The 121,896-nt window shown below is 48.7% G+C and overlaps 4 protein-coding genes across 8 annotated transcripts; 2 read left to right on the forward strand and 2 right to left on the reverse strand.

Annotated features, from left to right (window-relative positions):
- The first annotated feature begins 23,702 nt into the window (after positions 1-23,702).
- On the forward strand, positions 23,703-96,456 carry DOCK5 (dedicator of cytokinesis 5). Of its 3 annotated transcripts, XM_039564247.1 has the most exons (52): positions 23,705-24,008; positions 39,824-39,907; positions 45,409-45,449; positions 46,330-46,385; positions 47,161-47,257; positions 50,089-50,237; positions 50,923-51,058; positions 51,217-51,374; positions 52,025-52,106; positions 52,526-52,655; positions 53,458-53,530; positions 54,941-55,083; positions 55,681-55,806; positions 56,339-56,463; positions 56,555-56,653; positions 56,800-56,872; positions 57,685-57,788; positions 58,064-58,256; positions 59,007-59,104; positions 60,094-60,183; positions 60,548-60,648; positions 61,464-61,598; positions 62,302-62,413; positions 62,692-62,762; positions 64,022-64,128; positions 64,752-64,888; positions 65,586-65,681; positions 66,741-66,839; positions 69,010-69,104; positions 69,639-69,717; positions 69,927-70,027; positions 70,826-70,884; positions 71,343-71,497; positions 72,821-72,906; positions 73,408-73,564; positions 74,050-74,090; positions 74,194-74,284; positions 74,797-74,916; positions 75,935-76,024; positions 76,790-76,894; positions 78,214-78,355; positions 80,684-80,765; positions 80,940-81,024; positions 81,418-81,504; positions 81,930-82,106; positions 84,379-84,462; positions 85,336-85,473; positions 86,347-86,513; positions 87,213-87,390; positions 89,482-89,617; positions 90,172-90,268; positions 92,194-96,456. In XM_039564247.1, the coding sequence occupies exons 1-52, from the start codon at positions 23,966-23,968 to the stop codon at positions 92,363-92,365; spliced, it is 5,682 nt and encodes a 1,893-aa protein (XP_039420181.1). In that variant the 5' UTR covers positions 23,705-23,965; the 3' UTR covers positions 92,366-96,456. The 3 variants fall into 3 exon arrangements, with proteins under 3 accessions (XP_039420182.1, XP_039420183.1, XP_039420181.1); XM_039564248.1 differs by lacking the exons at positions 81,418-81,504; positions 81,930-82,106; positions 84,379-84,462; ... (4 more) ...; positions 90,172-90,268; positions 92,194-96,456 and having other exon boundaries at positions 23,703-24,008; positions 78,214-78,353; XM_039564249.1 differs by lacking the exons at positions 76,790-76,894; positions 78,214-78,355; positions 80,684-80,765; ... (8 more) ...; positions 90,172-90,268; positions 92,194-96,456 and adding an exon at positions 76,523-76,777 and having other exon boundaries at positions 23,704-24,008.
- Positions 96,457-96,522: 66 nt separating this feature from the next.
- GNRH1 (gonadotropin releasing hormone 1) lies at positions 96,523-101,418 on the reverse strand. Of its 2 annotated transcripts, none has more exons than XM_010408280.4 (4): positions 100,942-101,418; positions 99,036-99,177; positions 98,355-98,450; positions 96,523-96,927 (listed from the first exon to the last, which is right to left on the reverse strand). In XM_010408280.4, exons 1-4 carry the CDS (start codon positions 100,980-100,982, stop codon positions 96,886-96,888), a joined length of 321 nt encoding a protein of 106 aa, XP_010406582.1. In that variant the 5' UTR covers positions 100,983-101,418; the 3' UTR covers positions 96,523-96,885. The 2 variants fall into 2 exon arrangements, with proteins under 2 accessions (XP_010406582.1, XP_019146758.1); XM_019291213.3 differs by lacking the exon at positions 100,942-101,418 and adding an exon at positions 99,706-99,967 and having other exon boundaries at positions 96,526-96,927.
- Positions 101,419-101,731: 313 nt separating this feature from the next.
- KCTD9 (potassium channel tetramerization domain containing 9) lies at positions 101,732-109,341 on the reverse strand. 2 transcript variants are annotated; one of them, XM_039564250.1, is made up of 12 exons: positions 109,258-109,341; positions 108,133-108,254; positions 107,477-107,520; positions 107,210-107,306; positions 106,964-107,022; positions 106,207-106,335; positions 105,698-105,765; positions 105,513-105,608; positions 104,729-104,878; positions 104,374-104,479; positions 103,986-104,119; positions 101,732-103,802 (listed from the first exon to the last, which is right to left on the reverse strand). In XM_039564250.1, the coding sequence occupies exons 1-12, from the start codon at positions 109,303-109,305 to the stop codon at positions 103,686-103,688; spliced, it is 1,170 nt and encodes a 389-aa protein (XP_039420184.1). In that variant the 5' UTR covers positions 109,306-109,341; the 3' UTR covers positions 101,732-103,685. The 2 variants fall into 2 exon arrangements, with proteins under 2 accessions (XP_039420184.1, XP_039420185.1); XM_039564251.1 differs by lacking the exon at positions 106,207-106,335.
- Positions 109,342-109,704: 363 nt separating this feature from the next.
- Positions 109,705-121,156, forward strand: CDCA2 (cell division cycle associated 2). The gene is given in 17 exon segments (XM_039564437.1): positions 109,705-109,720; positions 110,148-110,237; positions 110,699-111,268; positions 111,844-111,974; positions 112,567-112,684; positions 113,252-113,448; positions 113,663-113,741; positions 114,117-114,352; positions 114,949-115,036; positions 115,555-115,766; positions 116,174-116,252; positions 116,857-116,909; positions 117,541-117,684; positions 118,174-118,348; positions 118,857-119,068; positions 119,516-120,196; positions 120,198-121,156. Coding segments are annotated over 15 exon segments (3,081 nt in total). The 5' UTR covers positions 109,705-109,720; positions 110,148-110,237; positions 110,699-110,757; the 3' UTR covers positions 120,363-121,156.
- The last annotated feature ends 740 nt before the right edge of the window (positions 121,157-121,896 follow it).

Below are 121,896 nucleotides of genomic sequence, written 5' to 3' on the forward strand. Positions count from 1 at the left end.
AAGGGCAGGAGCTGTGCCGGCAGCAGGGCAGGGCTGTGCCACGGCCCCGTTTTGCCGCAGGAGGAGGATGGATGGATGGATGGATGGATGGATGGATGCTGAGTCACTCCCGCAGCTCCTCCGCCCGAACTCCCCAGCCTTTCCCGCAGTGAAAAGGATGGAGGCAGCTCATTCTTCTCCCCCAGCCTGACTTTTGTTTCTCTTTCCTCTCTCCCTCTCTCGTTTTTTCCCCCTTCCCGAGTCCCAGTCAAAAGGAATCATTGCTTTAAAATAAAGATCTACGGCTGCGGCTGCCATGAGGGGCGGCTGAATCCTTTCTCCTTTGCTAATGGATCTTCCCGTTCCTCGGGAGAGCAGCAATAATCTTTGATGCACGCAGAGAATGCTGCAGCAATTTTCGTCTTTAAAGGAGCCCTCCCGGGCACTCAATGAGTCAGCACCGATTCTCCATCACTTCTTGGAAGAAGGGCTGGGCTGGGGAAAACTTGATTTTTTTTTCATTTCTTGCAGAAATTGGCAGCAATAAAAAGCTCTCTGCTGCTGCTTTGCACTGCCTGCTGTACAAGCTACTCCTTTAACCTCTTTTTCCTCTGGGATTGCTGCAGAAGAGCTCAGTAAAACTCAGAAATTGCCCAGTGTGCAGCTTTGGGGAAAATGGGAAGGGGAAAGATGCACCGAGGCCAGGCAGGGTGGAGCAGCCTGGTCAGGGGAAGGATCCTGCCCGTGGCGGGGCTGGAATGAGGTGGGATTTCAGGTCCCTTCCAACCCAAGCCAGCCTGGGATTCTGTGGATCATTCATTGCCTCCAGCTCTATTTTTAAAATCCTACTTGCATTTGTTCAGAACTTTTATGCAGAATTTTAAAAAGAAGAAGAAAAAAAACCACCAAGCCCAACTTTTGCTTTAGAATCTCTTTTGCCTTCCCATATTTTATTTCGAAGTGCAATAATGGAGGTGCATTTTAATATAAATATAAATATTTTAATAGTAATATTAATTTTATAATAACTGTGCATTTTTAATTCGAAGAGCATTGTTGCACTGTTGTGTCTTGCTTCCTTATGACAAAGTTTTTTAATTAAGTGATAATGTGCAATTTTTTCCAGAGCACTTGTAGATTAATACAGTCAACTGAAGTTTAAATATTAGCATTTTATCCTCTTTCTGTAGTGTTTAACCCCATGTAGTGTTGAGAAAATTCTGCATGTAACACCTTTTGTTTTTAGGGTTTTTTTCTGTGATGATCACACTGTAAATAATTGTAAAATGCATAAAATGGTGAAAGAGATGCAAAAAAGAAACATTTTACTATTTGGGAAACCATTAAAATCCAGTTTCTCCTCCATTTCAGGACCAGCCAAAGCCAGGTGTGGCTAGTCCCAGAATAAATCTGCCTCATTAACAATTCCTGGCCTGAAATCTCCCAACAGAAATGAAAATATCCATGGGAGCAGCAGGGCACCACGGCTGCACATGAAAAACCCTGATCCCTGCTCTGCCATTTATAACTCTGGCTTTTATTTCAGTTTGGAGGCCACAAATCCAAATGTCACCCATTATCCTTGGCCCTAAATCTCACCCAGCCCAACTCCTGACTCCTTTGGGAACATGACTTCCAGAATTTTCTACAAGGACAGAACTTGAAAATTTGTTCCTGAGCTCTGAAATTCTGGCTTTTCACGAGCTGCTCGTGAGGTGCAGCAAAAACCTTCTCCCTGTTCCTTGGAATCTGCTCACCTAGTTCTTGCTCCCTCTTTAAAATCTGTTTTTGGCTCAGCTGCTCGGCTGGGGGGGATGCAGTGGTGGAGGGTGAATGTTGGAGTTCAGAGCTGCAGTGGGGGCTTGGAATTAGGAAATCCTTTTTCTCCAGCCCTGTAATTTCCATCTGGCTGTTTCTCCAGCCAGAATTGTCTGTGTGACATCAGGTACGGCAGGATTTGATCCGAGCAGCCTGCAGGGGATGGATCAAATCACCAAGGAGTGTGTGTGGGAAGGTGCAGGTCCTCCCCTCTCTCTGTGTCTCTGCCTTCCTCCCACACTCCTCAGCAAAGTCTGCAGGGCTCATAAACTCCTTGGGAACATTTGGAACTGAGCCCTCAGAGCTTTCTCTGGGAGCAGCTCATTCCTGCCACACTTTGTGCAGCTCCAAAAGGAGCATTAAAGCCCAGGCTCCTGAAATGTAAGGGTTCATCAAAGAAATCGAATTAAAGGATGGAGGAAAATGAAGAGCAGAGGAAGCCCCAAGGTTTTCCCAGTGATTGGACTTCAGTGGATGTTTCTGTGTATGACAGTAACAGAGGGAAACCTTGTCTTGTTCTGGAGCTTTTCATCTGCACATCTCAAGATGCATCCCAGATAGGAATCAGCTTCAAAGCAGGTTTGGATTGTCCTGGCAAAATGTTCAAGTGAAGATCCTTTCGGTGGCCCTGGCAATGGTTTCCAAGGATGTTCCTGTTGCATTTGCTCATTAAAAACACCACAGGCACCCAGTGGCTCCTCATGAGCTGCTCCAAAATTAGCCCCCTGCCAAATGAACCCCAAATGGGGCCATTTCTCCCAGTGCCTTACGTTCACGGATTTGGTTATTGATCCCGCTGCAGAATCCGAGCTGTGCCCTGCCAAAGGGCAACGCTGTGTGTCCTGCCCTGTGCCAACCTCTGCAGTGACCCCTGTGTGTGTCCTGCCCTGTGCCAGCCTCTGCAGTGACCTGTGTGTGTGTCCTGCCCTGTGCCAGCCTCTGCAGTGACCCCTGTGCGTGTGTCCTGCCCTGTGCCAGCCCCTGCAGTGACCCGGGCACAACCCAGCTCTGGCTGACAGCACACACACAGCCCCGGCCGCTGACAGGAGTGATTCACACAACAGGGCACAGAATCGCTTTCCATGCTGGGATCACTGGGATTGGGTCACTGGGATGCAGATCTGCCACCTGGGCCCCCCCTGCTGCAGCCACTGCTGCACACCCTGGGAGCCTGGGCTGGGCTGGGGGGAAAATTCTCCCATGGACAGAACAAAGTGGGCACTGGGGAGCTGCAGATGGGTCCCAGTTAAAGCCCTGAGCATTCCCAGTGCCCTTCATGGGGAGCAGGAGGTGGAGCAGGCCCTGTTTATTCCAGCCTCTGTCAGCCCAATTTAGAAAAAGCTTTATATTCTCTTTTCCCTTTATAGTTCTCTTTTATATTCTCAGGGTGTTTTGTGTACAGGTTATCAATGGTGAGTTTATTAGTGGAATGATTATTAATGGAATAATTGATTAATTACTGCACTGGGAAGGAGGGAGCATGGACTGAAATACAGAGTCGGGGCCTGGCTATCAGAATGTTAAAGAACATTCATTTATTAACATTGAAGGGCACCTCTGTATTATGGATATGACACTGTCTGTCATTACCTGGGCCTTGCTCAGGGCTATTTTATTTTAAAATAAAATCCCTGGCAGTTTCAAGGTGTCAGAGCAAGGGAATGAACTTGGCCCCAAGGCTGGTGTCGCTGGGGATTTATTTCTCTGGATCAGGCCCTCCCTGATCAGTGTTACAGCTCTGACACAGGAGCAAATCTTCCCCCATTCCAGAAAATCCAGGCACGAGCAGTTTTAGGAGCAGCACCAGAGATGTCCGTAGGTGATTTCCTGAGCGCACCAGGAACAGGGCAGGGACCTGAATTCAGCCCCACTGTCACCCCAGAAATGCCCTGTTCTTGTGGCACAGAAATAACGACTCCAGTAAAAAATGAGAGAGGCCCAAAGCTGCCCAGCTGCAGCCCCAGAGAGCCCAGGTTTGGGATTCCTCTGGGTTTATACCTGGCCGTGGTGCACAGCAGGGCTTGTCTCATCCGCTGCCCTAAACGTGCAGCCCTTTGTGAGGCACCTGCCTAGAACAACCAGGAATAAAGGAATAAATTAGGCTGCTGAGGAGCCTGGAGAGTCTATTCCACGTGCAGCTGCTGCAACGTTTTTAATTCAATTTATTAAAGGATATAGACATCAGCTCTATTAAATTACCTGCCCATGAGGAAGGGGGGATGGAGGGACCATTAGCAAATGCCATTTGCTGACCTCAGCCTTGGCCACGGGGGGAGATGAATTATGAACAAAGACACATCCCCCCTTTGTGGTTATCCCAGAAGGAAGAGGCTGAAAGGGCCAGCACATCCATTATTCCTGGGGACCAGGGGATGGGGCCTGGGCGAGGGACAGACGTGAGATGTGATGGATATTCCTGATTACGGCACCAACAATGGCTGAGCAGGGGGATCCTGCTGGGCTTGGGCTCACCCTGAATTTAACGAGGCTCATCTGCCACCTCTGCACCCTGGCAGGGATGGGAAGGAGCGGGGTAAGGCCCGGTGTTGGATACTGGGGTGCTGTCAGGGCACAGTTGTGCTGCTGTCCCTGAGAGGGGCAGAGCCACCAGCCCTGCCCGGGCTCCTGAACTGCCCCAGGGAGGGAGGCGCCTCTGGTGCTCTGCAGTGAGGGCTCCACACCTGGAAAAAACCCATCAGGTGTCCTTGGCTTCCAGCTCTCTTCCCCCACACAGCCCCTTCCTGCCCAGAGAGCAAAACATAAACTGTTCTGAGGCTGCTCTAATTAATCCTCACCTCCCAAAAGATGGGAATGAAATCAGATTTTATTCAGAATTTTTAGATGATTCAGGGTTTTTTTTACCAGCAGATGCACATTCCAGCCCAGAGAGCAAAACATAAACTGCTTTGGGGCTCCTCTAATTAATCCTTACCTCCCCAAAACTGCTAGTAAAATCCAGATTTATTGAGATTTTTTAGATAATTTAGGCTTTTTTACCAGTACACCCACTTTCCAGCTATTTGATGAGACATTTTCCTCCAAATGCTTTTTATTGGAGTGTTTCAGGCCTGTTCAGAGCCCTGACCTTGCTTTGCTTTTCAGAGCTGTTCTGTTGCTCCCATTATGTTTTCCTGGTTTAGGGCTAAACCCCAGCGTGCCTCCAGAGGATAAATAATGTATGGAAGCAAGCAGGAAGCTGTCTAGAAGATAATTGCCTGTGGTCCAGTAATTTGGAGTCCCATTTCAGGTCACATTTCACTCCTGAAGGCCAATCCCACCAGCAGTGCTCGTGCCCAGGAGCTCTTTGGGATCAGGTCATTGCTGCTGCTCCCCTGTCCACCTTTTGGTCCATTGATCGCGTGTGCAGCTGCAGGCCCCAATCAATCAATCAATCAATCAATCAACCAATCAATCAATCGGATCAGGCCCTGCAGCTGATCAATGGCTGCTTTTAAAAGCCTGCAGATTATGTTACAAGGGCACCTGCTCCTGTGGGCTCAGCAGATGTGGCTGCAGGCTGGGATTTGGCAGGCTGGAAATGGGATTAAAGATGAGCCAGGCTCTCCTGCACCCTGCTCTGCTCACTTCGCTGGCAGGGGTCTGTTCAAACCCCTTTTTGTGCCCTTCTGGCACAACCTGAAATCTGATTGGGTTTTTTTCCTTCTGTTCTGCTCTTTGCACAAAGCAAAAGGAATTTCCCATCGGAGAAGCTGCCCCAGCCCTGCCCTCGCTGATCAATATCACACACACAGTGACTAAACATCCACTGGGAAAGCAATTAACTCCCATTATTTTCCCTGAATCCCATCCTGGAGGCACCAAGCAGTGCTGAGGAAGTGCAGCTTCGATGGAGCTGAGCAGTTCAGGGGATCTCTTTCCAGCCATGACCAGGATTTATTTCCTTCCATTGGATGCGCAAAAATGTGCATTTTATTTTTGTCAATCAGCCGCTCTTTTGTCACTTTTGCACATTCTCATACGTGACATTTTGACATATTAATCATCTTCTGGAGGCTCATCCCAGTGGGAAGATGATATTAAAAAGCTGAGAATGAAATGTGCACGTTTGTGGGAGTTTTGGAGGAGAACTCTACAAGCAGAGATTCCCCCTGAGATATTGGGAATTTATAAGGCAAGTAAACAATGGAAGATTTGCCCAAACTGACACAAAGCAGTGAGGAAGAGCAATAGGAACGTGGATGTTATTCCCAGTTATCCGCTAATCACTGTCCCTTCTGAAATCCCACATAAAAACAGAGGAAATTCCACGTAATTCCATACAGGAGAACAACTCCAGCTGTGATCTCACCCATCAAGTGCTTCCCTCCCTCTTTACCCACAGCGTGCCCCAGTAAATCCCTACATCCTAAAGCACCTGAAGAAATTGGGACTCCTGAATTCTCTGGACTTTTAATTAGGGGCCTAACTTTAATTAGGGCCACAAACCTGCCTGAATCTCTTACAGTTCCACCCAGTTCAGGAGAATATTTTTGCTCCTGATTTCTCAAGCCAGCAGGAGTTTTCTGTGGAACAGGGACAGCTCTGTGCACCCCCATCTCCTCTGGGAGGGGCAGAAATGAAGAGAAACTTTTGGGGTTTTATGCCAAGTGCTTTTAATTCAGTAACAGCCATGACTGAGCCCCACAGACGTTAAAATACCCTAAAAATCTGTTTGTTTCACACCATGTTTCAGCTCAGGGATCCTTTTCCCTCCAAACCCCAGTGCCTCACCCTGTTCCACAGCTGATGCTCCCTCCAGATCCCTCTTTCCCATTTATAACAAATTTGTTCTTTCGAAATGCAGAACAGTGGCAGGAACTGTGGTGGGGGGAGAATCCTGAGTCTGCCGCTGTGAGGAATCCTTATTTTCATAACGGGGGCTTCACGAACATGAAGGGAAAAGGAGGAGGGGGTTGGCTTTTCCTTACCAGGCTGCTGATAATTCCTGTTCTCATCCATAACTGCCTGGAGCCCTCCCACTCCAGTGTCCATTGAATTCCAGCCTGGTTTTTATAGATCCTGGGATTAAAGGAAGGGAATATCAGACCCAGGACCACAGGAACACTGCGAGTAAATCTATAAAATGTTACAGGAAAAATCAAGGATTATGGAATCCTGGAATGGTTGGGGTGGGAAGGGACCTTAAAGCCCACCCAGTGCCACCCCTGCCATGGCCAGGGACACCTCCCACTGTCCCAGGGGGCTCCAGCCTGGCCTTGGGCACTTCCAGGGATCCAGGGGCAGCCACAGCTGCTCTGGGAATTCCATCCCAGCCCCTCCCCACCCTCCCAGGGAAGAATTTCTTCTAATATAAGAACCCTCATACGATCTAAATTTTTGTTACCAGGTGCCAAATCCTGCTTATTTTGCTTCTATTTTAGCCAAAAGGGTGTTGTGTGAGGAGACATTCAGGATGGATTTTGCCTTTTATCCTTCCCAAGACCATTTTTGCCCAGGCTGGCTGGCACAGCTGCACGGTGACAGCGCCTGAGCTGCCTGGAGATCGCCAGTGACAGCAGAACATGACACAGATAACAGCAAACAAACTGACCTCGTGTATCCCGCGTGCCACTGCACCAAACCACTCTGTTCTGCTGGAAACAGCTGCTTTCTTTCCCTGCTTTTCCCCCCCACTATTCTTTAAATCCTTTATTCCTCTCTGAAAGACTCCCAGCAAAGATGATTTATTCTGTGCAGTGCAAATTCACTCTTTCCCTACCACGCTCTGTTCCGTCCTTGTCCTGTGTGCCCCACACTCCCTGTTCCAGCCACCTCAGGATCCTGACCTCATCCAGTCCCCACTTTAAATTAAATTACATCATGCCATGAAGTTTCTTTGGCAATTTTTTCTTGTTTGCTCCTTCGGGCACCGCAAGGCCCCAGTGAGGCCACCCCAAAGCTTCTCCTCTCCAGGCTGGACAAGCCCAGCTCTCGCAGCCTTTCCTCCCAGCAGAGCTGCTCCATCCCTCTGCTCATCCTGGAGCCTCCTCTGGGCTCTCTACAGCAGCTCCTGTGCTGGGCTCAGGGCTGGGGCAGCTCTGCAGGTGCTGCCCTCACCTGAGGGGCAGAGGGGCAGAATTTGGGGAATATTTCTGTGATTACTCTGCCCTGACTGGGACACTCCTGCAGGAGCCCCAGTCCCACCACCCCCTGAGCTCCACTGTCCCCCCAGCCTGACTCAGCAGGGACAGCCACGCTCACCCGTGGAGCCAAAAGCCCGACCAAATCCCCCTGACAGGTTTTTATTTGTGCTGCTGGAGCTCCAGGAGTTGCTGTGAACACAACAGAGCCCGGTTTCCTGCACCAGGCTCCTGAGCCTGCCGTGTGCTGGAGGGCTCAGCGCCGCTCCTGCCTCTTCCCAGGGCATTCGCTTCGCTCCTTCCCTCTCCAGCCGGGGATGTTTCACCTCTCCCCTCACCCTGCTCTGCATTTCCCCCTGGTTCCCCCCTCCCGCAGCCCCAGGCTGTGAGCAGCAGGGCTGGCAGGGCTCTGGGTGTGCATCCTGCTCCTGTCCCTGCTGCAGGGGCGTTCACAAGCCCAGAGCTTCCTCAGCTGGGACTGCCCTTCACAGGGCAGTGAGGATAATGCTGCTCTGGCTCTTCCCAGATCCAAATCCGTTCTGACCTCGAGGGCTGCTCTAATTTATTGCCTGTGGCAGCTCTTGCACACCAGTGACAGATCAGGAGTAGGGAGCTGCAGAATCTCCTGTCCAGGTGTCCTCAGATGCTTGCACTGGGCTTTATCCAAGGAAGAGCAGCAATCCAGTGTGGAATAGATGGGTTTATTTGGTGATCTGACACAGATTCTTATCCTGAAAGAAATTCAGGTCAGTTGTGAAATTAGAAGTCAAAGACATTCCTTTAGGAGATGTTTCTCTGACTAACTTCAGCAAAGTCCCACTTTTCCTTCATCCTTGTGGTGAAAAGTATTTTCTGAAGCAGAACTGAATTTACAAATAGCTGATTTTTCACCAAAAGCAAGGCCTGTGAGAGAGCTGGTGTGGAGCCTGTGCCTCGGTTTACCAGGTAAAGCAGCTGGGCTTGGGAAAACTGCAGAGTCATTCCTGCCTTGCAGTGGAGCTTTGCAGTGAGGATGCAGGAACTCGGCTTCCCAGGCAGGCATTTCAAAGCCTGCAGCAAGGAGGCAAAAACAACAAACAAAAATATCCTTTCCATGCCCACATGCACATAAATATCTCTTGAAACTTTGTTTGGAGGAGAGGGGCAGTTACAGAGAACACAGGCCACTGCTATCTGGAGTTTCTGCCTCAAACTCTGCAGCTTTTCTACTTTTTTTTTTTTTTTTTTTTTTTTTTAGGCAGTTTGCCCTGAAAAGAGTTAAGCTCTGGGTTTGACGCCAGCATTGCAGCAAGGGGATGAGCAAAGCTGAAGGGCAGCAGGGATGGATGTGCTGCATCTTTAACTGGGTGTGCCCAGCCACTTGCTGCAGTCTCTGCTGCAGTGAGGGCTCTGCTGCCTCGTTAACCCTCTTTGGTTAATGAGAATTGCAGGTGATGTCACACTCAGACAGAGAATCTGTCTGGAGGTTGATGAGAAACAACAATTAGCCCGTGAAGGGTGGGAAACCTCCCCCAGCACATCCCCCAGCTCTGCCAACACCCAGCCCAGGGAAACTGTCCCTGATCCTGTGCTTTAGGGAGTTAAAAGGCACTGCTGGGCACAAAAAGGAGCCAGGCAGAGATTTCAGCACCCGCAGCATCTTGCCCTGCTAGAACTTCACACAGTCATCAAACATTTTCTGCAGAGTCTGCTGGATTTGGCACTTCCAAGGAGATTACTGGGCTGCTGAGTTTTCTTTGGGTTTTTAACACTCCCTTGAACTCATCTGTTGTGTGGACATGAAAGGTGCTGCTTCTAAAAGTCCTGAGAAGCAGCTTTTAGAGGATTAAGAGAGAAATTATTTTGAAATTCTGTGTTATGCCTTCACAACTGCAGTGGCTGCTGGGCTGGGCTGGGCTGGACTGGACTGGACTGGGCTGGGCTGGGCAGCCACTGGTGCTGTGAGGGTTGGTGATCCAAAGCTTTCCATGGGGTGGTTTGGTGACAAAAAGGTTTCCATGGGGTGGTTTGGTGACCCAAAGTTTTCCTCAGTCTCCTGAGGGCTCATTCTCTTTCTATAAAAGCAGCCATCTGTGACAGAAATATCATATTAAAATCCCGGGGAATTTGTTTATTCTAAACCCAGGAGACAGCGTTTGCAGGTATTTTTAGACATCTCCTCAGCACACCTGGTAATTCCTTGCTGCTCAGACACCAGCGCTGCTCTCAGAACAATCCCAATGTCACCAGCTGCACTCGCTGCTCCAAATCTCATCCTTTTTTAATTGAGGTTTTGATCACAATACGCATCTGAGACTTGATCTTCCCTCTGAGAAGCTGGAGATGGTTTTTTTTTAACCTAAATCCAAAAGTGGTACTTAACCACAATAAAACTATAATTTAGTTGCTGCTTTAATAGCAGCCTGCACGTTCTCACACACTCACGCCTGGGGCTCATGGGTATGCATGAGCTCCTGCAGGATGTGTGGGATCCAGACAAACCCCCCCTGCTCCCGGGAAGGGCTGACTGCAGCATCAATCCCTGCAATTAGGGCAGGGCAGACACCATCCCCGCCGCCTGTGAGGTGCTCGCTGTACTTTTGGCACTGGGAATGGGAGAAGTTGTTCCTCTCCCTCTGATGCTGTGAAAATTCACAATTCTGAAGCCGCGTGGAGACTTCAGAGGGGGCTGCAGGAAGCAGAGACGTTTCACTCAGCATTAGACAGCACTGACATTTCCAAAGGGATCGCAGAGCCAGGATTGGCAGCTCGGGGCGGGGTGGAACAGAGCGAACCGTTCCGGACCCCAGCGAGCACCACGGTGAAATAAATGCTGCTGATTCATCCGTGCCTTCCCTTCCCTCGAACGAGCTCTGGTGCCACCAAGTGCCAGTTCCCCAGCCAGGAACCAGCCCTGCCTGCCTGACACACGCTCCCAGCTGATCCTTCCCGGTCTGTGTGGGATCGGAGCTAAAATAACCCTGAAACAGCACTAGGAAGGCTTGAAGTGGGGATTTACACCATGGATTCTTCCAGAGCCTTAAACCTGATTGCAAATCAGCTGTTAATAAGTTTTTATTAACGTTTATTAATATTTAGACACGTTCTGAGCTTAAATGTGACTGAAATGGCAGAAACAACAACTCAGGAGTTGACACAGCAGATCCTGCAGCACAGTTTAGACCCAAAAAAGTGCCAAATGCTTCATTGCTGACCGTGTCCTTCTCCTCCCAGCCAGAGCCTGGGCAGGTTACTCAGCAGAAATGTGCAGGGGTGGCCTGAGAGCCAACACGGGGGGGGGGTGCTGGGCTGGGTTTTGCATCCAGGCAAAGAGCTGGAAAGGATCATTCTCTTGGCCCCCAAAATCCAAATCGAAACAGAAAAGGAGGGAAGGTACAGCCTTAGATCGTGGCAGCTTTGAAGCACCGGTGGGTGAGACAATGCCACATCCCGGGGATGCACTGATCTTATGTAATGTCAGATGCAAGAGTGCCAGGACTGACGTCAACAGGGAGCTGGGACATTTTTAGGTGTTCACTCCTGAGTCTCAAGTGGACTGGCTCTGCCAGCACTCTCTGTGCCGCTTGGCTTTGTTTCTCCACCCCTCAAGGTGATCCAGGCTTGTCCTGCATTCCTTCTGCTGTGCTCTGGGAAGGGAACAATGCCTGCGGTTCAGAGCTCAGGTAATACATAAATATGAACTCCTGCTGCTCCCTTCCCGTCAGCAGAGCTTTGCTGGATCGCACCATCTCCAGCAGTTGTGCCTTTCTTTAGCCCTTGATTCCTTTTGAACAAAATGTGGAATACTTGATACCGGCTCATGGTGGTGTGATATTACTACAGCAGTGCTGCTAATAAGACTGGATTGCTTTTGTATGAAATTAAACCAGTGTTAGCAGACAGCTCTGAGTGTTTGCAGCACATCCCTGCTGGAATGGGCACTTCAGTGGAGAATTTTTCCCCACAGTGGATTTTCTAATCACTGTTTTCACTGGCAGCTCCCACGTCAGTGAAGACTGGAAGCACCCACAGGACAGATAAGGCTCTCTGAATTTTCCTTTTCTGCTGTAGAAGAAAGGACAGAGTCCCTCAGACTTGGCAGAGTGGATCACGAACCTCCCCAGGAGCTCAGCCTGCTCCTGCAGTGCTGAACAAAACCTTTGCATGTTCACAGGGCTGGGGATCATAAAGTGACAGCTCCGCTCTGCTCTGCTCTGCCTCTGCCTTCCCTGCCCTGAACCCATCCATTGTTGTGCCTGAGCCATCCCCCCAGCTGGGGCTCGCTGGGAGCTGAATCACAGCCCTGAACTGAGTCAGAGCGGGGCTGCAAGGGATGGATTTGTGTCTTGTGAGGAACATTCAGAGGTGGGAGAGGTGTCAGTGCAGGCGGAGGGTGGGGCTGATTTACAGCAGCTCAGCTCCTCCACTCTCCTTCGCTTTCCAGTGCGTAATTAGGGGCTGATGGAAGAAATGTGCATATTTAATGGAAGAAATCTGCTTGTTTTCTCTTAGCACAAAAGGCTCCATCCTTTTTGTGCAGTTTTGGGGGTTTTCCCCCGTTTCTTAAGCAGTGTGTCTCTAATTCATGTCTGAAGCCTGAGTTAATATCCCAGGCTGGAGGCTCTCATGTCTCTGCTTCTCTCACCACACAGGATTATTGAAGAAGGTGCCTGGATCTGGAATCTCACAGAGATTCTCTGAAAACTGCTCCTGGGTCGGGCACTTTGCCTGACACTGACCAGAGACCTTGATTAATAAAGCAATGATATAATCAAGCCTTCCTGCCTTTCTCTGCAGCGTTGGTGAAATTAGGCTGCTGTGTCAGAGATAACTCTTATTTGGGCTGAGTTACTGGGGCAGGCTATTGACAAGCTGTTCATCTTCCATATCTCCACTAAACTCAATAATTAAAATCCCAACAAACAGGAAGACACGGAGAAGCTTTTCCTCACCCACTACAGCGAGTTCCAAGTTACCAGCAAGAAATTCTATTTTCTTTTCCTTGTTCCAGGCGGTGGGAACAGCTCTGAACGCCTGGCAACAGCGAGCTGACGTCAGCCCAGCACTCCTGAGCCTCAGAAGCTTTGTTAGGAATTCTCCTTGGAGAGAGCCACATCCAGCTCCTGCAGGGACTGCGCGGGTCTCATTCCCTGGGAGCAGAGGGGTGGGAACAGCTGCTGGGTCTGGCTGGATGGGGGTGATTAATTGGTGCTGGTGCTGGGCTGGAACAGCAAGAGCTGCTTCCCTGCAGGAGAAAGTCCCTTCTGGTCACACAATGACCCCTCCTGTGTGTGGCAGAGACGCTGCTCTCACCAGCCCGTGCCAGGCAGTGCTTCCCAGTCGCTCCCAGTTCTGTAGGACCTGTGGAGTGAGCGACGCCTCGCCCAGCTGGCAGTGCCCCCTCCCAGTGCCTCCTGCCCTGCTGGGCTCCCACAGTGACTCAGAACGGGCGATTTTACTAAAAAAACCCGATTAATATTCGTGTCTGACATCCTCGAACCGAGGCGGGCTGGGTCTGGAGGGGAGCGCGCCGGGGGGATTTGTCACAGGGCTGGGAAAGTTTGGGGGTTAAAACCCAGTGCTTTGTCACTGCTAAAGCTTCAGACGGCAGCTAAAGGCTTGGAAAAGCGAAGGTGTGGGGGTTGTACTCGATGTCCTCAGCGCTAAGGGATCGTGACTCTGCAGATGCACGGGAGGATGGGATCATTTTCCATCCCACCTCGGGTCCCTGTGCTGCAAGAGCTGGATTTTCATGCAGGAGAACATTAAACCTCTGCTCGCTCTTGCTGTTTGCCGCAGAAACCTCTGAGGCGAGCAGAGCCTTCAGAAATCCCTGCCGGCACCGAAGCACCGCTCGCTGCCCGCAAACCGCTCATTTCCCAGGGATTTATGGAGCTGCTCCCGTCCCTCTCGCGGTGCTGCCTGGCAGGGAACCGGCCCATGGCTCCCCAGCATCCCAGACCGGGCTGGGGCTGTGCCAGCCCCGCTCGGGGCTGCCCCCGCTGTGCGCAGCATCCTCTGCCCCAGGCTGGGCTCCGCCCCGCCGGCTCCGGGCTGCTCCTGCCCACGCCGATCTCGTGGTGGCATCTGGCGTTCGACACCGGCAATAGCGGCTCCTCCCGGCCCTGGGGCAGCAGGAATTCCTAAAATAAAGCGCTTTCGTTCTCTTCGTGTGGAGAATATCCAGCCGCAGCCGCGGGCTGGAGGCTCAGACCTCTTAAAAGCAGCTGTAGGATAAGGGGGAATGGCCCAAAGCTGAAGGAGGGGAGGACTAGATGGGATGTAACGGAGAAATTCTTCCCTGTGAGGGTGAGGAGGGGCTGGGATGGAATTCCCAGAGGGGCTGTGGCTGCCCCTGGATCCCTGGAAGTGCCCAAGGCCAGGCTGGACGGGACTTGGAGCAGCCTGGGACAGTGGGAGGTGTCCCTGCCCATGGCAGGGGTGGCACTGGAGGGGATTTAAGGTCCCTCCCAATCCAAACCATTCCCTGATTCTGTGATTTCCAATTCTCTGCTCCTCCCTACATCCTTTGATTTTGGTATTTAGTGAGTCCTTTCTTAAATTTTGATCACTGATTCTCACCCTTGAGGCTTTGGGATCTCCACTGCCCTCAGCTCTGCTCTCCCTGGCCCCACAGCAGAGATTTTTCCTACCTGGTGCAGCTGTAAAATTTTGCAAGCAGGGAGCACCAACATCACCCAGTATGACCCAGTATCACCCAGTATCACCCAAACCTGGATTTTGGGAATGGAGGAGTTCCCAGGAGAATCCATCCTCTGGAGAAACAAACCTGACTGCGCTTTTACAATCAATTTCCTTTAAAAATTAAAGCCTTTTCCAAGCCAGAGGGAACTGATTCATAGAGGACATTGAAAGCTCTCAAGTCTCTTATCAGCAGCACTGCAAGCAGCAGTATCCTGGAAAAGAGATTATTGTGCTGCTTTTGTTTCTCAGTTTTGATTCTCTGCATTGGGAATGTGTCTCTTTCCTCTTCCTCAATGGGACAAAAGGGAAATAAAGTTAAATTTAAAAAAAATAGAAAGATGAAACTCATAAAAGGAGCCAGCATTGGATGAATGGAGAAATTCTTGGGGCTGTGAATGTATCATTGGTGTGCTCATTCATTCCTACGCAAATGCAGCTGAGTCATAAAAAGCAGACAGACTTGATTTTTTTAAATTCTAAAATGTGCTTCTGCTTTTTCAGAGCATTTCTTACAAAGATCTCTAAGCTGCTTATGCAAATAAACCAAACCCTGCAAGCAAACACAGACAACTTGTGTTTACAGAGGATGCAAAGAAGATGCTGTCCTTGAGCTGTAAATTATTACTTCTGAAGAATTGCACAGAACCACTCATTATCTGCAGCAAAATCAGGCCCATCTGAGCTCTGTAGCTCCATCCTAAGTGGAGATCAGTCTGAGCCACAAAATCTGGGTTTTGTGTGGTTTTTTGGGTCCTTTATTGTCTGTGATTAGGTTTAAAAACCACCTGAGCTCATCAGCTCTAAGATGTGGATTTTATTTTTCTTTTTAGCAGCATTGATTTGTTACTGAAGCAATAATTAAATGTGACAGCAGAGATCAGGAAGCAGCAAATCCTGGGAGAACGCTCAGGTCCTTCCGTGCTGCTGCTCTCATCACAATCCACAATTCCCATCCCAAACCAAAACCTGTGACTTTCTTTTAAAAAACAACCCCTAAACCAAGGCTGAACAATCATTTTTTGGTATAAAATGCATCGGAATTCCTTAAGAAAAACACTTTACTCCCACAAGGGGCTGGAAAGGGACTTTGGGTGCATGGCAAGGGTGGCACTGGATGGTCTTTGAGGTCCCTTCAGACCATTCCATGATCCCAAGCACAATTCCGGTATAAATATGTGATTTTGGCTCTCTGCCCTCCTGCCTGCCAAAATCAGAGGCTTCATTTTAAATGGCAACACTTTTCACACAAACCTCCCAGAAGGACAGGGAAAAATAAAATAAAATAAAAGATTACTGCTTTTAAAAAAGAGAATTATTGATTGCTATCCGATGAAGACAAGTCCCAAGAATTATTGGGAGCTCATTTCCAGCCTGGGAAATGTTGATTAAATCTGACCACACCACCCCCCTGCTGAGGACACTTTCGGGAACAAGGCATTAAAGATGTAAGAGCTGCATTAAATATAAAATAATCGATACCCAGGTCCCAGCTGTGATGGATGGACACCACAGGCACTGCAGGAGGCTCCTCCTCCCAGGCACTTTGGAATTAGCCAGGGCTTCTTAATGAAATCCTGCCAGCACTTCCTCCTTTTAATCTTCCCCATGGTCCGGGAAAAGGAGGGAGGGAGGAGCAGAATTACTGGCACAGGAGGTAAAATGTGAATTCAGAGTTTGGAATTCTCGTGGCACCCCAGGGTTTGGGGCAGTTGTGTCCCCGTGGCTCTGGTTGAGGGTACAGGGGTGCAGGAATAAGGAGAGGACTGGAAGAACTCCACCTGGATTCACACTGGTGTAAAAAAGCAGAGTTTCTCCCTAAGATGCCAAAAACTTCACTGAAATTTCATCTTAGCGGCCCAACCATCACTCCCAAGGACCATCTCAGCTCCTCAAGTGTTGGCCAAACACCTTTTTGTTCTCAGTGCTAAACCCAAACCCACCCCAGCTCTCCTTGCTGTGCAGGAATTAGGAATTCCCTCATCTTTTCCTCCATCCTTCAGCCTTTTTTCCAGGGAAACTCCTCCCCCAGGTCGGTGAGAAACACCACGAGAGCAGAGTTTATTCTCCCATCAGGCAGTGAACTGAGCTCTGTCCTGTGGCTCTGATTACAAACCCAGTTTAGGTTCCAAGGTAAATGGGAACAATAGACCAGAAGAAGCCCCAGAGAACCTCAGCACAGAAATTCAGGATTTTATCAGGAATACATTCCCACCGAACATTTCTGTCCCCAGTAATTACTGAGGCAGAGGGCACAGGGGGGCCCAGGCACATTCTCAGTGTCATAAACCTCATCTTGCCCTAGGGACACTTCAGCTGTTCCAAATCCAGCAGAATTCCCTGCTTCCTTTGCACAGTTCCAAACCATCCATGGAGCTGCTCTGTGGGATTCCCTGCACAGAAGACAATATTAGATAACACATGAATGTGGGGGTTTTTATATGGTTGGAAACAAGGAGCCAAACCCAACCCTGTGACCTTTTAGTTGTGTAGAAATCAAGAGCTGGAGAAGAAAAGGAAAAGGAAAAGGGAAAGGGAAAGGAAAGGGAAAGGGAAAGGGAAAGGGAAAGGGAAAGGGAAAGGGAAAGGAAAAGGAAAAGGAAAAGGAAAAGGAAAAGGAAAAGGAAAAGGAAAAGGAATAGGAAAGCATCTTTATCTCCAAACATTGCGTAATAAAAGCTGGGAGTAATAAAAGTCCATTTCTGCCAGGCTTGTTCACTCTTTTATTTCCTAGAAATAGTCACAACTTCCAGCCCAAGAGTTTTGATGATGAGATTTTACCCAAGGCCACTCACTTGCAAAACCTCTCATCACACTCTCAGCAGCTTTCCAGACAGAGGGAACTGCAGCACAACCTTCTGCCAGCCTGGCTATGGGCTGCTCACGAGCTGCTGTAGGGAACGATCCTGGCATCACGACTTCAAATGCACCAGTCAGGCGGAATTCATGTCACAGCCCTCCCTGGCACTGCTGAGACCAAGGTTTGGTGTGTGCAGTGTGAAGGGAAGGCAAAATAATTCCTGTCAGTGGAGCTGTGCTGATTCCACCCCGAGTGAGCCCCTGATCTGAGGAGCAAAGTCTGGCTTCCAGCAGGAGCTCAGCCAGGAGCCCTTTGCTGCTGCCCAGGAGGCTCTTCCCCAGCGCAGGGGGCAGAAATAAACGGAGAAAATTCCCAGGTGAGATCTCTGCATGCTCCACCACCTGGGGTATCGTTTCCCAGCATGTTTCCTTTCAGGAATATTGGATTTGGGTCTTCACACCTTCCTCCTGTAGCTGCTGGTGGCCTTCTCTCCCGGAGCTGGTGCAGATAAGGGAATTCCGGCGTTTATCTGGCATTGGCAGCACGGGACGGGCTCTGAAGCGCTGCACGTGTGCCGGGGCACCCTGCAAACATTGCCCTGAGCTTTGCTCCTAAAGCAAACGCTGATCTGTGTGATTGAGGCTTTGATTTGCATGGACAAAGGGAAATCACCATCTGGAGAAAGTGCTGACTGGCTGGGAAGGTTCTTCTGCCTTTCCTTAGAAAGAAGGGAAGGGAGGAGGGGCAGGGAAGCCACGCTTTGAAATTTTAATAAACTCAGCCATAAAAATACAAAGCGATTAAAATGGAAAGGCCGAGTGAAGGTTCCTCAGGAGCTGCTGCTCTGGCTGCCGGATACATCAAGGCAGAGCCTTCCCCAGCTGCCCGAGGCTGGCTCAGCCCCCACTCCCGTGAAAGCGAGCGGGAGTCGGGTTCCAGGAGTCAGGTGGCTTTGAAATGTTTGCACGGAATCACGGACCGGCAAAGATGACATTTCAGGGAATATTCCTCTGGAGAAAAAGCCATGAACCTGCCTGACAATTCATTGCCCTGCTCAGCTCCGTGCAACCCCAATTTAACAGGGGCAAAAATGTCCTGAATCAACAGCTCTGCCCCACTGGGGCTGAGGGAATGCAGGGCTGGCTGCGAACCCAGGGAACTCCGTGGCACTGGGGCAGAATTCCAGGCCAGGTCCTGCTGATAAAGGGAACTAAAACCCTCCGGACCTCACAAAAAGTCTGTGCCTATTGTTGGAATGCACATCCTGAAGTCACCAAAACTGGCAGGGTCCGGACTGTGCCGAGCCGAGCCCCGAGGAGCCGCTGCTGGAGGCTCCAGCCCCGAAGTGTCCAAAGGAGGGGTGGGATTTGGGGATGTGCTGGGCACAGTGGGACGGGCTGAAGGTTGGGCTGGATGATCTTGGAGGTCTCTCCCAACCTCAGAGGTGTTTCCCAGCCTCAGTGATTCCGTGCCAGTGTCTCTGCAGCTCCCGGGTTGGAGCTGTGAGTGCTGGGGACATGCAAAGCTAGGTCATCCTTAACTCAGACGCGCGCTAACAAATCCAGACCCGAAATTTACTGTTCCCGGATTCATTTCAGCAGGAATCTGAGGTACTTTTGAATTCCTACACGGCACCTTTCAGCATCATTAAGCACCTAAGCACCTTTACAGCTCTGTCTCCAGGAAATCTCCTGTCCACATCCTGCAATTTTTGGTAGTTTCACACAAAGGCGACAACTTTTTCAGAAGCACAAATCCCATTTCCAGCCGAGGAACAGGCAGAGGATGGTGTAACCCACAGGAGCTCATTTGCTGCAAGGTTTCTGTCTCCTGCAAACCCATGTCAGTGTGTTCCACCTTCCGGCAGGGATGGGAAGAAATCATTTCTTCACTGGAAGAAACAACAATTTTTCTCTCCCCTGTCCAGCTGCAGATGGGAACAAGTTTGTCACACCGTGGCTCCATCAGAGCTGGGTTGTGGTGCCTGTAAATTCAGTTTAATTAATGAATCTCTGCCCTGTCTCACAGCTCTGCTGGCCCCGGGGGAGCTGGTGGCAGGTAAAGAGTGGCTTTGCTGAAAAAACGTTTTGAAATATCCCTGTCACCTCAACAGAACACAAAAGGAACTGCCGGGAGGGCACTGCAAACCAAGGGACAGAACAAACACTCAGACACTCGGGGTAACAAAATGTGCAGTGGAATATTCAGACAGAACAAATCTGGGCAATGAGATCGTCAGATAATATCTTAAACATCGTTCCATGATAAAACATGTCCAGGCAGATGGATGAACCCTCTGCTTTCTCCTATTTGTGGGGTATTTGCATATTTAATTGCTTATCTGCCCTACTCTGCTGCTTTCTCTGCATGGTTTCTGCTGGGGATTGAAAATTAACAGTTTGGTTCTTATCAGACCTGATCATCCATCTTCGAGAGGGGCTGACTTATTAAATTAATGAACAGATGACTTTTGTTGAATTTTTTCATTGGCTTTATTTTATTTTTTCTCCAGTTTCCACATCCTTTCTCTGGCTCTAATACAAACTGGTTTATCCGAGGGCGCTCTTTGCTGTTTGTACATGCACAGAACCTGGCCCGAGAGGATCCAGGCTGATCCAGGAGAGTTCTCAAACGTTATCCCAGCAAAAAAACTTATTTTCCTTTCTTTCCCCATCGTTTTAGTGACACTTTACCCACTGTAGTTTTGATCTGGACACAGGAGGGCACCAGAATTCCATTCCTTAAACTTCAGCTGCGCCACAAAAAGCAGGGAGCATTTCAGCGAAGTCTGTAGGAACGGGGCTCCTTTGTAATGACTTTAACTTCACATTTAGAAACTTAGGCACATTTAGAAATTTAGAGAAATGTTTTTATTTTGCAGCCTGATCGTTTGCAAATGTACTGCTCTTTCAGCTGTAAAGGACCCAGGAGTAAAATTACTTTTTCAGAGCACTGAAAATGAGGATGAACCTCAGTCACCCAAATTCTCCCCTGCTCTGATCTGTCCCGTGACCTCAGAATCGGGGCTTTGATATGGTTGGGAGTTAATTTCTGCTGTAGCCTCAATTAGGATTTAATTATTTATCCTGTTCCTGCTCGGGGCAGAGCAGAACAGGCTCCCCATCAACAGCCCTGTGAAAGAACAGAGAAATAGAGAAGGAAAACATGGATTTGGTGATAAAAAATGAAATAAAAGGCTTTCTGAAAGAACCCCTCCTTTCAGTGAGGGCTGAGCTCGCTTCCTGACATTTGCAAATCCTCATATTTAATGGAACATTCCCCAGCTTCCCCCACTGGGGTAAAACCAGCCACTCCAGTTGCTACTTGCCTGCCTTTCATGCTTTGCTCTGGTTTTCATTTGCTGCCAAGAATTTGTTTCACCTGGACTGGAAAAACACTGGCACAGCTCAGGCAGCTTATCTAAAAATCAGAGATCTTACAGTAAAATCAGGGTCTGGGCTGTCAGCTCCACTCCTGAGCAGAGAATTGGAGGCCAGAATTCAGGAGGGCTCGGAAAAGACTCAATGTCTCCATGAAAACTTTTCTTCTTTAATGACCTGGCCCCAGATCTCAGCACATTCCCCAGTCCCCTCCAGGACACCTCTCATGGAGCTGCTTCTCCTCTTTTTTGGGGTGCTGCTGCAGAAATCCATGCCCAGGCCAAGCAAAATGAAAGAAAGACAGAAAGACAGAAAAGACAGAAAGAAACAGAAGGAGACAGAAAGAGACAGAAAAAACCAGAAAAAACAGAAAAAACAGAAAAAACAGAAAAAGAAAGCAAGCTGCCTTTCCCAGGAAAGAAACAGCCGGTTTTGCCCTGCTGAGGAAAAGTATTTTAACTGGGTTTAGGTGTTAGCACACACAGGGCACCTTGAATTCCAGCAAGGAATATTTAATTGAAAGCACTGAAACTTTTACACGATTTAACCCTTCGTGTGCTGCTCCAGCAGCCCTGGAGGGGTGGGTGGGTGTTGGACGGAGCGTTCCCAGGATGGAAGGGGATGCAGAGTGATCCAAAAACCCATTCTCCTCTGCATCTCTTGTTGCCACACACTGCAAAAAGGCCACAGAAAAGCCACATCCCAATCGCAGCAGGGAGTATTTTGGAATGTAGGTGGCCCAAGATCAGACCTAGAATATCCAATTTAATTGTCTTGATACCCCAGTGACATTGCTCTTCATGTCTCAGGCCTCAAAGCCCTTTGCAATATTAAGTTTCCACTTATAAATCTTGGGTGAATCTTTCAGAGCAACAGGATTTGCAAAACACGGAAATATTTTCTCTTCACACAGCTGGGATGCCCCATCCCACTGGGAGGGGACCTGGCAGGGCCTGAGCTCTCTGTGAGCCCCCAGCTCCAGGGAAACACAAGGATTGTGTTTAGTGGCACCCCTCAATCTTTAACCAGCAGAACTGGAGCTTTCTCTGCGTGAGAACAATGATTTTATGTGCCAGAACAACATCTGAGCGTGGCTGGCTGTGCTGAGTTCGTGTTTTATAAATAACAAATCAGTTAAGCAGCTCCAGCTTGCCAATCTTGTCTCCTTTTCCTGCTGTCCCTCCCTGCCACGCTCTGTCCTGAGGCCGCAGGTGCTGCTGGAGTTCCGCAGGAGCACCCTGAGCCCCTGGGCTGCCGTGCCCAGGAGCACCCAGGCAGCAGATCCAGGAGCATCTCCCACGAGCAGCCCTCGGGATCCAGATTCAAACATCATTTCAGGGAAGGGTTTGGCTGCCTGCTGCTGCCTGGGTGTGACACAACTGCACATGGTGGGTGAGTAACGCTCTGCGTGTGTGACAAACCCAGCTCCATTCTCAGGAGGTGACAGATCAGCTCCATTGGTACAAAAACCAGTGCGTGGTGCAGTGAGACTGTGGCTAAGAGGGACATTGAGTGTCCTGTGTGCAGCTTTCTGCTGCCAAAGGACAGCTTTATTTGTTAGAGCAAATTGCTCATAATGAATTCTTATTTATGCTGCTCTGCCCCTTACAGGCGCCAGTGAAGAGGAAGGAAAACTGAACTTACTGGAAACACAGGTGGGAGAGGAGGGAGTATGGAAAACTCCTCCTGAACACGCCAGGCTGGAATCAGAGAGACCCAGAGTGATCTGCCCAGGGCACCCTGAGAGCTGGGCAATTACTCTGCCCTGGGGCCTCTCACTTGCAGTGAAAAATAATCAAAAATGTGATATCTCCAGCTCTTCACACTTTAGTGCAATTAAAAAAGTGGTCAGGTGTTAAAACATTCTGAATTATCACTGTTCTCTTTGATGAGAGACAGAGGTGTCCTGTCCATGGCAGGGGGGTGGAAGGAGGTAAGATTTAAAGTCCCTTTCAGCCCCACTATTCCCTGATTCCATGGGCTCCACAGGCACTAATACAGACCAGATCCAGCTGCTACAGCCCTGGAGAGATGGGGAGAACCTGGATCTGCTCTGTTTGGCCCTAAGGCTGGGGGAACAGTGTGATTTAACACCTCTTCAGGTGTTACCGAGCACCCCCGTCCCGGGCACTTTCCCAGCACAGCCCACACACCTGCAGGATCCAGCTAGCCCGGTTCTGGCCCCGCAGGACCCAGTTCGTGCTCAGCTGGTCCCCGTGTCCCCAGCTCGAGGTCCTTTAACTCGAGCCCTCTCCGGAGTGGCGCTTTAGGTCACCGAGTGCCGAGCCAATCTCTAGAACATCGCGTCTCCCGTGAAGTGCAGCCCTGTGACCATTTCCCAGATGCCCGGAGTGCTTCAGAGAAATCTCTTTGTTTTCTTACCTATTAATGAGTTACTTTTAACAGCGCAGCAGCCTTGGAGCAGCCTGGGCTGGTGGAAGGGGTTGGGACGAGATGGGCACCAAGGTCCCTTCCAACCCAAACCATCCCGTGATTCTGCAGGATCACAGAATGTCCTGAGTGGGAAGGGACCCACAGGGTTCCTGGCCCTGCACAGACACCCCAACAACCCCACCCTGGGCATCCCTGGCAGCGCTGTCCAGACACTCCTGGAGCTCTGGCAGCCTCGGGGCCGTGCCCATTCCCTGGGCAGCCTGGGCAGTGCCCAGCACCCTCTGGGGGGAAGAACCTTTCCCTGCTCTCCAGCCTTGCCCTGGTCTCCGCGCTGTGACTGACTCAGTGAAACCCTACACTCACAGTGACAGCGGGGCCATTTCCGCACGCTCACCCCCCAAACCTTTTAAGGAGCAACATCAAAACCACGAACCGCGTCTGCCCTGCGCGCCTCACCCGCGGCTCCGGCCGTGTCCGCTCCCAGGGCGGAGCCGTGCGGGGCAGGTGATGCCGGCGGGGCGGGGAGAGCCGCAACCTCCTCCTCCTCCTCTTCTTCCTTCTCTTTCTCCTCTTTCTCCTCCTTCTCCTCCTCCTCCTCCGCTCCTGCGCTCGGCGCGCCGGGGCGGCTGCAAAGTTGGGCGTGTGCTGGGGAGTTTTTGGAGCGAGTTTTGGGGCAAGTTTGGGATCGCGTTTGGGAGCCAGGACCGGAGCATGGCTGAGCTGCCCGGGGCGCCCGGCCCGCGGCTCCAGCGCGGGGCTGCGGCGGGCGAGGGGCCGCGCTGAGCGAACCCCCCGAGCCCCCTGAGACCCCCGGGAGCCCCGAACCCGCCGGCATGGCCCGCTGGATCCCCACCAAGCGCGAGAAGTACGGGGTCGGTGAGTGAGTGCCAGCCGGGATGCTCCGGACCCGTGCGCCCTTTCCCTTCCCTTGCCTTCCCTTCTCTCCCACCCCATCCCATCCCCTCCCATCTTCTCCCTTCCTTTCCCTCCAGTTCCATCCCTTCCCGGAGCCTTCCCCGCGCTCCCCGCACCGCTCGGGCGGTTTCGTTCCCGGTCTGGGCATCGCTTTTCGGCTTCTTTCCCATTTCCAGTTCGCGCTGTGCCGCTCGCAGGTCCGGCAGTGTCCGCTCCCTGCACCCCTCGGGGTGGATGGAGGCGGTGGTGTGTGTCCAGCGCTGGCTTCCAGGAATCCCTCAAAGTTCAGGGCTGACTTTTGTAATTTTGCGTCTCCAGCATGTTTTACACTGAAAAAAAGCTCTAACACAGCAGAAAAGGTTTGTCTACTGCTGTGGATGGAAGGAGATGTGGTTGGGAAAGGATAAGGAGGGTGTCATGGGCAAACTGAGGGCTCTGGGTGTCTTTGTCAGGGGCTGGAAATCGTGATTTAGGGTGAGGGATGGGGAAAGCTTGACTGGACGTGGCCCAGGCCAGGCTGGACGGAGCTTGGAGCAGCCTGGGATAGTGGAAGGTGTCCCTGCCCGTGTCAGAAGTGAAACTGGATGAGCTGTAAGGTCCTTCCAGCCCAAATCATTCCCTGATTCCTTGACTGACACCTTGTACCCCCTGCCCTGCCCTCTGATTGAAAGGGTTTTGCTGAGCCTGGCTCACTTGTCTCTAACAGGAACAGAACAGTGGTGTTGCTGATAAAATTCTGCTTTGCTTGAGGGTGTAAAACCCACAGGTTTGAGGTTGCTTGTGAGAATCGGGCAGGGAACAATTGTCAGGAAGCCACTAATGACACACGGAGCTCATGATAATTTATTTTACTGGAGAGTGATCTTCTGTGCCGCTGGTGCTCAGCAGTGGACTTCTCAACGTGAGAAAAGATTACTGATTTCATGCTTGCAAAGTGTTCATTGCCCCAGCTCCCATGGGGGTGTTCAGCCTGCGAGGTTGAAGGTGAAAAAACCTCACCGTGCTCGATTTTCACAGCGAATTTGTGCTGGGTGACCCCTCCACCCCAGGGAGGCCTTGCAGGGAGGCAGCTCAGCTGCTCTCAGGACTGCGGCTGGAGCTGCAGAGACATTTCCCTCAGCACAGCCTTATCTGGTTTCTCCAGGTAACTGGCAGGGTGTGGAGTGTTGAGCACCCTGAACTTTGTTTCTTGTCTCGTGGGGAGCAGCCCGCGCTGTTTATCCGTGGAAGTGCGTGCTCGGCCCGCTGAGAGCGCTGCGGGCAGCCGTAATTCCCAAACTTCGGTGGATAATCAGATAACCCATATCCTGCCGGGGCCATTGGCTGTGCTGGTGTTTTCTGAGCACACCTTGGAGCGAGGCTGTTCCACAGCCCAGAATGGCCTTGGGCAGCAGATGAATCAGAGGCACTCCTCTGGCTTCCTTTTATTTATTACCTTCCGGGGTGAGTTTCCGTGCTGGCCTCAGCCAGCTGCTCCCTGTGACAGCTCCTCTCCCAGGAAGGGCACTGGCTTGTGTGCAAGAGGGGTGGAGGGGAAAAAAATGCCTCTTCCTGCGTGTTTCCACTCAAAAAGTGTGTGGTGGGATGTGCCCTGTGACTCCCAGGTGGTCAGCTGGGTGAAAAAGGTGCTTTTTGGGTGCACACAGACACCCAAGTGATACAGGGGCTGTCGTGCTGCAGCTCTGGGGTTTCATTTGCAGCCAGGGCTGATAAGGTTGACCTACAGGCAGTGACAGAACTATTCAGGCACTGCCTGGCTTTGTTTGACACACTTGCAATGGTAATTTTGTCAATTTGGTGTTTGCAGATTTGATGAGTTTCTTATCTGCAAGTGTGTCCCGTGCCGTGCTTGAGGGCCCCGTTCTCGCTGGTTTGGAGGATTGAGAGGGAGGCTTGAGCTGCTTGGGCTGGGACTGTGCCAGTGCTGAAGTGGCTGCAAGGAGGGGAATGCCCCGGTCTGTGCACGGTGGTGTCAGGTGGGACCTGTAAAGACACAACTTTTGTTCAGCGAGAAAAGACTGAGAGGAGATCTCCTCGATCCACATAAACCTCTCCAGAGGATGTCAGGATGGTGCCAGACCCTATCTAGTGATGGTCATAAAAAAAACCACAAGTTCCACCTCACCACGAGGAAGAACTTTTTCCATGGAGGTGGCAGAGCCCTGGAACAGCTCCAGGGAGGGCCTGGAGTCTCCCTCTCTGGTGACATCCCAAACCCACCTGGATGATTCCTGCTCCAGGTGACCCTGCCTGGGCAGCGGCTTGGACTGGATGAACTCCAGAGGTCCCTTCCACCCCTAAATATTCTGGGGTTCTATGAAAGGACGCCCAAATCATGGCTTTGGTGATCTCTGCTTTGGAAACTGCTGCAGAACTTCTTGGATTTATTTTAAACACGATCCTGGATGCCACGGCAATGGAGTGGGAAATTCCAGGAAGTCAGCAGTGTGATTCAGTGTCACTTGTCTGATTTCTGCCCTTCAGGAGGGTTTCTGTCCTGGGTTATATTTGACAGATCCATGGATTGTGAGTTCAAATGGGGTTTGCTGGGTTTCAGTTTTGTCCTGAACTGGTTAAAGCTGGGGAGGGCTCCCTTCCCACAGATGGCAAAGGGCTGAGTTTGGAATGGCAGCAGGGAGTGCAAAACTGGGAATTGCACTGTTTTTAGGGAAGCAAACGTGAGAGACAGGCAGCTTGCAGCTCTTGCAGCTTCTCACTCGCAGTGAATTCTCAACCAAGCACCAGATGGGATTTGGGAAGGGACAGAAATGCTGTGGATCAGCTCCTGGGCAGCGTCTCCTCCCTGAGCAACAGGAGCTTCTGGGTCTTACAGAGCCCCCTTGCGACAGGCTTCACCTCGGATTTAGGACTGAAGGAGCATCTTCTTGGGAAGCTGATCAGTTTTTGGGCCAGACTGAACAAAAGAACCTATTCTGCTCATGTGCTTCTCTCAAAAAGGAGTTGTCATTTGCACAAATCCTTTCACAGAGACTCTTTTCAGTCAAAAAACCCTGTGCTCTGAGGGACAGAACACCTGAATGACTTCGCAAGATTTTTAACTTTTATTATCTATTTGTTTTAAAATTAACTTCGAGCATAAGGAACCAATGATGTGATCACTTTCTTTTTCTGCTGGCAGTAACGTGGATTTGCACTGACTTTAGCTCCAGAGCTACACCTGGGTTGTAAAAGCAATTCTGTCATTACTCAGCTGTTCCTCACTCTGCGGACTGAAGCCTGTTCATGGAATGAGAGAACCTGGAGTCCTAAATTAGTCTATAATAAATCCATTCTAAACAAGCAACCAGATCCCTTTTCCTGGCTCCTTCCTGCTGGAGTGGCCGAGTGCTGGGCCAGGGCAGGGAGCTGACCCAGCTCCAGAGCAGTTCAGGGGTGGCAGAGCTGGGTTTGTGTCCAGGGGGTTTCCAGGTGCCTGCAGTGATGATGGGTCAGGCACACGAGGTTCTTGTGGAACCTCTGACTATGAACCAACACGATGTGAAGTGTTTCTTCATCCTGTGCAGCCTGAATGGAAAATGCACCAATTGTTTGGTGAATACACAAATCCGAACTTCCAGGATCAGGAATTAGTAACTCAGGTTTGGTTGGAAGAGCTCTGAGATGTGAAAACCAGAATAGTTTGAATGTTGGTGAAGGTGGTGGCTTGCACCTGGATGCACTGGGAGGGCTAGGGGGGATTCCATTGCCCTGAGGGAAGGGCTGGAGCTCTGTGCCAGGGGGGTTTCGGTTGGATTGTAGGAAGAGGCTCTTGCCCCGGGAAATGGGCACGGGCCGAGGCTGCCAGAGCTCCTCAAGGCTGCCAGAGCTCCAGGAGCGATTGGACACCACTGCCAGGGATGCACCGGGTGGGATTTTGGGGTGTCTGGGCAGGGACAGGGAGGGGGCTCTGATCCCTGTGGGTCCCTTCCAGCCCAGGACATTCCATGATTCCATGACCCTCATTTTTGGGGCAGTGGGGCTGTTCCACAGATTTGTTGTAGTGGGACTGGGGGGGGGGGGACCTGGCAGATATCCTGCAATTACGAGGAATTCCCTGTGCCAGGTTTTGGTGGCCTCTCACACCCATGACACTCGTCCTGGCTGGCAGGAACAGAGCTCTGGGCTGCTTTTTTGGGAATAACCATTGAAGTCTTTCCTTTGTCAGATCCCACGAGGTGTTTGGGTTCCAGTCGGCTCCGTCACGGCTCAGGAATGGCAGCAATTCCTCAAACATGAGCCGGGGCCTGCCAGCCCCTGGGTGCTGGATGGGAGCAGGGATGCAGGGGGTCAGGAGGGAGGGAGGTGCGGCAGGACCAGGTTTTCTCACTGATGGTTTGGTTTGTGGTGACTCCCGGGGTGCTGGGCCAGCAGCCCTGGCTCCCTGTCCCCATTCCAGGCACCTGCAGAGCTCTCTGCCCAGTCTGGGATCAAAGCACTCCCACAGTACCTGGAGTCAAATCGTGTCAAATTAGGGCAAAATTTGTATTTGTCTCAACTTGCTCCTTGCTTTTTCCCTGCTGTTCCTGTTCTGAGCTGGAATCATGTCCACTGTTGTGCCTCTGGCTCCCGGCAGGGGCTCCAGAAGGATGGAAAAGCCCCTTCCCCCCATTCCTGCTGCAGAACTGACCACCTCCCTTCCTATCGATGCAAACACTGCTCATTTCCCCTGCCTTTTGCTTTATAATGATTTAGGGCTAAAAATTGTCTGATGGCGATGCCAACAAAATTCCCAACAGGGAAAAGCAAAACCTTGGCATTGTTAACAGCAAAAAAGGGAATCTTCGCAGCAGATGACACTTCATTTCTGATCTCTCTTCCCAGTTTTCATTGCTGCCTGCAGTTGATTTGATGTGAAATTTGGCTTGCTGCTTCTTGCTTCCACTGTCCTTTCTATTTTCTTTTTAATCCATATTAGCCAGGGCCTCTCTTCTCTTATTTTTGGAGATTTCTGCTCTGTTCTTTAAGTCATTCTGCGTGAAATTAGTCCTGTGGACTTCAAAGGCATCAGTGCCATGAACGAGACTTGTAAATGTTCCGTATCTTGCTCTTACTTTGAAAAGAAATATTTCCCCAAGTGTTTGTGACTTCTGGGTGCTTCAGTTCATGACCAGCATCCCCCTGGTGTTCAGGAGCTGTCCCACAGTTCATCTTTTTAACAATTAAATCCCTTCATGGGGCTCTGAAGGGGCATCTAGAACTGCTGGGTGCTTCTGGAGCTTGGGCTGAGCTCTCTCCTGCTGATTAAAATGTGGTTTAATTGTTCTGAGGTGTCAGGAGATCGTAAGAACCAACTTCCCCCAGAGCTGGGTGTGGGACCAGGGCTGAATTTCACACCAATTCCTGATTATTCTGATGGTTCTTCCTCTGGCATGGGGGTTGTATTTGCCAACACAACTGAAAATGGGAGTTATGGGGAGGAAAAACAAAATAAACACTGAGGAACGGAGAAAAACTTAAATATATTAGTCAAGAAACAGTGACTGTGTAATAATGTGTAACATTCTTTATCATAATGTGTAATACTCTTTATCATTCGGATGTTGAAAAATGCACACCCCTCCTACCTGCAAACTGATTGAAAATCTACATTTTTTGCTTTTCAGCTTGCACTTTACTTGACTGGTAGGACATTTCTCTCCACTACTGCTTTTAGGGAAAAAAAGCCCGATTTCTGCCATTAAAGACACAACCACGGCCAAGCTTAAAACCACCTCAGGCCAAAGCCATAAACACCGTTTAAAAAGCCATTTACCCCCTTGCTGCCAGAGCTGAGGGGATGTTTCAGGTCCAGTGCATTTAACTGCTGATGGAATGCCTGAAATCCTGGAATGCCTGAAATCCTGCAGTGAATTTGGGTGCCTTTGCCAGCAAACCTGTGCTAATAAAACCAGCCCATAAATACAAGTTACTGAACAGTTTCTGGGCTGGCAGTCCGTGGTTGCCTTCATAAAGTGATGACGCTGCAGAGTTTCAGTTGGAGCGGTTGCTAAAATGATAAAAAATGTCTTTTTGGTGCAGTACAGGCTGTTCTTCCCAGGGAGATCTCCCTGGGACTGAGGGGGAAGCACCAGGAAAGGATTCATTCCTCTGGCAGATGATGTCTGGCACATCATCACAGAGTGTAGCTAAACCCAGCAGTGGCTGTGCTGTGGGGAGGATCCTTTGCTCACTGACACTGAATTTTGGGAGGTGTCAGCGAGCAAAGTGCAATCCAAGTGCCCCTCATCCTGGGAAGTGCTGAACCTGAGCCAGAAGTTCATTAGGGTGCAGTGGAGATAACGATTCCTGCTCTTGGGAAGTTTGGAACTTTGATCCTCCATGGCAATAAAACCATTTGTGGCTTCAGCTCTAAAGTTCTGAGTGGCTCAGAATGTCACAAGCAAGTCGTGGCCAGGTTTTTTTTTATTAAAAGTGATTTTTTTCCTGCTTTTTTAGCTTATTCCAGACCTGATTCTTGCAGCACTTCCATTCTCCTGCTCTGCAATGCCATGGGGGCTTCAAGCTGCAGAGAGATGGAGCTTGGTGTGAAGGAATAAAGTCGGGAAGGCTTCAGTGGTTAATTCTTCATCTCCTGGCATCTCAAGCAGTTTAATTAAAGCTTATTGCAAATTTAGGAGTTGTTTGTTCTTCATTCTTCATGACAACAAAGGGATCAATATTCTTGTTTGGCTTTTTCCTTCCAGTGTAAGGCCCCCCCCCATGGCCAGCCGAGATTTCTGCTCCTCATTTTAATAGTATTCCATTCCTTGTTACCTGGGATAGATGGCAAGGGAGAAATGCCTTGGAATTCTTGTTTCTCTGGGAATGAGAAGCTGTGAACCAGTTTGTGCCGTGCCAGTTCAGTGACGGGGCTGTTCTGCAGACAGGGATCAGTGACCCACAGGCCATTCAGGGAGGGTGAATCTGACCCTGAGTGAGCAGGGCTGGAGGTGCAGAATTTACATCCCGATGCTCTGCGTGTTAGAAATTCTCTTTGTGTGACCCCTGCCAGCTCCAGAGAGCTCCAGGGTTTCCATAAAGGCGTTTCCCAGCGGAGCTAAAAACTTCCTTGGCGCTGAACCTCAAATTTCTCCAAACTGCAAACTTTGCCCTTTCACCTCAGCTCTGGCAGCAGGGCTGGAAATGTGTTCATGGCTTTGGGCTGAGGTGGTTTTAAGCTTGGCTGGGGTTGTGCCCGGAATGGCAGAAATTGGACTTTTTTCCCCTAAAAGCACGGATTGAGAGAAATGTCCTGAGTCAAGTAAAGTGCAAGTTGAAGATCAAAAAATACTGATTTTCAATCAAAGTTTACAGGAATTTGCAGTTTGGGCTGAGCCATGCTATGAATTCTTTCCTCAAACTGGAGCTGCTGTGTCGCCTCCTGAGCCCCTGGCTGGGAAGGGGAAGGTGTTGGAGCCCGTGGTACAAACTCCCAGCTGTGATTCAGGTGGGCTTTGTTGGCAGAGGGGGTTCCTCAGCTTCTGCCTGGGGTTGGTGTTGGTTGGTTGATGGTTGTGATGCCAGCAAGGGACAGCGCTGGGATTTTAACTCGGGGACCCTTCTGGGGAAGTTTAGCCCAGAGGCACAGTTGGACCCTGTGCCCAAATGTTTCACTCCTTAAACACCCCCAGCTCTGCCCCTCCCTGGCCCTGGAATGATGTGAACCGCAGAGCTCGGGATGGGAGCGCTCCCAGCTCTGTGCAGTGGCACCTCCAAGTGTTCCTCCTCCTTCTTTGATGTTCTGCCCAGTGAGAACTGGGACAGTAATTTCAAGCCAGTGGCAATTCAGTTAATTCTTTTGAAAGTGCCACACTCTTTCAAGTTGGAAACAAGCTGAGTATCCAATTTATGGAGTGGTGGGGTCTTGCTTTTTTGAATTTGCCTGAAAATTTCATTGAAACAGTTATTTTTGTACTTAAAGTATCCACGCACAAATTGAACGTTTGGCTTGGAGGAAAAAAGGTAATTACAGAGTGACTTGGTGAAATCCAGTTGCAGTTGTGTGGGTGGTGCAAACAAACATCTGCATCTTCACTGGCCGTAAAAATGGAGATGAAATCAGAGGTTGCTTTTGTGGAAATGGATTTCGGAGCCCTGCTAGGGGTGTGCGGTTATTAAATCAGAGTTAGTGCCACAGTCCTGTGGGGTATAAACCCCTTCTTGTGGAGGGGACAGCCCCAAGAACGGCTTTGTGTTCCAAGTCTCTTTCTCCAAAGGAACAAAGGAAAGCTGTAGTATTTGAAGTGTGCTGAGCTGCAGTGATGCCAGTGGGCTGCGCTGAACACAAACCAGGTTCTGCCCCCTTGTTTATTCTGTGGTCACGTTGGGACAATTTCATGGGGTCGGGGCGATTACTTTACGGAACAGGACAATGTTTTAAAGTGTTTTTGGGAGAATACTGATCCTTCAGGCTGGATGTTGGTGCTGGGATCTCAAAGAGGCAGAACAAAGCTGCAGGGCTTGGAGGAGCAATAACATCAGCACCTTTAACCCTGACAGGATCCCTGGCAGGGATCACCAGACCTGGACCTCTGCAGACAGAGTTCACCAGACTCTGCAGCCGTAAAAACTGTTAATGCTTAGGTTAAACTTCATTATTTATGAATAATGACATTTCCTTTTCGTGTTTGGACACCGTTAGGGAGTTTCTGATCTCACTGGGAACAAAAGCTGGGACATTATCCCAAACCACAGCCTGGGGAATCATTCGCAGGATCAGGGAACATCAAGTTGGAGGAGACCTCCAGGATCATCGGACCCAGCCTTTCCTGGCCAAACCTCGAAGAGCACCTTAAACAGATCCATCAAACCTGATAAATGTACAGAAGTGTGAAGGGAGGCCAGGCTGTTTTTCCAGCTGTGTCTCTGCAAAGGGGAGCATTTCCTAGTGTTCCAAGGGGACTGGAATTGCAGGTCTGGGTTTTTGGTTGGGTTTTTTTTCTGAAATCAAGCCCTAGATCTGGTTGAGTGCTGTAAATTCAGGAGCAGGTTGGCTCCTCCACTGGCAGCACTGATTTATTTCTCCTCTGGCTCACAGCACTCCCTCTTACTCCAGACAGAAGATGAGACAGCTCATGTAGATTAATTCCTTATCTGAGCTTAAAACCCCCAGGGGCCCTTTGGACTGAAAATAATAAAGGAAATGGAGAGCCCAGTGGAGAAAATGACACAGCAGAAGGTTTGTGTGCGTGTTCCTTGGTGTAAAATAAACCTGAGTGTCTGGGAGGGTCAGAGCCCAGGAGCAGCTGAAGTTTGGCTCCTTCCACCCCAAGCACACTCAGAGAGATGAAACAGTTTGTGCTGGGCTGAAATTCGTGCTGGTCCCCAAATCTGGGTGTTTAGGGTGTATCTGTGTCCTGGGTGCAGTTTAGGTGCACTCTGAGAACTGAATAGTCTTTCTTTTTACACAGATACCGGGGTATGAACGCTTTGCAACAAATACTTGAGGGGAAGGTGACTGATGGGAATTCTGCAGACATGAAAACACGAATATGATCTTTTTTTCCCTTATAATCAGGATGTCTCGTGCTTCAGTGGTTCTGAGTCATCTCAGTTTGACTGATTTGGAACTGAGAAGCTCTAATTAAAATCCAGGGACTCGTTTGTCCGGAGTACTGTTGTGGGGCTGCCTGTGGGTTTGGGGGAGTTTAAAGCTGTAAGAGACCATGGGATCATCCCATGGGAGCCCTTGTGTAACCTTGGGAAAGCCTCCCCATTCCCATGGGCTGGGCTTGGGAAGTTGTTTTTCCTAAAGCAATCCTGGCTTTAGGAGATTAAACCATGGAGCCCAGGATCTGATCCAGCCTCTGATGGGGACAGAGACAGGATTAGCCCAAAGATGATGAGGGCATGGCTGAAACCCTTCCCTGCTCCCAGTTTGGGAATCCGTTCGGTTTGGGCAGGACAGAGTCTGCAAAACCTTCGATTATTTGCCTGTCCCACTCCAAGGTCATCCATTTTCAGAGGAAATCAGGGAAAACTTTCAGACTTTGATCAAGTGTGCATCAATTCCTCGTCCTTCGTGAGCAGGAGACACCCTCATTGGGGTTTGGTTCCTGGAATGGTCTGAGGTTGGAAGGGTTGGAAGCCTCTGGAGGGCAGAGGCTCTTCCTGCTTTTCTCCTGGTTCTCCAGAAAAAGGGATGAATAGAAAACCCAACAGTTAGAGCATCCAGATTAGCAAATTCATGTCACACCCTCCTGCAGAGGCAGGTGATGTCATTTCTGAGCCGATCTAATGCTCATTTTTGAGATAACCCAGTTTAAAATTGTTGAGTGTATTCCTTGTGTGGGGTCAGCCTGGACCAGCGAGTGCACAAGGTGTTAGAAGCCATAAACCCACAGAATTCCAGGGAGTTTAGGGTTGGAAAGAACCCTAAAGATCCTCTCATTCCATGGGCAGGGACAGTCCACCTGCAGCTCCTCAGAGGCTGGACTCTGCTGCCTAATGATGGCTGTTAATTGAAGCGTTTCCAGCTGCATAATCCTGTTAATTCTGGATTACTGATGTCCTGAATGCTCAGCACTCACTCGGAACTTCTGGAGCTGATCTGAATGGCAGCGTCCACCATCCAGGAGGGGGAACTTTTTCATACCAGTGACTCAGTGTCCATATTTCCCAGTGCTGAACCATGAATTACTTTTTTTTTGTGAAGCAGAAGAAGTAGCCTGCCATCTAAATCTTAATTATGCTGCTCTCAGTTTGTCAGACACAAATTCCTGGGAAGTTACCAGAATGTTTTTGCTCCAAACATCAGAAAGGCTTTGTTCCTCTGAAGAATTAATTCCTTGGGCAGTTCCTTGTTTTTTCAATAAAGCCTCTGTTTTTTGGCTGGATCTTGGCACCGGGGACCATCCCAGGCTCCTCCAAGCAGGGCTGTCCTGCAGAAAGGCCATTCCTGGGTGCTGCAGCAGCAATCAAATCTCTCTGGTTCTGTGCAGTGGGGTTTGGTGTGGGGCTGAGGGGTGGGATGAGCTGCAGCCCGGTTCCTGCAGCAGCCCTGAATGGGATCCTTTGTTCCCGGAGCAGCCCCGGCCCTCTGCTCCCAGAGGGTGGCAGGGGGAGCAGGACGTGGCATTTGGACGGGGTTGTGTCTTTGTGGTGGGTGGGGCAGGGGGGTTCTGAGCCAAGTCAGAGATAATGGATCTTGCAGGGGCTCTGTTTTCCGGGCCAATAATCCACATTTCAAGTGCACTCATTGAGGAAAAGATTCCATTTCCTTCTGATTTGAGTTGCACAGAGATTGTGAGTGACAGTTCCTGCTTTGTTCTCTTTTCATTTTGGGGCCTTTTAGCTCAGCTTGGCTTTTAGGGCAGTCTTGAAAATGAGTTAACCTGTGGGAAAAATGGGTCTTGGAGTTAACAGAAACATGGAATCATGGAATGGTTGCGTTGGAAGAGACTTTACAGCTCATCCCATCCCACCCCTGCCATGGGCAGGGACGCTTCATCTATGCCAGGCTGCTCCCACCTGGCCTTGGACACTTCCAGGGATGGGGCAGCTGCAGCTTCTCTGGGAATTCCATCCCTGACCACCCTCAGAGGGAGGAATTCCTTCCCAAGATCCCAATCTCACCCTGCCCTGTGGCAGTTTGAAGCCATTCCCCCTGAAAATGCCACACCTGCCCCTGGTTCCACTGAACCCCAGCTCAGGCTCCATGAGCTGCTCACAAACCTCTTTTAAATTGAGGCTTCTCCTGGGCTCTTGCACAAAGTGAAGCTTTGTGGGTTTTTAAAGTGTGTTTGGGGTTTTTTATTTGCACTTTTTGTACTTCTTGTTTTGGCGTCGAGGCTCTGTTGTAAGTGCCACTGTCAGTGTTCCATGGCTCTGGAATATGTGCAGGACTGGCCTGGTGTCCTGGGGGCTGTGAGGTGTTCCATGGCTTTGGAATGTGTGCGGGACTGGCCTGGTGTCCTGGGGGCTGTCAGTGTTCCGTGGCTCTGGAATGTGTGCGGGACTGGCCTGGTGTCCTGGGGGCTGTCAGTGTTCCGTGGCTCTGGAATGTGTGCGGGACTGGCCTGGTGTCCTGGGGGCTGCCAGTGTTCCATGACTCGGGAATGTGTGCAGGACTGGCCTGGTGTCCTGGGGGCTGCCAGTGTTCCATGACTCGGGAATGTGTGCGGGACTGGCCTGGTGTCCTGGGGGCTGTCAGTATTCCATGGCTCTGGAATGTGTGCGGGACTGGCCTGGTGTCCTGGGGGCTGTCAGTATTCCATGGCTCTGGAATGTGTGTGGGACTGGCCTGGTGTCCTGGGGGCTGTCAGTGTTCCATGACTCGGGAATGTGTGCGGGACTGGCCTGGTGTCCTGGGGGCTGTCAGTGTTCCGTGGCTCTGGAATGTGTGCAGGGCTGGCCTGGTGTCCTGGGGGCTGTCAGTGTTCCGTGGCTCTGGAATGTGTGCAGGGCTGGCCTGGTGTTCTGGGGGCAGTGACAGAACTGAACCTGCTCCATAGGTCACCATTCCAAGCCCTGGGGAGCCCAGGCTCTGCCAGGGTTCCTTTGCCACCCGTGCAGTCCCTGTTTGTGGGGTGACTCTGGAGCAGAGCATCCCCCATGGTTGTGCAATGCCCTCACAGTTCCTCCGCCGTCCCTTCCGAGGAATCACGCTCTGCCCTGGAGCACGAGAGCTGCTTGCTGCTTATCTTCACCTTCTGGCCCTGGCTGTGCCATAAAACCATCTGCTCATGGGATTAGCTGCTGCCCTTTCCAATCCTGATGGATTCCATAGGCTGGGTGCACGTGGAAAACACATTTCCTCACCCTTTGAACCAAACTGGAGCACTAAACCAAGCACGACGACGCATTGCCTCCAGTTGTGTTCGAAGAAATGATCATTTAACAAACCAAGGCTCGTGTTTTCCACCTCTACCTCTTTATTTGGATTAAATTTCCTCAATTTTAGCGCTGCTTTTCATCCAGGATGATAAAAGGAGCAGGATCAACACTCTGAAGTGAATTTCAAAGGACAAAATCACAGCTGACGTTTAGCTCGAAGCAAAAAGACTTAACTTCAGATATTGCTGCAAATTTGAATACAAAAGTCTCTGTATTATTTTTCCTTCTTCCTCTCTCGCTGCTCTGTCAGGATTTAAGCGAAGGGGTTCTATTTTTCCATGCCCATGTTTGTGATGTGAAGCTTCCTTTTCCTTTCAAGTCGGAGAGAGGTCATGGAGGGGGCTCAGCAGCACAAATCCCTGCAGATGGGATGGGTTTGGGACAGCGCTGACTTCCAGCAGCAGGAAGCATCACTTGCAGCCAGAGAAAATATGCCAGCAATTTGTCTTTTCTAATCTTGTACAGAACCGTCAGGGAGGAGGTTCTTCCACAGACAGTGACCTTCTGCTCTGGCTTAGTTCAGTCTGGCAAGGCAAGGAACGACAAAATTGACCTTTTTTTGTTTGGTTGGTTGGGTTTTTTTTTGTTTGGTTTTGGTTTTTTTGATGTGGGAGTTCCTCCAGGCTGCACATGCTGCAGGTTGGGATGTGAAACCTGCCTGGTGGAGCAGGGAAGGGGAAGGGAAGGGGAGGGCACGGTTTCGTTCGGTCTTGCGGCTGCTGTGATCTGTAGGAAGGGGAAGGGAACGGCTGGGTCCTCCCTGGTGCTCTTTGGGCTGAATTCACTCTGTGTTCCAGCAGAAAGGCCGGGCCTGTGTCCACCCACCTTTCCCTGGGCAGCAATTTATGGGAAAAATGCAGCGTGGTGTTTGTATAATGAGTGGTTGTCCCAGAAAAAGCCGGGGCGTGCAGGAATCGCGTGTGGGAATCCCTGCGGCACCACACGGACCCGGGGCACCAGTCCAGAGGGGAACTCGGGGATGCTCCAGGGCTGGAGCCTCTCTGGAGCTGGGCTGGGAGAGCTGGGAATGTTCACCTGGAGAAGGGAAGGCTCCAGGGAGAGCTCAGAGCCCCTTGCAGGGCCTAAAGGGGCTCCAGGAGAGCTGGAGAGGGACTGGGGACAAGGGATGGAGGGCCAGGACACAGGGAATGGCTTCCCACTGCCAGAGGGCAGGAATGGATGGGATATTGGGAAGGAATTCCTGGCTGGGAGGGTGGGGAGGGGCTGGGCTGGAATTCCCAGAGCAGCTGTGGCTGCCCCTGGATCCCTGGCAGTGCCCAAGGCCAGGTTGGAGCAGCCTGGGACGGTGGGAGGTGTTCCCTGGGCATGGCAGGGGTGGCACTGGGTGGGCCCAGACCATTCCAGGCTTCACATCCACGTTCAGCTTTGGCCAGGAACGTTATCCAGATTTTTCTGTTGGAATGGGAATGGAATTTTTACTTCTGCACCAGTTCTGGGGTCTTTAAGGTGTCTGAGCTGCACACCCAGCTCAGCAATCAGCCTTTAAAATCCTGGTTTACAGCCCCTTTGTGGGGAGGGAGAGGAAAGCGGGTGTGGAAGCAGCTCTTAGGAGCAGAAATGCAGTAAAATTCCTGTAATCCTGTGGAAATCATGGATTCAGTGCACTGTCCATGTGTCTGCGGCATAAATCGGGGCCACTGGGAGTGAACCCTGCCCTGCAGCACAGGAAGATGTCTCTGCCTGGGATCAGGGATCCTGCAGGGATTCTCACCCCTGGCCTGCTTGTTGGGATATTTTTAGCAACAATGTTTTGAAGAAAGCTCCGATCTGGGAGTGAATTTCCGGCGTGGTGCAACCCCCAGGCTGTGCTGGAGCCTGGCCAGGAGCAAAGCACCTCATCCCCACGGAAATGGGAGGCATTTCATGGGAATTTCCTGGCAGAAGAGCTCTGGTTTTTATTTATTTATTTATTGATTTGATTTCCAGTCCAGAGCTCCTCAAACACAAACCTTGGGAAGTCTGAAGAATTCCCCCCTGAAAATGTTTGGGTGATTTTTTTGCTTTCTTAAAAACAAACGTGGTGCTTATTCACCAATAAATTTGCTCAGGCAACAGCTTTGGATACATAAATATGGGGATTTTGTGTGTGAGATTTCACTGCTGCATTTAGGATGCGATCTGTTCTTAAATCAGTGTTTTAAATAAATCAGCTGGTCTGGGTTTGATCTGCTCTGGCTTTGCTGATCAATTCCTGGAACCACAGCCAAGCATTTCACTGATTTTACGTCTTTTTACTCAGTTTGAAAGCAAATTCAATTTCAGCTTTTTCCTCTGGTCCCCGGGGAGGGCTCTGCTCTGCCCAGAGAAACTCCAGCAAGTCCCAGGGAAAAGGCACTTCAGGAGTGTGAGCTCCTGCACTTAATCCTATTCCCCCTGGAAATCCCGTAAGCATCCAGCTTAACTTTGTCTTTGGGAGGGATTAAATTTGCCGAGAATCCCAGGTTTTGGTGTTAAAATTGCTTCTTGGCTGGGCAGAGCCTTTAGCAGCAACAAGTGTGATTTGGGGTTGAAATGAGCATGTTTTAGTCTGGAATTGGGTGGGTTTTGACGCCCCATTTCTGATGCTTTCTGATGCTGGAGTTACTCCTGTGAAACACAAAAAAATGGTGATTGTGGAACTGATCTGCCTGAGGTGGGGGTGACCTCTGTGGGCAGGATTTTGGCAAAGTGGGAATGTGCAGCTGCTCCAGAAGGTGTCACAGGCCTGTCTGGAAGGTAAAAACCCACCTTTGTTGTCTGTTAATAATATTTCTTCATGATAAAATCTGGAAATAGGGAATAATAATAGATGTAAATGATGTCCTTTTCCAGTGTATTCCAAACCCAGGGCGACTTAGTCACTTTATTCCTTTTCCCGAACCCTCCCCTGCCTCTGGAAAGCCTGTTCCCAAACCTGATTCCCTCATGGCTCTGTTTTTCCCCTTTTTCTCCTCATTTTTCAGCCATCTACAACTACGAGGCTGCGCAGGACGTGGAGCTGTCCCTGCAGGTGGGGGACACCGTTCACATCCTGGAGATGTATGAAGGTAGGTGCAGCTCTCAGGGGGGTTTGAGAGGAAAATAGGAACAAATCAAGTTTATTCTTCACATTTTAGATCTGTGTTTTCAACTTCTGATACGCCCCAAAGCACAAATTTGGTGTGTAGTGGTTGCTGCAGCCCCTTAATTTTTAAAATAGTGTTAAAAATGCAGAAATGCAGAGGATTTCTCATCTCTGTGCTGTTCCAGGCAGGGTTTATCGAGGTGAGGTTTCACCAATATCTCAAGGCAGCACTAAAAGAGAAAGAAACATTTGATTCTGGCTGTTCACTGCTGTTTTCAGCCCACACCTCTTTGCTTTGGCTCCTCTTTGGGCCACACCAGGCACTTGTGCTCATGGGGTGAACTGATCCCACTGGAAAATAAGAATAATAATTAAAAAAAAAAATTCTTTTAACCTGAGTTAGTTTTTGATCTAAGTGGGTGACAGAAAAGGAGAGGGAAGGGCTGATTGTTTCAAAAGTTGTGTTGTTTTGAGCTGTAATATCACATACTGGCATTCAATGTTCTTAAAATGCTCCAGTTATGGGGCTTCCATGCCCTTTTTAGACTTTTTTCCCAATCCTTTACTGGGACATTTTTCATAATACCTTAATGTAAACCACAAAGAAAACAGAATTCTTATTTTAAAGATTAAAATGGCACTTGAGTGTTTCAAATCTCCGTATCAAATTTGACTCTTTGACAAAGATTTCAATCTTAGGGCTGGAACAGAGCCATTTAATCACTTTAAGGAATGTTCTGGTCACTGCTTCCCTCTCCAAAACTTAAAGTAGAAATCCAATTATTTTCACAAGCAGCATCGATTTGAAGGAAGATTCTGTGCCCAGGATCAGCGCTGGGAGCAGGGAGCTGCTGCTTCAGCAATTTGTTCTTGGCCGGTTGTTCCCTTTCCATCCTCTGGACCTGGCAGCAGCTCCCAGTCCAGGGAGATTCTGTCGTGGCTTTACCCTGTGGTGGGGGGAGAGGGGGAAAAGGGAAATATCACTGTGGAAAGTGCTGATTTATGACCTGGTTCTGCAAAAAGACCCAGGGGAGAGGATAGAAAACTCCCTTGGGAAGAGGAGGCACATTGTACTTCCCAAAATTTGTGGGGGATTTGCTTCTTTCTCGCTGTATTTTATTTTTTTATCACTGTTTAACCCTATTTCTTGTAATCAGCTCAGCAGAGGCGGGAATAGGGAATGAGTACATAAATGGCATTCCTTAGGTTTTTTTTTTTGGCCTGAAATATCCCAGTTTGGAGCTTTGTCAGGAGAAAATTGCCTGTGAACAGTTTGGGAAAGACGTGAATGTTTTCATACGTGAGGGGGAAAGTGGTTGTTCTCATGTGCTGAGCCATCAGTGGGGAACAGAAATCTGTGACCGAGGCACCTCGGAATTCCTGCAGGGCACCAAAAATCTCTTTTCCCAGAAAGAGCAGCCAGAAATCCAGACCAGACAGTTGTGAGTGTACAGGAGAAGATGCACAGATGGTGACTCTGCTGTGGGTCTGCCCTAATTCCCCATAAATTCACCTCCAACCCTCCCAACTCTGATATTCTGTCTGCCTGGGAGGAACTTCTCGCGTCTTCCCCAGTCTCTTTTTCCGGAGATCGGCTCTCAGCTATGTTCCCAGCTCTCTGTGGGTCTGGTTTTGAGGATAAATGTTCTCACAGGAAGCTTTTTCTGCTCCTTTTCATGCTAATGCTGCCTGCTCACCAATAGAGCTGATAAAAACGGGTTTTGTTCTCTAATCACTGCTCTTATCTGGATACACAAACCTCGACTTAGGAAGAGTTTCCATGTCACCAGGGCGGTGGCTCTGTGGGAGGAATGGCTGGAGATGCCCTGTGGAGTAATTTTCTGGGGCTGGGAGAAGCCTCATGAAGTCATTTTGGGGGCTGGGAAATTCCCTATAAAGTGATTTTTTTGGGGGGCTGGGAGATGCCCTGTGGAGTCATTTTTTAGGGCTGGAAGACGCCCTGTGAAATAATTTTTTGGGTTTGGGAGGTGCCCTGTGGAGTCATTTTTGGGGGGCTGGGAGATGCCCCGTGGAGCCATTTTTTGGGTCACTGTCAGTTACCCCTGGCTGAGGGCATTCCGTAGGCTGTCAGTGACATTCCTTAGGGAATTCAGGGGAGTTCTAGGATTGTCCGGGGGCTCTCATGTAGAGGTAGCAGCCCCTGGGAGCACCTTGGTGTCATTCCCCAGCTCGGGGTGCTCAGGAGCATCTCCCACGAGTCCCCACAGTGTCCCCAGGGCTGTTCCTTCCCGGCCCTCCGGAGCATCCCTGCCTTTCCCCGTTTGCAGCAGCAGCAGTGGGTTTCTCAGCCAGGTGTCACACGTGGAGCTCTTTGTGCTCGGGGATTTGGCTCTGCCGGCTCTGCAGGGATCCAAGTGCACAGTTCCCTGTGGGGAGGTGGCAATCCCGGGGCTCTGCTGGGATTTGGTGTTAGCAGTAAATGTTATCGAGCTCCCGGGGCTGGGAGACGCGGCACTGATAGAGCCGAGCTGCTGCAGGAGCTGGGTGAGAGGCAGAGGCAATAAAGGGAATTTTGGGTGCGCTTTGGGGCAGCTGTGGGCTGCACAAACCTCTCCTGAGGTGGCTCCCAAACCCTCCGGGCAGTCCCTGCAGTCGGGAGCTGCTCCTGGGCTGCCTCTCAGTGCCAGGAAACCCCTCTGAGTTGCACAATCCTCGCTCGGGTGTGCTGCCACACAGCAGCCTCTTGCAAAGGCTGGGATCACAAAATATCCTGAGGGGAAGTGACCCCCAGGGATCCTCCAGGCCAAGCCCTGGCCCTGCACTCACACCCCAAAATCCCACCCAGATTTGGGCGAGGCTCTGGCACTGCCCTTCTGTCAGTTAAGTTCTGTTTTCCCCTGTTCTGAGCACACTTTGCCTCATGTTTTCCAAGCCCCAGTTGGGCTGATGCAGTTGGGGTGGATGCTGAGTGCACCAGAGGAGATAAGGGGGTGATAACCCAGGGGGTGATAACACAGAGGGTGATGAATTTTTCTTCCCTGCAGCTCCCCTGTGCCAGGGATCCATCAGGGGGTGACACCCCTGGAAATGCAGCTCCAGCTTGGACAAAGGACATAGGGAAGGACAGAGGGAAACCACAGGCTGAGGAGTTTGAACTGAAGGTTCCAAATATTCCCAGCACAAGCTGATGTCCGTGGAATCATGGAATGGTTTGGGTTGGAAGGGACTTTAAAATCATCCAGTGCCACCCCCTCCCATGGGCAGGGACACCTTCCCCTGTCCCAGGTTGCTCCAGTGTGGCCTTGGACACGTCCAGGGATGGAAAACCTTTCAGGGATGCTTCTCTGTGCCAGACACAATCTGTGTAGGGACACCTGACAGCTCTCAGATCTTTTCTTGGATCGCTTTCCCTTTAAAGCAAATACAGCCAAACCCTCTGCAGAGCCCAGGGCTGTTTGTTCAGGTCTCACACTGCAGAGCACATTTTACTCTCTGTGTCCGAAGAAGGGCACGAGGTGTTTGTACAAAATTTCTCCTTCCCCTGATAACAAGACAGGCAGTGCCTGCTCCTCTGCTTGCCAAGGATTCAGCGCTCTGCACGTGCTGCAGAATCCAAGAAAAGAAGGGAAACTTGCTGTCTCCAGGATTTTGGAGGCTGCTCCAGCGCAGGGAGTCTGTCCTTGAGCAGGGAGCTGGGAGGACACTTGGCTGTTGAGGGGAATCTCTCCTAATCCACAGGATTTATCATTATTATCATTAACTGTAGTATTTCAGGGAAGCTGTGGGAAAAGCCGTGCTGTGGGTGGAAGGAATGTGTGCTCACTGACCCCTGGCAGTGTCTGCTTCTGCTGGAAAGGAGTTTACCTTGAATTGGTTCCTGCTTGCAGCCATCGCTGTGCAGGGTGAAGCAATGCCCTGAGTGTGCTGTGGGACAGGACAGGGCCCCGAGGAGGAGGAACAAGGACCCTGTGGTCCAGCACGTGCCTTGGGCTTGCGTCACCGGGGAGAACTTATCATCGTTTGAGTATTTTCCTTAGATTTTCCTTTTCCATACTGCATAAAATCCATGTAATGAAAGGTAAAATTGAGGACCTGGTCCGTTAAAAAAACCCCAACAAAACAACAACTCCAGATTTTTTGATACCACCTTGCAAGTCTGCTTTTTTGTGTGTTTTCACTCAGATTTCAGTCTGAATGTTGTAGCAGCTGAAATTTTCCCTGTCATCATCAACTGGAAAACCTTTTCTCCATTTTTAGCCCATCTCTGCTTGGGGAAACCACTCAAATACTTAAACATTCTCTTGTTCCTCTGAAAATTTAAGCAGACTTGGGGTTTTTTTAAGAAGAAATCATGTAATTAATCGACCACTGCCCAAAGATTGATGTTCCTGTTAAAGTGATGGATCAAGTTATTGAAAATGGGAGCAGAATTCTGATAAAAGTCGCACGAGGTGCTTGCAGGAACAGCTTTGCATAATCAGGCCCAACATGCTTTTATGCAATGATTGCAAAATATTTTACAGGAATGGGGGCAATGCCAAGGGGCCCTCTGAAACAGGAGGAAGTTGTGCTGTCGAAGGGCTGAATGTGTCAAATGGGATTGGAATCACGCCTGATAAATTCCATGAGCTCTGTATCCCACCCTGAGTAATTTGTGCTTTCCTGTTCAATTAATGACAACTTGGATAAAAATAGAACCTAAATCTGCTCATCCCTAATCCAGGACCTCATCCATTGCTCCATGAGCAATGGGTAATCTTGTTTTCCTCCTGTGGAAAGAAATGGAATTTCTTCTTTCCTCCGAACTTATTACTGGATTATTGGAGGTTGTGTGGCTGAGGTTCCTCTAGAGAAAGAGGGACAGAACTGCACTCCAGAAAATAAATAAATGGCAAAACACGACCACATGCATGTAAGAATCCTCAATAAAATACAAATTAAACCATTCTAAGCTCTGATTTATGGTCGAGGAGTGTCAGACCATGGTTCCCTATGGAAACTTCTTTGATAAATACAGCAATATGGGGGGAACGACCACAAAACCACAAAAAAAAAATTGAAAACAAACCCAAAGAAACCAGCCTCCCCTCCTCTCTTCTGTGCCTGATTATTCCCTTAAAGCTCTTTGCCTTCTTGATGCTGCCACTCAGCTGGACATAATCTCCTTGGAGGGGCTTTAATGTCCCTCCCAACCCAACCCATTCCATGGAAATCCTCGTTAAACCCCAGGTGCCAAAGAGAGGAGAAATGTTGTCTCAGTGACATTTGCCCCTGAGGCCTGGGCATCACAATTATTACTTTTATCTTACAGTTTTTAGCTCTTGCCAAGGTAATATTGATAAACAGGATTTGTGCCAGGGCAGGGAGCTCAGCTCCTGCAAACTGAGGTGTCTTCACAGGAGTGGGTCCCAAATGAGAAGATCAATGAATTGATGCTGTAGAAAGGTGGTGAGAATTACAATTTGTATTTAATTGCTGTCAGCAGGGAATAGTTAAATAAAATATCTGTGTTTGCTTTGCCAGGCTGGTACCGAGGATACACACTGCGAAATAAATCCAAGAAGGTACGACCTCACTTTTGGGTGACTCTAAATTTTAATCTCACGCCTTTCCAGACCCCATCTGGTGCTGACAACTGCTGTATTTCTTGTCTTGACATCACACAGGACTCCTGGGCACTGTGTTCTTTCCTCTGACAGAAATAAATGGCCTTGAGCTGAAGGTTCAGAGCCATGAGTTGGGTATTCCTCCACTGGAAGCACAAGGAATGCAGTTGGAACTTTCAAAATTAACTGTTCCCATTTCCATACATGAGTTTATTGCTTTATTATGATGCTCTTGGACCTGTGCACATCCAGCATCAGTTATATTTAATGGGAATATCAGAGTTTTGACTGGAAAGTATTCCAGAATTACACATCCCTGGGCCTGAGCCAAGCTGCTCAAAAAGCTGCTTGGGCTGGAAGCTGCCTGGAAATCCAGGTTTCCCTAGGAATGCTGGCACCTCTCTTGTGGTAGCATCCTCACAGCCTCTGTTTTCAGGGATAGAGAGGAGTGAAAAGCGAACAGAAAAGGATTCCAGCATTCCTGGAAGGTTTCTCTGTAACAACAAAAATTTGAGCATTTCTGCAGGTTCCGGTGGTGGGAGCTTTGCTAGGGAGCACAGGGCAGCCTGACAGAGGACTCCAGCAACACGCCGTGGCAATGACTGTGAATTTTCAGGGATTTTCAGCATTTCCTGCAGGAAGATGAGGGGTGTTAGGGCAAAACAAGGAATCAGCTTCTCTGAGTTGGCAGTATGGAACCTGCTGCTCCTCCCTGTCCTTTTTTCCTGGCATACTGGGACATTTCTCGCTCCTTTCCCCTGCTTTGTATTAAATATATTCTTGTCACATCCTATCCCACAGCAGGATTGATTTATTTCATTTCTCTCTGTATTTTTAGGGCATTTTCCCAGAAACTTATATCCATTTAAAAGAGGCCATCGTGAAGGACCGGGGGTAGGTTGGCACTTCTTTGGCAGCAAAACCGAGGGAATTTCATTCCATTTAAACCCCAAAATAACCAATTTAAGTAGCTGTCGTTGTCACAAACATGAGGTGTACCTCCTGTGCTGGACTAGAGCTGCACAAATTCATTTTCAGAGCACTGACAGACCGGAGCAGTTGGGAGTAGGGGAGCAGGAGATGATTTGCAGAATGAAATGTCTCTGCTGGACAAGTCAGTAGTGGGGAGGGTCAGTCCAGCTCCTCTGGGGTCTCCTGCAAGTCATAACAGACTCCTGCTCGCAGCCAAGGCCCAGCAGGAGCGTGGATTCCTTCCTGTCTTGGAAAACACTGGAGGAAATGACTCCTCCTTGGATTCCTCGAGCTGGGTCTGTGCTCGTTAAGTGAGAGCAAAACAGCGGCTGCAAAGGAAGGAACTTTATAAAACACTTCTTTTTTTAACTTCTATTTTCAAGTGACTGTTACTGTTGCTAGTGGGGGTTCTTCCAAACTTAATTTCTGTCTCTTTATCCTGATTTTGGGATGGATCCACTGGGAATAACAGGAGTGAAAGGAGCTTGAAGCATTTTGCATTAAAAATGAATGATGAATGTGGATGTGTGTGTTGAGAACAACTTAAGGGTCTTGACATCATGTGTGAGTGAATTGTGTGAAAAATCAACCCCTCTGGTATTTCCATTTATATATTTATAAGAAAAGGGTGTTTTCTGTTAAGTTTTAACTCTGAGTGTGAAACCTTTCTCTGATTTTCTCCTTTTTCTCTCTCCAGGCAACACGAAACAGTGATTCCCAGTGAGCTGCCCCTTGGCCAGGAGCTCACCTCCACGCTGAGGGAGTGGGCAGTGATCTGGCACAAGCTGTACGTGGTGAGTTCTCCTCAGGGGTTGATGTTTTTCCCAGGTGAGCTGAGCTGAGCTGGGCTCTGTGCAGGGCACTCTGTGCCTCTGGATGGTGCAGAACCAAATGGTAAAATGGGGCTTGAGAGGGGCTCAGAGTGTTCTGCTGGCAGGTGTGGGATCACAGGACTGAGGTGGGGTTCCCTGGGCTCAGAGAGCTGTGGGTGGCAGCCAGGGACTGGCACAGGTCACACTGGCACCGTGTCAGGGCGGGGTGGGAGTCACAGCTCACCTGGAAAATCCAGGCTCTGGCTTTGCCTGTCCTGTGTCAGCCCTGTGTGAGGGCAGGAAAACCCAGCTGGGCACAGAACTGTGGAGTTTGGGCCCAGCTTTAGGCAGGGCTGAGCTCTGCTGTGCCAGGAATGCTGTAGGTATCTCATGGACTGGCTGATCCCTACCCGGAGTGTCCTGGGCCCAGACAGGGAGCAGGCAAAGGGAGAGAATCAGGGATGTGTTGTGGGGGGAGATGCAACTTGTCAAAAGCCACATCATAGAATGTCCTGGGACCATCAATCCAGCCCCTGGCCCTGCACAGACACCCCAAAATCCCACCCTGGGCATCCCTGGCAGCGCTGTCCCCGTGCTCCTGGAGCTCTGGCAGCCTCGGGGCCGTGCCCATTCCCTGGGGAGCCTGGGCAGTGCCCAGCAGCCTCGGGGGGAAGAACCTTTCCCTAAAATCCAAGCTGACCCTCCCTGGCCCAGCTCCAGCCCTTCACTAGGTCCTGTCCCTGTCCCAGAGCAGGAGCTGCCTCACAGAAGGAATTTCTTGGCTGCTCCAAGGCCTCCCATGTCTGGAGCTCTCAGTGTCCTAAAGGAGCTCTCGTGTCCTAAATCCCTGACCACAGGAGTCACCTCAGCAGTGTCACAAGCCGAGGCCCTGCAGAGATGTGGGGATTTTCCTCCAGTAGGTGCTCCTTGCTCAAAGAAATGAGCCCACAGTGAGTTGCCTTATTTTAAAGGTGATTAAGGCAAATTAAAAAGTCAAACTTGATTTTTCTTCAAGCGGTAATGAGTTCAGCCTGTGTAGAATGGGCTCCAGTACTTTAATTAAGAAGAGAGAGTTTAAATGAGCTCTAATCACTCAGTGCACCCAGAGCAAATTTTCCTATTGGAAATTTCACCAGGCCACAAATACGTTGTGTTTGTGTGCCATGAAACCACAAGAATTTGTTCCACCCTCTCAATTTAATGAGAAGCTCTACGTGATGGTATTACTATGTAAAAATAGAGTTTTGTTCCCGACATTTTTTGTTTCTGAGTAACTTTCAGATCCCAGCCTCAGAATCTGTTTTTTTAATGAGCAGAAGTCTTTCATGTTCCTGTGCTTAACCAATGTAAGTCTTAAAATAGGTTTGGAAAATGTTGTGGTTTAAAATGGATTTGAGTTTATTTTATTTTCCCTGCAGTACGTAGTAAAAGAACTTTAAAAGAAGCTAAAGGAGGAAGGAGGCATTTGAGGAGAAAAAGGAAACATGAGGGGATTTTTTATTTTGGCAGCATTTCATTTCACTTCTTTAATTTCTGTGGGTTTCATTGCAGCATTGGCTTTATCTCCACTGCAAAATAAATATAAAAATGGGGAGAGTTTTTAATTGCTTTAGTTAATAGGAATTAGCTGTGGAGATAACTCAGGTCAAATTGAGGTCTGCTCTGAAAATTCACACAAATTGCCTTCTCTTGTAGGTATTTTTATGAAAGAACATGTTTTTTCTTTGTTTATTAAATATATCTCTGATATCCTTTCTATGCAGCTAAAAACTCAAGTAGCCCCTGTCAGCACCTTGGTGTTCACCCAGATCAAAGGGAAGATTGTTGTTGATCCCTTTAAGTGTGGGGGAAATAGGAGTGATTTCTATAATTCATGTTGGGATGAGAATGGGGAAATAACTGAAACTGGCTTCTCTTTGTGCTGTGGGGGAGCAGGGGGGGTTTGCAGTTCACCATTAACAGCTCCAGAGCCCAGTGAGCACCAGCAAAGGGCCACTGGCTGGGGGGAGATGGGCCCCAAACCCTCCCCACGGCATTTTAGAGCTGAACGACCTCATCCTGTCCCAGTAATGCCAAATTTGTGGCACTTCCCTGTGAAAAGAGTCAGAATCCTCCCAGGAGCTGCCTCACAGTGGTGGCAGAGAGGGGGTGAGGCCTGGGCTCCCTTTTAATGGTTTAAATTACTTACCTGAAACATCTGAAAGCTTATTTACTTCCCTGAGCACATATTGCCACAAGCAGGGTGGGTTTCCTCACATCCACGTTGGATTACAGCCCTCGAGCTTGGAGGTGCAGGAACAAGGTGTGTGGATGGGACTGATTTTATGAGGGTGCAGCCAGGAAAGGGCCTGGGAAGTATTTTCATTGATTAGAGATGATAACAGAAGGGATGGCAGGAGGGAACTCTTCACCAAGAAGGTTTTGATGTCTTGTTCAGAGTCCTAGAACACAGTTGTGATCGTTTAACATCATATCTCTGTCCCTTTTATAAAAAAACCTCCATTGGAGCAGTCTGGAAGTGCTGGAAAGCACCAGAGGCCTATTTTTAGTGGGTGAGGTTTTTCTGAAATAATGTCCCAGCGAAAGGTGAAGCCCTTAAAGACACTTAAAGATCTTAAAGGCACTTAAACCTTGGCAGTGCCAAGTGCTGCAGAATTTACTGCATGGGCCTGATCTTGTGGTGTCATAAAGGGCCAGGTATTTTTAGTTAAATAAAACTCATGTGGTTCTGGAGCTGCACACATTTCGGAAGGGTTGCTGAGCTGAGGTTTCCAGGTTTGCCTTGCTTAAAATTGCCTCTTTTTTGCCTGCAGAACAACAAGACCACTCAGTTCAGGCATGTGCAGCAGCTCACCTACAGCCTGATAGAGTGGAGATCCCAAATCCTCTCCGGGACCCTGCCCAAGGATGAACTGGCTGAGCTCAAGAAGAAAGTCACTGCCAAGATTGACTATGGCAACAGGTGAGCTCCAAACTGTGCCTGGAAGGCAGGGGAGAGTCCCAAACCCCACGAGAGGCTCTTAATGCAAAACTAGGCACTGAATTAGGCTTAAATTTTTCCTTGGAAAGGGTGAAATGGCTGCTTTGAGTCCCCATGACAACGTGGCCACCTGGCAGTTGGTCCTTGATATGCCACGGATCTCTGCGCCTTGGCAGGAATTCTCCTCTCTTAATTCTGCAAAAATCCTGGCACGTGGTGGCCTTTTCCTTGGAGCCCAGTTTGTGCCTGGATTTGGATGGTGGTGAGGAAATACTCTGCTTTATCAGCAGCTGAGGGGCAGGATTCCATAGGAATCCTCGGTGGTTTGCAGTCTCCAGGACTCATTTATCTGCTGTCAGCCTTGGTGCAGGTCCAAGAATAACAATCAGATGCAGGCCATGAGCTTTGTAAATACTCATTCACCTTTGAAACAAAGCCATTTAAGCAGGAATAAGGGAGATGTCACTTTAGGATGGAGTTACCCAACTAATTCCTTCTCCCTTTATTGGGAAAATGGGAGAGAGATGTATTTTGAGCCAGGAAAACCAGCAGTGAGTGAGGTTATTACAAGGAGTGGGGTTGCTGAGCACTGGCAGCCCTGGGCAGTGATTTGATCTTTGCTTCTTACACATTCTGGCATTTTTTTTTGTCTTCTGGGGCTGTCCAGGATCCTGGGCCTGGACCTGGTTGTCCGAGACGACAACGGGAACATCCTGGACCCAGATGAAACCAGCACCATCTCCCTCTTCAAGGCCCACGAAACTGCATCCAAGAGGATTGATGAGAGGATCCAGGAGGAGAAGGTACCTCTGGTGTCCCTGATTTGCCCTCTTCAGTCACTGCGCCCACTGTATTTTATATTCCTCTTGATGTTGTGCTCCTTTGGCAGCAGAACCAAATTCTCCTGTGTTTGTTCATCGTGGAAATACAAAATTTAATGGAAATATGAAAATCTTTGCAGTCCCTGCAGCAGAGTTTGGACCTCCGTGGGCAGCCAGTATTCAACTCCACACACACGTACAGCCTCTATGTGAACTTCAAGAACTTTGTCTGCAACATTGGGGAAGATGCAGAGCTGCTGATGAGCCTCTACGACCCTGATCTCTCCAAATTCATCAGGTAGGGGCTTTATTTTGTAGATTCTTAAGGAATTTAGTCAAGGTGATCATTCTGAAGAAGTCAACAGGGGTTAGAAAGGGAGATCCAGCAGATGTTTCCGAGTTCTGTTAGTTGCTGCTGCCTCAGTTGGGGGAAAAGTAGTTCCAATTAGTCTGGAATTAGTTTCAGAGAGATAGGAAGTCCAGGCGCTACTTCTTAAAGCTGAGCATTTCTGTGATACACCAGCCAAAATCCCAGATAGGCTTTATATTCTTAATTATCCCTGCTGGGGTCACAAGCCTTGATGAAGCATCTGATTAACTGTTTCCCAGTAAATCATGGATTTACATGGTGTGTGCTGTCCAGTCAGTGCCAGTTCACATCTAAAGAGCTGGGGAAGATATGAGGAGCTTTATCAGGGAGGCAGTTCCGTGTCAGGAACACTTGTGTGTCCATCGCTGCAGTTATCAGGAGCTGGAATTGTCCAGGCAAGCAGCTGCCAGGGCTCACCCCATCCTGCCTCCAGTAAATGAGTCACTTCCAAGGCATTTTGGGATAAAGGATTTGTCAAGTATTCCTAAAAGATCAAAATACTTTGGGGCTTTTGCCAGGAAATGGGGAGTGTCAGGTGTTGATCAATTTAAATTTCTTTTTTCTCCCTTTCTTTGCAGTGAAAATTACCTGGTTCGTTGGGGCAGCAATGGGATGCCTAAAGAAATTGAGAAACTGAATAACCTCCAAGCAGTGTTTACTGTAAGTCCAGAGAATCCCAGGATGGGTTGGATTGGGAGGGACCTAAATCCCATCCAGTGGCACCCCTCCCCTGGGCAGGGACACCTCCCACTGTCCCAGGCTGCTCCAGCCTGGCCTTGGACACTTCCAGGGATCCAGGAACAGCCACAGCTCCTCTGGGAATTCCATCCCAGCCCCTCCCCACCCTCACAGAGAAGGATTCCTTCCCAATATCTGTGTATCCCTGCCCTGTGGCAGTGGGAAACCATTCCCTGTGTCCTGGCACTATGAAGGTCTCTCCATCCCCCTCACGGTCTCCCTCCAGATCCAGAAGGCCACAATTGTTACCTGTGTATAACCCAACAAAACCTCTCTCTCCCTGTGTCTTCCTTTCCACTCAGAAAGAACACTGATGGAACTTGATTTGAAATCTTTTTTAGGACTTGAGCAGTTCTGACCTGATCAGGCCCAGGATCAGCCTGGTGTGCCAGATCGTGCGGGTGGGGCACATGGAGCTGAAGGACGGCAAGAAGCACACCTGCGGGCTCCGCAGGCCCTTCGGCGTGGCAGGTGGGGCCTCAGGCCTGGGGGACACCAGCACGGCCCAGTAAACCCAGGGAGGGACTGGGACAGTGGGCTGGGAGCTGGGAACTGTGTGCTGTAAATGCCAGCACAGCTGGGAGCTACCAGGGGCAGCATCTCTGCTCCAGAGTGGAGAAATTGTCCCCTGCAGGACCTTGAATGAAGGTTGTAGCCGGAGATCAAACACTGTCACTGCTCACTTTTGTCTCCTCCTACAGAGACAACAGGCTGCCACGGCTGCAGCAGACTTATCAGGGCCTTATCAGAGAGGGATTTGCTCCTCATGGGACAAAGCTGCGGGTTCTAAAGGACCCAGACTCCCAATTCTTATTTTATTCCTGGGATTTCTTGTGAAGGGACTTGCTCGAAATCGAGGGTGGAAATCAATTTGCAAAGAAGCAGCATTTGAATATAAGTGGAATTTCTTTGCCTTGAAATGCCCCAGTCCCACCTGGTTTTTCTCAGAGGGTGTGTTTTACCAGAGTGTATTCAGGTTATTCACACTCACTGCTGAGGGCTGACCTGCACATCAACAAAAAGTTAAAATGAGAGTGATGCCCTCTATTGCTGTCACAGAACCCCAGATTTTTTGGGGGGTTGGAAAGAACCTTAAATCCCATCCCGTTCCACCCCTGCCATGGCAGGAACTCCTTCCACTATCCCATGTCGCTCAGAGCCCTTGTTTTGAGTGACACTGGCCCAAGATAAACCCTTGTTGTTTCCATTCTGAGAGGGGAAAGCTTTCTGTGGGTTCCTGGCAGCTCTGAGCGATGTTCTGGTGTCGTTGCAGTGATGGACATCACTGACATCATCCATGGCAAGGTGGACGACGAGGAAAAGCAGCATTTTATCCCCTTCCAGCAGTGAGTACTGGGCTCCAGAGCTCTCCCCACCTCTGGCTAAAGCAGTTGTCCCTTGGGGAAGGGCAGATTTGTGTGGGAGCCTGGCAGAGCCCCAGGGGCTCTACAAACAGATCAGCTGATAGCAGGAGTCAGCCCTTTGCAGGGGGAGGTTTCTGGCACCCCTCAGGAGCTTTTGTTCCCCTCGGTCTCTGTGACAGACTCAATTGCTTGGGGACTTTGGCAGGGCAGCTGGAATCTCTGTGGGGTGAGGAAGAGGAGCACAGAGCAAAATAATGCTGTGGGGCCTGGGGGATAAGACTTTCAAAATTATTGGCGTGTTGAAGGGCAGGATTTTCAGAGAGACTGAGAGGGGCCCAGCTCTTTGTCACTGCTGTGTGGGACCCCTGCGCTGCCCCTCCCCTTCCCACAGTTCCTTCTCAGGGTCAGTCAGTAGGGAAGGGATTTCTCCCTCTTCTTGGGGAAGAAATTCCAGCCCCAATGAGTTCTGCATTTCTGCGCTGAGAGTTAGACTCGTGTGTTTGTTCTGCCTGCTCTGACTGCTCACGTTCTTTGGCACGTTGGAGTAATGAAAATGGAGCTTGTTTGGGTAGACTCAGCCTTGTTGTTACAGCCCTAAATATAGCAAAGCATTGGCTGCAGCCATTTGTTATTACAAGGTATTTTCAGGGGAGATTTGGGGTTCTTCCTCTGCCCTTTCAGGGCCTGGAAGAATGGCTTTTCCCTTGAAGAATTATATTAGTCTGCTACTTTTTTTCTGTGTGTTTGTTTGGTTATTTTTTATTTGTTTAGGGTTTTTTGGTTGGTTTGTTTTTAATTGTTTTGGGTTGGGTTTTTTGGTTTTTTTTTTTTTTTTTCTTGTTTGTTGGATTCGGTTTTTGTTTTGTTGGTTTGGGGCTTTTTCCCGTTTTTCTTCTGCTCTAATGAGGCTGAGTTCAGACCCCCAGCTGGACACCAGGATGGGCAGCCTGTGGAGACCTCGTTTGTCCCCCATTATTGATGCTGTGGATGCAGTCAGGGTCAAGATCCAAACCTCAATAGTCTTGTTTGTGACTAGGGATGGGTTCATCACTTAGGTGATCTCACAGCAGGCATTAATTTATATTTATTTATATTAATTTACCAATGGTTAATCTGCATAGGAACAGCTCTGAGGCAAACCTGAAGTCAGGGCTTAAACCCTCAGGTCAGTGTTACTGACCTTAGGCTTGAGGGATAAACTGTGATGGATTTCCTAGTTTGAAGGTTAAGTGGATTTTGCGCAGGTGAAGGAATGAAAATCCCCACGGAATCCTTTAAAAACCCTCACATTTGTTTGGAAAACAGCCGGCTGTTGGCCAACCCTCTCCTCGTATGTGCTTGGTGTCAGTCTGTCCTGCTTCCTGATCCCGTTTTTGTGGCCCTCCTGCCCAGGATTGCCATGGAGACCTACATCAGGCAGCGCCAGCTCATCATGTCCCCCCTGATCACCTCCCACGTCATCGGCGAGAACGAGCCCCTCACCTCTGTCTTCAACAAAGTCATCGCTGCCAAGGAGGTCAACCACAAAGGCCAAGGTGTGACCCGGGCTGGGGAGGGTTCCCTGCTCTCCAGGGGAATAAATGTGTGGTGAAAGTCCAGGGATCAAGGTTTAGTGGAGTTCAGTCCCTTCCCCGAGCCCAGTGTGTGCTCTGTGCCATGGCTGTCCCTTTGTCACCCCACCACGTGGAGCTCAAATCCAGATAAAACCAGATAAAACTTGCATGGGAACAGCTCCTCCAGCTCCTCTCTTGCTTGCTAGTAATATGTGTAAGGTCAATATATTTTAACACGTTTAAAATAAAACCGTTTTATGGGCTTGAAATATTGGTAAAATTGGATATTTGTGTATCCCAAATGGTTTTGGGGTTAAATCACATTATTCCAGATTTTTCTGGTCTTCCTTGGGTCAAAGACACACAATATTAATCTCTGAAAGTTTGGGGTTTACTTCAGAGAATCTTCTTGCCCAGTAAAGTCTTACTCAGCATTAGGGAGGTGGAGAACTGGGCAAGAGAGAACCAGCTGGGGACATGGAGTTCTCATGAAAGCACAGTTTTCTGGAAGCCCGGGCTTAAATTTCATGGGCTTGTAACATTTTTTGCAGTAAACAAGTGTTATCTCCCTTTTCTTAGGTCTCTGGGTCTCTCTGAAGCTGCTCCCTGGGGATCTGGCTCAGGTTCAGAAGGATTTTTCCCACCTCATAGACAGATCCACTGCAGTGGCTCGAAAAATGGGGTTCCCTGAGATCATCCTTCCTGGTAGGTGCCGTGTGCCTCCACATTCCAGGGAGTGAAAGAGCCACCTGAAATTCTAGAATTTCTGTCACAAAAAGATTTATTAAAAAAAGAAGATTAATTTTTATCTGAAAACTTCTTCTTTTTCTTCAAATTTCCAGATTTTTTTTTATTTTTTTGTAACAAGAAGTGAAAACATGAGTTTCCTTTCTTATGGTAAAGTGATGGTTTATGGAGTTTTTGGGAGAAAATTCTCTTTAGTCAAAGGGATTTTTGTTGCATATGGCTTTGACCCACCCGTTCAGAGTGGATTTAACCCTACAGGGCTCATTAAGTTAAAAAAATACATAAGGACAGAGGTTTATAAAAAGGAAAATGGTTCTTTTTAAAAGATTTTGTGTAATTTGAGATGGGGATGAAATAATTTTATGTCGGGTGTCGTTAATGAGCAAAAAGTTAAGAAGAAAATGAGGATAAACGTGGCAGCCAAGGATGTTAATGTTAACCTGTTGAACTGGGAATGAGAAACCAGCTCGTTGAACACTGGGAATTGCAGGTGATGTTCGGAATGACATCTACGTCACCCTGATCCAGGGGGAGTTTGACAAAGGCAAGAAGAAAACCCCCAAGAACGTCGAGGTCACCATGTCTGTGCACGACGAGGACGGGAACCTGCAGGAGGTAGGACAACCTCTGACGCCCTCTGAAGATTTACCATCAAAATGCTCCATATTTACCTTTCTCCCCCATCCCCTTGTGGTTTTGCCCAAAGAAAGCCATCCACCCTGGTGCTGGCTACGAGGGAGTCTCTGAGTACAAGTCTGTGGTGTATTACCAAGTCAAGCAGCCCTGCTGGTACGAGACCGTCAAGGTACGGCTCTGTCATTCACTGTGCTCCTGCCTTCGTGTAGAAACCAGGACTCCTTTAGAACCAGCAGCTGCCTCAGCACCAGAACGTGCTGGGCAGTGGCTGGGGACAGGGAAAATGCTGTGTTTTCATCGTGCTCTCCCCTGCAGGTGGCCATTGCCATAGAGGAAGTCAGTCGCTGCCACCTGAGGTTCACGTTCCGTCACCGCTCGTCCCAGGAGTGTGAGTACCAGGGAGGGACACCTGCAGGGTGGCTGTGCTCTTCCCACTCCCACTGAGTGTAGAACTTGCATTGCTGTTCCCAGTGTTGTGGATTTTTTTTTTTTTTTTTTGCTGAGTTTACTTATTCCTGGTTTTGCGGGAAGTTAAAAAAAAAAAGGCATTCAAATTGTTTGTAGCTGAGGTTTGGTGCTGGTCTTCTTCTGAAACTGAAATTTGATAAGGAGCAATATTTTAGCCCCCCAAAAGACAGTTACCAATGTTTGTTACTGCTTTGGCTTCTCAGTGTAGGGTGTTGCTTTCAATTTATTTCACAAAATTCACTGCGAGGCCTGGTGGGCTCCTAATGATCTTCCTATAGGAGGATTTGTAATTAGGTTAATGAAAGGCTGATGAGAGAGTTAGACCCAGAAATTCCATCAGATCACTTCAGAGCCCTGAAACTGGATCAATAATGTGAGACTCAGCCATTGAAAGGCTCTCAAAGGCACCTGGTTATGGAGGCAGTGATGTCCTTCCACATCCACAGCTCACAAACCTAAATCCCAACCAAAATATCCATAGAATTCTATATCAGAGCATCATTGAATTGTTAAGGTTAGAAAAGACCTGGAAGATGAAGGCGTCCAACCATTAATCTGTTCATCTATCAGCACAAAAACCTCTGAAACTGTGTGTGACATGCTCCAGGGAGGATGTGCTTGTGTAGCTGCAGTTAGCTGTTCAATAAAGCTGCTGATGTGGTTGGAGGGCTGCATTTTGGATTGTAGGATGTGAATAAGGCCATTCCTAATGAAGATTTCTCCTGTTGGCAGCCAGGGACAGGTCTGAGAGGGCTTTTGGCGTGGGCTTTGTGAAGCTGATGAACGCAGATGGAACGACACTGCAGGATGGCAAACACAATTTGATTGTGTACAAGGTAACCTGGGCATTTCCAGCCTTGTCTCGTGTTTAACTCATCACAGCTCTCTCCTGGCTGATTTTCCAAGCAGTAGAAAACTACAAAAGGTGTGTGGGGGGTGGGAAATCCTCCTAAACTCCGCAGCTTTGGAAAGAGCTCAGTTCATCTGCGATATGGGCACTTTATTCCCTGATATCAGAAATCCAAACACTGATAGAGATTAAAAAGTGCTTAAACCCCATTCTGCTTTTCACTGGGACGTGACCCTTCTCTCTGCTGTGTCCAACCAACAGGGTGACAACAAGAAAATGGAAGATGCCAAGAGTTATTTGACCCTTCCTTGCACCAAAACGGAGATGGAGGAGAAGGAGGCTCCTTCAGGGAAAAACCTGCACCCTCTGGCCAACTTCACCCCCACCAAGGACAGCACAAAGGACAGCTTCCAGATTGCCACGGTCATCTGCTCCACCAAACTCACCCAGAACGGTAGGCCTTGTACTGGGAGTTGAAATGCACAGGGCATTTTCTTCGGGCAGGTTTTTGTGTGTGGGCAGAGAGCTTCAGCTTCAATTTTGCTGCTCGTGTGTCAGTGGCAGCCCTGTCCCATCAGGCTGCCAGAGCAAGCTCCCAGGATGTTTGTGCAGCCTCTGGAAACCATTTCACACAATTATTGGATCCAGACTGCGCCGGTGTTGAACCCAACAAGTTTGCTGGCACGTGTGGAAATGTCGCCTGTCAGTGATAGTGTTTTGTCAGAATTTTAAGTATTGAAGGTTAATTCCCTTCTTTCCTCTGCCTGTTCAGAGAGCAGCAGTTGGGACTGAGCTCCCCAGGTGGTGGTGTGAATTAACTCTGCCTTGCTGCCAAAGGGGTCAAAATAAAGAGTGATCTGTGAATGAGCCCAGCATGTGCTGGTAAATGATGGGAGATTTCCAGTAGCTCTGGAAGGCTCTTGGGATAAGCCATACACTCTAATAAAATTCCTGGCTGGAGATACCTGCTCTTGAGTCCATAAAAAATGTGTTATCAGATGGCAGCCAGGTTTCCATTTATAGCAGAGCTTCTCTCTCTTGCCAAGACAAAAGAAGCACCTCAAGGTAACATTCTGTACCTCAGGGTGACTTTTCCTTGTGCACTGACTCTAAAAATAACCCCCAGCCTTGCTCTGGGCTGCTGTGCAGCCGTTCAGTCAGCTGGCAGCTGTGATTGCTGACTGCTGCTTTGTGTCCTTGCCAGTTGACCTGCTGGGATTGCTGAACTGGCGCTCCAACTCCCACAACATCGCCCACAACCTCAGGAAGCTCATGGAGGTGGAAGGAGGAGAAATTGTGAAGGTATTCATAGGGATTTGAGCCTCCTTGGTGCACAGACTCCCATGTGTCAGCCTTTGTTGGACCCAAAGGGTGTCTGGGTAGGCTGGGAGGGCAGTTCTGGGTGCTGCAATGGGAGAATCATCAAAACATGGAATGGTTTGGCTTGGAAGGGACCTTAAAATCAGCTTTTTCCACCCCCTGCCGTGGGCAGGGACACCTTCCACTATTCCAGGGTGCTCCAACCTGGCCTTGGACACTTCCAGGGATGGGGCAGCCACAGCTCCTCTGGGAACCTGTGCTCCACCTCACGTTAGTGGAATTCACCAGAATTACAGAAGTTAAATATTCCGGGGATCAGGGAGAGGGCGGTGACTTTATTTTCCCCTTTATCCTTATGGAATGACAGATACATCCAAAGCCTAACTTAATTTTCAACTCCTTTGTGATTGAGGAGGGACTTGCTGTGAATCTGGGAACAGAGACAGCCCAAAGATCTCATAGAACACTGCGGGGAATGGACCTGAAATGGGGGGAATTCCCACAGAAAATGGTCTGGCGGAGGATTCAGGAGGAGGTCTTTACCTGCAGAGAGGGGTTCCAAGAGTGAATGTGCTGGGATTATGCAAGGTCCTGGTTTTATGGAGCAGCTGAACCACTGCAGTTAATGCAGTGTCCCTGCAGACAGGCTGTGTGCAGGGTCCTGCCTCGGGACAGGGTTGGGGCTGGCTGGGAGAGTTCAGGATTTTTATCCTGGGGGATGAAAAGGCGATAGAGCAGCAAAGTGGGGCCATTCAGGGCTGATCAGAAAAGATCTGCCTTGCTATAGAGGTGATCCTGCCAATCATGGCATGAGCACAGGGCTCAGATCCCTTTGTAGATGTTTTCTCATGGACAGGTTTTACAGTCCAGCTGGGCTGGAAGGGGAGAAATGATCCAACTCCTGCTCTTGTGCAGGATGCCAGAAGCAGCTGCCTTTCCCCCCCCCTTTTACTGCTCCTTTTCCCCTCTAGTTTTTGCCAGACACCCTCGATGCACTTTTCAACATCATGATGGAAATGTCAGAAAATGAAACCTATGATTTCCTGGTGTTCGATGCCCTGGTGAGTGAATCTTCTGTGGGTTCAGAATTTGTTTTCAGCCACATTTCCAGTCTGTTCCTGGTGATTCCTTTAGATGAGCAGTTGGTATTTTGCTCTAGAGATAAGTTATATTTAAACACTTCTTAAGGCTTTTTCAGGACTGAAATGCACTCAGGTTTTTTAGTAACCACAGTGAAAACAGCAATGAATTGCACACACAGAGCATTTAGTGACTGTTAGAACATGAATAACTCTCTGTAGCATTAATGCAGCTGGTAAAACAAAGAAAAACTATAACCCACCAAAACAAATGGAATTAGAGGTTGTTCTGTTTGAGTTAGACTGTGCAGCTCTGTGCATCTGTTTCCTTCTGGACTTTTGGCAGGTATTTATTATTTCTTTGATTGGAGACATCAAGTTCCAGCATTTCAATGCTGTGCTTGAGACGTACATCTACAAACACTTCAGTGCAACCCTGGCCTATGTGTGAGTATTGGTCCCAGACCTTGGTGTCTCCCAGCAGTGTCACTGAGGGCTTTGGGGATGACATCAGCTCTTGGTGATGTACTTGATTAGGTAATTTTTGATGATGTTAATGTGATAAAGGCAGCAGAGAGCAGACTTCCATCCCTTCTCTGCTTTCAGGAGAGAAAAAGTCCTTCTTGTTGCTCTTTTTGCCCTGTAAAAAGTTCTGTTGTGAGAATTTTTCTTGTCAAAACAGACACTTCTGTCATGGTTCTTGGCTTTCCAGCCCCTTGATCAAGCACCCCTCAGCCAAAGGTCATCACCCTTGTGGTAACAGAAGTGAAAAGTTAAAACTGAGGCCAAGAGGGCGGGCAAAGCCAGAAACCAAACTGCTTTTCCTCTCTGAAAATCTCCTCTTAATTTTTACTGATCCCCGTGAATTCCTGGGTGTCACCCTGAAGGAAACACAATTTGAAGTCCCCATCTCCTGGAATGTTTCTTCCCTGCCCTGCCACACGATCTCTGCTTCCATGGATTTCCTTTCCCCCCTCTGCCCCACACATGGGAATGCTCACACGGGGAGAGGGCATCAGGCGCTCCCCCTGGGGATGGGTTTTCCAGCTTCCTGGACAGCTCCTTTTAGGGAAAAAGAAAAGCAGATCAAGAGGGTGGAATTTGTAGACTTCAGCCCAAGATTTCAGGAGGAAATGGGCTGCGAGGAGGAGCCCCTGTGGTGTTCATGGGGCTGCAGTTCCTCTCTGGGCTAAGGAAGCTGGGCTTGCACAGGAACTGAGCCCTGCCTGGATTGGTTCCCATTTTTTGTTCTATTTCCAAAGGAAACTCACCAAAGTCCTGAACTGCTACGTGGGGAATGCTGAAGACTCCAGCAAGACAGAGCTGCTCTTTGCAGCCCTGAAAGCCCTGAAATACCTGTTCAGGTTCATTGTGCAGTCACGGGTGCTGTACCTGAGGTGGGTCCAGCCCTTCATCCCTGTGCCTCCTCTGGGAAACCCACTGGAGTTTCTTGCAGTAAACACCACTAAAGGGGATACTCTTCACCAAATCCTTTATGGCTGACTTATTAAGAGGATCTTTCTGCCCTTTGTCTGCAGCTGGAACAAATAAATTGAGCAAAAATTAAAATATCAGATTGGAAGGAGAAAAACCTTTCAGTCCCCCTTAGCATGCAAGGAGCAGCACATGGTAGAGCTGAAAAGGAACCCAATTTTTATTTTTATGAAGTAAAATGTGGAATTTCCTCCTCATTTTCAGAAACTTTAAGAAACAAATACACAAATACTTAAATTGTTAGGTGAGGTGGGGATGGTCCATTCTCCAGCTGGGGTAAAATCAATGATGGTGGCTTAATTGCAGCTTCACATCATCTTTTCAGAGATTCACAGTGAGGGTTTGAAACCCTTTATTCATGTCCCTTCTGGATATTTTTTCCTGTTTAATACTTGGAACCCAAGCAGGATTTGCTGCAGTGGCAGCTTAAAAAGTGCAGTTTTTCCCCCTATGACAGATTCCAGCAGGAAATGACTGCAAAATCCCCAATTCCATTTTTACTCCCATGTCTTTGAGGAAGGAGATGGCATTAAGACGTTGTTCCACAGGATGAAATCCTCTTTCAGCTGCTGGATTTCTGTGTGTAACTGGCCCTGTTCTTTGCAGTGTTTATGGGAAAAGCGAGGATGGGAATGAATTCAATGATGCAATTCGCCAGCTCTTCCTCTCCTTCAACGTCCTCATGGACCGGCCCCTGGAGGAGGCTGTCAAGATCAAGGTGAGCAGAATTTCCAGGGAAAAGTAAAAATCTTCAATTAGATCAACTGGTGCAGTTGGGAAGGGGCTGGGCCAGAAAAAGGAATGAGAGAATTGTCCATGAATCCCTTCTCCTCCGCCTTTCCCACTCTGCAGTGCAGCTCTGGGGTGGCTGGAAGGCTCTGTGGATGCATAAATTTGATTTTAAACCAGTTCTCTACAGTTGTTCCCATATTTACTCTTGACAAAAACTGGATTTCCCACGTGTATTTCATGTCCTTGGTTTTTTTCTTCTTTCAGGGGGCAGCTTTAAAGTATTTGCCAAGCATCATAAATGATGTCAAACTGGTATTTGACCCTGTTGAGCTCAGGTAACTATATTAAGTTTGTTGGTTCTCTAAACTCAGCTCATCTGGTGGGAAGGTTTTTGGAAACTTGGCTAAAAACAGCCGCTCTGGTTATGATCTGATGGTGCAGATCTTGTGCATGGACTCCTGAGAAACATCCTCAAAGCTTGCAGGGCTTTAAAGGAAGTCAGTGGAGTTCAGAGGATTCTGTGCATCCCAATTTCCCATTCTGGAAGTGTCCCAGGCCAGGTTGGACGGGGCTTGGAGCAACCTGGGATAGTGGGAGATGTCCCTGTCCAGGGCAGGGGTGGCACTGGATTATTTTAGGGTCCCTTCCCACCCAAATTATTCTAGGATTCTGTGATCCTTACAGGCACCTTGAGATTTTACTGAAAACCAAAATCTGAGGGCAGTGAAGTTGAAATCTTGTGCAAGTTTCCACCAGTTCTTGGTGAATGCTCCTGTAAAGTGTGGCAAAGGCAGAGCCTTGGCTGGGAAAACAGAAGTTGTGTTCATCCAGGAAATTCTCAGCCCTGTGGATTCCTGGTTTTGGTGCTCAGAGCTTTGCCCAGAGCTGCCCAGCCCTGTCTCCTTGTCCTGACACAAATGATTTGCTGGGAAGCAGCAGACAGGCAACAAATGTCCATGGAATTTAATTTAAGGGAATCTCGGGTTGCAGTGAGTCATCTCTCCTGATGAAAGGGGTGTCTGGAAGGAGGATGTGCTTTCACTGCTGTGGATGTTCCAGGTTTCACCAGTGGGCTGCTGAGTCTGTTCCAAATGATCTGTTCAGGCTCCTGTGTTCTCTGTGTGCGACAGCTGCTGTGACTACCCCGTGCTGGCACTGCAGGCCACAGAGCACTGCCTGGTTATGGGGTTTGTGATGTACCTGGTGTGTCCTGGGGTAAAAGCTTCATTGCAAGAGGTTTAAGCCTGCAGCTCCTGAACACTGCTCAGTTTTACTTCAAGTCCTGTGCTAAGCTTCTTGAAAATAAGTCAGGGCTCTGTAGTAACTTGCCTGTTGGATGGAATTCCCAGAGCAGCTGTGGCTGTCCCATCCCTGGAAGTGCCCAAGGCCAGGTTGGAGCACCCTGGGACAGTGGGAGGTGTCCCTGCCCCTGGCAGGGGTGGCACTGGATGGGATTTAAGTCCCTTCCAACCCAACCCATTCTGGGATTCTGGGATTCCATGGCTGGCCCAGGCAGGGCAGTGTCGGTGTGGGATGGATGGGGTGATGCTGGGTGGGAATGCTGACCCTCTGCTCCCTCTGCTCTGTACCCCAGTGTCCTCTTCAGCAAGTTCATCCAGAGCATTCCTGACAACCAGCTGGTCCGGCAGAAGCTGAACTGCCTGACCAAGATCGTGGAGAGTGACCTGTTCAAGCAGGCTGGTGAGTGGCACTTGGAAGGCTCTGGGTTCTGCCAGGGGCCACACACCCTTAAAAACGAGTTCGCCTGGCAGTCATCCACCATTAAACCCATCCCTAGAAACATTCCTTGCCTTGGAAGGGTTTTTGCTGTTCAGGATGTATGCAATGCCCAATATGTGGGATCCTGATCCAGGGTGGTGATTTAGAAAGAGGGAGAAGCTGAGTGTGCTGTTTGATGGAATACACAGAATTTATAAATGAAAGGGCAGGGATGGATGGGATATTGGGATGGGGTTCCTCTCTGGGAAGGTGTGGAGGGGCTGGGATGGAATTCGCAGAGAAGCTGTGGCTGCCCCTGGATCCCTGGAAGTGCCCAAGGCCAGGCTGGAGCAGCCTGGGACAGTGGAAGGCATCCCTGCCCTGGCAGGGGTGGGATGAGATGATCTTTATGGTCCCTCCATACCCAACCCAACCCATTCTGGGATTCCAGGATTCAAAGTACAGATCATTTATGACTCTCTCCAGTCCATTTGTTGTAACTCCAGTGGCTTTAGCCAAGTTCTGGTGTCCCAGATGAAATTCCTGTGTGGTGCCCATGCCCAGGGCGTGCTGAGGCTCTGCTCTGTCCCTGTGTCACTTTGCAGAGTGCAGAGATGCCCTCCTGCCCCTGCTCATCGATCAGCTGAGTGGGCAGCTGGATGACAACTCCAGCAAGCCCGACCACGAGGCCAGCTCCCAGCTCCTGAGCAGTGTCCTGGAAGTCCTGGACCGCAAAGATGTGGTGAGCACGAGCTCTCAGGGGTGCCAGTTCAGCTCCTTTCTTCTTTTGAGAAGTTACAGTAAAGAAACATCCTCAACTTACACTTTAATGAGTCAGAATTGTGATATTTACAGCAATTGTGGTGCATTGCTTTGCAGTTCTTTGTAGTGGCTCCGTCTGAAATGGAGCCAGGAAAGGTTGAATTTGTTGTTGTCACTACTAGAAGCATTCACTTCCCTTTCTAGGGACCAAAATGTCATCCCAGCTGCTGTGGTGGCTTGTTCAGTAATTTGGAGCAAGTCAAAGAAGTATTACAGAAGTATTAGGAAAGTATTTTATGATATAAAAAGGAGGAGGTTGCTTGTTCTCCCCTCATGAAACAGGGACGATGATCACTGTTCAGCCACCAAAACACACTTCCCCCTCTGGCCATGGGAACTGGTCTGAGTGGCTGTGAGCAGAGGGGTTTGAACTGTGCAGAGAAAACAAATCAAAGCCCCAGAACGAGCTGATGAAGCTGGGACAGATGCATTAAGGGAATCCTCCACCAAGGGAATCCCTGAGTGTTCGAGTTGATCTCTTGTGTGTTTAAATCTCCTTTTTCTGCTTCCCCTAATGACAATTAAGCGCTGCCAGGGCAGTCCTCCCACACAGGGAGCTCTCCCTGAAGGCTGTGCACGAGGAATGGTCTCCAACGTCCCTTGCTGGCTGTCCCCAGGGTGCCACTGCTCTGCACATCCAGCTGATGATGGAGCGGCTGCTGCGCCGGATCAACCGCACGGTGATCGGGATGAGCCGCCAGTCCCCGCACATCGTGAGAGCCTCCCCTGCCTGCCCTGCTCCCCCAGCACCTTTTACAGTGGGATTCCTTCCCCTGGAGCCTTCCCTGCCTGCCCTGCTCCTCCAGCACCCTCTGCCACTGGGATTCCTTCCCCTGGAGCCTCCCCTGCCTGCCCTGCTCCCCAGCACCTTTTACAGTGGGATTCCTTCCCCTGGAGCCTCCCCTGCACCCCCAGCACCTTTTACAGTGGGATTCCTTCCCATGGAGCCTCCCCTGCACCCCCAGCACCTTTTACAGTGGGATTCCTTCCCCTGGGAGCTCTCAGTGGGCAGCAGTGGGTGATGAACTCGTCTCTCCCTCCCCTGCAGAGCTGCTGTGCCCCCAGCCGTGGCTCCTGGTGGTTTTCTGAGGATTGGGATTCAGGTTTACCCTGCTCCAGTTAGAGCTGGGTCACTGGGGGTGATTTCATGTCCCTTTGGGCCCCTGTGCACAGAATTTGGTGTCACTGAAGTCCCTAACAGGATTTTTGCTGCATTTTGTCACCTGGGCTCAACAGGATGAAGTGCTGATGGATGGGGCACCCCCGAGGGGCATTTCTGACTCCTGTGTGGCAGTTGAGGGGTGTAAGCAGCTGGGGTGTTCTAATTTGCCCTGTATTTCCTGTACAGAAGGATGGGAAAGCCAGGAGCTGGGGATTTACTGGATTTTTGCTAACTCTGGGGTCACTTCAGTGTGCCATCCATGAGAATTGCAGCTCCCATGTTAAATCTGAAAATCAGAGTCAGCTTGGAAAAGAGCTTTAAGATCTGATGAAGTGGATCAATATTTATAAAATAAAATTCCCTGTTTGAAGGATGTGTTTCTCTTGTGACCCCCTGGGGAGAAAGAAAGCAACACCCAGATTTCATGCTTGAATTTTAGGAATTCTTACCTGGTTTAGAGGACCAAACAGTCTCAGGCTGATGTCAGGACATAGATAAACAGGATTGTGATCAGTGATACTTGATTAGGTCACACTAACGTGCCACACTTGGAACTTACAGTGCTTAACCCGGGAAAATAACCCAATGTTTTGTGTTTTTCTCATCCCAGGGTATTTTTGTGGCCTGCATGACGGCCATCCTGAGGCAGATGGAGGATTTCCATTACAGCCATTACATCAACACTTTCAAAACCAGGCAGGACATCATTGTAAGTCAGCCTGGCTGGGGAATTACCTCAGCCCACCCAGCATCACCACGCTCTGCTCTGCAGGGTCATTTCCGTGCTGAGGGTGGGGTGATCAAACCATCAGCAGTGGCTCCTGTGGCACAGTTTCTGGGAATTTATTTGTGTCACCCTTGCTGGGCATCTGGGGGGGGTTGCTGGCTCAGCAGAGCCCAGGAACAGCATTTGTGGCATTGAAGAAAAACGTTTTTAATGAGTTAAAAAAATGTTTGATTTGAGTCAGGAACCAGAAGAAGGAATGAAGATGGGAAGGAAAAGCATTTCTTCCTCTCTGGCTCTCACTTTGTGCCCCTGTTCTCTTTATCGAAGTCTCTCCCCTCCTCTGGAGTTTGATTAAATGTTTGAATCTTGCTTTAGTGGCAGCAGTGCAGAAAGTTCCCAAAATGTTAAAAATTCACGTCCCCAAAGACTTTGGGTATGAAACCAGGTGAAAATTACATTTCTGAGGGTTTTTTCTGCTTAAAATCAGCAGATTTTCCCCCAAACTCATCCAAATGGCCCAAACCAGTATTTTAGCAAGTCCCCAGTGCACAGCACGAGAACCTTTGGAGCTTTTTGTCCCTTTGTTCCTTGTTCTGCAATTGGGAAGTGGCTGTTTATTGAAATACCAGCTGGGAAGGACCTGGAGTTGTGTTCTTCCTGTACCCAATCCCAAATGGGTTTGGGATCCCGTTTGGGGAGCCAAGGTGATCTCTTTTCTCCCTGTGCAGTTGGAATTAGAGAATTTCACAGAAATCCCTTGCAAAATCAGCTGTCGCTCCAGCGTGGAGCAACACAGCCATCTACAGGTCACACCCCGTGTGGGTTCAGAGCTGGCTTTATCTCGCTCAAATGATTTGTTGTGAAGGAAGGGAAGAAGGAAAAAAAGTCCTTCAAAAAAATCAGGGAGATTCAGGAATTCTGGCAGTGTTCATCCAGTGAGAAGATTTTCAGGAGGGTTATGGAAAATAACAATTTCTAATCTAGTTTTTATTCACACTTCAATCTACAGGAGCAAGCCCCCCTTTGTAGTGGTGTGGTAGTTGTTAATACTATCAGAAAATTCTGTTTTACTGCAAGAACTGCTCTTATTTTTGTTGTTCATTATTTGGTTTGTTGGTGCTGCTATCTTCAGCCCTGGCTTGCCATCATTCCCCGGTTGGTTTTGCACTTCTACGAGTTAATTCGTATCTTCAAGGTGCCCATGTCAAGTCCAACCCTCTCCATCAGGCTCTGATTTAATAATGCCAAAAGGGTTTTTACTGAGGCAGCACCAAGTGCTCCATTTCTCCATCGATATCTTGCCAATTCTTCAGCCCAATCTGTTCAGCTCAACAGATTTTTTTGCTGGTGATCATTTCAAGGGGATGGTTCCTCCTGTGACCTTCTTTGTGTCCCTCTGGTTTTTGAATCTTAATGTGCTGCTGCAGAGAACAGAATTGATTTAAGAGCTCAGAGGTGGCTTTTGTGTCTGCATAGACCACAAGGAGGAGATCAGTATTGCTGATATTCCCTTCTCTTGCTTATCTCTGTTCTTTTTCCTTTTTATTTTCCCCTCAGTCTGCAATTCAGCCTTGCTTTTTCCAAGTTTGAAGTCTTGTCTGGAGGGGGTTTGTGGAAAAAGTGTCTTTTCTACAATAATGTAGAGTAATTCTAAATCACATTTCTGATGTTATATTCACTCCCTCTCCTAAACTGTCCTTAAACTGGACCAGGAAAGGTTTAAGTAATTAGTGAGTGAAAATACATTACAGTTTCAGGCTGTCTAGATCACTCTGTTGCACTGTCAGCACGCAGAGATTTGGGAACAAACCCTGCAATATTGGTTTTGCTCTCTAATCCAGGACTCCCTCCAGCACAGCTTAATGTGAAACAGCAAAGACAGATTTAATTAAACAGATCAACATTCTGTGCAATTATTTCTCCTTGTGCAGCTGGATGGATGAGATGTCAGGAGTAATTTCATTATTGGGCCATGCTCACACAATGAGAGACCCCTCTGAGGAGGGGCAGGGCATTGATTGCCAATCAGCGTGGTCGTTAATCAATGCAATTGCAAACATTTGCATTTCGTGAGGTCACAGCATCATCTCCCTGTAATTCCATGGACAAAAAACCACCACGTGCAACCTGATGGGTTTTGTTCTTCCAACAGGACTTCCTGATGGAAACGTTCATTATGTTCAAGGATCTGATTGGGAAGAATGTGTATGCAGCTGACTGGATGGTCATGAACATGATGCAGAGCAGGTACAGGGTTAGGCCTGGGTTAAGCCTGGCTTTGGAGCCTCCCCGGGCCTGAAAGGAGGTTGGCTCACACAAGGAGGTTTATTTTCTTCAGCCACTTCAGGCTGATTTAAATCAGATTTCAGCCAGTTTTAGTTCCAGTCCGTTTCCACTGGTGGAACTGGAAACCTTTCTCCCGCCCAGAGGAACGTAATCCACCCATGGGGTCTTTTGGACAACTTAAACCAGAGAAGCCTTTTTGGTCTCAGTTCTGGGGGAACCACATGGAAAACCTAAAGCTAGAACTGGGCAATGCTTAACCTCTCCTCCAGAGAGGAAGTTTTCCCTGAAATCCAACCTGAGCCTCCCCAATGCAACTTGAGGCTGTTACACCAAGGAATAACTTGGAATGTTCCCTGATTTAGAGGAATTCCTGCCTTTTCTGGGAGCATCTCTTGCTGTCTCCTGACCTTGCACGTAGGAGCCATAAACCAAGAGCTGCAGTGTGGTTTATTTTGTTTCAGGAATCACCTTTATTTGATGTTTTTGTCTCTTCAGGGTTTTCCTCCGGGCAGTGAACCAATTCACCTCCGTCCTCAACCGCTTCTTCCTGGATCAAGCAAATTTTGAACTCCAGGTGATTGTCCTGTTTTTGCTGGATTTTCTTTCCTGGATTTTCCCTGGATCCAGGGATCCCAGACCTGAAATGCAGGGAGAAAAACTAAATCTCACTGTAGTTCCCCTCCCCTGGAGGGAGCTGTGCATTTGGGACTGGGCAGCTTCTTTTGTGCCTGTTCTTGCTTTTCCTTTTTCTCCTCCCATTTTAATCCCCTTTTTCTTCCCCAGCTCTGGAATAACTATTTCCACTTGGCAGTGGCTTTCCTCACTCACGAGTCCCTCCAGCTGGAGACCTTCTCCCAGGCCAAACGCAGCAAAATCATCAAGAAGTGAGTTCACATTTCAGACCTGCCAGGCCCTTTCTGCTGTCAGGAAGCTCCGTTTGGGCTGTTCCAGACACCCCCACGCAGCCCCAGGATGGGAGGAGGTGCCATGGAAATGCTGATAAAGGCAGGGTGATAAGGGGGTGACCAGGACAAGATGTCAGGGCTTTAAATTGTGGCTGTTTTAAGTCTGGTCAGGCAGATCTTGAACTGTTTTAGCTCCTTGCCAGGATTCTGTCCACTGGAAGGTCTGTAATGGAAAGGTTGTCGTGATTCCCAAAATTCCCCGATGCAATTCCTCAGCCTTTATGGAAGGCAGGTAAGAGGAATCCTAAAAGCCTCCAACTTTTTAGTCCCCCACCTTGTATTTTCCTGAAAGCAAGAGCACCTCAGAGGCATTGACAGCCCCAAACCAGCAGTTCGTAGTCACTGAGCAGCTTTTACCTCTTCATTTCCTTGGAATCCGGTGCCTGGATATCTCTGAGCATCTGGACACAGACTTTTGTTAGGGTTTGTCCCTTTTTTCTGCAGAAGTGGCTTGAAGAAGCCAGACAGTGAAATCTTTCTGCATTGCCTTGATGTCAGCAGTCAAAGCTTTAGGGGAAAACACCCAAATCCAACCAGACTGGGGTGGAATTGCAGGAAGCAGCAGGGCTGCAGCTCTCAGGAAATTCTGCTCTCAGGACTCTGCAGTCCCCTCAGAGTGAGCCATTTGTGGCTTTGCCATTCACTTCTCCAACAACATTCCAGGGATCATTTCAATGCTTGGCCTTTGTCATCTCTTCCTTTTACTGCTTTTTCTAGGTATGGGGACATGAGGAAAGAAATTGGCTTCAAAATCAGGGATATGTGGTATAACCTGGGTGAGTTCCAGCTAAGGAATTATCTTTATTCCAGCTCTCAAGCTGGCTTTCAAATCCTTTATTTCTTTACAAAAGCTGCACGTGTTTAATGTGGGGAACTGCGCCTGAAGTTCAGCTCTTTCAGCACACAAAACCTCTTTTTTCGGTGAATAACTTGGAAAAGCTGATTTTTTCCTCACATCAGCTGCTGAGGTAATTTCTTAGATTCCCTCTAAAGGATGTTGTGCCATGTAAAGGATGAGTGGGATTTTTCAGAGAGCCTTTTCTGTGATTCACAATTCAGCTCAATTATTTCCTTGGAGTCTTCCTGAATTTTGGAGCTGTAACCTGTTAATTCTGCCTTAAGCAGTAACCACAGAAAATCCACATTCTGAGCAGTTTGTTTTGTGACTATTGTGCTTAAACACTGGAAACCCAAATGCTGCCACTGGATGTATTTGACTTTAAATTTCTTGCAGGTCCCCACAAAATAAAATTCATCCCAGCAATGGTGGGGCCAATCCTGGAGGTGACCCTGGTCCCAGAGCCTGAGCTGAGGAAAGCAACAATTCCCATCTTTTTTGACATGATGCAGTGTGAGTTCAACTTCAGTGGCAACAGGAACTTCCACAAGGTAAGGGAATGCCTTATATAACCAATATATTTATTATAATACTATGTATAGATATTAAATGCAATATAATGTGAAATAGATATATACAATATATAAAAAGATACAATATTTTATATAGAATATAGTCTGTATTATATGTAATCTTATATTCTATATGCATATAAAAATTATATATATATATATAAATACATTTATACGAATATATGCTACGTGTATTTACAATAGATACACAATAGTGGTATCTTCACTACAAATGTCCCACATTGTCCACTGGACAAAAGAAGAGAATATTTAAACAAAACAAAAAAAAAAACCCCACCCAAAATTGTGCCAAGCCCCTTGGGAAGTCACCGTGGTTTGTAGGGGTCAGGACTTTGCAGTTCTGTCCCTGACTGGGCCTTTCCATGACCTGGATAATCCCTGAATTCCCCTTTTTTCACCCTTCCCTGCATTTTCAGAGGTGTCAGTGCCCACCTCTAAATTGGGAAACAATTTGAAGACCCTCAGAGGGTCTAAAAAGTAATTTTAGCTATTTATTTACCTTTATAATAACAACATAAATCCCCCCAGGACAGACTTTTGGCTGTCAGTTACTCCACAGAAAACTGCTGGGCAGTCAAATATTAGGATTATGTGGTTGCTTAATTACACCTGATGCCTTGAGAGGCCACCTAAAACAGAGCCTGGACAGGAATAAGGGAATACAGGGAGGTATTTATGTGAAAGGCCTTCAAAGGTACCCCTGGGAGCCAGAGGCCACTGCCCAGATGGGCCCCAAGGTGGGCCCCAGGTCACGAGTTCTTCACACTTTTATAGGTTTGGTTCTTTGCATAGCAGGGTTAATTCCCCAATTAAAGCTTCAGTTAATGATGGAGTTTCCCCAAGCTCAGCCCCTTCTCAAAGGCTTTTGGTTTACACATTTTGGGCCTAGGACAGTCTGGGTGTCCTTGGAGAGCAGGCCCGGAGAGGCTTTGTTATGTCTGCCCAGCACAGAGAGCAGAAGTGAACAGGCTGCAGGAAACTCCAGAGTTACACAGCAGGCAGTGCAGGGCTTGAAAATATAAAAGCTCAAACCTAAGGCATCACACCAGAGCATGACTCTGTGGGGTGGGAGAGGGAGGACTTGCATTTCCTTGCTCCAGTCTTCTCATTTTGGATTTTTACCCTTTTTTTTCCGCCCCAGCACTGAGAACACCCTGCCCTCAGCCTGTGAACCCAGCGTGTGCTGGTGGGGAGGGTCAGGAACACCCCCAGGGGGTTCTGGTGCCAGCCCCTGCTCCTGAGGGCTGTTCTCTGTTTGATTGGGGGTTTTTGCCTTTCCAGTTTGAAAACGAGCTGATCACCAAGCTGGACCAGGAGGTGGAGGGGGGCCGAGGGGATGAGCAGTACAAGATCCTGCTGGAGAAACTGTGAGTTTTATAAAGCACCTGGAGGCTCTTTTATCTTTTTTTTTTACACTTAATTGGGCTGCTTTTTTAATGCAAAGAGGCCCCAACTCATTAATTACTCCAGTGAGCAGGGAGCTGGTGCAGCTGCAGTGATCTCAGTGCTGTGCAGGTGTTCTGGGGCTGATTGCCCAAAAATGAGGGGTTTATTCTGCACTTTTTACTGCCCTAAACTGGAGATGGAATTCAGAGTCAGCTGCCAAACTGGGGAGGGCGCTGCAGGTGGAAGAGCAGGCTCAAAGTTAAAGCAAAATCAGAGCATTTTAGCACCAAAACCTCAATTTTTTAGATCAACTAGTGCTGTCCTGCCCTGCCTGAGCTGGGTGTCTCAGGTGTGTGTGTCCAGCACTGAGTGTCCATCCAGGGAAGCACTGGAAATTTGGGGTAATTCACCCTGAAATCCCATTTACCACCACCCAGAGCCACAGCTGAGCCTTCCCCTCTGTCCCTTGGGTGTCCCTGCAGGCTCCTGGAGCACTGCAGGAAGCACAAGTACCTGGCAGCCTCGGGAGAGGTGTTTGCCCTGCTGGTCAGCAGCCTCCTGGAGAACCTGCTGGACTACAGGACCATCATGCACGACGAGAGCAAGGAGAACCGCATGAGCTGCACTGTCAACGTGCTGGTAGGGCCTTGGGACACCTCCCCTGGGCTTCTCTAGGCCCCCTTGGAATTATTTTTCAGCTGGGGGAGGATTTTAATCAGTTCCTCATGCCATTTTTGGTTAATGATGTGCCCAAATCAGGCTCTGGAGCTGTAAACACAGAAAGATGGGCAGTCCAAAATCAAGTCACTGGCTGATCCTGCTAATCTGGAACCCTGGAACACAGGCAGGAAAGATGCCTGGCTGGTGGTTGGGATCTCTGTTCCCCTGTAAAGAGCCTGTATGACTTCAGACAAGCCATTTCCCTGATTTGGCCCTTTTTTGGAGGTGCTGGTGCCCCCCTGGTATTAAGGGATGGTCTCGGGTGGATCCACCTGAGCAGCCAAAATGACAGCAAATATCCCTGAAATGCCTAAAACTGCTGCTCAGGGTAATTGTCTGGAGAAGATTCTGCAAATCTGTGGTGCTTTACACTGCCAGTGCTTGACTTCTTCTGTTGTTGGCAGAATTTTTACAAGGAGAAGAAGCGAGAGGACATTTACATCAGGTAGGCTGTGTCCCTCCATGAGCCTGGCAAAAGCCTTTATTCCTGGGTGTTCCCTGGGATACAGGAGCCCTTCACACCAAGGAATTGCTTTTCCTTTGCTCAGGTACCTGTACAAACTCAGGGACCTGCACACAGACTGTGAGAACTTCACAGAGGCCGCCTACACCCTGCTCCTGCATGCAGAGCTGCTCCAGGTGTGCCAGGGTTTGGGATTTAAATGAACCACAAACAGCTCAGAATAACCAAATCACTTATTTTTCTATTTTTAATGTGACTTTGAATCATGTAGGTACCAGTGGTCATTAAGGGGCTTCACAACGTTGCAGTTTCCACAGCAAAATAATTACAACTATGAGATATATATAATAATATAATGGTATATATGAAATGATATAATTATATATAATGATATTATGGTATATAAATAATGGTGTACATACAATATATAATAATGGTATATTATAAAATATATAAAATAGGTGATATAATTAAATAATAATGATAAAAAAGAATTATTAAAAAATAATTATTAGCTGATCTGTTACATCCTCCTGCTGCTGCAGTGAGCTGGGAGGAAATGTCTCAGGTTTATATCCCTGCAAAACTTCCTTTGCATCAATGAGGGATTTGTTTTGAATCACCCACTGTAAGGATTTATCTGGAAACGTTCCAGTTGTTTCACCTTTGCCTTTTTTCCCTGTCCCAGTGGTCAGAGGAGCCCTGTGTCCCTCACCTGCTGCAGAGGGACACCTACTACGTGTACTCCCAGCAGGAGCTCAAGGAGAAGCTCTACCAGGAGATCATCTCCTTCTTTGACAGGGGCAAAGTGAGTATCTCACCCTGCTCCTACAGCAGACCTGCCTTGGGAAGTTCCCTTTGGTTTGTGTTTAGTATTTCCTTACTGGTGAACTCCTGGCTCAGTGGTTGTGGCTGGCTGAGGTTGGTTAAAAGGGTAAAAGCAGGCGTGGTTCCACACCAGGCCTGGCTTTTTGGCAGGGATCCCAGTGCTGGCCTGAGCAGGGCCTGTGTTGGTCTGGGGATATTTGATTCCTAATTCTGTGTTGGCCAAAGACTGTCTGGAAGATGAACCTGTTCAGGGGTCTGGGTAGGTGGGGAATCTGCAGGTGTTTTCCTTCCTTCCCCTGGGAGTGTCAGGTTTTGGGGATTGCAGGGAGAGTGGCTCCCCTGGCTGACGCTGACCCTGGGAGCTGCACCTTGGAGAGAGGGTTCTGCCAGGGTGAAACGGCTTTAAGCTGAAACAAGGGAAATTCAGATGGGATACGGGGAAGGGATTGTTCCCTGTGAGGGGCTGGGATGGAATTCCCAGAGCAGCTGTGGCTGCCCCTGGATCCCTGGAAGTGCCCAGGGCCAGGCTGGAGCACCCTGGGATGGTGGGAGGTCTCCCTGGGCATGGCAGGGCTGGCACTGGGCTTTAAGGTGCCTTCCCACCCGAATTCCATGATTCCATGATGAGACAAACCCAAGGAACCCCTGTCCAAGTGCTGCTGTAGGAGGAGACCACCTGGGCTTCTCTCTCTGCTGTTCAGACCTGTCCTTCCTCCTCCCAGTGCTCAGTTTGCCCGGGCAGGATCACAAGGGAGACCTGGCTTTGTAAATCACTTTCAGATCTCCAGATCACAAGATCTGTATGACTGCAATAATCCCTGCAAAAAAAATGCACAGCACAGAGTCTGAGAGAAACCTGGCAGAGCATGAAAGTAGTGCCTGAGTTAAAATCAGCTGCATTTTTGTTTACCTAGCTGTGCTAATGAAGGCTTTTAACTGAGTCTTTTATGTTGCTTGTGCTCTTCTTCCCCTCCTGCCTCTCCTCACCCTCCATGGAGATGTGGGAAAAAGCCATTCAGCTGAGCAAGGAGCTGGCTGACATGTATGAAAACAAGATCTTTGACTACGAGGGACTTGGGAATCTCCTGGTAAGGCTTTTTTTCTCCATTTCCAGCAGGCTGCTGACTGCTTAAATTAATATTGTTCAGCAGGATAAGCCTAAAATAAATGTATGTTAAAGACAAACAAACCAACTTAACCCCATGGCTTTGTAAGCTTAGTAGTAGAATAAATATTTTCATAGTTTCTTTTGACCTTCTGATTAGCATGACAAAACCACGTGCAGATGTTTAGAATTCTTGATTTTAACCAAGTGAAGTAACAACCAAGGTGCATTTTCAGGCTCCATGAATCTCATCACCTTGTTATTTCTGTGGTAAAACTGCTGGGCATGAACACAGGGCTATAGAATCCTCTTGGCTCTGAATTCTGTTTTTTAGTGGTTAAGGATGGAACCAGATGGTCTTTATGTTCTCTCATAGCAGAATCATCTGCCCAGTTTTATTTCTGCCAGTTCTCTGACATTTGTCACCATTTGTGTCTGCTCACTTTCAGAATATATTTATATTTCATTTGTTTTCCCACAGTGAAGGATTTCAAGTATCCTTCTGGAATCCTAAAAGCCGTGGCATTGTTCTCATGTCTGCAGACCAGGAAATGAAGTTGGTTCTGGCCCAGACAAAGCAAATATTTAATCAAGTAAATGGATAAGGATGAGAGACTTCATCAAAACAGCAATTGTGGAATGTGTTCTGAGGGCAGAGCTCAGAGATCAGGAACTGTCCCTGGGAATGTGAGCTGGCAGTGTCCTGGACTATTCCACAGTGAAAGTCTGGTGTGTTTTTCTTTTCCAGAAAAAAAGAGCTACTTTTTATGAGAATATCATGAAGGCCATGAGACCTCAGCCCGAGTACTTTGCTGTTGGATACTATGGACAGGGTTTTCCCTCTTTCCTGCGGGTAAGGATCCTTCCACACCCAATTTCTGGAGTGCTGGAGACCCTAAAAGTCACAACTTTTGCAGAGCTTCCAAGAAAATTCGGTGCCAAACTCCTTCTCCTTTCAGTGGCACTGACAGATCCAAATCCCAGGAGTGTTTTGGAGCATTTCAGTGTCTCCAAAGAGACAAGTCAGAGATGAAATTCTGTGTGTTACCAGCTTGAGTGGAGTCAGGGTGTTAAAGAAGGGTTTTTGGATGACTGATGAGTTCTTCTATGGATTTAAACAGAATTTACCTTTTGTATTTGTGCTCCCTCTGAAATGTGACTGTTGCTGTTAGGAAATGTTCAGCCTCTGAAGAATTTATCCCATTGCTTTCCAGCCTCAACCAACCAAATTTCCAGGCCAGGGATCATTTCAGTGATCAGGGAGAGTTTGTCCCACGCAGAAGAATTAAAGTGCAAAGGTGCTTCTTCTGTGAGGCAGCTGCTGAGCACTGCTGGACCTGTGTGGAGGACAGCAATGACTCAGCTCCAGGGTCAGCAAGGCTGAAAATATTCCTGTTATTTAAAATTCAGGGCCGTTTTACCTTCTCAGACTGGAGCCGTTTGAAGTTCTGGCCTTCAGGGGAAGCCAAGCTTAATAAAAGAGAGAAATGTTAAGTTAGAACTGTGAGGGGGGGATGGCATGGAAAGCTTTCAACTGCAGGTCATGTTTTGGAATCCATCCCTTCCAGAAACCACTGCCAGGTGGAGAAATAATTGGCCATGGTCTGGAGTTGGGTGCGTGGAGCAAAACTGCCAGGGCTGGACACTGATGGTCAGGAACGGGACTGAGGTGAAATTCCCATCTGTGCCCAGGGAGATCCCTCAGGGAACTCACACCAGGGGCTGGCAGGGAGCAGGCAGCTCCCTGTATTTAAGAATTTCTTGGCACATTTATTCTCTTACCAAAAATCCGCCCCTGGCTGAGAGTCCCTGTGCCGAACCCGTGAGTTTGTGCAGTGCAAGGAGGCGTGAGCAGCTCGGTGACACTGGCATGTGTTTGTGGGGACATCATGTCCCTGCTCATTGCAGGTGACCTTTAAAAGCTCCTTTCCAACTCTCTTTGATGACTCTCTGTGGAGAAATGCATTTTTTAGACAAATCTGAGGTTTCCTTGCCAGACCTGGCTCCTGGGAGTTGCTGTGCCCTCATTGCTGCCCGCATTCCTTCCCTCACCCCTTCTGTCTGTCCAGCTGGGATCAGCCCTTCCCATAAACCAGCTCTGGGGGTGTCTGGAAAGCTCTGTCCCACTGCTTTTGTTGAGTTTTAATTCCCTTTTTCTTCTCCTGCCCGCAGAATAAGATTTTCATCTACCGTGGCAAGGAGTACGAGCGGAGGGAGGATTTTAACCTGAAGCTGCTGACCCAGTTCCCCAGTGCTGAGAAGATGACCAGCACTGCCCCTCCAGCAGAGGAGATCAAGGCTTCCCCCAAACAGTGTATCTTTTGGGTTTAGGGCCTTTTGGCACATCCCAGAGCTGCCTCTTCCCCACAGTAACACAGTTGGTGAACAGCAGTAATGATAAGCGAGGGGATTACTGCTCCAGGCACTGGGCATGGAAATGGGGCTGTCCAGAGTTGCAAGGGTGGATTTAAAGGCAGTTTGAGGCTGTCAGAGTTAAACAAGTTGCTGTCAGGGAGGATTTCCTGAATTCTCACTCAGGTAATGCCGACTGCTCTGGCCATGGTGGGACCCAGTTGGGTGTTTCTGGGTGAAAGATGTGGAATACAGGCTGTGAAAGTGGGATAAAAAGTGAAGGACACTCCTTTCTTCCTTGCAGGCCATTAGCATTTATGAAGTGCTGGGGTTTGTGTGCTTCTTCCCCTAAAAGTCTTGTGGTAAAAAATGCAAAGTCATTATTTCCCTGAAAGTCATTGGGTGCACAGCCCTTACTATTTTTTAATTCTTATTTTTCCCCTTGCTGCTGGGACTGCAGGCTGTGTCCCAAGCTCCCCACCAGGGTTGAGATCCTCTTAACTGTGAGTGTGACCCAGTGGAGGTGCTCCAGATTGCTGCCGGTGACTTCAGTGCGTGGCTCCTGGGGGATGCACACCAGGCAAACCAAGTTCCTGGGCTCCCAGCCTGTGTTCAGCAGGCCAGGCTGGAGAAGCTGAAGGTCCATTTGGCCCCTCAGATCCTGTGCACAAAGGCCCAGCTCTAGCAGTGATAGCAGATGCTTCCCTTGCAGTCCTCCTGCCAAGCACCGAACCCACATAGGAAATTAAAATCCATTCAAGACCAAACTTGGTATCAGAAACGCCTCTTCTGTTGCTGCTTTGTTTCAGCTGCTTCCTTTGCATCTGTTTGTGTTTGTTCTGATGTTTCTGGCTCGGGATGAACCCGAGCTGCAGAATTTGGATGCAGATCTGAACCGTCCCGAAGGTTTGGGGGTGTTGGGTTCCGGGTCTCTGGCACAGCCCCGGGATGAGGGGGAGCAGCTGCAGGGCTTGGATGTGGGACAGGTCCTGCCTGGACTCCCACAAACACCTCCTGAGGAGATGAGGAGTGCCCAGATCTCTGTTGTGTTAGGCAGGCCTTGCTGCTTCTGGGGTTGGTTTTACTTTCAGGCTCTTTTTAACCTCCTTTGTCTCATGCTCTTTTTTATTACTTCAGTTGGGGTTTTTTGCTCTTTTATGACAAAATACCTCGTTGTTCTTTTGGTGGTAATGTGCTGGGGGTACCAGGTGAGCTGTGCTGAGCCTCAGGGGTTCCCTGCACCCCAAAGCAGCCCAGTCCCCAGCAGCTGAGCACTGGGAGCTGTGCAGGGGCCCAGCAGGGCACCCAGCCCAAGCTAATGAGCTCTCCTGAGACAAAGAATTCATCAGCTGGGGCTCAGAGCCTGATCTAAAGTGCCTCTGTGGGTTTGGGCTCAGCCTGGCTGGTGGCCACCTGGCTCCTCGCTGCAGGCAGGGGGACTTTGGCTCTCAAAATGCTCTTCAGAGCTGCCCTCAGCGAGTTCAAGGACGTATGGGGGCTGCCTTCACCCCCCACTACAACATTGCCACTTCAGAGGGCAGGGGATTCACAGAAATCATCTGCTCACGGGGGTCAGGTTGGTTAAGCTTTGCTTTGCCAGCCAGGATTTGCTTCTGTAAAGCCTCACACAGTCCTTAAAGCAGAGCTTGGGGATAAAAGTACCAGGATTTTGTAATGTCTGTCATTATTCACAGGTGCAAAAGCTGAGGCTGAAGCAGCTATTCCTGGATTAAAGCAATTCCTTTATTCAGTTGGCTTCATCAATCTAAAAAGTGGGAGAGAAGGAGGGGCAGCCTCTGGTAAATAACTGTGGGGCGAGAGAGAAGAGCCAGATGCATCCACAGAACCTCCTGCAGAACCTTGTTTCCCTTTTTCCTGTCTCCCAAAGTAGAAATCAGTGGTGCCCAGGATTCCCAAGCATTTTCACCAGGGAATTTCAGCACTTGGGAGTGTCCAAGGCCAGCCTGGGATAGTGGAAGTGTCCCTGTCCATGGTGGGCAGTGGAACTGCATGAATTTTGAGGTCCTTTCCAACCCAAACCGTTCTGGGAATCTGTGATGATTATTTATAAAGTCCTTTTCTTTTTGGGTTTTTAATTCACAAGGAGCCTACAAACTGCAAGATGCAACATAATGCCTGTGATTGGTGATGAATTAGTCAGGTTTGAAGAAAAAATACTTAACGAGAGCACAGGGAATTGTGGAGAAGTCTGACAGGAAGGGTTTTTCTCTCCCTCTCCTGTTTTCCCAGAAGGGTTCCTGGTTTTTCATCCTTAACCAGAGCTGCTCAGATGTGCAGTGCTTCATTGTGAAGCCTGTGATGAACCTGCCACTGAATTACAAAGATAAACCTGTTCCTGAACAGATCTTAAAGTAATTTATTTTCCTTTTCCCTCAACATTTTCTTTGTGTTTTCCCCACTAACTTGGGCCTTTGTGTCCTGTGTAAATTGTGTGAAGTCCTCCCCACAGCCTGTGAGGAAACAGTTGAACATTTGAGTGAGGGTGGGAGCTGAGGAAAATCACCTTTTACTCTGCTTCTCCCCAGCTACTACAGAGCCAACGAGGTGCAGCAATTCACCCACTCCAGGCCTGTCAGGAAAGGAGAGAAAGATCCAGACAACGAGTTTGCTGTGAGTCCTTTGCCTTTTGTTTGTTTTGGTGGTGGCATTTTGACCAAACTGTCACCTTTTCCCTCTCACTGTGGCCATGGAGGTTGGGAATTAAAATGTAGGAGACACAAAAGGCATTTGCAGTCTCCGTGTGAAGCTGGGAATGATGTCAAGGGGCTCCATAGCTGGAGTTCTAACATTTAAATCCATCAGAATCCATAAATGTGGTGCTGTGTGAGCCCAGCTTCCTCCAGAGCCCAGCAAGGGGCTCCATCCCAGTCAGGGAAGGTGGAAATGGCTGTGGAATTCCTGCCAGCTTGTTCTGGAAGCCTCATCCCACACAGGAGAGCATTGAACTCCAAGACCAATATTTTCCTTGTATCTCAGGTGTCTTTTTTTTCCTTCTCTGAGCAGAACATGTGGATAGAAAGGACAACCTACACAACAGCTTATTCATTTCCAGGCATCCTCAAGTGGTTCGAGGTCAAACAGGTCACAACGGTGAGTTCTCCACGGGGGCTGGATCTCCAATCCCTCATGGAATAGAGCCTTGGAACACTTGGGAATGTTAATCCTTCTGCTGTTGGATGTGGCACGGATAAAAGCAAATTATTTCGTTTCTTACTCAGTGGAGAGGAATAAATCACAGAACCATGGAATCCCGGGATGGTTTGGGTTGGGAGGGACCTTAAAATCATCCAGTGCCACCCCTGCCCTGGGCAGGGACACCTCCCACTGTCCCAGGCTGCTCCAACCTGGCCTTGGGCACTTCCAGGGATCCAGGGGCAGCCACAGCTGCTCTGGGAATTCCATCCCAGCCCCTCCTCACCCTCCCAGGGGAGAATTTCTCCCTAAAAATTGATCGAAGGTTTGAAAGGTTTATTCTGTGACTAATGAAGGTTCATTCTGTTTCTCCTCTCCCTCAGGAGGAGATCAGCCCCCTGGAGAATGCCATAGAGACCATGGAGCTCACCAACGAGAAGATCACCAACATTGTCCAGCAGCACATCTGGGACCGGAGCCTGCCCGTGCACCCCCTGTCCATGCTGCTCAACGGCATCGTGGACCCCGCGGTCATGGGGGGCTACACCAACTATGAGAAGGTGTCTGTCACATCCAGGGAGCCCCTCTGCAGGGCTGGGAGAGCTGGGGGTGCTCACCTGGAGAAGGGAAATTCCAGGGAGAGCTCAGAGCCCCTTGCATGGGCTAAAGGGGCTCCAGGAGAGCTGGAGAGGGACTGGGGACAAGGGATGGAGGGACAGGACACAGGGAATGGCTTCCCAGTGCCAGAGGGCAGGGATGGATGGGATATTGGGAAGGAATTCCTGGCTGGGAGGGACTGGGCTGGAATTCCCAGAGCAGCTGTGGCTGCTCCTGGATCCCTGGAAGTGCCCAAGGCCAGGCTGGAGAGGTCTTGGAGCACCCTGGTCCTTAAAGTCCCTTCCAGCCCAAAGCATTCCAGGACTCTGATCCTGGTTTCCTGAGCTCTGCAGTGTGGAAGGCCCAGGCTGGGCCCTGGGAGGTTCCAGACACGGCACTTTCGGGGTCTGTGTGTGCAGAGCTCAGACAGGAGGAGAAAAGAGCAAAGAACAGGGATTTGCCCTGGCTGCAAGGTGGAAGTGCTCAGGTTCTGTGCTCTGCAGGGCCAGGGGGAGGAAGGATCCAGCTCTTCTGGGCCCCTTTCCAGCGGGATAAGAACCTGCTCCTGCCCTGTGGGGCACAGAGGTGCTTGGGCAGCCCAGGGAACAAAGAAAAGCCAAAACCTGACATTTCTCCTATGTATTGATAGGGAATGAAAAGGCAAAGACAACAACATCTCTGTCTTTGGAATCTTGGACAGAGCAGAGAATTCAGGGAGAAAGCAGCATTTCCTGTGCAGGTTTACTCAGCTGACTTCACTTGAGCAGTGTGGGTTGTTCTTTTCTGTGCTGTTTGACTGAAGCTGTTGATTCCCTCCACCTCATGATGAGGTTCCCAGCACAAAAGGCGCTGCTGGTTTCCCCAGACGGGGTGGGATGTGGTAAAACACATTTAATTCTCCTCAGCTGTGTCCCCATCCATGAAATGAGGTGCACAAGTTAATTGGGAGAGGGGCTGATTGATCTGGGCTCTAACTCTGCTGATTCCAGAGGAGTTTGGAAGCTTTGCCAGGGCTGGATTTGGCCCTGAATCCTCCCATTTTATGAATTAAGGTTGACATCAAGTTTAGAATTACGAAAGTGGGAAAGCAGTTAAAACTAGAAAACACAGAGTCTCTGCAGCCACATCTGGAAGTACTCATTGCTGGTTCATATTTTCCTATTTCAGCTGCAGATCAGAGCAGAACATTTGGCTTTTGTGGGCAGCTAAAATCTGAGTTTTAATTGTTTCATCGTAGCCAAAAGCCAAAGTTGGGGTTTTTAACATCTTTCCTCTTGCAATAATTAAGCACTTTCAAGGAAAATCCTCTGGGACCAACCCAGCAGCCCTTTCCCAGGCTCACCTCCATCCCTTCAGGATCAAACCCCCAGCCCTATAAACCTTGTACTCCAGTTTTACAGAAGTAAAAAAAAATAAATTCAGAGGCTGAAATAGTTCAGAGATGCAATGAAAAACTTATTAGGGGGTTTATCTAGGAAAAAAAAGAGAAGTTAAATTATTCTGACCAGGAATTGGGATCCATTTCAATGGGATACAGCATGGGAATTGGCACAGTTTTCAGTCCAGAAAAGTGGATTTGTGTTTGTTCAACTTCAAACCAAGACCAGATCCTGCTGATTTGAGGTAAACCCAGGAGAAGTGGAGACTGAAGGTGCTTTGTTGGAGGAAGCTGGGAGCCCAAATCCCAGCGTGGTCTCTATTTCTGCTGAACCTTTGTAACCAGCCCCAGGTGGAAATGGGGGATTTAAGGGCTGAAATCAAGGGAATTGCAGCAGGAGCTGCTCTGCTCTCCCTGGGGCAGCTGGGGTGGTTTGGGTGGGTGGTGGGGCACTGACTGCTGCAAGACAAAGGGGCTTTTTGAAGTCAGAACTTGAGGTTTTGGGTCTGCCACTCACGTTTAAGTGAGAAGTAGAAGTGATGGAACCTCAGTTACTCAGGTCAGTACTGGTTTGTGAGAAGGGGATCGGGACTGAGCAAAACCTTTCTGATGCAGTAACTGTTTCTCCATGTGCTTCACTGGAAAAAATTGTAACTTTTTTAACATAAAAAAGTGGGGTTTGTTCCCTTTTCCCAACAAATAACTCTGGTTCTTTGTTCCTCAGCTTGGTGCCAGCAAAATTTGGCTTTAATACGAGGAATAATGGCAGCAAATCGCTTTTGAAGGATCTCCCCCTCAGAGCTGCCTGAGGGAACAGTGTCTGTGTCACCTGTGTCACCTCCTCTCTTTGCTTCCAGGCCTTCTTCACAGAGAAATATCTCCAGGAACATCCTGAAGATCAAGACAAAATCGAGCTGCTCAAGCAACAAATCGCTATTCAGGTATGGAATTGGGGGAAAGCTGGAAGCACTGGGGAGGGCAGATGTTTCCTCAGCATTGCTGGGGTGTTAACACAGATCAGTGTCACAAGAACAATCTGGATTTATGGACAGTTCGTTTTTATTTTAAGAAAACTTCTGTGTGCTAAAATTGTGGCCTGAGATACTCCAAGTGCTCTGAAATATTTGCCAACACGGGATGGCTTTTCCCTCATGAATATTAAAATATCTGTTACCTCTTCTTGAAACCATCAGAGCTACTGGTTTGTCAGCCCTGACCATTAGGATTGGTCTGTTTGGACCCAAATGGCGCTGAAAAACTGCGCTGTTTTCTTGGGATGCAAATTCCATCCCTGCAGAGCAGTTTGTGCTCGTTCCCACAGCCAGCAGAGCCTGGTTAAAGCCTCCTCACAGGCACACAGCTCTGGGGGCTGAGAAGGGATCTATTCCAGGATTTAACATGCATTTTCCAAAGCAGTGGAGGAGATGGAATCATGGAGTTGTGGAATGGTTTGGGTGGGAAGGGGCCTTACAGCCCGTCCAGTGCCAGCCCTGCCATGGGCAGGGACACCTTCCCCATCCCAGGGTGCTCCAAGCCCCGTCCAGCCTGGCCCTGGAACTGTGCTGTAAATGGGGAAAATGTTGATGTTTGTTCCAGACCTGGAGCTCCAGCACTGAAGTTCCCTCGCTATCCCCAGCTCCAAGTCAGCAGCTGAGCTCCCTTCCTGTGTCACTGTTTATTTTCCTCTCTGCAAACCCAAAACACGTTGATTGAAACCCTTTCATTCTATCTGAGCTGTTTAACTCGCACTCTGGGGAGCAGCAGGGCTGGTCTGTGCTCCTGCAGCTCATTCTGCTCCTCCCTCCCTCCCTCAGATGCCTCTCCTGGCAGAGGGGATCCGGATCCACGGCGAGAAGCTGACGGAGCAGCTGAAGCCCCTGCACGAGAGGCTCACAGCCTGCTTCAGGGAGCTCAGGAGGAAGGTGGAGAAGCAGTACGGGGTCATCACTTTGGTGAGGGAACCTGGTTTTCCCATGTTTTGCCCCAAAGGAAGCCAACTCCCCCTTTTCCACCCTTGGGTGGGTGTGAGGTGGTTTCACAGAATCCCAGAATCAGCAAGGTTGGGAAAGACCTTTGAGACCACTGAGTCCAAGCTGTGACCTAAAACCTCCTTGTCCCCAGCCCAGAGCTCTGAGTGCCGTGTCCAGCCCTTGCTTGGTCACCTCCAGGGATGGGCACTCCAAACCTCCCTGGGCAATTCCAAGGCCTGGCCACCCTTTCCATGAGGAAATTCCTGCTGCTGTCCACCCTGAGCCTCCCCTGGCCCAGCCTGAGGCCGTTCCCTCTCCTCCTGTCCCTGTTCCCTGCGAGCAGAGCCCGACCCCCCCGGCTGCCCCCTCCTGTCAGGGACTTGTGCAGAGCCACAAGGTCCCCCCTGATCCCCCTTTGCTCCAGGCTGAGCCCCTTTCCCAGCTCCCTCAGGAGTTCTCCAGCCCCTCCCCAGCTCTGTTCCCTTCCCTGGACTCACCTCAGCCCCTCCATGTCCCTCCTAAAGGGGCCCAGAACTGGACACAGCACTCGAGGTGTGACTTCCCCAGTGCCCAGTACAGGGGACAATCCCTGCCCTGGCCACGTGGGCACACCTGGGCTCGTGTCCAGCTGCTGTCCATCAGTCCCTCCAGGTCCCTTTGTGTCCAGCCCCTCTGTCCCCAGCCTGGGGGTTGTGACCAAAGTGCAGGACCCTGGCTCCTGTTAAAGCTGCTATCCCTGGATCCAGCCCCTGGATCCAGCCTGCCCAGGTCCCCCTGCAGAGCCGCCCTGCCCCAGCCTTGCTGTCAGCTGCGGATCTGCTGATGGTGGAGGTTTCTCACGGTGTTTTCCTGCAGCCCCCGGCGCTGACCGAGAGGAAGCCGAGCAGGTCGGGCTCGGTGGTGCTGCCCTACATCATGTCCTCCACCCTCAGGAGGCTCTCGGTCACTTCCGTGGCCTCGTCCGTGGCCTCCACCTCATCCACCTCGTCCGACAGCGCTTCCTCCAGGCCGGGCTCAGATGGGTCAGTGATTGACAGTGATTGACAGCGGGGGTGGATGGGCCTTAGCATCAGTTACTCTGAAAATCAAGATTGATTCCATGGAAATACTGTTAAAAATGTTAATGGAGGTGGGTGTTGTTAGTCCGTTTTACAGACAGGACTTTGGAGCACAAACAGTGGGAACTGCACCCCCCCATGGCTGCCCCAGTAATCCCCAGTGCATCCCAGGTGCCCACTGCCTCCATTTCCCAGGAAAACGGGGCTGTGAGGCACCACAAGGTTCATTTTGGTCAGCCAAGAGGTGAATAAGGCACACAGCACTTGCTGCACCCTGTCTGCAGCTGCATCCACAGCATGGGAAGGAGCTGCCATGCCTGGGGACATTCCCTGCTGCCGCTTGTCTGTACACTGAATTTACAGCTGGGATAACCAGAGTTTGGGTGATTTGTTCAAGGTCAGTGAGACTCATGGCTGAGCATGAATTGCAGCTCTGGCTCCCTCTGCAAGCAGATCACACTTTACCTTGGACAAAAAACATGCAATACTTGGAATTCCAGAGGTAACAGCACAAATCCCACTGGAAAATTCATGGTCCTACCTCACTTTTTCACAATAAATAATCCCTTACATAAACTGAGAGATCACAGCTTTTTAACAAACAGCCCTTTCCAGGTCTGATGGACTCGTGTTTCGTGTTTTTCTCACTCTTTCGGGCCACAGATCCACCCTGGAGCCTCTCTTGGAGCGGAGAATATCCACATCTTCCAGAGCTGAGGAGCTGCCCGTGAAAGACGAGGGTGACAACAGGATTAGCAAACTCAAGAGGAAGGAGTGGAGCATTAGCAAGTCTCAGGTTATTGTGGAGAAGGAGCCAGAGACAGAACTGACGTCCAAAATGGTAAAAAAGTCACCATAACAATGACAGCAATAATAAAACCCTCAGCAGGAGCGGGGAGTGTTTCCACTGCTCTCAGCCATGCTGCTCAGGGGAGCTTCATTAAACTGCGGGAGGGGTTCGAATACCAAGAAGCCTCGGTCATCTGAGTAATTCTCTTTGTTTAATTTGGAAAATCCGTGTCACAGGCCCAAGTGCAGCTTGGCTGGAGGTCCAGGCTGGGAGCAGGAGGCCCTGGTGGCTCAGGGAGGTGCTGAAGGGAGCAGAGCCCTGTGGTGCTCTCAGCGCCATGGCAAAGCCTGGTTTTTGTTGGAGCCAGGAGCCCTGCTCAGCCAGGCAGGGATCCAGCTGCCCAGCCAGATGAGCAGCTGCTGTCAGGCAGCACAAACCAAGTGTCCTGTGAGGTGCAGAGCACTTGGGTGGATCAGGGAGTTGGGTAAAGATGCTCTGGTGGTTCAGTCACCAGCTCTGGGAACGTGGATCTGCCAGGCCGTGCTGTGCTCCAGAGCCCTGTGAGGGCAGGGTGGCCGTTCCTTGAGGAATAAACCAGAATCTGCACCCCCAGAGGAGGTTGGGATGAGGAATAGGCTGGAGGCTCTTAGGCTCACAGTGGGGTTCAGAGTGGTCACCCAAAGCACAGGGATGAGTTTCAGCCCACAGGCAGAGCTGCACGACCTTGGGGTACTGTCCTGATGGGTGTAAAACTGTGTCACACCCCGGGATAGTGTCCTGATGGGTGTAAAACTGTGTCACACCCCAGGATAGTGTCCTGATGGGTGTAAAACTGTGTCTCACCCCGGGATACTGTCCTGAGGGGTGTAAAGCTCTGTTACACCCTCAGGCTGAGAGAATTGGGCACCTGGATATTTCAGTGCCCCTAATCTCACTTACCTTGGCTGCTAATCTGATTTAGCACAGGCTCATTTTTCTCAATAACGAGAAAACGTGAATTCCTGTATTTCCCTTTCCTCTCCCAAGTTCTCAGCTGGATCTGGCACGGATGGGTTATGCTGATCCGTTTTCAGGAATTCTCATCAGGTCTGAGGGATGCTGCCAGCTCTTGGAGGCTGCAGGGCATTTCTAAGAAGGGGATCTGTGGCTCCAGGGTGCTGTCATTGGTCCTGACAAGATTTCCAGCTCAGGAAACCTGGGGTTGTGGATGCTGGTGCTGCAGGAGGCCTGGCCCTCTGCCTCTGGAATCGCTGTTGGATGAAATCCCCAGTATCTGGGAAGGGAAGGAGCAGTCCAGGGTTCCAGTCCTGCTCCAGGACACTGCAAAGCCCAGGAAAAGCTGCTTTTATGGGTGCTCTCCTCCATGGCTCCACAGCGAGCACAGGAGCTGGACAGAGGAATTTTCTGGCGCTCTGGACTGAGCTGTGTGGGAGCTGGAAAGCCAGAGGGAAGCAAAGACTTTCTGTCTGAGCTTTTAGTGTTTTATATCCTACCAGTGTGTGGTCCCCTCTGTGCAGGGAGAAATCCTGAGCTGCTCAGGGATGGAGAATTGACCTCTGAAAAAAAAGAGTTTAATTGTGTGTTTAAGTGACAGCCTGCTCTGGAAAGCAATAAACTAATATTGAAAAGGACCCCGATATTCCTGCACTGGACTTTTGGGGCCACCCTGAGGTGGCCTCGAGAGAAGAGCACAGGGCATGTGACATTGGAAGGAGCTGGATGCAAATTCCCACGTGCAAAGGATTTGCTGTGTAAAGCCTAAACCAGCCTCATTCCACAGCCCTCGGGAGCTGGAGGATACCAGCAGCCCTGACCTGCACCCAGGATTTCATTTTTTTTAGTTCTCAGAATGACTTCACCCTCACTCCCCTCCAGAATTTATTCACAGAACTGCAGCAGCTTTTCAGCCTGACACCTTCCCTTCCTAATTAACACCCTGAGGCCATTAAAAGCAGTTCAGTGGTGCCCAGGGAGTGCCAGGGGAAGCTGGGCTGTGTCCGGGGGTGCCTTTTGACACGGCCGAGCCAGGGCAGGGCTTTCGCTCCTGTTCCCCTTCCTCGCTCCCGGTTCCTGCGGTGCTGGGCCAGCTCGGCTTCGCTGTGGGTGACCACTGAAGGGTTTGGCCATCTCTGCTCCCTCCAGGGCCCGGCAGGGAAGGCACAGAGGCCCAAGAGTCTGCAGCTGGGAGACAACAGGCTGACCTTGCTGCAGGGCTCCTCGCTGCAGCAACCCACCCGCAGCCCTCCGCCCATCACCCCCAAAACCCCCCGGACCCAGAGTAAGTCCTGCGGCTGGAATAGGGTGGGAATGACTCTGTTTGCTGAGGGAACCACGCTGGGGAGGGATGGAGGGAGGGAGGAGCTGCTCTGAGTTAGATCCCAGAGTGACCCGGGGCTGCTGGTGTCTGCAGACATTTTTGTCAGATAACAGAACCCTTTTTTCCCCCCACCCCTTCTTTTTTCCCCCCACCCCTTCTTTTTTCCCCCCCACCCCTTCTTTTTTCCCCCCACCCCTTCTTTTTTCCCCCCCACCCCTTCTTTTTTCCCCCCCACCCCATCTTTTTCCCCCCCACCCCTTCTTTTTTCCCCCCCACCCCTTCTTTTTTCCCCCCCACCCCTTCTTTTTTCCCCCCACCCCTTCTTTTTTCCCACCCACCCTTCTTTTTTCCCACCCACCCCTTCTTTTTTCCCACCCACCCCTTATTCCTCCCCCCTTATCCCCCCCTTTTCCCCCCCCCCCCCCCTTTTTCCCCTTTGGCCCATTTCATCTTATTTTTTTTTCTTCTTTTTTCCTCACTTTTCCTTATTCTCTCCTTGTTGTTGTTGCTTCCAGGCTTCCCCTCCTTGCAGGCTGACGGACTGGCCACGCCACCCCCCCTCCACCCAAAAGCAAACCCTACGAGAGCAGCACCCCCAGGAGCTCAGCGGAGGTGAGGAGCTGGGAGCTGATGGGTTCTTGGGCAGCAGCTTCCCAGGCACCACTGGAGTTTTCCAAGCTGCTCTTGGGGTGCTGCTGCTTGAAGCTTTTCTCATCCTTTTGCTGCTTCTCTCCCTGAAACCACAAAAGAAGGAAAAAAGGGGGGGTTTTTGCCTCAGGAGAAGGCAGTGGAGCGCAGTGCCTGGATTGTTGTTTTTTCCAAGTGGGAGCTGTGTTGTCCTTGGTCAGGAAAACGGTGTGTGGGGTGGGAAGAGAGGTGGAAAATAAACCAGCAGCAAAAGTTTCAAAAACACGATCAGCCTAAAGTAGAGCAATCATTTGGGCTGAACAAGAAGTGGGGGGGGGGGGAGGGGAATTCACCATTTTCAGAGGTGATCAGCATCTCCTTCTAAGCCCCAGAAGAATCTGATTTTTCAGCCATTGGTGACTTTGAAAAGGCTGTATTTAAATCCTGGCCTTCCTCTCAATTCCATGAAGTGATTTCCTTGTAGGAATTTCGAGTTCTCCCTTTTTCAGTGCTGCATCACTGATGTTTCTCATACACTTCGGTGTCTCCAGGCTGTCTGGAATCCCTGACACGCAAATATTGTGCCAGAATCGTTTCACCTGCCCCTGACATGAAGGGGTTGGTGATGCCAGACTAATTCCTTAGCAGTGGGAAGCAAAGAAAGGATCCTTCTGTGGCTGGGAGGGATGGTGCCTCCCCAAAACCTGTTAGGAATCCCCTTCTGCAACTGAAAGGGACGGGTGTCCTCCCCAGCCCAGCCTCCAGAGAGGATTTGGGGAGTACCTGAGTGAGATAAACTGGGATTTGTCCAAAAGGAATTTGAAGAGTGATCACACTTAACCACGTTAGCAGCACAGAGAGACGAGGAAACAGCTCATCCCTTAATTCTGTGATGTGATGCTGGAGTAAAGCCTTGAATTATGGGATAAGGAGGAAGTTTTTCTCCTTTGCCCTTCATTTGGCTGGGATTGACGGTGTGGCTGCTGTGGTGCTGTGCCCAGCAGAGAGATCCCAGCTCCAGGGGTGCTGTGGGAGTCACTGGATCAAGAGGATTAATGAAAGAACCTCCTTCCCCAGAGTCCTGTAAGGAAACTAATTACTGCCATGTCCTGGCCTGCAGCATCCCCTTGGCTGGCAGCCAGAGGGAAAGGGTTCACAGGGCTGTGAAGGGAGATTGGGAAGGATTTTCTGAAGGGTTTTGTTACTTGCACTTGTAAAGTTGGGTCTGTCTTCCTTTGGTTAAAACAGTCCTGAAATGTTGAGTTTTGGCTGAGAAGGGGGTCCTGAAATGTTGAGTTTTGGCTGGGGGAGTGGTGAACCACACAAGCTCCTGGCTCTCCTGGCCTTTCCCGTCTCATTTATTTGCAGGATGCCCCTTAAAACAGGCAGAGACAACTTGAAAAACCCCATTAGTGCAGTTTTCTGCAAGAACAAGAAGCACCCTCCAAGCCCCTCTGCAGCCAGGCAGGACGTGCCTGGTTGAACTGGAACTGCCCTTGCTCCCATCGTAGCGTGTTGAGTTTTACCAGTCTGATTCTGAAGCATTTTACAGCCTCTTTGTGCATCATCCAGCCAGCAAGAGAAAAAAAACCTGAATTTTGAAACCTGGGAGGAAATGGGCTTGTTGCCATTTTACTGATCACCAAAAAGAGGAATAAATGCTAAAGTTGGGCTGCAGGCAGAAGCAATTAAAGTCTATCCTAAGCATATTTTAGCAACTAAAACATTTCAGCTTCTGTTATCTCCTGGGGATCTGTCCTTGTTTGCCCCATCACATGGAGCTAAGGCCGGATTTGAAGATTTGCTCCTCAAAGAACCATCAGGACCTTTTGGATTTCTCATTTGGTGAAGCAGAACGCCTTCTGCTTGCCAGCAATGGTTTATTTTTCTGTGTGTTTCCATCTCCTCAGGTTGCTCCGCCGCTGCCCAGCAGACGTGAGGCCAAACCTCCCCCTCCACCCCCAAAAACCAGGAAATCCAGCGTGGTGTCCTCGGAGCAGGGGCTGCAGTGAGGATTTGGGGTCCCAGCAACGCCCAGCGTGCAGTGGCTGCTTTATTTCCACAGACCCTGCAGCCTGGTGATCTCCCCTGCCATCCCAGCGCTTGCCATGGAGCTGTGTCTTGGGAAATGCCACAAAGGAACTTCGCTGGGGCTGGATTCCCTCCCCTCTGCCTGTGCAGTACTGACACACTAATCCAGACGTCTCCCTGCTGGAATTCTTCTCTGTCCTGCTCTTGTCTGTCCCGAGTCGCTTCCCTGCTGCAATCCCAGCAGCTCCTTCCCAGTGTAACTGGGAATCCCGGGGCGCTCTCACTGGTGGTACCCCCCCAGGGCGCTGGGGTTTCCTGCCTGGGTCAGGCTCTCTGCTCAGCTCGTGCCTGGTTTGGTGCAAGATCTCATTTTGTGCTTTTTAGTGGGGTGGAGAAAATCTCTGCTGTGAATGTTGGAGATGACAGAGCCTGCACTGGTACCAGGGCTGGACTGGTACCGCCTGCACTGGTACCAGGGCTGGACTGGTGCCACCTGCACTGGTACCAGGGCTGGACTGGTACCGCCTGCACTGGTACCAGGGCTGGACTGGTGCCGCCTGCACTGGTACCAGGGCTTTACTGGTACCACCTGCACTGGTACCAGGGCTTTACTGGTACCAGTTCCATAAACAGCCTGTAGCCTGTTTATTTATCATCAATACTGATGAAGATTTTGCTTTCTCTTCCAGGAAGTAGTTTTGTTAATTCTGTCATTTTGCTTCTGATTATCTTGTAGAAGTTGGGAAGAGCCACTGAAACCCTGCAGAGGGTGTTGCTCAGAGCAGGAAATACAGTTATTGTTGGGCTGGGGGGTTGCAGGCCTTTGTTGTGCTCCCCTGACTGAAATGGGTCTCTGACCTTACTGAAAACCCAAAGTTTGTTAAATCTAATGAGAAGTTTCCTCAGCAAAGGCTTTTTCAGGGAAAGCCAAACCCAGCCCAACAAAAAGCACCCCCAGGAGGGTTTTGTTCAGACTGAAGTTGTCATTTTCTTTTGTCCTTCCCTATTCTTTTGACACCAGTGTGACTCCAGGAGCTGCTGTGCTTCCTGCCCAGCTCTGGAGACAGATTGCCCTCATCCCAGAGTCATCCCAGATTCCCATCACCTCCAGGTTGGAGCCACTTTGGAGGTGGCACTGCAGTCACATCCCATCCATCCCAGCCCGATGGCTGCACACACTTCCAGCTGTCTCCGGGCTGCTGCTTCTCAGGGGAAATCTTGGGAATCTTCCTGGACACCCTGGCCAGGCTCCCCCCTCTCTGGGGCGTTGTAGGATGTGTCAGCTCCTCGTTGTGTTCCTGGACACAAACACCGCTTGATTTGAAAACCGCTGGGGTTTTTGTCTTTGCATTTCCTGGCCGCTGCCCTCCGGCTCAGCCGAGCCCAGATCCCCGGAGCTGCTGGTGAACAGCAGCTTTTGTCTGGGTGAGAATTCCGCTTCGGGCAGAGCAGCAGGATGTGGTCTGAGTTGTCTGAAGGGCGTCTTAGCAGCACCTATTGCTAATTCAGTGCCTTCCATCCGCCTCTTGCCTCAGTGCTGGGCGCTTTTCAGAGCGGGTTGGGTTTCACTCCCTGCGTAAATCAGCAGGAACAGAGGAGGGATCCCAGGAATGGTTTCCCTGGTGAGGGCAAACAGACTGAGCTGCCAGGTTCAGGTGTTCTGGTTCCAAGTGACTTTGGAGTTCTCTTTTCCAGCCTTTTTGTTCTGCTTCAACAACCTTAACACGTGGAGGGACCTTGTGCATCCAGGTATTTTCCTGGAGAACGGAACCACTCCATGCAAAAAGCCCTCACAGGAGGAGGCCTGGCCTTGGGAAGAATTTTTCAGCTGATCTTCATCCACCTTTTTGCTCTTTAACTCGGGGAGATTTGGCTCTGGCTGCATTTTTTGCAGTTCCAGACCAGGATTTTGAGCAGAATCCTTGGCATGTCAGGGGTTAATTATCCCTCGCTTCCTTCCCTTCCTTGGACGGTGCCAAGTGCCAGGGGTGAGAGCAGCTGCAGCTCTGCTCTGCCTGGAAACTGCTCCTCTCACCCTTAAACCTCCCCTGTGTGTGCTGCTCACCAGCTCAGGCTTTGCCTCTCCCTCCCTGTGCTGCCCAGTTGGGCACTGGGATGGGCGCCCTCTGAACTGGGAGCTGGGGAACAGCTGACACAGAAGAGTTCAGAACAAGGTTTCCTTCCCAAGATAATTTTGGGCATTTTCACTGGCAGATTTGCCCCAAAGGAATCTAAATTTGGTTCATTTTTTTTCCCCTTTCTCAGCATTATTTATGTCCTAAAGCTTGCAAACTTGTCCCACCCCTTCCTGTGTCCCCAGACTGGTGTCCAGCACTCTCACCTGAGCGTGGGCAGGGTTCTGTTCTGGCTGACAAAAGTTGGCATCGCTGGCTCAGAGGTGCAAGATGGAAGTTCTGTTCTGTGCCCAGATGACTCTGGGTTTTGGGCCAGTTTTAGGGGAAAAAAATCATCCAAGTGTCAGATTTGACACATTTGAGTGTGGGAGTAAGAACAGGGCGTTTGACTGATGCTAAATCAATGGAATTAAGTGCCCACTCATCGGACAAATCCCACCACACCCCTGATTTTTTCAGAGTTTGCTTTTTGCTCGGGTACCTGCCTGACTTAAGCTGTGAGATTTAATTTTCAGAGACAATTTAAAGTGTCTCTGTTTCCTTTTTCAAACAAGAATCATCTCTTCAGGTTAATTAGGTGCTTTTGGAAATGTCTCTAATTGTTTCAGACTGGAGGGTTAAAAATGGGAATGGGACAGTCCGTAATGATGATCTCTGCACACCACAAATTGCAGCAATTTCTACCCAATTCATGGTTTTGATTAAAATCTCAGAGTTAAAACATCCACTCTGCAGAGGAGACAAAACCTAATCCCATTTCAGAGCCAGGCTGTTCAAAGCTGCTGTGAAATTTCGAGTCTTTGAGGATTTCATTTTTTCTCCTTTGGAGAAATGTGCTCAACACTTGTTTTCTGGAGCTTTTAATTAAAATTTGTCATGCTGTGATAAATTCCTTTAAAACTGCGACAGGCTCTAATCCACATCAGAGGCAGAGGGGAGCAGGCAGCTTTGCCTTTCAGTGGATTATTGGATTAGGAAAGGACACAGATTCCAGGGAGAGCAGCTCTGTGATCTGCAGAGAGCTCCAGGATGGATGTGCAGAGGGTTTTTGGGAACCTGCATCCCAGAAACTCCCCCTGCCAGCCCAGTGTTTGCTCCAGAGTCACACTCAGTTGGACCTGCAGTGACAACACCTCAGATTTTCCTCTCCTTATTTATTTTTATCATTGTAAATGGAAATAATAAGCTTAAATCTGTAATTTAACTAATTTTTTATATAGTGAAAACATTCCTGACTTATCTCTGCTACCTTCTTTTGATTATTTTTATTTTTAATTAAAAACTTTATCCTGTTTTTACTGTTGCAGACCAAATTCTCTGGTGGATCAGGGTGAGCTTTCCCAAGGACTACAGCAGGGAGGAAAAATAAACAAATAATGTGATTTTATGGCTGTTCAAAAGCACGGGGTTCACCTGATTCTGCTCTCCAAACATTAATTAAAGCACCTTTAGGGCAGTGTGGGCACTAAAGGGGGTACTCAAAGGTGGTTCACACCTTAATCTGTTTTTCAGGTCCCTGTGCTGCTGGTTGGTGTTTTCAGGCAGGGGTGGAAGCGCCTCAGCAGCTCCAGAGTCCACCCCAATCATTTCATTCATTGCTTCTCACTGTGCTACCCCACAGATTTAATCACTGTAAGCCCTGGGCTGTGTTCCTTGTGAATTCAGGAGGAGTTGGGTGCTGTGGAAGGACTTTCTGTGTGTTCTGGGATCGTGGGTTGGTGGTTTCATTGCAAACCCACTTTTGCAGACTGCAAATACATTCTTTATTTTATTTTCCCCCTCTTTTTTTACTCCTCTGCAACCGAATCAGTGAAAAATACAGCTTTAAAGTGGCTCTGGAGAGAGCAGGAGCTTTGGGAAGGGCTCTGCAGCTCTCTGGGCAGATGCCACGTGCATCACTAAGTCTGTAAAGCGAGGTGTACACATTTTCGTGGGTTTTTAAAATGTATTGACCATTGTAAAGTTTGTAAATACATTTTTAAAATAAATGTAGTTTTTATAACTGAACCAGAAAAAAGAGCAGTAAAAGTCTTTCTTCCATGGCCCACTGACGGACGGGGGAAGATAATCCCAAAAGTAAGTTTATTCTTATCTTTTATCAAAGTTTTCTTGCTGTTGTACCCAGAGGGGAGTGGGATGAGGCCCTGGCTTTGTCTGTTCATGTGGAACAAAAGTTGTAGCATCCAGATTGTCCCTGCAGGCCCCAAAGCAGGCCCTGCTCTGCTGCTCCCACCCCAGCTTGGGATGTGGCTGCTTTTACAGAAATCCCATCATCTACACAACCATTTTCCACTCTTTTAATGCAGTTTCAGGGTATTTATTCACACATTGATCCAAGCAAAGACCATTTGAGGAGGAATTGATTTTACACAAGTTTCGAAACCTCACTCTGGGTCTGTTGCTCCATTTGGCTCTGGGGTTAAACCTTCTTTGGGGTTAAACCTTCTTTCTTCTGCCTTCTGCCTCCACCAGCCTCTCCTGTAACCACACACCAAATGCTGGTTTCAAAGAGCAGAAATGGCTTTGAGGATGGAATTTTCAGGTGCTAAAACACCACAGAGCTGAAGCCCTGGGGTGTTCTCGATGGAGATGAACTGGGTGAGTATCTGGGTGAAATCTGGGTTTTAATCCCTGAAGTGCCTCAGTGAGGGGGGGTTTTTGTGCTCCCTCCCACCTTCCCCAGGAAATGATGATAATTGGAGTTTTTCCATGGGATGGAACATTTCCAGCCACTCCCCTTTCTTCCCTGCTTAATACTCCTGTAGCAACTCCAGGAATGTGCTAGGTGGGAAAAGCTGGGTGTGGAAAACGTTGTTTTTAGTGTCATTAAGCAGCAAGAAATCAGAAGTTTCTGGGCAAACCTCAGGATCTGGTGGGGTTTGGTCCTTTCAGCTCTGCAAAGTCAGGCCAAGTTTCCCTCTGTGAGCCAGAAGGAACTCATTTCAAATATCCTGGTGATTACTCTGGTGTGTTTTCCTGCCTAACATCATCTCTTGCAGTACAAAAAATACTTAAATACAGTAAATTACTGCTGCTGCCTTTCACTGTGCAGGCAGTGCTGCTGCAAGTCGTGGGCCACGACTCCACGTTCAGTACAAGCAGGATAAAAGATGAGCTAAAATCCTATTTATTTAGGTAGTTTCTGCATGAAAATCCAGTGGAATTCAGGCTCTGCCTTACTGGTGCTGAGTTCATGAGCCTTTTCCAGGCCTGGCTCCTCGGTGAGAGGCTGGAGAGCCTTTCAGGCACTCAAGAGCTTTGGGGTTTGGCTTCAACTTGAAGTCGAGATTGAGCTTTTGGGATGGCACAGGGACACTTCCCAGGAAGTGGGGCCATCTGGCCCCATCAAGGTGCTGCTGGGTTAATGAAAAAGCCCATTTTAGCCCGAGCAGGCTCATTCCGTGTCAGTTCACTCAGCTGTGAGGTCTCTGCTGTCACTGTGCTGCAGCAGCTCATGGAGATGCATTTCCCAGCCCGGGGGCCCTGGGAGCAGCAGCTTCCATCTGGCCCCGTCCTGCAGCGGGCAGGGACAGCCCCGGCTCGGCAGCTGCCCCTGCTCAGGGCTTGGTTTGGGTTAATTCAGAGAGGAAACACCAGGGCTACACCAGGAGCTTTGGAATGATGGATCCCTGTCCTGGCAGTGTCCCAGGGAGGGATTGGGAATGGTGCAGGTAATGTTGTCCAGTGGGAGTGTCCCTGTCCATGGGATGAGGTGGATTTTAGGTCCCTTCCAACCCAAACCATCCTAGGATTCCTTGATAAGGGCAGAGCCAGTATTTCCTCATGTGAACTGAGCTTCAATCCCTCTTCCTCCTCCTCCACCACTGTTCTCCCCTCCCCCCCCACCCAAAATGTATTTTCTTTAAATTTTCCAATAGTGATGACAGAAAAACCACGTTACTCACCATGGCTTCCTTCAGGTCCCTGATCCTGGAGTTCTGGTACGAGCCTGGGCACTCCCTCTGCTGTACCTCCCCTAATTCTGCCATCTCATTTGCAATCTGTGTTGGAAAAGTGACACAAGGAACTGATAGACCCATCAGGAAAGGAGATTTGTCTGCCAAAAGCGACTCCACCCCACTTTTCCCCTACACAACTGAAATTCACCTTTTCCTCACAAACCCCGGGATCCTGGAATGAGGAGGAACTAGACATGGAGTACTGATTAGGAAAGAGGGGAAAACCACTGGTGGACAGAACTTTCCACATGTGCTTTGTCATTTAATTGCTGAGCATCCACCACGTGTGAATTGCCAAAATTTTAAGGGAGGTGGAGGAATTGTCATAAAATAACCCATCAGAATATTGGAATTTCGGGAGAGGGTGGAATCAGGCTTAACCTGGACCTCAGAGCTGCATCTCTCCCTTGGAGCTGGCTGCCCAAACCCTCTGGCTGCTGTTCTTTGTGCCAGGCTGACAAATGGCACCTCGCCCCTTATTTTCCAAATCCTACTTAAAACAATTGTTTATCCCCAGATCTGGGGGTGGCTGGTGGACAGACACGCAGACAGGTGTAGAGGGAAGCCTCTGTCACTTTTTGGCTGCATCTTTTCCAGGCCAGGGTTGTCTCCCAGCCCAGCACCCACCTCTTGGAATGGTCCCAGCAGGTCCCCGGCGCTCCTCTTCCCCCCTGGCTGGAGGCCGTAGGACCAGTGCTGAGCCAGGCACAGCCCCACACACAGCACACCCAGCAGGGCACTGGCCACGATCCTCCTGGACTTCTCCATCCTGGAGAGAGAAAACAGCCCCTTGCTGGTCATAAAGGCATCACAGCTCCATCGGTACCGTGGAGAGGGAAGGAAACGCGGCATTTTCGGATCCCGGAACCGTGGAATGTGCTGAGCTGGAAGGGACCCACAAGGATTGTGGAATTCCAGCTCCTGGCCCTGCACAGACACCCCAAAATCCCACCCTGAGCCTGCTCCAGTTCTGATCTGCACCTCCTGGGCAGGAGCCCCAGCTGGGTTTGCAGCCTGTCAAAGTGTGGAATAGCTCACTAGAAGGAGGTTGGACATCCAAGAAATCTGGATGAAGATCTGAATTAGGATTTTTGAGTTCCAGGCATGTGAGGACCTCAAAGGTTGCATTCCCTGGTGGTGTTTGGCAGATGTGTTCAGCTGCTTTCTGCTCTGATGTCCCTGCTCCTTAAAATCTGCCCTTTGCAGCCTCTTCTAATCTAAGGGGTTTTTTAATAGGAGCATCTGTAAGCCCTGGCTCAGTAAAAAGGCAGTGTGGGATGTTGTTCCAGCACGTTACCTGCTGCCTCAGAGAGGTTGTGCAGTAACTCCAGCTCTGCTCCTCTGGAAAATGTCCTGTAAATGTGCTCTCACCTCACTCTTTATAACCAAGAGCCCCAGTGCCTCCCCTTTCCCAGCAGGAGATTCCATCCAGTTCCCTCTCCCGGGCTGCACTTTGGGCGCTCCTGTTACAGAGACTGTCACGCAGCACCAGTAAAGCCCATAATTGGAACACCCCGGTGCAGCAATTAAATTCAGCTGTTTTCTCTAAGAGCCATAAAAGTAACAGCCTTGCTTTTAAGAGGTTGTAAATCCCACACTGGGATCCAGCTGATCCTGCTGGGAAATGCAGGAGCTTTTCTGTCAGTGACTTCTGGTTCCTTCAGAAAAAGTTCTTGGGTGTTTGAATTTGTTCAGGGTGTGAAATGGGTGAGGAATTGAGCTCAGTTTTTAAGAATCCTGGAATGGTTTGGGTGGGAAAGGACCTCAAATTCATCTATTCCCACCCCTGCCATGGGCAGGGACACCTTTCCCTATCCCAGGCTGCTCCAACCTGGCCTTGGACACTTCCAGGGATGGAGAATCCACGATCCAGGCAACATCTTTATTTCTATGAGGCATGAAGGAAAAACCCCTTTGGTGCTCAAACAGGAGCCTGTGGTTGCGCAAGTGCCCAGAGCAGTTTGAAACCCTCCCCCTCCTCATTTAAATCAAGGTGCTTTGGTGTTCTTTGCTCTGTAAAATGCCAGGTGGGATCAAACTGGACAAGTCTGTGATGGTGAATGTACTTTGCTGGCACGATGGAGTCTCTGGGGTGAATGGGATTCCCAAATCCTTTTTAGAAGGGCCTGGAGTGACAGGACAAGGGGGAATGGGATTAAACTGACAGAGAGGAGGGTTAGGTTGGGAAAGAATATGTAATATTGGGTTTATAGTAGGAATAATTCCTCCCCTGTGAGGGTGGGAGGGGCTGGGATGGAATTCCCAGAGAAGCTGTGGCTGCCCCTGGATCCCTGGAAGTGCCCAAGGCCAGGCTGGACGGGGCTTGGAGCAGCCTGGGACAGTGGAAGGTGCTGGGGATGGAATTGATGGAAATGATCTTTAAGGCCTCTTCTAACCCAAACCGTTCCATGATTCCCTGTTTTTAAATCTTGAGAGTTTGTGCACTGCAGATTTATAAAGATTTATTTGCATGCAGCAGGTCAATTCAGTAATTTTGACAGCAGAAATGGCGTTTTGGGGTTTTTTTACCAACCTGGCAGCTCCTCTGTCTTCTCTGCCCTGTTCTCCAAACATCCTCTGCTCCAGCTCCCCCGACCTCTTGGAGCTTTAACAGATTAAAGTAATTCAGTAAGTCAGTAATTCCGGGAGGATTTGGTGACTCTTAGCAGAGTCATTCCTCCTGCCCCAACGCTCCTCCCACTCACGGCGAGGGCGGCCAGCACCGAGCTCTGATCAAGCTGTGAAAACAGCTGGGTTCAGGGGAGCAGTGCTCCTGTTCCTCTGGCGTGGGCACCAGGATTCACACAGGGATCCCTGTGTTTGGGGCTCCTTCCTTCCCTGGCGAGCCTTGCAAAGATGAGCATTATTCAAAGGTGAAAGATTTGGACATTTTTTAAAGAGCTTTGCCCAATAATTGCACCTCATTAACCACCACTTAACCCGGCTCTAATGATCTGCCCTGAACAGCTCTGAACTTTTTCTCCACAGGTTTCTGGTGCAGCCACAGGATCTGGACTTTTCTGATCTTTGGGTCCCTTCCAGCTCAGGATATTCCATGATTCTCTGATTATTCTGCCTCCAGCTATTTTATTAATATGAAGGGTAGAGACAAAAAAGCTGAGAAGTCTTGGAGAGAAATGACAAACCAAAAAAAATTCCATGCAAATTCTCCCAGTTAATGGCTCAGAACACTGCAGGAACCCCCACAGCACATTTGTTTTTCCAGCCACTATTTTATGCTTAAAACCAAAAAAATTCTCGTTCTTCTCACACAAGCCAGGTAAGATTTGGGGTTTTTATTCAAATGAAGACAACCAAGCCACTTTTCTCTTTCACACTTTTTATTAATGCAACTTAAATTAAGCTGGAACCTGCAAATTCTGCACAGGGCTCTTTACACAGCTCCGTCCTGGCAAAAGAGGTACCTCAAATCCAGCTGTGAGTGATGGTGCCACATGCTGTGATTGCTCCATAGTGCTCCAGTGAAAGTTCAAAGAGGTTTTATACACAGTGATTATGAAAATAGAGATATATATATATATATATTTTCCATACAATAGTTTTACTTCTGCCAGCTACAAAATATGATAAAGAAAAATAATTCATTTGTTTCTCTAGCCCTAGGAATCTTCTACTGCAACAGACACAACATTCCCACTGAAAGCCATGAGGTGGGAGAAAGGACTCTGAAGTCACACTGGAACATTTCCCTGGAATCTACAGGTCATTTCTCCAAGGATCTAGTGTTGTCCTAGAGCCTGATCCAGAGGGATCTGCAGGAAATAATCCCAGTTCTGAACCTCGTAGCTCTGGGATTTTGAGCCCTGCATGGTCACATCACACGCCTGAGTCAAACCAACTTGGAAAGGAGGGAGAATGCTGCAATTCCCCCCAAACACATCATCTGCTGACCCCAGATCATCACTGATCCTCCCAGACTGGTGGCAAAGCAGCATTTTTGTAACAACTGAGACAACGAGACTTGAGGACAGAAAATTGCACTGCAAGGGAGAGACAACCCCCGAAGAACTGTGGAACTCCAGCTCCTGTGGGACTCCAGCTGGGATCCACTGGTTCTTACTCCTCCTGTGTATTTCTACAGTAACAGCTTGATTTCCTTAGATTCAAGGTTAGTTTTAACTTTGGGGTGGTTTAAGCATCTGAGGTAAGTTCTTGATGCACCTTCTCTCTCTTTTTTTTGGTATAGTTTCTTCGTGTGCTTTTTGATTGTGTGTAAAATAAAGGTGGTGTGAGCCGAGAACTCCATGGATCCTACGGGGAAGCAGCTCCTTATCCACGGCTGGGGGTGCTGAGGCCTCTGCCCTGCACAGCTCACCCACACCAGCAGCTCCACCTGCTTTCTGCAGGTGTGGGAGGGCACGGGGGGCACCTGGCCCCAGGCAGGATGCTCCTACAGCCACCTGAGGCAGCCCAAACGAACAGGGAGATCCAGCTGGGAGACAGACGATGCCCAAGCTTTCAGGGGGTCTTTGCATAGTAAATGGAAGGGAAAGAGGGGAAGATTCACCTGCTGAGCTCATGAGGGGAGGGTGGAGCAGGAGCTGGGGCCCCTCTGCCTCTCTCTGCTTTGGTGACAGCTCTGCCCTTTCCTCTCTACGCTGAATTCACCACAAAGGGTGAAAACTCTGCAGGAACCCCAGCTGGGAGTGGTCAGGACATGTGAAAGGAGGATTTTTCTCACCAGCTGTGACGGACAGTGCACCTCCACACTCGTTTGGAGAGGATTAATTAAAGACATCCAATTTCTGAGCAGCGATGTTCCCACCAGCTGCTACCCCAGCAGAGCCCTGAGCACCCCCTGGGGACACTGAGCCACCCCTGGCACGGACACAGACTGCAACTACACCTGTAAACCTGAACTTGGTTGCTACTGTACAGGAGTAACATTTTCTATCCATATTGCAGCTACAGATTCAATAAATAGAATTGCATATATTGTGCTTTATAAATTAAAATGCATTCCAAAGTGAGGCAATGCTAAACAATGAAACCATTGAACCTTTCCCCCCTCCAAAGCAGCCACACTCTGGTTTCAGCACCAGCCCACTTCTTCACTCTGCTCACAGAGGTGCAAACTCCCTGTTGGTACCTCTGAAAACAAGAAGTCCCGCCCCAAAAGTGATCAAAAAGAGTTTACCTAGGCACTACTGCAAATGTAAGGTGGCTAACAACCATGACTTGAACTCAGGAAGGGGAGGAGGTGAAGAAAGTCACGATGAATGTTTGGATTCCTTCCTCTCCAGCAGGTTCTGGCCCCTATCTGACACTCTGGGACATGTGCAGGGGTGTCAGCATCTCCTCAAAGATGGCTCCTTTCACGTTAGAGCCCCTCAAATTTGCTTCTTGTAGGTCACAACCTGATAGATCACAATTCTGAAGGGGGAAAGGAAAATTAATGTTAATTAAATAGACCCAGAACTCTGTTCAGAAGTTTAACTCCATTTACCTTAACTCCATTCAACTTTGCAGCTGGAGAAAAGCCAGCAATCCCCCAAATTACCAGCTTTTTGCATACACATATATATTTATATGTATAGGAAATGAATCCTAACTCACTTCCAAGTCAGTCCCTGCCAGCGTGGCTCCTCTGAGGTTGCAGTTCTTTAGTTTGGCGTTTTTCAGCGTGGCCACCCGCAGGTTGATCCCCGTCATCTGACTGCCCTCCATGTCCACCCCCTTCAGGTTGGCACCTGCAACACACCCACACAGGAGGTTTGGAGGAAAATCAGCCAGAAAGGCAGCAGCTCCACATGATGCTTCCTCAGAGCTGGGTAAACTGGGAGAGGTCAAGGCAGAACTGGGAATTTAATGATTATTTGGGCAGAACCAGCCCAGAGCTGCGGGCTTTTCCCGTGGATTGTACAAACACAGCTGAACTTTGGCCACACAAATGTACAGGCACAGGGCTGTTCCCATGAATAACTAACAGGCAAAAACGTCTTACCTTCCAAATTAGCTTTAAGGCCTGATGGATCTTCAAAGTTGCAGCCTTTCAGGGATGCTCCCTCTGCGTTGGAACACAGCATCTTCACCCCCTGCAGGTTTGCACACTGGCAGAGACAGGATGGGAGTCACGAGGGTGTGAAGAGAAATACCAAAGATCAGCAGAACACAGATTTGAGTTCTGCATTGCAACTGAACCCCCCCAAAGCACAACCCCCGTTACTGTGAGGAAGTGGGCAAGCAGTGGGAGTGGAACAACCACAGAAAACATGGGGAAACTGATTCTTTTGTTCCAATCCCTGTGTTTTGGGACAACTCCAGGGCAGGCCAGGCTCCCCAGGGTGCAGCATCCTTACATCCAGCACGGATCCTGAGAGGTCAGCTCTCTCCAGGTTGGCACAGCACAGGTTGGCGTGGGACAGGTTGCAGCGGCTCAGATTGGCCATCTTGAAGTTGATGTAGCGAAGATCCAGGCGGGAAAGGTCGGCTCCACTGAAATTCAGACCCTGGAAAAGCCAGTGAACCCCCCCAAAATGGTCACAGAAGGGAAAGGGGAGGTCTGGACACAAAGGAGTTACAAGAAACATGTCTGGGTAGTTGTGTATATAAATCTATACAGATAAACAGATGTACTGAAACACTTCCAGTACCTGAAAGGGGCTGATAAAAAGATGGGAGAGATTTTTTATATGGACAGAGAGTGCCAGGAGAAGGGGCAATGGATTTAGAGATCAGGTTTAGATGGGATATTGGGAAGGATTTCCTCCCTGTGAGGGTGGGAGGGGCTGGGATAGAATTCCCAGAGAAGCTGTGGCTGCCCCTGGATCCCTGAAGTGTCCAAGGCCAGGCTGGAGCAAGCTGGGACAGTGGGAGGTGTCCCTGCCCAAGGCAGAGTGGAACAAGATTATCCTTAAGGTCCCTTCCAACCCCAACCATTCCATGGTTCCATACAAATATTCACTCACAAGATCATTTATTCCATTACATAACACCAGGGAAATGTAAGTGCAAAGCTCTCACGATCTGGATTTGTCCTTAAAACAGGCTGTGGTTTTACACTGTAAGAGGGCAGGGTTGGATTAGGTGCCAGGAAGCAATTCCTGGAGTTTTGTTGGAAAGAGAAAGCCTGAGTTCCCTCACCTGACAGCGCAGCTCGGACTTGGTGGGCGTTGCCAGCAGGAATCGGACAAACTCCTTCCGGGAGATGGGAGAGTGATCCTCAGCTGGCTGGGAGTTCTGGGAAGAGGCGTTTCACAGGGACAGCACTCAGTTACACATTCTGGGAGAGCAGGACCTGCATCCCAGTGTTACAGAGAGCAAGCTACCTTAATAGCAACTTCCAGGTGTTCGATGAGCGAGTCGATCCCAAAAAACCTGGCTTCTTCCAAAACCCCTACAAACAAAGCAGTGCTGGTTATTCCAGGGAATTGCTGATCCAGAGAGCAGCACCCTTCTCTCCCCTTACTGGAGAACAACCACACACATTACACTGGATGTAACTGGGGAGAGAGGAAAGGTTTGCTTGCAGCTAAAAGGAAAAACGTAACTCAGACACAACATTTCCAACACCAGCATTAGGTTAAAGAGATCAACTCCAGAATTCCAGCTATTAATCCAGTATGGATTTTTTAATGCTCCAAAGAGAAATAGCAGCCTGTCCTCATTAAAGCAAGCACATGGAGCTGCACTGCCGAGAATAAATCCACCAAAGGAAAACTCCCAACCACGGGGAGGAGCACACAAAGCTCCCTCTGGCTTCACCACGGGCACTTGAGGGCAAAGCTTTAATTCCAAGGAGGAATAATTTAGGAGATGTCAGACAGGTAATACCTACCTAGCAAATTAATGCCATCATTTACAATGAGCTGTCCGTGACGCAAATAGTTCAAAATGGGCTCAAAATACTCGGGACTGCGGTCAATGAGGAAAGCTCCTCTAGGATCTTGCTTATTCCCCCAAGCATCTGTTTCCACAACATATATATATATAAAATTACTTTTGCTGTAGTCATAGAAGAGCATTTGCTTCAGTTTTCAGAGTTTTTAATTACTGAAGGGGACTGGAATAGCAAACATTCCACTTGGAAGGGTGGTTCGGAGAGAGAAGGAAGGAAAAGAGAAGTGGGGGGGGAGGAAATCAGCTTAAAACGAACTTGTTCCTGCTCTGAATAACTCAATTTATTATCACATACAAAACAATCATGGCTAGATAAAAGCAGCACTAAGATTTTAGCCTGATTGTCTCCCCAAGGCTGCCTCGTGCAAAGTTTGCTCATTGGCTCTGCTGCCAAAACTGAGGAAGATGCAACAAGATGAAAACTTCGAATCAAATAAACAAACAAAAAAAGGACCCAAACTACTAACAGTGCATGGGAGGTGTATTTGCAGTTTGTGAGATGATCAACATGAGGTGGTGAAATGATAAACACAGAGAAATAAAGTTATTAAAAAATAATTCTCTGTCCTGATTTGGTACTTTAACATACTTTGGATATTTTAGTTTATGGACAGGAGTCTCAGCTTGACAGTGCCTTTTGCCCACTTTGCTAATTAATTACTTAAAAATAATCAAGTTTATCTCAATATACTCACCTTTGTCTTTAAACATGTGTGCCAACATACTGTCAGGTTCTTTGTTAACCAAAGTGCTCCTAGAAAACAAAAGCAGCCCAATTTTATTTTCCCTTCATCTGTAAATGTTTAAGAATTAATTTCTTGCAAAACTGTGGTGGCAAATACAGAGAAAGCTGCAGGAGTCAGAGACCTCCTCCTTCACAGTAAGTTATTTTTTAAGGTCTTTTGCTTTATTGAAATGAAGTTTTTGAAGACCATTTTTACCGGGTGGTGGTGAAGTATCTGCCTCCCACATTGAGAGTGAGCCAGTCTGTGTGGGACCCTGTCAGCTCCTCCTGAGCTCTCCCATCACTCTGAGGATCTGCAGAGAAGAAACAAAGAAATAATTGGAAAAATTGTGACTATTCCTTAATGAATTCCCTATGGAAATAGGTATCTTCTGAAAACACCACAAAATAAAGTCTTTGCTTTATATGAAAGCAAAATAAACTCTATTAAATAAAAGGTTAAAGATAAGAAATATAGGCTCACCAATGAAGGGCTCCCCTTCACAGACAAACAAAACATCATCATCCCTGAGAGAGGAGGGGGCAGAGGGAAGAGAAAAAGAAAGTTAATAATAATTTATTGTTCATCTAACTGACAGTGGAACCTCTCCTGATTACTTTCAGGTAAATTATGACCAGTGGCCATTAGCTGGAACTTCTACATCTGGTTTTTATCTGTATTTTGCAGGTTCTTGTGCATTGGAATGGACTGACTTCACCAGAGATTTTATCCGTAGCAGCCAGGTAGAGACCACTTGTGTACTCAATTAATTCTTACAAAAGAGTTGCTTTTCTCCCCAGTCTGGGACCATTCTGTGAGGCCAAAGCAATGGGAGAATTTGTCTCCTTTATAGAACCCCCCCCATTCCAGGGCTGACTGGAATAGTGGGGATTTCATGGCACAAACATTGCCCTGGAATCAACACAGGAGGAGGTGAAAAGGCCTCAAACACAGCTTGTATCAAGTTCTGAACCAATAAAAGGTTTGAAGCTCAAAAGACATGAAAGGACCTTTGGGCACCCTGGCTGGGAATGATCATATCTGATTTTAGGGAAAGCACTGGTTATTGATTAAGGAGGATTAACAGGTTAGTCTCTTAATCCACATCCCTGATTTGCCTTTTCCCGGCTGATCCTTACCTAATCAAAGCAATATCATCAATGAGCCCCCCTTTCCCATTGTAAACACTGGTGGCTTTTATCCCAAGCTTGTTGCTGGCCACAGAGAGCAAATCTGAGAGAGTCCCATACACAGCCACGACCTGGGAGAGAGAGGAGAGAGGACGCTGTGAATAAAAACAAACCCATGAAACCGTGCTCCAAAAGATCTGCCTCTTCACACTTACCAGGGCTATTAGGGGGAGCAAAACCCATTTGGATCTTGACCAATAAACAAGGGAAAACACCAACTTTGGTGTTGGAACAGAAAAATCGGGTGACTTGCAGAGCTCCCAACAAAACTCACTGCAACAGCAGTGAGAGAATAAATGCTGGTGCTGTAAGAATGTAACGCCGTTATTTATTTCTCTGAAGAAATAGTGTTACTTGTTCTATTCCAGGGCTCTCCCAAATCTACTTCCCTCCCCAAAAACAAGGATTAAAGGGCAGGCACACGAACTGTCTGCACTCAGGATGAGGATGGGAAAATCAGGATCATGGACACGATTCAGCAGAACTGCAAGGCTGGAATGCGGTCACATGAACTCCTGCCCTCGAGATCCCGGTGGAAATAGCGGGATCATGGACAGAATTAACAGAAATACGCATTAAAGCACAGTCACATCAACTTCTGCACTCGGAATGTGGATGGAAACAACAAGATCACGGGCTCTGTGTGGAACTGCATCCCAGGGCCTTTTCCTCTACTGGACAAGCACTGGTTGGGCCTAAAAATCCCTATTTTCAGTCTTGAGACGATTTTAGCGAGGTTTTAAACAATTAATCACGATTATCCCCAGGGTACCCCCACGCAGGGTCAGTCTTCCTCCAGAGCCCTCATCCCCCAGGCTGTGCCTGACACGAGCAGCCGGGCGTGACTCCCTAAAGCCACGAAGCGCCTCCACCCGCGACAAATCCCCGCCTGTCGCGATTCCCTCGCGATTCCCTCCACAGGCAATGAGGGGGGGGGAACCCCGCGCCCCGCTCCCCTCCGGCACCGCGCGGCGCAGGCCCGGCTGCCCCGGGAGGCTGCGGAGAGGGCAGGGCCGGGCAGGGGGCCCGTGAGGAGCGGGACCGGCCCGCGGGCCGCCCCCAGCCCGGCCTCACCTTCCCGTTGCGGGCGCTGCCGTTGACGAACAGCGTCACCCGCCTCATGCTGCGCCCGCCGCCGCGCCGCCACCCGGAAGGGGCGGGCGCTGACGGGCAGGCCCCGCGGCCAATCAGCGCCGCGCGGCGCCCCTTGCCCGCCCAATGGGCAGCGAGGAGGCGGGGCAAAGCCGGGGCGGCAGCCAATCGTGGCTGGAATGAGCATCTATATTTGCATAAGCCCTCTGTGATTGGCTGCCGCCCGTCACGTGCGCGCGGGTCGTTGAATGAATTCATTTAATTATTTTATTTTTTTCCCCCTACCAGAGCGGTGCTGTGACCTAACGGATCGCGATCCCTCCGCCGGCTCAAAGAGTTCCCCTATCCCCGCCAAGCCCCGCGGACCCCCGGGCAGAGCAGCGGGGCGGGGTCGCCCCCCACGATCCGCCCTTGCTGCGGTACCGCTGGAGCCGCGGTGGCTGCGGTGGGCGCGGGGGGTGGGCGAAGGGGCGGGGGCGCGGAGGGATCCGCGGGGGCGTGGCGCGGTTTGAAAGTGTGAGGCGGGCCGGGCGCGGCGGGTGAGGGGCCGAGGTGAGGGCGGCGTGGTGGGGGAGCCCTGGGCGGGGAACCCTGAGCTGGGAACCCTGAGCTGGGAACCCTCGGGGGTGTCCGGGAGGCTGCGGGGGGTACGCGGGGTGCGAGCGCCCAGGGGGTGCTACAGGCCAAGGGAGCCCCGGGTTGGGTGTTTTTCCTTCGTCTGGTGGCTGTAATTGTGAGCATCGGCCTCCTCCGCTGAGGCCTGAAAGCACAAAGAAAGGAAGGGAAAAAAAGAAAGGAAAAGGTTGCTCACGCGTTGTTAGGCAGCGTAATTGTGGTGATTTTTTTTTTTCTAAAAGTGCATGTATTTGCAGAAGCGAAGTTTCAGAGTCACGTTACTGAGTTGTACGTCATTCGCTTCAAATTCAAGAGACTTAACAGCAAAAAAGGATCAGCCTTTTAAGGTTCCTGGTTAAAAGTTAGCGGTGTTAAAAAAAATGCATTACTAATGTTGTTTCTTGTGCTGGTTGCTTTCCAAGACTTGCCTTCTCTTTCTGCTGATACTAATTAGTATTATTAAAAATAGTATTAAACTGCTAATATTTGTTGTAACAGAGCAAAACAGTCACTCTGTGACTGTGATTAATTATTTCCTGCATGTATTTTATACTAATGTGAAGTTTGGCAGAGGGAAATCACAGCCTTGTGTCTCTTTATCCTGTCTATAATGTGGGTTTTTATTGTTCTGTGTTTTTCTTTCTGTCCCAGCCCCTTGTGTCCTTTCCCTGCAGCTTTTGGGGGATAGATTTCTGTTCCCACCCCGCTGTTAAACACCTTGTCCAGGAAAAATGTGGGTTTGGGAGAAGCTTGAATATGCTAGTGAGCTCTGCTCTTAGCAAATACTAATTATTTTTCTTTTTAATAGGAATCTGTAATTACAGGAGCAAAGGCTGAGTGAATGTTCCTTAAAAGAAGTCACAAACAATGCTCAGAGGATCTAAAACTCCCCTGAAAGTTAAAGAAAATGAGAGTGGTTGTCCTGAAGAGAAGAACAAGGCCTCTTTCCCTCTGTCAAAAGACCAGAAGAGCTGCAAAGTGACCAAATCCAAAGTCATCAGACCATCCAAGAAGGAGAATTTCACTGATGGGAGCCAGACACGGCCACAAAAACGTGCCCTGAAGTGCCCCAAAGGCCCCGAGGAGGATTCGTGTCACCCCCGGGGGGTTGGTGTGAGCTGGCAGCTCCCTGGGAGCTGTTTTGGGGCACTCGGGGGGGAGGTGCTCAGTGAAATCCCCTTGCCTTTGGACACGAAGCAGGATTTTTCCTGTGGCCAAGCTGTTCCCTTGGGAAATGACTTCTACTCCACCCCTGAGAGGGACAAAGTGGAACCTGATTTTGGACTATGTGAACAGAGGAAAAGACCTGTTTATTCTGCTGCTGTGACAACTGCTGAGTTTGGGATTGCTCAAGAAAGTTGTACCAAACGACCCACGGGTGAGGCTGGGGTGACAAATGACTTTTGTCCTTCTCAGAGGGTCTTCTCCAGGTTGTTTAGTCCAACCTCGTGCCAAAAAGCTCCAATTTAGGGCAGGTTCAGGTGATCAGAGTTTGAATATGCCCAGGAGCACACCCTGAGAGGCTGTTGCTGCAACATCCTTGTAGGATATCCCATATATAGGATCATTATACCATTTGACTCTATAGGATATATCCTACATAGTTGGATGCTCCCTGTTTACCTCTCTTCACCGGAGGTTGTGTCTGAGTTTCACAAGGGAATTGCAAGACAAATTCTGCCAGTATTGGTAGACACTTCCTTAACAAGCAATTGAAAAACTAAAAGACGGACTTGGTTTGTGATTAGTTAAATGTTAACCTGGTTTTAGGCACTTAATTTCATTGTTCAGGGAGGTTTCTTGGGCTGAGCAGGTAACTTTGTATCTTAGAATAAGTAGTGTTAATCACCCTTAAAAATGTTAAAAAATTACCATTAAAGCTTTAGATATTACAAGATACTTTTCTGGTGATGTGCTTTTTCTTTTTAACCTCTCTTGTTGTCTCCTTTTCAGGGACTTCCCCAGCTTCACTAAAATTTAGGAGAAGATCAACCATTGGATTGAGGGGATCACCAGAAAACAACACCCTGATCCGGTACCTGGCCCAGCACAGGAGCAGCAGGCAGAAAGAAGCTTTCACACAGGTGAGAGTCCTTCCCAAATACCTGAGGTGGGACTTTAATTCCCTCCTGGAACCAACTTGTGCTGGGAGAAGAGGAGGCAAGTCTTGGGAAGAATCCAGCAGAAGGGATAACCATGGCATTAATTTGCTGGTGTCCCTTGGTCACCTGCCTTCAGGATAAGGGGGTGTTCCAGGTTCTGGTTACTCTCTGTAGAGGTTGGGATTTCTTCTCCGTGTTGAGCTTGCTGCTAATTTTAACTTCTGTTACTTTCCTGTGTTTGCTGCGCTTCATTTTTGTGTAATGAAAGTGTTGCTGGTCCCAAGTCAAGTCAATCTTAGCACAAGTGACTTGGTTATAATCAGATTTGTTCATAGCTTGAACTATCCCGGGCTGTCAGAAAGCAAATTCTGGACTAGAGGAACAGATTAAATGCAATAAAATGGAACAGATTTCTGGGTGAAGTTCCTTTTTTCCTTATTTTACCATCCAGCTACAACTGCAGCCAGATTAAATACAACATTCTTTGTATTTTATCTCAAAGTACCAATACAAAACATTAAAGCTCAACTGGTGAGGGAAGAAATGCCTGATGGGGTTAATTTTGTTTTGGCAGATCAGTCCCTTCAAACATGCAAATGTGAGGTCGCTGAAGGACAAAATCGATGCTTTTCAGACCTCCTTTGGATCCCTGCAAGAAGCTGAGGGGGAGGCTTCCCAGGAAGGAGGTTCCTGTAAGTTGATTAAATATTCTGGTCAGTGATTGATCTTAAATATCAGCTCTTCCTTTAGGCTAAAAGGTATGAAACTAAAAACACTTCTTATAGAACAAAATATTCTTCCTTTACAAGGCTTGGCACAGGTGTTTGCGCTTGGCTTGGGGTTTGTTTTGTTTGTTTAAACTGTCTTAATGCATCCTGAATAGTGGTTTCTCAGAAAACTTGTATTTTTGTGACTCTTTCCTTAGTTTTAGTTTCTGTATTTGTACTCTTTGATGTATTTCTCACTAAGCATTAATGTTTTCACATTTCTTTCCATGAAACTGAGAATGGTTTTTATTTTACTTCTCTGCTGTTGCTGGTCTTAATAACATTTATATGAAAAGAATCACTTACTTTGTTTTGAAGGTTTGGTAATGTTATTTCCCAAGTAGATCTAAAAAATGTGTTCTTCTCCCTGCCTAGAACATTACCTGACTTTTTGCACCTCTTGATGAAGAAACACAAAAAGAGAATTCACTGAAAAACCTGAAGTTTGTCTTTGTGGTTTGTTTGGGTTCTGTTTATTTTTAATTGATGCAGCTCAGAACAAAGCACCTTTTAAAAAAGAGCCAAACCTGGAGCAGTGGAGTGAAGAGTTCATGTTGGGCAACAGAGGAGCTGCTTTGAAAGAAAATTTAAGTGAGAATGGGACCAAGAGCAGCAGGAGTGGCCCCAGGATCTGCAGCATCTTGTCCCCACAGCGAGCTGTGACTGTCACTGGCCCTGCTGCTGCAAAGGTGCTTTGGGCTGGGGAGAAACTTCTCAATTAGACATTAAAATAGGCAATTTTTTCATTTGCCATGTCTCATCCTTCTAAGCATTTAGCCTGGGTGCTTTGGGAAAATAAATTCAACTGAAGTAGTGGATGATTGAGAAAACTCTGAAATCTTTGTGGGATTAAAACCCTCCATAGTTTGTGCTGTTGTAAAAATCCTGTAACTTTTTCTTTAGGAATGGGTTTATGAGCAGCAAAATCCTATTAAATCCTTGGAGACTGCTGTAACTGGAGATATCCTGGAAACAGGCCATGGTAAGAGGATTCAGCACTGTTACAACCTTTGTTAAACTCTCATTAGGAAATAAAAATACTGGCATATTTGTCAGGAAGTGTTTCAGCTGGTATTTGTCATCTTGTCTACAATTTAGGATGCAGCAGAAACCTGATGGAACTTTTCCTTCATGCAGTGCTCCTTTTTTTTTTTTGTATGTTTTATAAATTTCTGAAAATAGCAAATGTGCATGTGGCACAGAAAGCCAGAATTTACAGACTGATGGATTTTTGGGGGATGTTTCTGCACAGGTTCTGTGGAGATGTGTGCCCTTCTACAACTCATGTTTTTAGTACTCAAGTTCTCTCAATTTTCCTTCAGCCTTTCAGTGTCACTGCTCTCTGCTTGCTCTAAAGGCCACAGGTGTGGGCACAGCGCTGGTGGCATGGGCAGCGATGCTCTGGCGGATCTCAGCACAAGGAAGGTTGGGTTTGTGGAAGGTGTGAGCCTGGGAATGCTGGATGGAAGCCAAGCCCCCGTGACACCGCCTCGAACAGGGAATATTCCCAGCAGTGACCTCTCCCAGAGCGGCTCCCTGCTGAGATCCATCCTGAAGAAAACCCCCGGGAGGGAGCTGGTGGACAGCTCAGAGGTTGGCTCAGTGCTTGGGCTTAAAGATGCTTTGGTGACTGATTGATGGGCATTGGGAATGATTTGGAAATGATTTAAGGCTGCTTGGTCATCTTGGAAGCTTTGCTTGGAGCTTTCATGTTGTGAGAGGATCTGTGGTGACCTGATTGTACCTTCCAGGACCTGAAGGGGTGACAGGAAAGATGGAGAGAGACTTTACAGAGGTCTGGAGTGCCAGGACACAGGGAATGGCTTCCCACTGCCACAGGGCAGGGATGGATGGGATATTGGAAAGGAATTCCTCCATGTGCGGGTGGGGAGGGGCTGGGATGGAATTCCCAGAGCAGCTGGGGCTGCCCCTGGATCCCTGGCAGTGCCCAAGGCCAGGTTGGAGCAGCCTGGGACAGTGGGAGGTGTCCCTGCCCAAGGCAGGGGTGGCACTGGGTGGGATTTAAGGTCCCTTCCCACCCAGTTCATTCCCTGAAATGAACGTTTTTGAGTATTATTCATGCAGCAAACAATTAGATATGTTTAAACAAAACAATTGATTATTAAATGCTGCTTAGAGGACAATATTTTAATTAAATTGTATTGAACTGTATCATTTAAATTTGACAGGAATACTCCAACAGTGCCATTGACAGAGGAGGAGGTGGATCTGCTGCAGTTTCTGATTGTGTAAAAGCCTTTGAAACATTGCAAGCAGGTCAGATTCCCCTTTCTAAGAAAAAAAACCCCCTTGGTTTTCTTTATTTCTTTTTTTTTTAATAGGTGAAGTATTATGTGGGATCATAAGGTTTTGTCTCTTTGCTAAATCTGGTTATTGGAATGCATTAATCACCACTGAATGCATATCCTGCTGATGACATGGAAAACAAGATTGCCAAGGAAAGGAATGTCTATTAAAAAAAACTAATGCCACCCCAAAACTTCAGAAAGCCTCGCACACCAGAATAGAATCCCTGATTTTTAAAGGAATTTTACACTTTTCAACTGAAATGTGGGGAACAGGTGGTCACTTTTAGTCTGTTTCTTCCTTAATTTTTTTATAGTGTAATAAATCGAGGCTGAAAATCCTGGCTGGCCTCACAGGCCCTGTAAAGGTTGTGTTTTGCTGTTTGTTGGGGTGGGGATTTTTAGGGGAATATTAAAATCCCTTGCAAAGCCTCTGCTCTGTGCCAGCTTCCCCTTCACTCAGCTGTTTATTTCATTTTATTCCAACAGAGAGAACTGAGAGTCAGAGCTCCAAAACACCAAAGAAGAAAAAAGTGACTTTTGGGGAAGTTCTGAGCCCTGAAATCTTTGATCAGACCCTGCCTGCCAACACCCCCTTACGCAGAGGAGCCTCCCCAGGGTGTCCTCAGGGGCAGAGCCCCTGTGCAAGGCCAGGCCTCTCTGAAGAGCCTTTGCCCCAGCTGGATTTTGGCTGGGATGATGTGAGTTTGTTGTTCGAAGTGGCAAAACCCCCTCTGCTCCCTGTGAATGGTCAATTCTTGTGTAATTCCCCCCCAGCCTGCTTGGTTTTGCAAAGAAATTGCTGAAATATTAAAGTAGCGTCTGCTTGGAGTTCTAGAGTCACACTGAGAAGTTGAGTTTTTAGGAATTCTGAGCAGCCCTTTGGCCTGGAGGTGTTCTAGAAGGTGTCTGAACCTTGAAGTGTTTTTCCCTTCACTTTTTCTTATATTTTGATGCTCTGTTTCTTTTTGCCACCCAGAGCAAAGGTGTTTTCTTTAAGGAAACAAAATAAAACCGCTTTGTCTGCTCCAAACACTGATGGAAAAGATGTTTTTCAGGATATATCTGGTAGAGTTTATTGCTAAGAAATGTCATTTTTTGTTTGAAGGAAGGTGTTGAGCCTCTCCAAGAATTCCTGGAAGGATCTGTTGCTGTAGAAACCCCTTCACCTGTTGAAAATGCAGAAGGTAACCCCAACTTGTGTTTTTATCTGAATCTTTGTGTACCTGAAAATTGAGAGTTGAGGGGTTTGGTTTATTTTTTTGTCTGTTTGTTTTGGTTTTTTAAATACAGAAGATATATTTCAATGATGCTAAAATTTGAATGGTAGCATCTAAATTTCAATGCTTTCTTCTGAAGATCTTTGCAGTGTTTACCTGACTTCAGGTTAATTGGATCTTATTTACACTTGTGGTATTTTTCTATGAATATTTTACTGCTTAAAGTAGGTTTTTTTTTAGAATCTTGATTCTGATACTGTAATTTTTATGATTTTTAAACAGCAAGCCAACAGCAAAAGAGTTGAAAGTGGGCTGTGCATATTTATCTATGAAAGCTGTGACTGTGCTGATTATTGTTACCAAATCCTCACAAGCTGAGTTTTCCTGTGTTTTGTAGAGCAAGGTATAATTTTTTTATCTTGCCATGCTTGATGCTCCTCAGGATTAAGTTTCTACTTGAGACTAAGGTGGCTGAAGTGCATAATACCAGAAATGATATAGATAATTTCCTTAAAATGGGATTAACTTGCCTTGGAAATGATTAAAAATCCTTTTTTATTTTCATTTATAGTAGCAGAGACTGACAAACCTGACATGATAACTCTTTCTTCTACTAAAAGGAGGGTGAGTTTCTTTAGTGGTAACATTTATTTGGTTTTTTTGAACTTCCTCAGGTGGAATTGTTCTCTTTTATCCCTCTTGACGCTTAAAAGTGTTTTTGCAGCCTCAGGTATGAGGATTATCTATGTCCAGGATATGGAAATACCTCCTGTTAGTGCCTTCAGGAAATGAGATTTTTCAGTGGAAATGATTTTCCAGTTATTAAAAATACAGCCTGATACTTAAATTGACAATTTCTATTGAATTTTCCAGGAGCTTTTCCAAACAGTCTGACAAAATGTTTTGGTGGCTGGAATTTCAAGGCACAGAATTGATTGTACAACAAGAAATGCTTTCAGGTTTCAGTGTTGGACAGCTCTGGTGGGAGGGGAAGGGAAAAAATAGAGGAATATAAAAAAAGTATTTCTTAAAAGAAACAACTGACAATGAAAATTTACAGTGTTTTCATTATTACACAGATAGGACTGGATTGTACTGTGTGAAATGAGTCTGTAATGTTTGATTTCCAGTTCCGTCAGCCCCTAACGAGGTGATAGATATAATTAATTCCAGTTTGATTCTTGTGCCTGTTGGACTCTGGTGGGTTTTTATGAGCAGCAGGTGCCACCCAACCACCCCAAATCCTGTTCCTCAGCAGTGCAGAGCAGTGGCAGAGGACGCTGATTGTGGCAGCTCGGGAGCCACAAACACTGAGAATGACAAAGACACTAAAAATCCAAGAAGGAGCAAGATTCAGAGACAGAAGAATCCAACCACAGCTGCTCCCAAAAAGACCCAGGTGAGTGCCGACCACTGCACTTGCTGAATTCTGCCTTTATTTTTATTTTTATTTCTCTCTCCTTGTGTTTTACAGGATTATTTTGATCTTCCTGTTGCTGCCAATACTTTTCTTTGTCATCCCCATCTTGTTTCCCTGCGTTTCCTGCCCCATCCCTCTTCCTTACTGACCTGAGGGCTTGAATTTTTGTAGGGCAAAAAGGATCTTTTTGGAGAGAGGTGTTTGTGGGTCCCTTTTCAGACTTGAGGGCCAAGAAATGAGTTTGTGATTCTTCTCTTACCAAGTTCTTGCAGAACCATGTTAGGAAAGTCATTCTTCTTTGCTTTGAGTTTTTAGATTATTCTGTAGATGGCAGAAGAAGTGGAACTTTCCTTTTAGGGGGAGCAGTTGTCATCCATCAAAATCCAGTAATGGGGTCACTGATTGAAAAATACTGTAATGGATGATTAAAATTTCACTGTGCTTTATTCTCTTTCTCAATCTTTTCAGAAAACAAAATACCCAAGCTACGGGAGAAGAAGAAAGAAAAAAGTCAAGAAATCTTTATATGGGGAAAGAGAAATGGCTTCCAAGAAACCCCTTCTCAGTCCTATCCTTGAAATTCCAGAGGTTTTCTCTTCTGTCTCATCTCCAAACTCACCAAAGGCAGATGCACTTTTTACAGGTAATTTGGGTTTTAGTTTTATTTTGCTTTTCTCTCTGTTTCTTCTGATGTTTTATTTCAACAGTTACATAAAAAACCTGTTTGTGGTTACCTTGAGTGCATTGGTAATGAGCCCATGAAATCTTTTCTGCCTTTAATTGCTTCTGTAATAGCAGAGGCTGGAGGATCTGATAGATTATTAATGTCCAGCTGATCAATTCAATTCTTGTTGGACTCCAGTGTAAATCTGATTAAAAAATCCCCTACTTTACTTCACGTACTGATATTTTCATAGCCTTTAAAGCTGGTGAGTTGGGCATGAGGAGTTCAGGGATGTGCAGAGCTTTCTGTTGGGTTTTTTTCCCCCGTTTATCTGGGGTGGTTGTTTGGAAGGTTATTTTTATATAAGTAAATAAGTAAAATAATATATATAATATATAAAACAAGTAAAATACTATGAAGCTTTTCTTGTAATACATAAAAGAATTTGTAGATTCATTTAAGTAACCATGTGTTTGCTGTCACTCAGAGGGTGCAGGTTTGGGTGATCCCAAATCCAGGAATGCCTGCAAGGACACTCCCCAGGAGCCAGTGGCTGGAAGGGTGCGAGGGAAGGAGCTCTGTGCAGCTGCTGTGTGCCCAGGCCCTGGGCTCCTGGAGGAGGCAGCAGCCACCAGCTCTGGCACTGGAGACTCTGAGGTGCCAGGGAGCCTGGAGTGTGCTCCTGGCACTGCTGCTGAGGTAACTGGTGGGCTTAGGGATCACAGAAGTGATGTTTGGGGGGAAAAAAAACCAGAGAGTGAATAAACTGTGGAACAGGCAGCCTGGAGGCCGTGGAACCTCCATCCTTGGAAGGAGGTGTTGAGCATTCAGAACTCAGCTGAGCCTCTGAGCACCCTGGGCCTGTGGAAGGTGTCCCAGCCCATGGCAGGGGCTGGAATGGGATCATCTTTAAGGTCCCTTCCAACCCTGGCCATTCCAGGATTCTCTGCTTCCCAAGCAACCTCAGTTTGGCCTCACACTGAAACGGATTCCAGCCTGCAGGATTCCCTGTCAGTTGTTGGGATTTGGGAAACTGACTTGGTGAGGAGAACAGTAGCCAGTTCAGCTGTTTGAAACTGGCTTCTCATGGATTATCTTTTGCCTATATTTAAAAAAATTTAAGAATTATTTTTTTTATCCCCCCAGTTTTCAAAGACTGTGCCAGATGCAGAAGGTGATTTGGATACCGCTGAGTATTTCCAGCCAGGTGAAGAGACTCCACGTGAAAAAGAAGCAAAAGAAAGCAGTTCCTTGTTAGAAAAGGAGGAATCACAAGGAAATCTCCTACGTGGGCTGGAAATTCTGGAACAACAGGATGTACAGGAGGGTGCCCAGAGAACCGAGTGTCCTCAGAAGGATTCTGTCAGAGGTGATCCAGCAAGGAGAAGAAGAAGAAGCGGCAGTGCCTTCTACTTCCCTCCAGCTGGAAACTTGGAAGTACCTGGGACTGATGTTGCAGTTTCCTGTTACAGTGTGGAAGAAGTTCTGTCAGCTCCCTGGCCGAAGGAGGGATCCCCCCAGCCCTGCAGGAGGAAGAGCAGTGCCGGTGCTGAGGGCAGGGTGAGGCGCAGCATGAGGCTGAGCAAGGATGCAGCAAGTGAAGGACTTGCATGGGTTCAGCTTCTCAGTGAGATTCCCAAGCAGCCTCCCCTCCCAGCTGCTGCTCCCAAAGCCAGGAGAAGCATCAGCACATCCATCCTGGCAGGATCCGAGAATGTTCACCACAGGGAGCAAAACCTCCTCCGCTTCCCTGCCCCAGGGAAGGAGAACGAGGGCTCTGCTCCTCCTGCTGCTGGTCCTGGCAGGAGGGGCAGGAGGAGAAGCCTCTGTTGAAGCCACAGCTCGAAAAACACCCTGGGCTCCCACCCAGAGAAGGAGAAACACAAATTCTGGGTGTGGGAAGGACAGGAGTAACCAAAAACACTCGGAAGAAGCAGAAACTCTTGAGCTACAATTGAAAGAGGTCTCCGGCAGCTCTGATTTTCTGAAGTGAAGGTGGCTCTTAGAGCCTTGTGTGTGTTCTCAAGTGCAGTTTTCTTCTCTTTCCTGCTTATATTCCTCACTTATTTTCTTACTCATTTTCTGGATAACTTAGAACTCATTTTCCTTGTCTTGGTGCCTGAAATGCTGGAAGATCTGACCTGTGGGAGACTGGCTCAGAGCACTGGTCTGGTACAGTTATGGCAGGTAATGAAGAGAATAAAAAATTCTCCCAGATAAATGTGGGTTCATCTTTAGCAGTTAAACCATGGTGTAAGATGTGTCCTTCCAGCTACAGTTGCTCAAAGGGTTTATTTCCCATGTGCTTGACCATTCCCTGTAAACTGCTCTTGAAATCTGCCTATATTTTCCTCTAGATTGCAAAAATACACCAGAAAGAGATTGTCTGCAAATAATAAAGGAATCACTTCTTGAGAGGGAAGAGGAGGAAGTGGGGAACTTGCTTCCATCTTCTGGAATGACTTTGGGCATGAGCAGAGGTGGAGTTCCTTCAAGTAGGACTTTGTGTTAGAATTCATGAATTTTCTGATGTAAAGGGTGGCCATTAAACAAAAAAAAAAAGCTTTAAAATCTTTATTATGTATAAAATTCACCTGGAAAATGAAATTGGCCGAGGGGAGAGAACCATTCCTCACCAGGAAAGCTGTGCTTCCTTCCCAGCCTTGTGTGTGTGTCCTGACTCCAGCTGCCGTTGGCCAGGCCTTACCCTGTCATCTTCCTGTTTGCATTTTCTGCTTGGAACAATGGAATAAAGAGTGAACACTGGAGGTGGTCTGCTCCAAGGTTTGCTGCTGCTTTCATTTGTTATCCTGAGGTGTTCCAGCCCAGAGTGATCCCAGTGCCAGCGTGCAGGAAATGGCTTTGTGTCCAGCACAGTCCCTTCTGTGACCTGGGTTTTACCATGAGTGATGTGGGATAAAATCCTTGATGTACTTGGCTGCTTTTATAGAGCTTGAAAGCAACCAGAGCAGTTGGATTTTTATGCCTCTTTCTCCCAAGACAAGAATTCCTAAAGCAGCTTGAAAGAAACTCCACTACTTAAGTGCTGTTTGAGTTACAGAATCATTGAGGTTGGAAAAGAGCTTTAAGATCAGAGTCCAGCACTGCCCTGTGGCCCATAAACCATGTCCCCAAGTGCCACATCTATGTGTCTTAAAGCCCTCCAAAAACAGTTGCCTTGATGTTTGATCTGGGGATTTGCTTTTGGGGTTAGGTTTGGAAGCAGACTGGGGAGAGTTCCTGGGTTGGATGCTGTGCTTGGCTGCCAGGAGAGGGCAGGCTGGGCTGAGCTTTCTGCTCGGAAGGGAACTGGAAGATAATATCATGGACAAAATCTCTGAGAGGCTTATCAATTCAGTAAGGCTAAAATTAAAAACTTAAAAATGAGTAAGTAAATTAGTCATAGTTGCTACTTCTACTGTTCAAAGCAAAGCAACTGAACCATGCACTGGAATTAAACTGGAAAAGTGAAATGATGATGGGCTGGAACCAGGTGTGAGTTTTAGATGGCAATTGCTTTGTGTGCT

Source organism: Corvus cornix, chromosome 22, assembly GCF_000738735.6.
Source record: "Corvus cornix cornix isolate S_Up_H32 chromosome 22, ASM73873v5, whole genome shotgun sequence".
NCBI lineage: Eukaryota > Metazoa > Chordata > Aves > Passeriformes > Corvidae > Corvus > Corvus cornix.

Bases quoted from the DNA above. Each gene is read 5' to 3' on its own strand.
- DOCK5 (XM_039564247.1), top strand. From the start codon at position 23,966: ATGGCCCGCTGGATCCCCACCAAGCGCGAGAAGTACGGGGTCG. The intron at 60,184-60,547 runs GTGAGTGAATCT...GACTTTTGGCAG, and splicing joins TCCTGGTGTTCGATGCCCTG to GTATTTATTATTTCTTTGAT. The intron at 80,766-80,939 runs GTAATTTATTTT...GCTTCTCCCCAG, and splicing joins GTTCCTGAACAGATCTTAAA to CTACTACAGAGCCAACGAGG.
- GNRH1 (XM_010408280.4), bottom strand. From the start codon at position 100,982: ATGTTTGGAGAACAGGGCAGAGAAGACAGAGGAGCTGCCAG. The intron at 99,178-100,941 runs GTTGGTAAAAAA...TTCTCTCTCCAG, and splicing joins GAAGACAGAGGAGCTGCCAG to GATGGAGAAGTCCAGGAGGA. The intron at 96,928-98,354 runs GTGAGTAACGTG...GTGTGGTTACAG, and splicing joins GGGACCTGAAGGAAGCCATG to GAGAGGCTGGTGGAGGCAGA.
- KCTD9 (XM_039564250.1), bottom strand. From the start codon at position 109,305: ATGAGGCGGGTGACGCTGTTCGTCAACGGCAGCGCCCGCAACGGGAAG. The intron at 104,879-105,512 runs GTGAGGGAACTC...TGGCTTTTCCAG, and splicing joins AGTCCGAGCTGCGCTGTCAG to GGTCTGAATTTCAGTGGAGC. The intron at 103,803-103,985 runs GTGAGTTAGGAT...TTCCCCCTTCAG, and splicing joins TGGCAGGGACTGACTTGGAA to AATTGTGATCTATCAGGTTG.